Source organism: Hippopotamus amphibius, chromosome 4 (assembly GCF_030028045.1).
Source record: "Hippopotamus amphibius kiboko isolate mHipAmp2 chromosome 4, mHipAmp2.hap2, whole genome shotgun sequence".
NCBI classification, from domain to species: Eukaryota; Metazoa; Chordata; class Mammalia; order Artiodactyla; family Hippopotamidae; genus Hippopotamus; species Hippopotamus amphibius.
In genome coordinates, this window is record NC_080189.1 from 42,773,046 (window position 1) to 42,917,224 (window position 144,179).

General features: G+C 38.0%; 1 protein-coding gene across 3 annotated transcripts; it reads right to left on the reverse strand.

Moving 5' to 3' along the window:
• Positions 1 to 51,254: 51,254 nt before the first annotated feature.
• On the reverse strand, positions 51,255 to 120,377 carry SEPTIN7 (septin 7). 3 transcript variants are annotated; one of them, XM_057730406.1, is made up of 14 exons: positions 120,307 to 120,377; positions 118,886 to 118,988; positions 95,421 to 95,527; positions 84,152 to 84,252; positions 83,130 to 83,264; positions 77,537 to 77,654; positions 74,971 to 75,063; positions 73,978 to 74,074; positions 72,496 to 72,547; positions 67,789 to 67,914; positions 60,198 to 60,218; positions 57,605 to 57,740; positions 53,728 to 53,867; positions 51,255 to 52,320 (listed from the first exon to the last, which is right to left on the reverse strand). In XM_057730406.1, exons 2-14 carry the CDS (start codon positions 118,893 to 118,895, stop codon positions 52,281 to 52,283), a joined length of 1,176 nt encoding a protein of 391 aa, XP_057586389.1. In that variant the 5' UTR covers positions 118,896 to 118,988; positions 120,307 to 120,377; the 3' UTR covers positions 51,255 to 52,280. The 3 variants fall into 3 exon arrangements, with proteins under 3 accessions (XP_057586389.1, XP_057586387.1, XP_057586388.1); XM_057730404.1 differs by lacking the exon at positions 120,307 to 120,377 and adding an exon at positions 119,762 to 119,867; XM_057730405.1 differs by lacking the exons at positions 60,198 to 60,218; positions 120,307 to 120,377 and adding an exon at positions 119,762 to 119,860.
• Positions 120,378 to 144,179: the final 23,802 nt, after the last annotated feature.

Below are 144,179 nucleotides of genomic sequence, written 5' to 3' on the forward strand. Positions count from 1 at the left end.
CTCTGTCTCTCTAAGCTTATGGGTAGTAAGAGGGCCTCAGACCTGCAATATATGACCAAATGTTATCACTCATTCATTCTACAGTACTTGTTATCCTTTGCATGATCAAAGGCATGGGGATAGTTCCTATCACACAGCCTTTTTTTTTTTTTTTAAAGGCACATTCTGGGCTCTACTAGCTCTCGCTGGGACTGCCCACTATGCTACTTCCTACAGGGGTCAGTGAGGCACAGATTCACTGGTTCAAATCCCAGCCTCACCACTTAGCAGTTCTGTTGTCACTTCAAATTTCTGAACATCATTTCCTCACCTTCAACTCCCCTCCCACTTTCTGCAACGCCGCACAGCCATTAAAAATTACATCGCACCTTTCTCTACCAACTATTTTCTTGTGAATCTCCTAGAAGTTCCCTTTAGGTCCTTTCTGGATAATCCAGCCTGCTTTCTAAATTCATCTGAAGCACAGAGGCCAACATATGGCATCTGGTGGGCTGAGCAGGAAGCAAGGGACAGTGGGAGAATCAGGAACAGAACCCCCAGTGGCTTCAGAAGGATGGGCCAGCACGTGGGGCCAGTGCTGGATGTATCATATCAGACCCTCCTGCAGGGCTGAGCAACCCTTAGTGGGTAGGGACTGCGCATCCCAGAGGCTCAGCTGAGTCCACTGCTGGGAGTGAGGGGGATGACACTGGGAATCCCTGTACCACTGGCCTGGCCTTTGCTGCTTAACAGACAAAGTAGGCTGTCAAACCCAGCTCCATTTCTCAATATTGTGCAATCCACTCAGAGACACCCAAGAGGGGGCGGCTGGCCAGCTCCAGCTTTTAGGCCACTGGTTTTCAGCATTAAGAAAACGGTTGCTCAGCACAAATCATTAAGGAACTGATAACAATCTGTTTCCAAGGTAGCTATTCTTCTAAGATGCTCAAACAGAGAAATTACTCAGATAGTCAATAGTGACGTAATTCTGAACCCAGTGGTTATCTGGCATCAAGTCAAGAAGCTCAGCCAAAAGCCCATGCACATTTTTTTTCTTTGCTTGCAATTTTCCTAACAGCCCAAGGCATGGGAACCTTGTCCACACCCCCTCACCCCTTACAGCCAGAGGCAGCAGCAGTATTTGTCATCATGCCTGGGAAAGAGAAGAGGTCCTTTGTGGAACAATTCAAGAGGGCTCCCGTGCCAGTCTCCTCTTCCAGCTCTTGTCAATGCTCCCTGCAGAGGGGAGCCCAGAGGACAGCCTGCCAGCTCTTTTCAGGGCTGAGAAAGTCAGGCTTTCTGTCGCCTTGGCTGGGCTGAGGGACTTGGATCACTGGTCAGCAGCCCAGGATTTACACAGAGAGGAGCAAAGAGGGATGGGAAACATCAGACCTTTCACTGATTAAGAATCAGGGACTCGGAGCTGGAAGAAACCTTCCAGTCACCCCGCTCCCTTGGCTGATGAGAAACGGAGCCCAGGGAGAGTCACACAGCTCAGCACCGGGGTTCCAGCCTGCCCAGAGCCAGGAGGTCTGAGCAAAGCGGGCACCCAGCCCAGCATCTCCCTTTGCTGGACAAGCCACTGCATCAGCCCGCCTCTGTCGCCTGACCTCTCAGAGTTGCACTGCCATGCTCCTGACTCTGTTGTCGCCCAGTAAAACAGTGGATTCACATCCAAATTCCTTTCCCACCTCCATCCAGCTGCCCAAGCAGCTGCCTCCAACACGGCCGCCAGCCAGTCCTTCTAGCTCAAGTGTCAGTAGGGATCCAAACACTTCAGGATGTCATTTCAGACCCTGGGATCATGGAAAGACTACAGCTGGACGAGGGCTTGAAATCCAACTCCCCAACTTTCTCACACTTTATATTTGTTAAGTTACTTGTTTTTCTGAACCTCCGTGACCTCATCAGTAAAATGGAGCTCATAAGATATACCAAGGAACTAAATGAGAGCCTACAGAGCGCTCACAGCATTGTGACTCTGCCCTGTGATAGACAGCTTCTTCTCTTTGGGACCTTCCATCTTACCAGGCAGGCCCAACTCTTGGTGAGTCCCTGCAGGACCCTTCACTTTGGCCATTACTGTCTGCTTTCTATGGTGATCTTGGCTGTAATGGTTTTTCTATCCAAGTAAATGCAGTTCCCCAAATGTTTACTAAACACCTACTGTGTGCAGGTCCATGTTGAGTGCTGGGGGTGCAGACACCACTCAGCTGCAGTTGCTGTCCCATGAATGCCCACAGCCCAATGGGAGGGCAGAGCAGCAACTCCACAAGGCAGAGAGGGTCTTAGGTGACATAAAAATACTACCTGGAAAAGTCAGATGAGGGGCTGGGTGCTTCATGGTTTGAGTGTTATCTAAATGCCTCTCCTTTTCCAGTAGGAATTCAGTTCTCCTTCCCATGTCAGAGATCCAGGCACCTGTGCAGGGAGCCGCCACCCACAGCATGGAGCCCAGGCCTGACAGCATCTAAAGGAAAGCCTGAATAGAGAACTAAGCAGACTGTTAGCCATGGGCCATGCTCCCAAAATCTGCCAAGAGCCTGAGGCAGGGATTCAGTGTACTTGCTTTATTTGGGGGATGCTTTCAAGAAAAGTGGAGAGAGGGACTTCCTCATCGGTGCAGTAGTTAAGAATTCACCTGCCAATGCAGGGCACACGGGTTCAAGCCCTGCTCTAGGAAGATCCCACACGCCGCAGAACAACTAATTGCACCACAACTATTGAGCACCACAACTGTGCACCACAACTATTGCACCTGTGCTCTAGAGCCCATAAGTCAAACTACTGAGCCCATGTGCTGGAACGACTGAAGCCTGCATGCACCACAACTATTGAGCCTGTGCACCACAACTATTGAGCCTGTGCACCACAACTATTGAGCCTGTGCTCTAGAGCCCATAAGTCAAACTACTGAGCCCGTGTGCTGCAACGACTGAAGCCTGCATGCCTAGAGCCCATGGTCTGCAACAAGAGAAGCCACTGCAATGAGGAGCCTGCGCATCGCAATGAAGAGTAGTCCCACTCGCCAAAACTAGAGAAAGCCCGCATGCAGCAACGAAGGCCCAATGCAGCCAATAAATTAATTAATTTAAAAAAATAAAACAAATACATATCCATATCTTTAAAATAAAAAAGAAAAAGGGAGAGAGGGAGGGAGGGAGGGAGGGAAAGGCTGGTGAGACTTCTCAACTGGCGTCTGGTTTCAGGCTTCCCATGGGGTGCTCTGGAGTGAGAATTGCAGCATGGAGTGGACATCACCATGAGACAAAGAGGCCACACTTTTGTATCCTGTCCCTGTCAGGCATTAGATGGGTTTGGCGGTGTGGGGGTGGATACCCCTGGGTGAGGTGGTTCCTGTTGGGCTAAGGTCAACTGGAGGGAAGGGGAGCAGCTCTGAGCTCAGCAGCCCACACCCACAGCTCCCAGAGGACGGGTGCCCTGGCCCACTGTCCTGTCCAATTGGAGGTTTTAGAATCGCAAAAGAAAGAAGGCCCTGGAATACTAGTGTGTGTATATGTGTGTGAGAGACAGAGACAAAGACAGTAATTCTAGCAGCTAACGTTTACTGAGCCGTCACTGTATACTTGTGCCAAGCCTTTTATAAATATACATTTTATAACTATAACCTCATTTAATCCTCTCAAAAACCTTATAAAAATATACATTTTGTATGTAAGTAAACTGAGGCTCAGAGAGGTTGTCAGTTGCCCAAGGTCACACAGATAGAAAGGCCAGCGCTGGGAGTTGAACTCAGATCTGGATTACTCTACGAATCAAGCTCTAAACCCTTGCCACGCTGCCTACTAAGGCTGCCAGGCCTGTTTGGACAGGCAGCTTTCAAGAGGGGTCTCGTGTGCTAACACAGATGAACAGAGGCCTCAAGCAGCCTTCCTAGGTTCCAAAGCTGGAGGCACTTCGACTCTCCGTGCTCCCTCTTTCCTCCCAGCCATCCATCGCCAAGTCTTGCCACATGGGCCCCTTCAGCCTCCCCACCATCTGTCTCTTTTCCCTGCCCTAGCAGCTCAGGCCCCTGTCCTCTCCCAGGTAGAGCTGGACTGGCCTTTCCTACTGGGTCTCTCTCCTCCCCGTCTCATCTCTCCCCTTTCTGGCCATGTGCACAGCCTTAAACAACTCATCTCAAAAACCTGGTTCCATTTACGTCAATTCCCTGATAAGGCCTTTCACTAACCCCCGTCACCTGCTGCAGTAAGCACACTCACCTAGGCTGGCATTCAAGGCCTCCAAGATATGGCCCCAAATGTAACCCCAGCCTCATCTCTGCTTCAGACAAACAGATGATTTCCCATCCCTGCAGGCTCCTATCTCTATTGGCTGCTCTTGCTCTGCTCTCACTGTGATGTGGCAGCTCCCAGGACATGTGCCTGTTGAAATCTAACCATTTTAGAATTAAACGGGACCTTAGAAATTAAGATAAAAGTCTAATTTTCCAGATGAGGAAAATGAGACTCAAAAAATATGTTACATAACGACAGCTGTTATTACAAAGGTGCACTATATGTACTCAGGTAGCATATACGAGTACACACGTACACACACATGTGCACACTCAGTCTCAGAGTCTTTATCCTTAAGCTTTTGCATGCATTTCACTCTGGACCCTTACCACTGGGGCAAGCTGTCCCCCAGCTGGTTTAATGAAGAGCACATTATTTGTCCTGGTGAGAGGAGAAATTAAGAAATGGAAGAACAATCTCAAGAGTGGAGATTGGATCACAATCATGGTGTCAGTGACTGCATGCTAGAATCAGCTAGGCAAATTACAAAACTCTCAATGCCCAAGTTGCAACCCAGACCAATTGTATCAGAAGCCTGGAAGTCGGATCCAGACATCAGTATTTTTCATAAGAAAAGAGTGTCCAGAAACAAAAACTTCAACTTGAAGGAGAAACAAGAGAACCACCGAACTCTGCATCCTGTTCTAGAAACTCAATCAACATTTTGTTTGCAAGTCATTTGTTGATCATCTACTATGTGCGTCGAGCACCCAGGCCTTGAGCCTAGATGCTGGCACCTGAGGACATGGAAATGAAAGGACACAGACTCTGACCTGAAGGAACTCCTGTCCATGGGGAAGATGCTCACGTCAAGCAGCCAAAAGGTCCCACACCAGAGGCACACCTGGGGAATCTGGGAAAAGAAGAGGAAGCAATGGAAACTCTTTCAGGAAGAGAGTGCACAAAAGGAGTTGACGCTTAACCTATGTCTTAAAAGATAAAGCCGGAGAGAAGGTGATGGCTCATGTTCACAGGCCAAGGACACAGCATAACAAAGGCCTGTGGATGTGTGCATTACACCCTCACTGGAGGAGCAGTCAGTGCTCTATTTTATTTTTTAACTTTTTATTTGTTTATTTTTTACAATAAACTGCATATATTTAGAGTGTACAATTTGGTATCCCAGTCTCCAAATTCGTTCCCCTCCCAACCCTCCCTGCTTTCCCTTTTGGTGTCTATATGTTTGTTCTCTGCATCTGTGTCTCTATTTCTGCCTTGCAAACCAGTTGATTTGTACCATTCTTCTATAGTCCACATATATGTGTTAATACACAATATTTGTTTTTCTCTTTCTGATTCACTTCACTCTGCATGACAGTCTCTAGGTCCATCCATGTCTCTAAAAATGTCCCAGTTTCATTGCTTTTTACAGCTGAGTAATATTCCATTGTATGTATGTACCACATCTTCTTTATCCATTCATCTATTGATGGACATTTAGGTTGCTTCCATGTCCTGGCTATTGTAAATAGTGCTGCAATGAACATTGGAGTGCATGTGTCTTTTTGAATTATGGTGTTCTCTGGGTATATGCCCAGTAGTGGGATTGCTGGGTCATATGGTAGTTCTATTTTTAGTTTTGCAAGGAACCTCCATACTGTTCTCCATAGTGGCTGTATCAATTTACATTCCCACCAGCAATGCAAGAGTGTTCCTTTTTCTCCACACCCTCTCCAGCATTTACTGTGTGTAGGTTTTTTGATGATGCCCATTCTAACCGGTGTGAGGTGATACCTCATTGTAGTTTTGATTTGCATTTCTCCAATAATTAGTGATGTTGAGCAGCTTTTCATGTGCCTCTTGGCCATCCATATGTCTTCTTTGGAGAAATGCCTATTTAGGTCTTCTGCCCATTTTTTGATTGGGTTGTTTATTTTTTTGATATTGAGCTGGATGAACTGTTTATATATTTTGGAGATTAATCCTTTGTCTGTTGATTCATTTGCAAATATTTTCTCCCATTCTGAGGGTTGTCTTTTCATCTTGCTTATAGTTTCCTTTGCTGTGCAGAAGCTTTGACGTTTCATTAGCTCCCACTTATTTTTTTTTGTTTTTATTTCCATTATTCTAGGGGGTGGATCAAAAAAGATCTTGCTCTTATTTACATCGAAGAGTGTTCTTCCTATGTTTTCCTCTAGGAGTTTTATAGTGTCTGGCCTTATATTTAGGTCTTTTATCCATTTTGAGTTTATTTTTGTGTATGGTGTTAGGAAGTGCTCTAATTTCATTCTTTTACACGTAGCTGTCCAGTTTTCCCAGCACCACTTATTGAAGAGGCTGCCTTTTCTCCATTGTATATCCTTGCCTCCTTTGTCATAGATTAGTTGACCGTAGTTTATCTCTGGGTTTTCTATCCTGTTCCATTGATCTATATTTCTGTTTTTGTGCCAGTATCATACTGTCTTGATCACTGGAGCTTTGTAGTATAGCCTGAAGTCAGGAAGTCTGACTCCCCCAACTCCATCTTTCCTTCTCAAGATTGCTTTGGCTATTCAGGGTCTTTTGCGTTTCCATACAAATCGTAAAATTTCTTGTTCTAGTTCTGTGAAAAATGCCATTGGTAATTTGATTGGGATTGCATTGAATCTGTAAATTGCTTTGGTCATTTTCACAATGTTGATTCTTCCAATCCAAGAACATGGTATGTCCCTCCATCTGTTTGTGTCTTCTTTGATTTCTTTCATTAGTGTCTTATAGTTTTCTGAGTACAGGTCTTTTACCTCCTTGGTTAGGTTTATTCCTAGGTCTTTTATTCTTTTTGTTGCAATGGTGAATGGGATTGTTTCCTTCATTTCTCTTTCTGATCTTTCATGGTTGGTGTATAGAAATGCAAGAGGTTTCTGTGTGTTAATTTTGTATCCTGCAACTTTACCAAATTCATTGATTAGCTCGAGTAGTTTTCTGGTGGCATCTTTAGGATTTTCTATGTATAGTATCATGTCATCTGCAAACAGTGACAGTTTTACTTCTTTTCCAATTTGGATTCCTTTGATTTCTTTTTCTTCTCTGATTGCTGTGGCAAGGACTTCCAAAACTATGTTGAATAGTAGTGGTGAGAGTGGACATCCTTGTCTTGTTCCTGATCTTAGAGGGAATGCTTCCCGTTTTTCACCATTGAGAAGGATGTTTGCTGGGGGTTTGTCATATATGGCCTTTATTATCTTGAGGTAGGTTCCCTCTATGCCCACCTTCTGGAGAGTTTTTATCATTAATGGGTGTTGAATTTTGTCAAAAGCTTTTTCTGCATCTATTGAGATGATCATGTGGTTTTTATCCTTCAGTTTGTTAATGTGGTGTATCACATTGATTGATTTGCATATATTGAAGAATCCTTGCATTCCAGGGATAAACCCCACTTGATCATGGTGGATGATCCTTTTAATGTGTTGTTGGATTCTGTTGGCTATTATTCTGTTGAGGATTTTTGCATCTAAATTCATCAGTGATATTGGTCTGTAGTTTTCTTTTTTTGTAGTATCTTTGTCTGCTTTTGGTATCAGGGTGATGGTGGCTTCATAAAATGAGTTTGGGATTGTTCCTTCCTCTGCAATGTTTTGGAAGAGTTTGAGAAGGATGGGTGTTAGCTCTTCTCTAAATGTTTGATAAAATTCACCTGTGAATCCATCTGGTCCTGGACGTTTGTTTGTTGGGAGATTTTTAATCACAGTTTCAATTTCATTACTCGTGATTGGTCTGTTTATATTTTGTATTTCTTCCTGATTCAGTCTTGGAAGGTTATACTTTTCTAAGAATCTGTCAATTCCCTCCAGGTTGTCCATTTTATTGGCATATAGTTGCTTGTAGTAATCTCTTATGGTGCTTTTTATTTCTGCAGTGTCCATTGTAACTTCTCCTGTTTCATTTCTAATTCTGTTGATTTGAGTCCTCTCCCTTTTTTTTCTTGATGAGTCTTGCTAGAGGTTTATCGATTTTATTTATCTTCTCAAAGAACCAGGTTTTAGTTTTATTGATTTTTGCTACTGTTTTCTTTGTCTCTATGTCATTTATTTCTGCTCTGATCTTTATGATTTCTCTCCATCTACTAACTTGGGGTTTTGTTTGCTCTTCCTTCTCTAGTTTCTTTAGGTGTAAGGTTAGATTGTTTATTTGAGATTTTTCTTGTTTCTTGAGGTAGGGTTGTATTGCTGTAAGCTTCCCTCTTAGAACTGCCTTTGCTGCATCCCATAGGTTTTGGATCATTGTGTTTTCTTTGTCATTTGTCCCTAGGTATTTTTTGATTGCCTCTTTGATTTCTTCAGTGATCTGTTGGTTATTTAGTAGCGCATTGTTTAGCATCCATGTGTTTGTGTTTTTTACAGTTTTTTTCCTGTAATTGATTTCTAATCTCATAGCATTGTGGTCAGAAAAGATGCTTGATACATTTTCAATTTGCTTGAATTTACCAAGGCTTGATTTATGACCCAAAACGTGATCTATCCTGGAGAATGTCCCATGTGCCCTTGAGAAGAATGTGTAATCTGCTGTTTTTGGATGTAATGTCCTATAGATATCTATTAAATCAAGCTGATTTATTGTGTCATTTAAAGCTTGTGTTTCCTTATTAATTTTCTGTCTGGATGATCTGTCCATTGGTGTAAGTGGGGTGTTAAAGTTCCCCACTATGATTGTGTTACTGTTGATTTCCTCTTTCATAGTTGTTATCATTTGCCTTATGTATTGAGGTGCTCCTATATTGGGTGCATATATATTTATAATTGGTATCTCTTCTTCTTGGATTGATCCCTCAATCTTTATGTAGTGTCCTTTCTTGTCTCTTGTAACATTTTTTATTTTAAAGTCTATTTTATCTGATATGAGTATTGCTACTCCAGCTTTCTTTTGATTTCCATTTGCATGGAATATCTTTTTTCCATCCCCTCACTTTCCATCTGTATGTGTCCCTAGGTCTGAAGTGGGTGTCTTGTAGACAGCATATATATGGGTCTTGTTTTTGTATCCATTCAGCCAGTCTGTGTCTTTTGGTTGGTACATTTAGTCCATTTACATTCAAGGTGATTATTGATAGGTATGTTCCTATTACCATTTTCTTGTTTTGGGTTTGTTTTTGTAGGTCCTTTTCTTCTCTTATGTTTCCCACTTAAAGTTCCTTTAGCATTTGTTGTAGGGCTAGTTTGGTGGTGCTGAATTCTCTTAGCTGTTGCTTGTCTGAAAAGCTTTTGATTTCTCCCTCAAATCTGAATGAGATCCTTGCTGGGTAGAGTATTCTTGGTTGTAGGTTCTTCCCTTTCATCACTTTAAATATATCATGCCACTCCCTTCTGGTTTGCAGAGTTTCTGCTGAGAAATCAGCTGTTAACCTGATGGGAGTTCCCTTGTATGTTATTTGTCATTTTTCCCTTGTTGCTTTTAATAGCTTTTCTGTCTTTAATTTTTGTCAATTTGACTACTATATGTCTTGGCGTGTTTCTCCTTGGGTTTATCCTGCCTGGGACTCTCTGCGCTTCCTGGACTTGGGTAGCTATTTCCTTTCCCATGGTAGGGAAGTTTTCAACTATAATCTCTTCCAGTATTTTCTCAGGTCCTTTCTCTCTCTCTTCTCCTTCTGGGACCCCTATAATGCAAATGTTGGTGCGTTTAACATTGTCCCAGAGGTCTCTTAAGCTGTCTTCAGTTTTTCTCATTCTTTTTTCTTTATTCTTTTCCACATCAGTGATTATCACCATTCTGTCTTCCAGGTCACTTATTCGCCCTTCTGCCTCAGTTAATCTGCTATTAGTTCCTTCTAGTGTATTTTTCATTTCACTTATTGTGTTGCATATCTCTGTTTGTTTGTTCTTTAATTCTTCTAGGTCTTTGGTAAACTTTTCTTGCAACTTTTTGATCTTTGCATCCAATCTTTTTTCAAAGTCCTGGATCATCTTCACCATCATTATTCTGAATTCTTTTTCCAGAAGAGTGCCTATCTCCTCTTCATTTAGTTGTTTTTCTGGTGTTTTATCTTGTCCCTTCATCTGGTACAAAGTCTTTTGCCTTTTCATTTTCTCTGTCTTTCTGTGGCTGTGATTTTCAGTTCCACAAGATGAAATAGTGCTGATACTGCTTGATTGTGCTGTCTGCCCTCTTGTGGAGGAAGCTGTCTAGGAGGCTCATGGGTGCCTCCTGATGGGAGGGACTGATGGTGGGTTGGGCTGGGTGGGTGGAGCTCAGTAAAACTTTAATCTGATTTGGTGGATGGAGCTTCAAGTGACACTTTAATCTGCTTGTCTGCTAATGGGTGGGGCTGTGTTCCCACCCTGGTGGTCGTTTGGCCTGAGGCAACCCAGCCCTGGAGCTTACAGGCTCTTTGGTGGAGCTAATGATGGACTCTGGAAGGGCTCACGCCAATGAGCACTTCTCAGAACCCCTGCTGCCAGTGCCCCCGTCTCCTCAGCAAGCTACAGCTGCCCCCCACCTCTGCAGGCAACCCTCCAACACCAGCAGGTAGGTCTGGTTCAGTCTCCTATGGGGTCACTGCTCCCTTCCCCTGGGTCCTGGTGAGCACACTTTTTTGTGTGCCCTCCAAGAGTGGAGTCTCCATTTCCCGCAGTCCTGTGGAGGTCCTGCAATCAAATCCCACTGCCTTTCAAAGTCTGATTCTCTGGGGTTCCTCTTCCTGTTGCTGGACCACCAGGTTAGGAAGCCTGATGTGGGGCTCAGAACCCTCAGGACTTCTGCGGTATAACTGTTCTCCAGCTTGTGAGTCACCCACCCAGCATTTATGGGATTTGATTTTAACGCGATTGCGCCCCTCCTACCATCTCACTGTGGCTTCTCCTTTGTCTCTGGATGTGGGGTGGTTTTTTTTGGTGAGTTTCAGTGTCTTTCTGTTGATGGTTGTTCAGCAGTTAGTTGTAATTCCAGTGCTCTTGCAAGAGGGAGTGAGCACACGTGTTCCTACTCCGCCATCTTGATTCTTCTCCCCAGTCAGTGCTCTATTGATGATTTTGACATCTGTCCAACTAAGCACCTCCACTATGCCCTTTTAAGGGCCCTTGCTTCCATTGACTTTAAGACAAGCCCTGCTTATCTCCTCCCTAATTTAGTATAGACTCCTTGTTGGACTTCTTGCCTCTAATTTCACCTGCAGCTTAATAGCTACAGACATACCTCAGAGATAGTGGGTTAAGTTCCAGACCACCACAATAACAATACCATATTAAAGCGAGTCACATGAATTTGTTTCCTAGTGCATGCAAAAGTTGTGTTTACACTATACTGTAGTCAATTAAGTGTGAAATAGTATTGTCTTTACAAAAATACATACCTTAATTAAAAATACTTTATTGCTAAAAAATGCTGTCATCCGACCTTTCAGTGAGTCACAAGCTTTTTGCAATAATAACAAGGATCACTGATCACAGAGCACAATAATGAAAAAGTTTGAAGTATTGTGAGAATTACCAAAATGTGACACAGACATGAAAAGAGCAAATGCTTTTGGAAAAATGGCGCTGATAGACTTGCTCAATGCAGGGTTGCCACAAACCTTTAATTTGTAAAATCTACGAAGCATGATAAAGTGAAACAAAACAAGGTATGCCTCTACTAGAAAATTCAGCGTTTTCAAATAATCATTTTATTACATCTTAAGACTGTGTTTGCATTTGAACAGGGTTCAGCTGGGTGAGTCTTCTGCTCCATGTGGTGTCCACTTAAGTCACTCAGGGGTTCACAGCTGGCAGAGAGACTGGTCTGGAGGGTTCAAACAGCTTCACCCACGGGTCTGGCATTATGGTAGAGCTGGCTGAAAGGTGGAGGGTCTCGATGTGGCCTTTCTAGCATGGCAATCCCAGAGTAGTTTGTCTTCTTACATGGCTCAGGACTCCCAGAGAGTCTCAAGATTGAGGAGATGGAAGCTGCTGGTGTCCAAGCCTAGGTGTTACTCCTACCAAATCAGTCACAGACCCTGCTCGGTGTCAAGAAAGATCTTACCTCTCTAGGAAAGCAATGTCCAGGAATGTATGGATATCTTTAATCTGCTCCAGCCTTACACCCATTTCCAGATTAAGCTCCCCAATTTACAATCCTTGGTTACTGTAAAAAAAGAAACGGTGGTTTCCCTTTGCCTACAGAATAAATTCCAAATTGCTTATTTTGGACCCATGGACCTCAACATTCGACACAAAACATCCTTTCCACTGTTGGGAGACACTTTTTCAAGGGTCTCTGGCACTCCTGCACATCTTGCCAAGGCCTTGACCTCTCTTTAGCTGGTCCCAGGCTGTTTCTCCAGGTTGTGTGTGCAGCAAGCACCCTTGAGGGATGAGATAGAGTCTCTCTCTCTCCAAGAGCAGGTTGCTATAACGTGGTGGGCTCCCCAGGCCCAGGGTCCCTTTCCTGTGTGTCATCCACTGTGTGTGGGGGTGTCTACCTAGATCACCTGCGTGCCCCTGTGCACTTTGGGGCTTGGAGCCAACATGACCACTCTAGATCCTGCTATTGCTACGAGTAATATAGTCCTTGGTCCCGATTCAAGAGTCGCATGTCTTCTGTCAGCATCCATGCACTGTAGCAGGCTAACTCATTCACTTGCAATCAGGGAAAATCTCAACCCCTCCCCAGCCTTTGGCATCCAGCAACAGTCACCACCACTTCCAGCTACCGCAGCCTATTTACTGCACCCACAAACATGTGGAAAATTCCTACCCCAGACTCCTACTGCCACCCAGAACATGCATAGGCCTTTCCTCTGTCTCATGTCCTTCCACTGGCAAAGCCAGGTTCCCTTTCATCATGTTCCTCTTGCCTGGAATTATCCTTCACTGTCTATCTGACTCATTCTTCAAGGTCTAGTTCCAGAGACACTTCCAGAAAGCCTTCCTTGTGGTCTAGCTAGCTCAGCTGGGGGTCCCTCCCCCTCCCCTGCCTGCACAGCACACACAGCAGCATTAACCAGTACCATAAGCATTGGCTGAATCTGCTCTTCCAGTATCACGAGCTCCTTGGAAGCAAGAACTGAATCTTGCTCATCCCAGTATCAGTGCTTAGCTGAGGTGATGCTCAGAAAAAAACACCTTTAAGGAAAAAAGATTTCCTTAAAGAAGAATGAATAATGCCCACTCCCTACATAAACACTCCCTTACCACCTCTGGCCAAAATAATCTCATTCCTTCAAATTCCCATAGGACTGGTTTTCTTTATGACAGTGTATATGGCAATGTACCCCTTGAAGGTCAAGATCATGTCTACTTGTTCAGATCAATCTTAGATCACTTTGGAGTTTTTCTAGCTTTCTGTTTTGTAGGTACATTATTTTAAATTCCCTAAAAACCTAACCCAAGGATAGCAAACCAGAGCTGTGGAATATGTTAAATTTTATTTGGATCAATGGACAGATTTCCAATGAGTTCTGAGCATGTGCTAATTTGCATTTCTATTTCTAATATAATAACCAAATCAATCTTCTAGGAGAAGAGAAGGGTACTTTTCCTCATTCACCTCTGTCTATTCACCACCTCTGTGCAGGTTTCAGGGGTGAATTTATTCAAGATTCAACAAATATTTATTGAGCATCTAATAACATTCCCACCCACAGGCACCTGGCCAGTGGCCCAGGCAGTACATTGTAAGGGAATGGAGCTCTGCTTTTATTTATAGGTCGGAGACAGAGCGGAGTCCCCACTGCAGCACTGACACGCGAGCTTCCTAGCTGTTAATCAGAAAAATCTGAGAATCTAAAAAGATCATGAGCAAACATATGGACAGGTGGCCTTTGACAGCTATACTTCAAAAGTGGTTTGTCCTACTCTTTCTCCACTCATCAGAACACACTTCTCCCAAAAGCAGTGTGGAACGTTCAGCAGCTCAGTTCAGGGACGGGCTGCCCTAGGGCAGCACTGGAAGGTGGGAAGAGTGTGAACGGTCACCAGACAGAAACTGCTCCCGGGCAACAAGGCAGAGAACTCCTGTGAAGAGAGAGCTGGGCTTTCTTGTCAAGTCATTATGAATCTCTTTCAAATTCTAGTTTAGTTTCTTGAGAGAGATAGACGTCTCTGCTATTTTGTCACATCCAGATATGTAATATGGAAAATAGCAATATATTAAATTTAGAGTCCAGTCCATTTCACCACGATCACTGTGAAGTTCTGTGGTCTGCAACCCAAGATCTGGATGTAGCTGGTAAAATCTGGAGAAAGTGATGTTTCAGTGAAGAGCCGTAGTGTGGTTCAGGGTTAAAAATGTGATCTTTCAAGTCAGAGGATGCTAGTTCTACTTCTGCCACTTACCAACAGGGTGATCACAGTGTGCAAGTCACAGTTCGTCTCTGAGCCAATTTTTCTCATCTGTAAATGATAAAATTACCTCTCAGAGTCATTATGCTTTCGTCATGTGGTATACCTCTCCTGAAATTCCTAGTGTTATTGACATATCCCTCAAATATTTGTGTGGCTTTCCCTGATGCACCCCCAAATCTCAAGAGGAGGTGTGCTGGCCTCTGATCCGCCTTCCTTTCAGGCTCCTTTACCAAACATGGCAAGTTCCTGATTCCTTTCATCTGTGTATGATGGAGGCATTGGGACTGAATCAGGTTCGTTTTTCCAGACATGCAGCAAGCCAAGATATCAGGACGCTGAGGTTTGCAGCAAAGAGAGGGTTTACTGGCAAGGTGTGGGGGTATTTATGTGATAAAGAAAAAGGGAGCAGGTCGGTCTGAGGCATGGGGAGCGTGGAGAGCATGCGGAAAGGTGATTGAAGAAAGGTGTGGTAATTTTCATTCTGTGCAGGTGTAACTAAGCTACAGACTTCTGCACGTTCAAAATGGAGGCACTTAGCACCATCTGAGGGTGGAGTTTTCGGTCCTCTGACGTCAAAACGTCGCTGAGCTGACACTCACACATGCCCAGTTGGAGAGTCGGTGGTCTTAACCAGCTCAGCTCAAACTAGACACAGCTGACTCCAAGTTCCTGGAAAACAGCTCCGGCAAACATCTTATTAGGCTACGTGCCACTTGTAGGACATGCGAGTCTTTTGTAGCAACAATTAAAACAATCTTGACTAGTGAAGGCAGGTTACAGGTGAAATGGAATTTAATGATTACCCAAGGTTTCAGTATATTCTGTCCTCCCACCCTTGAGCTGAAGATAATTTTGTCTTTACCTACTTAGATTTTGTCTCTTTCCTACCCCCTAAAAAAGAGTTTAGTCTTTACCAACCTACTTATAAAACATTTGTGATAACTCTGGAAACATGGGTGGAGAGAAACGCCCTGAGCTGTAAGAGGAAACTAGGCATCAGAAAGATCTCAAAGGGAATTTGACAAGTGAGATGCTCTGGAGCATCTATTATCTGCTGGAAAGGAGACAAAAGAGATTTTGGAAGGGATTGAGGAGTTATGAATTTGTTCCCCATTAATATTCCTTAATTCTTTTGGAAAGCAAAAAATTATAATCCGGCTTGAATTAAGTTGGATTAATTTTGGACTGTGTGGTTTTAAATGTCTCAGTACATAAACTGAGTCATCTTGAGCCTCAAAATGTATCTGGGTTACACTCACATCTTCAGAGCCTAGGAGAGTATCTGACACATACCAGGTATTTCAATTTGTGGTTGGACTGACTGCCAGAAGCCTGGTGGCCGGGTAAAATACCTTAATGCTGCTTCCTGTTATCTGAGCCATTCCATCATTCCAGCCACAGTGATGTCACAATGGAGGGAGCCATCATAGCAAGGTGCAGAAATTTGGAGGAACATGCTCAAAATAAATAACCTTTAGGCTTGCATTTTCAGCCCTCAGTTTTTGCTGTCTTTCTAGTACATGACAATGACTCCTATCCCCACAATATGGAGGAATTGGGGCTGAATCAGTTTCGTTTTTCCCGACGTGCAGCAAGGTTTGCTGAGGTGTGCAGCAAATAGAGGGTTTACTCACCAGGCGCAGAGTATTTATGGGATAAAGAAAAAAGCAGCAGGGAGGTCTGAGGCGTGGGGGGTGTGGAGAGCATGGGGAAAGGTGATTGAAGACAGGTGCCGTAATTTTCATTCTGTGCAGGTGTAACTAAGCTACAGGCTTCTGCATGTTCTAAATGGAGGCACTTAGCACCATCTGAGGGTGGAGTTTTCGGTCCTCTGACGTCAAAACATCACTGAGCTGACACACACATCCTCCCACCCCCAACCCACCCTCAGACACAGTTCATTTAAAAACAAAGACAATCAGATTCTTTCTTTGGAGCTTGGAGTTGGGACTGACACATTGGTCTCACCCTGGGCTGGTTAGCTCAGGCCAATCAGTGGAAACCTGTCTGTAGAGAGAGAAGGAAGGAATGGAGAAAAAGGGAGCAATAAGAGACCTGTATACCCAGAGTTACCTGAAATTGCTTTCCAATAAATGTCCATTTTGGCCGAAGCTAGTTTGAGATGACTTTCTCTTAGCTACAACCAAAGTAACCTTGACCAAGGCAATGACATCAGTGTCTTGAGCCCCAGTACCTCAGCACTGCTGGCTGCCCTGTCAGCCTTGTCCCCACAGCCCTGGGAAGCCTGGGGGAAGCACTACAGACTCACCAAGGTCTTACAGTCCATTCTAACGTCTCCTGCCCTAACTTGATCCATCTTGCCTGGCAGAGGGGAGAGGTGGGAAGAGCCCTCACCGCTTTCATCTCCCTTGACACCAATGAAAAGAAAAACATCTTCTCCAAAGAGCAAGCCAGCAGAACCAGCAGAAGAGCAAGTAATCCCTTTTTCTGGACAGCCAGCAAACACTTTTGGATTGCGTTAAAGATAACCAGACAGAGGGACTTCCATGGTGGCACAGCGGTTCAGAACCTGCCCGCCAATGCAGGGGACATGTGTTCAATCCCTGGCCCGGGAAGATCCCACATGCTGCAGAGCAGCTAAGCCCTTGCACCACAACTACTAAGCCTTGCTCTAGAGCCCGCGAGCCACAGCTACTGAAGCCCTCGCAGCCGTGCACCACAGCGAAGAGTAGCCCCTGCTCTCCGCAACTAGAGAAAGCCTGTGTGCAGCAATGAAGACCCAACGCAGCCAAAATAAATAAATAAATAAAAATAAAAAATAACCAGAGTTATTATATAATAACAAAAGTGAGACTTAATTCAGCACTAGCTTTGCCCTCAGGAAAACTGAACTCAAAGATGAAAAATGCATGAAGAGAAAGCTTTCTGCGGAATCAATAAAGGAAGTCAGTGTCACCCGCCTGCTGTTTTTCTTAAAGTCAAGAGTACAATCTATTTTTTCTAACACATTTTTTATTCTTACTTGAGGTCAAAAGACAATCACCCACTCATAACTCTGCAAGCCCATGGTCAGGGTGACCCCACCGTGAAGGTCTGAAGAGATGGGAACCCATGGACAGGCCCGTGGAGAACACCTTAGAGATCTCCTTATGGGAAAGCAATGCAGAGGTCCTCAGCAGAGTCCTCCTCAGAGAGAAGAACCAGAGGGGAACTGTCATTTGCAAAACCTTGCCGTGACCGAATGCAAAGTTCTTAAAAGAAGATGAAAAAAATTATAATGCAAGATATTTAAAAAATTATTATTCTATAAAAATGTTGGGGAAAGAAAAAGACAAGCTTCTGCTTAGTTATTTATGAACTTCTCTCGTGTGGCCCTGGGGTTTCATAAGCCAGAGGATCCGTGGCCCAGCCTGGGGAAGCCCTTCATGGTTCTCTCGCCCCCTTCAGTCCCCTCACAGACCCATGGCTTGTGTCATGTTCCAACCACGGGCTTTGAAAGATATCACACCGCCTCTTCTCTTCATTGGACATTTTAACAATATTAATAATAACTAGCAGCTAAGGTCCCTCAAAGTCCCCACAACCAATCCAACTCCCTTTATATCTGTTTTTATGCAGTGGAGCTTGTTTAAGATTTCATTTCAAAAGGGGTTCTGCTGCTAAAGAGAGGCTTGGAAACTCTTGTGGACAGCACTCCAGATGGAGGGGTGAGGAATTTTCACTTCTTTGCAAGATATTCACCACATTTACGGACAGTCCCCTCCTGCCACCCCTATGTCCCCATTTGCACTTGCAAAGGGAAGAAGCAGCCCTGCGATTGCTCAGAAAAAGTGGGTAATTCATCTTCTTCTCCCATTTCTGCTCATAGAGAATGCTGTTCAGAGAAAAAGCCCAGATGCTCCAGCCTGAAGCTCTAACCAAAGATTTCTTCTACTTTAAAGAAATAGTAACTTTGAAGCTTCTGCCGGCCAGTATGTGTGTTGCCAAAGATGGTGACTTCTGAGTAGGTCTTCCTGGTTTGAAAAGGAGATGTTAACTGCCTTTTCAGTTGTGAAAGTTGAAACACAGGACAGCTTGAATGAGGAGGCTGAGGCAAAAGAAGGAAATTTCCAATTTCTCCCAGAATTTGTGGGGAGGAGGGAGGTGAAGAGGTGGGCTGGGGATGGGGGAAGCTAGGAGGGGAATAGGAGATTCAGGAGAGAAACTGGGGGCCAGCAACCTGGCAGCAGGCCTGGGCTGAAAGGCAGGTCAGCCAGTCTGAGACTCTCTGCTGTGGGGCAGGAGATGAGCTTTAGGAACAGTGATACACAGCCTGTGCCTGAATCACCCTCCATTGTCTCCCAACCTTCAGTAGAATCTGTGACACACAATGGAGGGCTGTGTGCATGTTCTGGAACAAGCAGCGGGCTGTAATGACAGAGAGGGAGCAAGAAGGTGCCCAGAGGTGGTCGGGGAGAAGCCTGAACATGGTTCTGTGTGAGAGTCAGCTTCCTCTGACTCTCCTGTCCCAGAGTTCCTTCCATTTCAGTGAGGGTCCTGCACTTACTGCACTTATGTGGCAAAAGAGGGAGATTTATTTTGGATATTGTATAAAACAAATGGTGAACCCAGAAGACTGTTGAACTTGGGGATAACCGGGACACATAGTGTCTCCAGCAATTCTGTGCTCTAATATCTCTCTTCCCTGAATATCTTCCCCTTTCCTCATTTCCACTTTTCACATCTTGTCTTTATTTGCAAAGAAATGATATGTTTCTTCTCAACACAAACTTGGTCTCTGATTTGTATTCTGGTCTTTCTCTGTTGTCTCTCAAGATGAACAAGCAGCTGCCACCCAGTCCATTATTTCCCCAGAGGGAAGGGTCCTGGCCTGGACCCTAATGTCAACCGTGAAGCAAACACCAAGGGAGCATCTACTTGGGGCATCCCCAGGCCAGGCACTGGGCATGAAGTAGTTGAAGACATACTTCAAGAGGCTGCCTAATAAATCATAGTTTTAACCTCCTCTTTGATCCAAAAGTTTTAGGTGAGTTGTGTGTGTGTGTATTTCATAGGACAACATAAGGAAGTGAAAAGACACCTCTGTGGTCTTCTTCCCCAAAGTCCATAACCCAAATCTAATCATGAAAAAAAAATCAGACAAACCCAAATTGAGGGATATCTTACAAAATACCTGATCAATACTCTTCAAAAGTACCAAGGTCATGAAAAGCAAGAAAAGACTGGTAAAATCCTTATAATAACAAAAACAAACAAACAAGCCTGTAGTTTACTTAATAGTGCCGTACAGGTGTGAATTTCTTATTTTTGACAAATGTACCATGGTTACATAAGATGTTAACATGACAGGAAGCTGGATGAAGGGTATACAGGAACTCTCTGTACTATCTCTACCACTTTTCTGTAAATCTAAAATTACAAAATTTTAAAAAATTAATAAGGGGAATGCATAAAAATGAATCAATAGTTAAGCAAATGTTCAAGCAGGTATAATTCTGTTTGGAGTTTTTTTCACCTGATAATCAGTAAAACAGATAAAAAAAAAAGATTATACACATCCACAGTAAAATGTTAACAGATGTTAGTGCAAGACAGTGATAGATAATATTACTTTCGTTTCTTGCATTTCTCAATTTCCTTCCATGAATATATTTATTAACTTTGTAATAATTGTTTTAAAAATAAAACATTATTTTAAAAGTCATATGGAGAAAAACTGACCTACACTCTGTTTGTGGACCCGAGAAGGCCCAGACGCCAGAAGATGCACCCACTGTAATTCTGTCTGGAGCGGAGTAGAAATGAGAGGAAGCCCTGGAGAGAAGAAAGGGAGCTTTCCAGGAAAGCAGAGCATTGGAATGCAAAGCTTGTTCAGGCTCTGACATGCACAGGGGGACACAAAGGCCTTCAGCACTTTTGGCAGTAAGTGCACTCCCTGCATGAGCAAGAAAAGCATCTTGGCTGGGTCAGTCACCTCTCTGTGTTCTCCCTGCTGACAGTCAGGAGGCAGGAAAAGTTTTCCAGGTTTGGGTGGCCTGTTGCCAGTCACTGAGAGGGAAACAGCGGGAATGTGGTCTGGCTGCCTGGTGTGAAGAGGGCAAATGCACAGGTGGGTGGCAGGCAGGGCAAGATGGCTCTGTTCATTGGGGATGATGACACACCAGGTCCCAAAGTAAAGGTGAGCTTAGGGTGGCACAGCGGCAAGTGTAGGAAACATAGCTGCTCTTACACAGCAGTGACAGGCTCACTGGTGAGTTTAGAAATGACCAGACTGAAGGGCACGTTCAGTCAGCAAAGCACAGATAGGTAATATTTTTCTTCCCCACATTCCAAACGTCTTCATGAGGCCACAGGACCAGCGGGAAACTTTTACACCACTAGTCAATTTTCTTACATTTGACTAACCAGGGAACGCAGAGATTCAATTTCCTGACAGTCACTCAGAAACTTAAGGAAGGGGATTTGAAAAATGCAACAGTTTCTGCAGGATTCCATCTCATAATCTTGGTGAAAGCTATGTTGAGTCATTGTTTCATTCACTAACGCATTCATTCTTAAAACCAGTGTTTATCAGATGAATGGATAAAGAAGATGTGGCACATATATACCATGGAATATTACTCAGCCATAAGAAGGAATGAAATTGAGTTATTTGTAGTGAGGTGGATGGACCTAGAGTCCATCATACAGAGCAAAGTAAGGCAGAAAGAGAAAAACAAATACTACACGCTGACTCATATATATGGAATCTAAAAAATTGGTACAGATGAACCCAGTGACAGGGCAAGAATAAAGATGCAGATGTAGAGAACGGATGGGGCGGAGGGGGCGGTGCAAAGAGGAAGCTGGGACAAAGTGAGAGAGTAGCACTGACATATATACACTACCAAATGTAAAACAGATAGCTAGTGGGAAGCTGCTGCATAACATAGGGAGATCAACTCGATGATGGGTGATGACTTAGAGGGCTGGGATAGGGAAGGTGGGAAGAAGTCGAGGGAGGGAGGGGATATGGAGATATATGTATAAATACAGCTGATTCACTTTGTTGTACAGCAAAAACTGGCACAATAGTGTAAAGCAATTATATTCCAATAAAGAGCTTAAAAAACAAATAAAAAAAAAACAATGTTTATTGAGCATCTATTTTGTACCAGATTTTGTACCCAATCCCTTAGGATTAGCTCATTAGGTAAACTAAGAAATGCGGAGAGGTGGACTAAAGTGGGGGTCTGGAAGAAACAGAGCATTACAGCAAAAAGTGTGCTGAGCCCATGACTTAGAGAGATCCCCAGGCAAACCAGCAGCATCATATTTAAAATGACATGGTCTTGGTTTTTCCAGATTCATTATACTCTTCTCTTAAAAGAGAAAAAAAAAAAAAAAAAAAACTATAGCAAAAGAAGATGTCTTCTCAGGGTCAAAAGGAAAACTCAGATTTCACTGTAGCTTCAGGAGACTTCTCTAATTGCTATGGGATCATGGCCTAAGAGCTAAGGCCAAATGATAGGCGCTTTTTTGGACTATAATGACGAGCTAGGAAGTTTCAAAGAGCATTTCAAAAGAGTTTAGGTGGCAGAGCACCTGGAAGTCATGAGACCTGGAATCCTTTCCCCAAGCCTTAGCTTCTTCTTTTATATGGGTGGTCATAGTACCTACCACATGGGGTCACTGCAAGGATGAAATAGATTACATATGTGACTTAGTCAGCACTTGTCTGGCACATATTATACAGAAATTAAATAAAAATTAAAACAAAAAAAACTCAACAAATGTTAGATTGACATGTCGATATGTTACATTCTATCACAGAAACTAATTTTACCTAATGAAACTAATTCAGGCATGCAGGAATTCTTACCTCCTTAAAAATTATTAAACACTTTCTGGGATGTTTAAAAAAATTCATACTTACTTAGCACTTGCATATTTCTTTATCTGCCAGCTGACAAGCAGGATCAGCTACCAAAGGTGTATAAAAACTTGTTGGAAAAAAACTGAACTTGAATCCACTCTACCCACTGACTTATAATTTCCTTGTGACATGGGACACAGCCACGGTTATTCAATGCACTCCTTCGAGACGCTTCAGCAGTGTCCTTCGGAAGCAGAGTCTGAGAGCCGCTGGATTGGACAGAATATTTATAACCACTAGCTTGGATTTAAAAGAGAACCGGTTAGGATTCATGAGACCACGAAAATCGCCCTGCTTTCCTCCAACCTCTCTAAGAATCCAATAAATCTGAGAAATCCTAGAACTCAAGAAAAACACTGCAAGTGCTCAGGTTGATGAGCTTGGCAGCAAGACAAGATTCTGCTGCGTAGAGGACCGTATCATCCATCTTATCAAGTGGTAGGACATTTTTGAGAGTGAAAGGGGCCCTATTAAAATCATTCCAAGACAGCAGATATCCACATACAGCTTGTCCCTGGCAAACTGGGACACGTGGCCACCTCCTCGGCGTGCAGCTGAGCCCCTGGGATACTTCTGGGCAGCAGATGGTGCAGGGACCTAAGTACACACATGTGTCTCCATGTGTCCAGTAAGTAAAGGGGGGATGCTGGGCGTCTCCACACCCACGGGGACAGCTCAGAGGTGGGAAACGGATGAGCAGATCAATGCCCTCATTCCAACTGAAGAAACCCATCAGAACAAGCACTGAATTTTCCACAAGAAACCAGAGTTTGGGAGTAAATATCAGAGGAGGCCTACATAGCCTTCTCCCCATAATTACCAAAATGATTCAGTGCAGTCCATGAGCAGGTCTTTAAATGGCTTCCTGTGCCAGATGCAGTGGCCAGCAGCTGGGGACTCAGAGGAGAACAGGACCCATGAATGGGAGAGACGAAGTGTTCTGCCCATACATGCAGTTTAGAGAGACTGGTCCCAGACCAGAGGCAGCAGACAAGCAACGGTGCACGGAGGGAGGAGGGGAGGACTCTACCCGGGGAGGCCACGGATGCTTTGCCGAGGAGAGCACACCTGCTCTAAGCCTGGAAGGTGGGGCAGGAGATCAGGAAGAAGGGAAGGAAGGGACACTGCTGGTGGAGAAAACAGGATATACAGACTCAGGGACATGCAATGTGGGGTGATCTGGAGACCACCGTCAATGCATTCAACGGAGGAGCTGAGTAGGAGAACCAAAACTGGGGGCGTATGCCAGGACAGCCCTCAGTAACTGTAGGAATTACAGCAAGAACACAAATGAAGGTCCCTGGCCCCTGGCCCATCCCAACCCCCACTTCCGGTGGCCTCATGAGCATGCATATACATGGACAGCTCAGCCGGGCTGCCCCTTGGGTGCACGACTAGGGTGAACCAGTTGCTTCACAGTCTTCCCTGAAGAAGACAGAACCAGGGAGGAGGCCCCACAGACCCAGAAGCAGGCTCAGGGCATTTCAGGAGGTATTCCAGAATCCCAGGTAACCGGGGCATGGTCTCAAAAGCAGTGCACAGGTTCTGGGTAGATAGGTCCCTAAGCCCCAAGGACTCCTGGGGGAGAAGTCCCTGTGGAAGGCCAGAGTAGGGTCTTCAGAAGCTCAGAGCCCAGGGCAGAGGCTGTGACTGCCCATGATCAATGGCCATTCCTACCAGAACTTTACCCCCACTCCCAAATCCTGACTCGCCTTTCATTTGCAGGGAATCCGGCCTTGCAGGCCTCCTCAATACCTGGAGTACATTTACAAATGATCCTGCTAGACTTGAGGTCAGGGCCTCTTTGCTGGCCGTTTAAAAACACTCTCAATTCCAGAAGCTGCCTTCAACGTGTGAAAATCCTTACAACCTCATCTGGAGCTCAGAACCCTATCAGAGCTCTTGACTCTTCCCTGGAAAAAACACCAGTGCCCACCCCTAGCCCCAAGATTCTGATTCAATGGGCCCAGGAGAAGCCCAAGAGTTATAATTGTTAAAGCATCTAGGTTCTGCTGTGCCTTCTGAGTTGAAGACCTCCAAGACCACCTCCAAGGTGAAGGGTCGCCACTTCTGCCTGCAGTTAGTACTTTTAAAAAAAACCTGGTTTGCCTTTTTTCATTGAGATCTTATACATTCTGTTAAGAAGTGAGAAAATTTCTTGGGGACCTCCAGGAAATGCTCTGTCCCCAAACCTTCCTCTATACACTCTTTCTTGAGAAGAAATTCACATATCACTCCATCTATTCATCACACACACACAAGAGTCCAGGCCTCACAGGGCTGGGGATATGGGTGTGAACAAGACAAACACAGTCCCACCCTCAGGGAGCTTCCATCCTCATAGGGGGAGAAACGTTAAACAAGCACGACTCAGTTATTTAGTACATTGCAATTATGATGGGTACTTTGGATCAAATGAGGGTATATCTGAGCAACCTACCCTAATTACCAAGGGTCTTCCTTGGAGACCTGACATTGGAGCTGACCAGCTGGACAAGTGGGATTAACTGAGGGTGAGATTGGCCCAGGGAGGTGGGGGTGGCAGAACGTCCCAGGAATGGAGTCTTGAGGGAGGAGACACTAAAGGACCAATGTGGCTGGAGTGCTGAGAGAGAAGGGTAGGATGGGATAGGGCTAGGGATGCAGGCAGAGCTCAGATTGGGGGAGGGAAGGACTACAGAGTGTATCAGTTACCTACTGCTGCATAATTAGTTACCCCAAAACTTAGCAGCTTAAAACTACAAAAACATATTACGTCACAGAATTTCTGAGGGTCATGAACACACAGTGCCTTAGCTGAGTGGTCTGGCTCAGGGTCTCTCATGAGGCTGAAGTCCCTGAGGGCCCCCAGGGAGGCTCACACACTTGGCTGCTGCCGGGAGTCCAGGTCCTCGCCTCCTGGGCCTCCGCACTAGGAAGGAACCTGTGAAGCGGCAGCTGGCTTCTCCCAGAGTGAGTAATCTGAAAGGGAGGATGCCAAAAATGGAAGCCATTTTTATGACCTAATCTCAGAAATGAGTAGCCATCCTTTCTGCCCTATTTCATTGGCCAGAAGGTAGTCTAAATCCAGTCCACACTCAAGTGAGGATGTTACATGAGGGTGAGAATACCAAGATGTGGGGACCATTTGGAGTCATCTTGGAAGGTGGCTTCACAGGAAGCATAGTCAGATTCATATTAAAAAAATCATGTACCCATAAAGGAATTTTCTGGAGTGATGGAAATATTCTATATCATGATAGAGGTTACACAACTGTAAACTTTTGCCAAAATGCATTAAAGTGTAAATCTTAGACGCATTATTGTTTAAAAAGATCACTGCTTCTCCGAAGATGGAGTAGATGTACTTTTCTTTGTTCTTCCTGTTGAGTACAAATAAAAATCCTGAACATTATATATCTAAAATAACACAAGAAGACTCTGAGAGGGGGAGAGAAGGTGGCAGACCAGCTAGGCACCTGACAACACCATGGGTTTTCTTTTTATCTCATAGACCTCAGATTTGGAACTAAAGAAGGCAGCTATCTGAAATGTCAACAAATGCAGACCCAAAAAGCCCCAAGAGATGCCTGCTTTCTCTAGTCAAAGGACCAGGAAAGGAGCATCTGCCAGATGAAAACTTTTGGACAATGACTGCCCTACTCCAGCCAAACACCACAGAAAACCTGCGGCCACACAACCTGGGTGAATCTCTAAAGAACTATTCTGAGTGGAAAAAAAAAATAGCCAATGCTAAAGGCTACACACTGTATGATTCCACTTATATAACAATCTCAAAATGACAAATTTATACAAATGAAGGAAAGGTTAGTGTTACTCTAAGAGCAATTGAGGAGGGGGAGGGAGAAGGGAGAGGTCTGACTATAAAGCGCAGCGGGAGGGATGCTCGGGAAGATGTGTCCTGACTTTCCTTGTCAGCATGCTGGTGGTGACACTGTACTGCAGTTTTGTGACTGTTACCATTGGGAAAACTGCCTAAAGGGTGCAGGGATCTCTCTGTATTGTTCTTCTCTGTGTATATTACTTCTAACAATTGCATATGAATCTACAATTATTTCAAAATAAAATAAATTTATTTTTAAAAAGGGCCATATATGTTATGATTTCACTTATATGGCATTCTGGATAAACAAAAACAACAAAAAGAAGGAGGGGCAGAAAGAAGATCTGTCTTGCAGGAGCTGAGGGTGGGCTTGACTTGCAGTTAACTCTAAATGGGCAGCAGGAAACTTTCTGGAGTGATAGAAATGTTCTAAATCTTGACTGCAGTGGTGGTTCCCTGACTATATGTGGTTATCAAAACTCTGCACTGTGCACTAAAAAGGGTGAATTATACTGTATATAAATGTTATTTCCATGTAGCTGTTTTTTTTTAAAGTTCGTATGTCCAAAGAAGTGATTTTTCTCATGGCCTCTTTTTGGCCTCTGAACATCTTCTTCAAAGGAAATATCACGTGGATTTTTAAAGCTGTAAAACAGATAAAATTGGGGTCTGCACTTGAATTGAGTAGGGGATGCCCTGTCCCCCACCATCACAGGTAGCCCCAATGCCTCAGGAAGAGTTGAAGAATGCTCTTCTAAGTCACAAGCAAAAGGCTCGTTAAATTCCTGACTGTGAGTTGTGGGACCCAAGGGGTGACCTGAGGAAAATGGCTCCGAGTTGTAAGCTGGGTTTCCTGGTCAGCAACTTGGAAACTCTGAAGGCAGTTCCATACTCCTGGGCGTGAGGTTGAGGCAATGAATCTCCACTATGAGCTGAGAGCAGCATTGACTGGTGTCCAAGAAGGGCCAGCAGGGAGCAGTGTTAATAAAAGAGGTCCAAAGGCCCTCAAGTGAAAATTGGGGGACTGCCTTGGTAATGCTGGCAGGGATGCCACGTGAAAGAGTCCAGAGAGAGTGAGCTACGGTTGTTGCAAGTGGGACAGCCGCTGCCAGCTGCCCACACCCACTGGTTTTCTGTCTGTCCCTGCTCCAAGTGGGAACGGTAGGAGAAATGGCTTATCTTACAACGTCCTTAGAAGCAAGAGGTTCTCTTTTTTAGCTCCAAACTCGAAGAGAATCTCCCAAAAATAGGATTCCTGCAGGTGCTCCTGGGATTGGTTCTATCAGCACTGAGTCTGCACCTTCTGGATGACCTGGTAAATCCTACATCTTCTGAGTTATCCCAGATTCCCAGCTGTCACCATTAGAGTCTCCTTCTCTTGGGTGCTTTTATCCTGAACCAGTTTTAGGTGATGGAAAGTGGTGAGTTTGGTGTTGACAAAGAGGGTGTCTCAAAATTATCTCATACAGTCAAAGAGTAGAGCACAAACCACTCAGATCTAAGAACCAGAGACAGGGGGATGGGATCCTCCTTTGCCAGACTCAGCTTCACTGGCTCCCTTCAGTCCCTGGTAGGCATATGCTGCAAAGGAATGTGTTTGGAGACAGAAGTTGCCTGGTCACCATGGTGATGAAAATGTGCTACTTGCATCGTACAGGACGTTCTATATATTTAGCAACAGCAATTAGAAAAACTGCAGTTGCATTCAGCTAGGGCACATGACTGGCTGGTCTGAGCATCCTGAACAAGATGCAGTCCCCACAGAAGGGCCTTGATGAGATTTTGGTGAGGTCTGAAGACCTCCCCATGGCATAGTCCAGTCTTTTTAATGAGCCCCATGGCATAGTCCAGTCTTTCTAACGAGCCTGATTTGGGGGAGGCAGCATGGTACAGCAAGCCTGTACATGGTACAGCTAAGACGCTAATGAGGATGGAAGGAAGGTTGTAGATGCCAGAGATACTTAAACAATGGAATAGTTTTCCAACTTCCCACTTCTGGAACCACTTTAATGAGACAAAAGACTCCAAGAACTACCGATTTTACTGCGTGACCCAGGTTCCCATTTGTTCTCCTTGGAACGAGATGAAATGTTACTGTCTTAGCAGTTGTGTAGTAGGCAGGTCTCAAGAAAATTCTCCCCCTGGGGCCTGAGCCTCCCTCATATTACTTGCTACTTAATGATTTTTTTTTCTCTTATTTTGAAAACAGCTGAGATTGATAATCTTCTGTGCTGACTGGAGGGGGTGATGGGTAATAATATTTTGATTATTGTATACTAGGAAATACACAAAATGCTTTATATTTATTTATTTTAAAAGGTGAGATTCATGTGTAGCATATGATTAACCATTTTAAAATGTACAATTCAGTGGCATTTAGTACATTCACAAATGTTGTACAACTACCACCTCTTTCTAGTTTCAAAACTTTTTCCCCAGAAGAACATTTCATACCATTAATTAGTCACTCTCCATTGCCCCTTGCTCTGTCCCCTGGTAACCATTAATCTGTTTTCTTTCTCTGCTGATTGACCTATTCTGGATATATCTTAGAAAAGGAATCATATGATATGCAATGTTTTTGTCTGACTTCTTTTGCTTAGTGTAATGTTTTTGAGGGTCATTCAAGCTACAGCAGATATCAGTATCAGTACAGTGTTCCTTTTTCATGGATGAATAGTATTCCACTGTATGGATATACCACAATTTGTTTATCCACTCCTCCACTGATGGCATATATATTATTAACTCATTTAATCCTCTCTACAATTCTATGAGGACATTTTGTTTGCTTTTTACAGGATAGAAAACTGAGGCACAGAGAAGTGAAGTGACTTGCCCAGAGTTACACATGTAGGACAAGGTAGCACAAGGATTGGAACCAAAGCAGTGTGGCTCCCTTCAGAGCTCTTCTTCCTCACAGAAAATCTGTCTCTGGGAGCAGACAGTGAGACTCCAAAGATACATGTAGAAAACAAATGAACAAAAAAATGAGTGAAGCTGTTGTAAATGTTGGTTATTTGTTCCTAAGAAGGAGGGGGAAGCAAAAAAGAGAGGAGAGGAAAGGAAAGGGAAGAGCGAGAGGAGTCAGTGAGAGAGAAGGAGCCAGGGTGCTGCACACAGTGAGAATTTTTCCAGACAAAGATTTCAAATGGTTGCAGCCAAAGTTCTGCTATATGCAACCATTTGCTTTCATCAATGCATTAGAGAGACTGAGAAAACAGGAGAAAGTACTGGGCCCCTGGTCTGGGTCAAAGGAACTGCAGAAATAAAGAACAGCCACAAGATGCAGACAGGAGAACAAAACTGGGCAAAGAAATAAATTCAGTGGGAAATTGATCATGAAAAAATGCCAGGAATTCAGAGGAATCTTGCCAAGGCTTTGGACTTCTACAATCAATGGGAAATGGTTTGAATTAAGCTTATCTAGATCTTAAGATGTCCTGAGATTGAAGCCGGTATCTGGGCTATACTATATGAATTAAACATCCTACATCTTTCCAATGAGGAGCTGTCTGGTGCAGCTTTTCATGAGGCACTAATGAGATGACATCTGCTTTCTCATAAATACATCATGTGCTGGGGAAAATGGAGATGGAAACTTAGCTGAGTCTGTAAGGAAGCTGTGGAACCAGGGTTGACAGAGAACATGTCACAACTCCCATTGTAGAGGTCACCAAAATCCACAGAGCCTGAAGAACCAAAGATTAAATCCATTAGCCACAGAAAGTCCAAACCAGTCACCAAAATGAGGTCCCAACTCAGCTCTCCGAAGGCAGAGTGTAGATCCAGGGGTCCTTGAGCCCCCTGGAAAACACTGACAGCGCAGGAGCAGGCATGGGTACCCCCCTGCAAAAGACACTTGAGTGTAAGCCGAGGACTCAGTTGGACGACTGGCCACATTCAAACAGTCAAGAAATGATGAATGAATTATTAATTCGAGCCAAAACCAAAACTAAGTCATAATCATTAATATTGCAATAGACTTAACTCCTGGTTCGCTCACATCGGCTGTTAGCCATCCCTGGTGTGCTGTGAGAAACATCATCCTTCCAGATTGCCAAGATCAAGACTGAAGCTACCTCAGCATTTTCTGTCTGATTGGGAGCTCTGAACAATACAAATAATTGACATTCATAGATAGTGTCCAATGATGTCAATTCCCTTATCTTACATAACCCTCGCTGGAGGTAGTGCTTGTAACATGACATGATTTTTCATCTTGGTTCCCTTCTTTTTTGATGGATATGTTAACTGAGAGAACTGGCTGAGAAAAGGAAATGGAAGGAGGACAGAAAAATAATTATCCATAAATGGGATGACCAGCTGCCAAGTAACCAAGAGCCAACCATCCTGGGTCAAGGATCCTTTATGCTTATTTCTAAACCACATGCCATGATTTAAGCAGAGCATTATTGATATCAGACCCAGCAGTATCAGAACTCATGTTCTTAAACTCCACTTCCAAAAGAGGCACACACTATTATTTTATTTATTTTTTTGTATCTATACTTCCATATATTACATTTATTTAATGTTCCTATTATAAAACTCTTAAAAAGACATGGAAAACTATTAAATATCAATTTATCAACTGCAGCATGGAACAGCCACTTCTGACGTGACTTGCTACAATAGAACAAGACGGAGTGTGACCTTTTGGAACAGTCAGATTCCTTTACTGAATACCTGGAAGTTGGAAGGGAAAAAGGAATGTGCAGACAGATGCTGTTTCCTTCCAAGTCCTCCCACCACAATTTGATATAAAATGTCCCAAGCCCTGAGATGAAATCCCACAACACTGGTAGGATGAGAGCTGGGACTTAATGTTTTCAAGCTCATAGCAGGAGCTTAATTCAGCAGCATCTTGAATCTGCTTGGAATGTAGAACTGAAGGTTTACAAAATGGGGAATACTCAGAGCTTATTACTTATTTGGTTTGATCTTTGCTTCATCCCTTAAGCAGGGAGATGTGGTACTGTTATCCCCCTTCTACAGAGGAGGTTACTTAAGCTTATAAGGGTTACAGTGATTAGTTCAAGTTCACAGACTAAATTCAGAACCATGATTTAAATCCAAGACTTGTGACTACAGTGCCACTGTTAGGTCCATGACCCTTCTTTCTCATCATTTGCTATTGTCCCAAAAGAGGGCTACATATGGCCCACCCCCCATCAGATATTGTCCATATTTCTTTTCCTGTTGCCCTGACCCTTTTTCTAACTACGAATTCCTCTCTGAGTCTTTTTTAACCTATTTTTTAAATTATTTTAAATTGTGGTAAAATGCACATAACATAAAATTTACCATCGTAACCATTTTAAGTGTACAGTTCAGGGGTATTAAGTACATTCCTGTGTTGCACAAGATCACACACTATTCTTAATTGACCAATGGATTTTAAATAAAAACAACACAGAAATGCTGGGCTTTAGAGAATGTCATCTCTCTTGTTCACAAAACAAATGTTGGAAATAATTGTTTTTAATATTCATAAGGCAAAAATCTCTAATGTGAACTGGCCCTTCTGGACAGTTCCAGTGACCTCTAGACTGGCCTCTGCCTCCAGGCGCCATTGCCCCAGTCCACCCCTCAGCCCACTGGGTCCAGTCCCCACAAGCCTGTCTTGGGCATGTTGGTCCCTGGACCGAAAACCTGATGGATCCTCATGTTCTAGGGAACAATGTCTATGCTCCTTAGGTCAGCACTCATACATCTCTACAGTGCCTCCAACGTTGCTGCGGAGCCACTACTAATTGTACTGCTTTTATATCTGCTAGTGACTGCTGCCTTACTATGTGCTCCGCACTGTAGGAAGAGACTTAACGATCTCGTTTAATCCTCTCATCAAATTTAAGAGTTGTAGGTGTTGCTGAACTCATTTTACAGGTCAAGAAATCAAGATGCTGCCAAGTCAGGCACTTTACTCACAGCTTCATTACTGGTTACGCGATCTCTTGTTTAGCCTCTGAGATCATACCTTCCAGCACCTGTCATAAAATGGGGTAGTCATGTTTTTATCTGCCAGAGCACCCCTCACTCTCTGGGGAGAAACTAGCTCCAAATCCAGACTCACTGGGAGAGAAAAAAAAATTTGGCAGTCTAGAGCAAATATAGTTGGTAAAGGAATCTGTGTTGATAAACAGAAAAGTTACCTATTCTGTGACTCAGCCATTCTACAACTAGGAATACATTCTGAGGAAATAATCAGTCATAAGTACACGCCTGCCCACAAGGATGCACACTGGAGCATTATTTATATTAGTGAAAACAAACTTCAAGTCCAATAATAAAGGTCTGATTAAATTGTACATATAGTTTATAGACATATCCATATTATAATAATTGTTAAGATATATTGAGTGCCTATCATGTGCCACTCATTGTTTTAAGGGCTTTATTGGTATTAACTCGTTTAATACACGTGAGGGACTACAGTGTGATCCTTAAAATAAGACCGCATAGGAATACTTATGGTTTGAGAAAATGTTCATGATCTAGTGGGGTTTTTTTTGGCTGCACAGCTTGCAGGATCTTAATTCCCCAACCAAGGACTGAACCTGTGTCCCCTGCAGTGGAAGTGCGGAGTCTTAACCACTGAACCACCAGGGAAATCCCATTAATGATCTATTGTTGAATGAAAGAAACATATTACAAAATTATGTTTAAAAACTATAAGTTTATAGCAGCTTTATTCATAAATGCCAAAACATGGAAGTAACCAAGATGCCCTACAGTAGGTGAATGGATAAATAAACTGTGGTGCATTCAGATCAATGGAATGTTATTCAGTGCTAAAAAGTAATAAGCTATTGAGCCATGAAACGACATAGAGGAAACTTGAATGCATATTTCTAAGTGAAAGAAGCCCATCTGAAAAGGCTACATACTGTATGATTCCAACTATATGACATTCTGGAAAAGGCAAAACTATAAAAACAGTAAAAAGATCAGTGATTGCCAGGGGATGGGGGTTGGCGGGGAGGTATGCCAGGTGGAGCACAGAGGTTTTTAGGGCAGTGAAAATACTCTAAATGATACCATAACGGTGGATACAGGTCACTATACATTTATCCAAACTCATAAAATATACGACACCAGGAGTGAACCCTAAGGTAAACAAACTACGGACTTTGGGTGATAACAGTATGTCAATGTAAGCTCATCAAGTATAACAAATATCCCACTCTGGTGTGGGATGTTGATAATATGGGAAGCTGTGCATATGTTGGGAGTAGGGGGTATACAGAAAATCTGCAACTTTCCTTCAATTTTTCTATGAATGTTAAACTGCTCTAAAAAAAAGTCTTTAAAAAAAACTACATAGTAGAAGTAAAATGATAGTAGTTAGGTCTGAAAAACCGAATTACTGTTTTTATTGTCTTCTTTGTAATCTGGAGAATATTCCACAATAATAATCATTTCTTTTTTAAAAACTGATTTAAAAATAAACACAATTAAATAAAATGGGTTTATTTAAAAATAAACACAAACGCAAGGTATTAAGTGGTGCCTGAGGACCTGATGGCCAGAACATCAGGCAAGGTCACTGATAAGCAAATAGGAGAGTAAGCCCAGCTGGCACCATGACCAGGGAGCCAATGACCCCAGGGCTGACCACAGGGCCCCTTAGCAAAGTGACCCAACCAGGGCCCCTCTCTGCTGAGGGCCCTGCCTTCTGCCCTATTTTCTCAGAAGTTCTGCTGCTGCAAGGTCCTGGCACTGGGTCACGAGGGAGGAATTCAGTCACTCCAGCCAGCACTAAAAACAGAGTTCAGGGCCTGACACTCTGGGGACCAAGATCAAAGATCTTATTCTAGCTGTGAGAGGACCTCACTGCCTGGCTCCTGCTGATTTCTTGGACTTGGTTTTCCGAGTCTATCACAGAACTTCACTCCAGAAAGACCATTTTCTCCTAACTTTCCCCTGTACCCATCATGCACTTTCCTCCTCCTGCACATTTTCAAACTTTCCATTCCCGTCCTCTGCTCCTTTCTTTGTTTCAAGGCTATGGATGATGCTGATGAAATATAATAATGTTAATGCAACTGCTCTAAACTTAGGTGTAATCCCAATAATAATACCTACCATTTATTTAGAAGTTAGTATGTGTTCTTTAAATACACTGAATCCTACTTAATCTTTACCGCTTGTCTGTGGGCAGGTACCAGTGTCCTTCCTTACAGATAAGGTATTGAAGACTCAATGAGGTGAGTTCATTGTTTACTTGGATGTGGCAACTTATAATCAATGTCCCAGGGAGGCATCAGGTGGCCCAAGAGTGGACTTAATGTTTAGGAAACCCTCAGCCCATGACTTCTGTCTGATTTCACCTGTCCCCTGGACTGCGGTCTCAGCATACTCTGAGTAGCCCTAGGCTCAGCCAGGCCCCTATGGCCTGCTCAAGGCTTGGCAGAAAGGAAGAGTGATTCAAGAGTAAGGACCCAACTTAAGGAGCTGCATTGAAAAGATCGCTAGAAATAGTTTCTTTACATACACACTAATTCCTGAAATCCTTTTCTTAGAGGATGCGGCATTTTTGGGGGAGATGGCATTTATGAAAGAGTCTATGGCTACACATTGTTTGTTTACTTTTGTTTTCACACATAGGAGTTGAATGAATTCAAGAAACAACACCTTCACAGGTGCTCTGGATAGCCGAAGAGTGAATTTAGTTCACACGTGTATCCCACACTCTTTATAACAATTTACACATCAAATATGTGTGAATTCAGCTATATTTTAAAACATGCCTATTAAGTCTGATAGTTAAGGGAATTCTGCTGTGAATTATTTTCAAAGTAAGGACCTTTTTAAAGTATTTAGTCCTTAAGTTTTTTTGTAACAACTTTATTGAGATATAATTCACTTACCTTACAATTCACGCATTTAAAATGTAAATTCAAGAGTTGTGCCACCTTCACTACAATTAATTTTCAAACATTTTCATCACTTCAAAAAGAAACCTGTACATGTAAGCTATCACCTTCCACCTCATCTGCCATCCCCTACCCACCTCCCAGTCCTAGGAAATCATCGATCTACTTTCTGTCTCTGTAGATTTACCTCGTCTGGACATTTCGTATAAATAGAATCATGCAATATGTGGTCTTTTGTGACTTTCATTTAGCATGTTTCCAAGTTCCATGTTGTAGTATGTAGAAGACTTCATTCCTGTTTATAGCAAATAATGTCCCATTGTATGGCTACAGCACATTTTGTTTTCCATCACTTGATGGACATTTGGGTTCTTTCCACCTTTGGCTACTATGAATAATACTGCTATGAATATTCATGGTGAAGTTTTTTGTGTGAACATATGTTTTCCACTCTCTTGGGTATATACCTAGGAGTGAAATTGGTGGGTCAAATGGTAACTCTATGTTTAACTTTTGGAGGAACTGCAGACTATTTTCCAAACTGGAGGCATCATGTTACATTCCCACCAGCAGTATACGAGGGTTTTGCTTTTTCCACATCCTCACCAGCACTTGTTATTATCTGGCTTTTTAATAATAGTGCTCCTACTGGGTATACATTGGTATCTGATTGTGGTTTTGATTGGCATTTACCTAACAACTAGTGATGTTGAGCATCTTTTCCTGTGCTTATGTATTTATATATCTTCTTGGACAAATGTCTATTAAGATCCTTTGCCCATTTTTTAATTGGCTTGTCTTTTTATAATCAAGTTGTAAGACATGGGGAATATAGCCAATACTTTGTAATAACTGTAAATGGAAAGTAAACTTTAAAAATTGTATAAAATATTTTTAAAATAATTAAGTTGTAAGAAATCTCTATATGTTCTAGATACAAGTCCCTTATCAGATACGTGATTTGCAAATATTTTCTTCCATTCTGTGGGGTGTCTTTTTACTTTCTCGATAGTACTCTTTTAAGCAAAACGTTTTAATCTTAATGAAGTCTAACTTATTTTTTCTTTTGTTGCTCATATTTTTAGTGTCATATCTAAGAAGTCATTGCCAAATCCAGGGTCATAAAGATTTATCCCCATGTCTCTAAGAGTTTTCTAGTTTTAGTTCTTACATTTAGATCCATTTGAGTTAATTAAAGGTCCCAGTTCATTCTTTTGCATGTGGATATTCATTTGTTGAAAAGACTGTTCTTTCCTCATTGAATTGTTTCTGCACTCTTGTAATTCTGTACTGTGAGGGTTTATTTCTGGGTTCTCAGTTCTATTTCATTGATCTATATGGCAATCCTTAAGCAAGTACACTCGCTCCCTCTCCTCTTGTTACCAAGTTCCTTTATTATTTCCAAAGCACACTTGGTGTTAACTGGGCACAGAAATTATCCTGGCTGAGCCATTCAAGGAGCTTAGAAAGCATCTTCCTTCCACTTGGCCAGTAACGTCACCAGCAGTGCCTCTTTCTGGTCACCTGTTGCAAGGCCTCCGACCTCGGATTCCTGTCACAGAGATCAAACCGGCCTGAACCTTGCAACTATGTAGGGAGGAGAGGAGAGGAGCCCAGCAACCTAACAGAGATGCCAGATCCCGCGCTCCACACTTCCCCGTGTCCTTCCTTGGGGGTGGAAATCAGGATCTCGGGGGCCACCTGGATTTCTTCAGCTTTTTTCAAATGTCCAGATACTCCAAATGCCTAGTTTTCCTGGTAATCCTTACTGTAGGCGAGGGTCCTGAGACTCTGCTTGGGCAGGACCTCAGGACCTCAGGACCTCGGTGAGAGGAGGCAGGAAGGTGCAGCCTCCATGAGCATGCCTATGCAGGACCACCACCTGGGACCCCACATCACCCAGTGGTTTGCTAGGCTAAAGCTCTCCCTCTGTCTGGGACACGCTGGGCCCCAGCAATTGTAAAGTTTGTGATCCTGGGGTGATCTCTTCTGGCTCAGGAGGTCTGAAAAGCAGGCCAATTAGCTATAGGATGGAAAACACTTTTTTCTGCCAAAGAGAGTTATTTCCAGTAGATTCTTATGTGCCCTGTTTTTGCTTCTGCTCTTCTCTGTAATCAGCTGGCCTTCTGTCACAGAGGCACTGGCTAAGTATTATTTGAATGGATGTGACATTAACATTTCCCCATGTCAAGAATGGTTCAAAAGTAGCATTTTTATCTGTGCAAAATATTACATTGTCTGACTGTATCATAATTGACTTGACGTTTAACCATTTCCTCCAGAAAGAGACTGGGACCTCTGTGGGGGTACAGGCACTAGGTTCCTAACAGGCCTCCTTGGATGAAGCTGTGTGTCACTGGCATTGGTGTACTGTCACCAGCACTACAGTCACACCCCATCTCCCCAGCTGGGACAATCCACAGACAACTCACATCACTTCAGGGTCAGTGGCCAGGTGTGGCCTGGCCCTCAGTCTGGGTTCTTCTATAAAACCCGCAAAGTCTGGTAGGCTTTGGGCTACAGAAAAAGAGAGTTTTCACAACGGGGTGTGTTACAATTCTACACTTTAAGTGGACCAGTTTACTTTTTTTTTAATTTTTTTATTTTTTTGGGGGGTACACCAAGTTCAATCATCTGTTTGGTTTACTTTTAATGTCAGTCCTGAAAGAAATTAAATGAGAAGTTCCTGTTAGACACAGACTGTTTATAGTGTTTATGGGAACCTGAGAAACTGCTGGGTGAGCCCACATGAATCCACCCAGGTGCCAGGGTCTGAGTGAGTCAATGCTGGACACTCAACATGAACAGAAGGGCAGACACAGACCTGGAAAGCTCCCTGTGTGCCCAGCAGATTCCCTGAAGACTCATGGCACTGCCTATAGGTTTGACGGCATCTGTGGCTGGACCTCCACGGTTCATGCCTATCACTGTTGCCTGTCCCTCACCTTGTTGGACGGCCCCTGCAGAGCTGCCCTAGTCACCCTACTGGTCTCAGGACCCAGGCATCACTGCCAGGGCAGGTAGCCCTCTCTTGACATCTTTTCTTTACCTATAGATTCCCTCTGACCTCACACGCACCTGCCTCACCAGTGTGAGACAAATCCTTGAATGTATGACACATGCGGTGCCATTGCACGTTCACATGTATTTCAGTTAATAGGAATGGCAGTGGGCTTTAGACCCTGTTCTATTTCTTATCTTTCTCCCTCAGCCCTGTGTTGTTGCTGTGTGCGTATGGTTTATTGTTCCTCAGGCCTCTATCAGTTTGATGTCACGAAAACCAAGACCACCAGATGAAAAACACACTTTGGCAGTTTTGTCTGGTGCTGACTTGCTGAGATTCCAAGACCCAAACAAATGTTATCCATGTTATCTTTGCATTTCACTCACAAGGAATTACTCTCCTCAAGATGCAAATAATGTCAGAATTCCCATCCCCCCTCTGATTTATTATAAACCCCACTAGGACTGGAAGGCACTGAAAATCAGGCTCCTCCTTTGGGTCCCACAAAAACTTTGGGTGGGGGTGAGGGGTCACACAGCTCCAAAGAGGTCCCCCAGGTGTCCAGATCAGGGTGGCTCTCCTATCTGGGTAGTGCTGCAGCCTCACCCCACAGCACACATTCACGGGTCTCCTGCCTCTATCTGGCAGGACCCTGCCAAGGAGGGGGTCTCCAGGGCAACCCCATGCCCTCCCCACTGGGCCTGTCCAGGGCCCTCCACACAGGCCCACTGTGCCCTGCACATGTGAGTGCAAGGCTGCTTCTTCCCGGACCCTCAGAGAGAGAGGGCAGGCTTGAGCCACTCTCCTCTTTTCAAACCTCCAAAACACAACACATGTATTCTGCCCCTTTGTGCCATGACAGGGCATCAGACTTAAAACCACAAAGGTTTTCAGTTGCAAGGAGGGGTCTTAAGAACCTTAAGATCTTAAGAATACCAAAGTCTGGTTCTCTTCCTGGAAGAAGAAACATAGCTTTCATTTTTTCCCTAGTCATAAGCCCACTCTGTCCATACCCCCCAAGGATGAACAAAATTACTTAAACAAAACATCCATGAAACGAAACAACCAAAATTTCTCAGACTCTCACACAGCATCCTGTTACATGGATATTTACTGAGCACTTACTGCACTCTAGATTCTCTGCTAGGCACTTGATAGAAGTGAGCTCATTGTATCGTCCTTCACGATGCTGCAAGGAAGAGATAACAGTCTCGGTTCTCCAAATGAGGAATGTGAGACTTAAAAAAAAAAGTCAGGGAACTTGCTCAGGGTCACGTAGTAGAGTCAGGACTGGCACCTACCTGATGCTCGTGGTTGAGATTTGTGTAAATACTCTGGGCTGAATGGACTGTTATAACCTGATGCCTTTTAGAAAACTGTACCATCTGCTAAGCCTTCCTTTATCTAATGGTAAAGACGACTTGCTGGATTACCTACTGCATTCTGCCTGCCCCTCCCAGGGCTCTGCCAAAGCTCCAGAAATTCATCCTGTCATGTCTTGTACTGCCCCGGCCTCACTGCCTTCCTGGGATGAGCAGGGCCTGGCTCTTTCAGAAAAGGTTGACAAAAAGTTCAGCCACAAGGAAATTGGTCTCCTACTTCTTCTCTCTTCTCTCACTTTCGGGGGGATTTTTTATGTCCGGTGATAGAACCAGACAGCAAAGGGCCTTCCCTGGAATTGTATGTCCAACAGCGGGTACTACAAACCACCCACCTCCCACATCCCCAAGAGAGACTTCCAGTTGCTGTGAGGTCTCCACTGACCAGGTTTGACCTTGACCCTGTGGGTTCTCACTTCTTGTGAGGCCAAACTAGTCTGTTGCTCTGCCAGCCCACCCATGGCCCCTTGGCTCTATCAATTTGTGGAAGCAGGAAGCATCACTCATCTGCGCATGTATTTAACTATGGAAAATTAATTCCAAAGGAGGGACTTACGATTCCACTTGCTAAGGGTGACACTGGCACATTTCTTCACTGTAGGAATGCTCATGACTATGGGCCAACTGCCTTGAACATGGGGAAATAGGTTTCCCTCACTTGCCCCTGTTAGGACAAGAATTCCTTAAGCTATAGGTTGGGGAAGAAATTGTCCCACTCTGACAGATGGAGAAACTGAGGCAAAAGGAGAAGATGAAGGGCTTGTTGCTCATCAGAGAGCTGAAGAGCAGAACCTATCTCATGCTTTTTCTCCCAGACCAAGTTTTTCCACATGCTGCTATGAGGACTGGCACCAAGTTCACGGCCCCCAAAATGCCTTTTATTTCTTAAAATCCAGAAACATTAATGTAGCCCCAGGAACTTAGTGCCACTGCAGCTGCTGGGGCCAGGAAATGTTACCCAGTGCAAGAAGCCTGATGCTGGGGCACCGCTGCCCCCTGGTGCCCACTGGGAGTTGTGTTCCCAGCTTTCCCAGGGTGAGGAGCCTGGCACACACTTGCTCTCCCCTTCGTCTTCTCCAGAGAAGAGTGCAGGGCACAGGATGAGGGCAGACCAGCCTCCACCCACACATCCATTCCTATAACTAGACCACCTGCCAGGTAAGGTTGGCAGGCTTTTCAAGTGGCCAAAATAACCCTGTATGGGCCCACTGTGTGCTTCCCAAACCCAGGAAGAACATGTGAATGTGTGTCAAACCCCTTTTATGGAGAGGTCCCCATCTACCAAGGACATGGTAAGGTCACTGGGGACTCCCAGAGCCACTGATACTCCAAGGAGAGGTCAGTGTCTCCCCCTGGCCAGCCTTCAGAGAGCTGATGCCCTATTGTCCTTGACCACTGTCCAAAATGGGCACCACTAGAGTGATCATCCTCCCCTGACCCTAGCTTCTCCCTGACCCAGTCCCAGTCCTCCTAAGCATTTCCACTGGGCTGCCCCACACCACACTGCAAAGACAGCAACTCCCCTGGTACAGGCTAAAGGTTCCTTCCACCTCCTGCTCTCCCAGCTCTTCTCACATCTGGCTTCCTTGTGATGTTCAGGGCCCCATGAGAGTAAGCGAGAAGCAAGAAGGAGAAGAGCCACCACCAAGCGGGCTGGGCACAGCCAGATCAAGAAGCGTAAAGGCTGTAAACCCTTAAACACTAGCACCCCCCCGCCCCCCGCGCCATCCATCCAATTCAAAATAAGAACAATTTAAAATCATAAACAGTGCAACAAAATTCAGGAATCTGACAAAATCTTGGTTTTCCATGAAAAATAATTTGATATCTTTTTTAAAAATATCAACCTTCAAACTTTTCTCCTCCCTAGTTTTTGGAGACATAAGCAGAAGTTTGACCTGCCTGTTGGGCAATGCACACAGGGTTGGGGAGGGAAGGAAGTGAGGCAGAGTATGGAGTTTCTGAAGTGAAAACAGGAGTGGGTGGAGACAGTGATGGGATGGGGAGAGGGAGCTTGAGATTTCAGAGGGGTGGGGCAGGGCAGGAGGAGGGGGCTGCAGGAGAGCGGAAGTTCTCTGGAGATGAGGTGGCCATGGTAGCCTCAGCCATGGGGCCTAAGGAGAGAGGGGCCTTTGGAAGGCCACCAAGGCCTCCTGCCCATTATGCTAATCTGGGCTTGGAACTGGCTGCACTGGGTTCTAGAATAGTCATTGTCTCTCTCCGTCTCGGGGAAACTTGGGGCCAGTACGCTAAAGCCCAGACCAGGTCCAAGCCAAGGTCAGTCCCCACTGGAAAGCAAAGGGAGAAGAATGAAGCAGTAAGGACTCACCAACTGGTGCTCCCAGGGAGATGTAAGGGTGTGGAAGGCACTTGACCATGGCTGCTGGCTGCTTAGAGACAGGCTGTCCATAGTGATCTTGCATGGTTTGCAACCAGCTTGAATCCAATCCCTTCCATTTACATGACTCCAGTCTCCAGTCACATGACTGCTCCTGCCTCAGAGAGTTAGAATGGTAGGTAGAGAGGTAAACTCAACGTTTTCTTTTCTGTCTTTCGTAACTGTTTTCTAAATTATGGAAAATATATATAACATTAAAATTTCCGTCGTAACCATTTTTAAGTGTACAACTCAGTGACATTAATTACATTGACAATGTAGAGCCATCATCACCATTTTCAAAAATTTTCAACACTCCAAACCAAAACTCTGTACCCATTAAGCAACAGCTCTCCATTTCCCCTCCCCCAAGGGCCCAGTAACATCTGGTCTACTTTCTGTCCCTACAATTTGCCTATTCTAGATATTTTATATAAGTGGAATCATGCATTTGTCCTTTTGTGTCTGGTGTCTGGTTTTGTTCACATATCATGTTCATCCATGTTGTAGTCTGTGTCAGAATTTCCTTTCTATGGCTGATGAATAATGCACTGTGTGTATACACCACATTCTGTTTATCCTTTCATCTGTCCTTGGACACTTGGGTCATTTCCACCTTTTGGCTATTGTGAATAATGCTGCTATGAACACAGATGTGCAAATATCTACTCCAGTCCCTGCTTTTACTTCTTTTGGGTATATGCCCAGAAGTGGAATTTCTGGATCATATGGTAATTCTATGTTTAACATTTTGAGGAACCTTTAAACTGTTATGTTTTCTTTATGTTTGGTTGTAAGGTTCTGTTTCAAGAGTCTAAGTTACTTTCAAAATATTCTTAAAACTCTTCCCTAAATAAAAATAATAAAAGGTCTTGAAGTATTTCTGAAACAAAACAAAATCCAACAGTTGAGTGGCATTTAATTCAGGGGCGGCGGGTGCTCTGGGGAGCCCCCTGGAAAGCCACCTCCTGGTGTGGTGTTGCAGGGTACGTGAGGATGCTGCCACCTTCTGTCCCAACACCCACCGTCTGCTGCTGATGCTTGAATAGCAGCTTGTGGGAGTAAGGCAGGGGCTGTCCCCACAGATCCTAGCCCCTGCTTGACCCCAAGAGACGAGAGGCCGGAGAGGTAAGGGGCTGGACCAGTGCTCGGTCGCCTCACAGGCTCCTGCATGGGAAGCCAGGCCCTGTGCGGGTATCTACGACCGCCAGGGGGCAACAGGGAGTCTGCCTTCCCCAGCACTGGCAGGGCCAGCCTGGGGCCAGTCTTCAAAGCCCCGGGGCTGGGGGGGGATTGCAGCGGATTCCTGTCTCATCTCACCCCACCGCAAGTGGAAGTCTTGGTGTGAGGTGGGGGACACCTGGCTGTCCTGTGCTCAAAGGTCAGATGGAGAGAATGAGAATGAATGAATGAATAAGAATGAGCCCATCCCACATGGCTAAGAGAGAAGTGACACCTAGAATCAGGTGTCAACCTGGCCACTGATCCCATCCAATTAACTCTCAGGGTTTATTGGCGCTGAAGAGGTCCCGGCCCAGGGATGCTGAGTTGATTCCCTTTAAATTTATTTGAAGGAATATGCAAGCACAACAGCCAGAACTGGGAGCTTTGGGGCATAATGCAAAGTGCAGTGTATATAAATATAAACACACAAATATATATTTGAAGATAAAGACACTCAAGCAGGTCCATGTAGCAAGGGACTGAGGCCTCCTGACATCATCTTGTCAGTGATCTGACAAAGAGAATCTATGAATGTTTTTAAGTTTTAAAAGCTCATTAAATTTCAACAAGTTTTGATTATTATACTTTTATTATATGAGAATTTCCTTGTTTCTAGGAAATACACACCTAAGTAATATAAAGGCCATGGAGCTGCAAATGACTCAAAAATGGTTCAGAAAAAAAGTACTTTTTGTCAAAATTTAAAATCAGAAGAAAAAAAGTCCATTAGAAACCTATAAATGGGGAGGAGGTATTTGACAATCTGTTGGGGGTACCAACAGGAAGCCAGCCCTGGTGAGATGTGGGCTTTGGGTGCATCCATGACCCATGGAGCAGGGGCCAGTGTAAACCCTGGCCCAGGGTGGGCAGCAAGGAGGGAGGGAGAGGTGCAGTCTCACGAGGGCCAAGGTTCAGGGGCTGCCTGATTGTGGGTAAGAAGGTTGTAGGCCACGTGGAGCTCCACAACAGCCAACACAGGCAAAGCCCCAGAGCTGGAGTGTGGGGTGTGCATGGTGTGAGCTGATTCAAATGCCCTGGTTGGCTGCAGAATTGGTATTCTCATTTACCCATTTACTTCATTTACCCATAATCCCTAGAAGGAGACAAGTTTGTAGGCAAGCAGGGGTGCTGTCTGGGTCAACATTTGTTATTTCTGTGACCACGGCTCTGCCACCCACTTCACTGGGCCTGTGGTATTTCTTCTCTAAGATTTTTCAAACTTTTGGGCAGGGGAAGAACTGCTTTCTTCTCTGGTTGAAATTGTAAAGATGGAAGCCTGGAGTTAACTAAGGCTGTGGGTTTGGCCTGTGGGGACGTCTGATATGAGTGGGGAGGGGGCAGTGGATAGAACATTCTGCATGATGCCTCCCAGAAGCCTTGATAAAGGCTTATGAACCTAAAAGGCACAGATTTGCTGGCTTTGTTCATGTTGATACATAAGCCTATAGAAACTTGCATATTTGGGCAAGATGATGCATACAGAAATCTCACTGCAGCAATATTTGTAAAAATGTTTATTAAACAAAGTATTTGAATAATTTTGTTTATTAAACAAAAACTTGAAAAACTGTTTATTAAACAAACAAAAAGATAAAATATCATAGCAGTGGCCTCCTGGCACTCTAGCTTTTATACAGCTGCCTCCCACATTGAACAGGGCTGAGCTGCATCAGCAATAAACAGCATATTGCAGAAAGGACACTGTGTGACTTCCAAAGCCAGGTCATAAAAGACATTGTGGTTTATACCTTGCTCTCTCGGATCACTTGTTTTGGGAGAAAACCAGTTACGCTGTCACAAGGACATTCAAGAAGCCCTATGGAGAGGTCCCCATGTAGTAAGGGACTGAGGCCTCCTGACATCAACTTGCCAGTGACCTGAATGAGCCACCTTGTAAGTAGGCCCTCCAGTCAACATCGTTAATGCCATTCCCCAGCCAGAACCACACAGCTAACTCTTGACCTGCAGAAACTAAGATAGCAGATGTTATTAATACAGTTTAAATGTTATCATTATTAAGGTTAGGGGGCAGTTGTTGCTTTGCATACAGCAATGGATAACTAATACAGATATATAATTTTACAGTGAAATTTTAATCTTTTTTTCGTTTTTCCTTTTTTTATTGTAGTTGATTTACAATGTTGTTAGTTTCAGGCGTACAGCATAGTGATTGTTTTTTATATATACTACATATATATATATTTTTTCAGACTTTTCCATTACAAGTTATTACAAGGTATTGAATATAGTTCTCCTTGTGCTATACAGTAGGCCCATGTTGCTTATTTTGTATACAGTAGTGTGTATCTGTTAATCACAAACTCCTAATTTATCCCTCCTCCTTTCCCCTTTGGTAACCATAAGTTTTCTGTCTGTTGCTGTTTTGTAAATAAGTTCATTTGTATCATTTTTTAAGATTCCACATATAAGTGATATCATATTTGTCTTTCTCTGACTTACTTTACTTAGTATGATAATATCCAGATCCATCCACGCTGCAAATGGCATTATTTCATTCATTTTTATAGCTTAGTATTCCATTGAATACATATACCACATCTTCTTTACCTATTCTAGTCTGCTTGTTTTTTTTTTCTTGCAGTTGTTGTTTGGTTGGGTTTTTTAAATTTATTTATTGGCTGAGTTGGTCTTTGTTGCTGCACACAGGCTTTCTCTAGTTGTGGTGTGTGGCCTTCTCATTGCAGTGGCTTCCCTTGTTGCGAAGCACGGGCTCTAGGCACATGGGCTCAACAGTGGTGGTTCACAGGCTCTAGAGCACAGGCTCAGTAGTTGTGGTGCATGGGCTTAGTTGTTCCATGGCATATAGGATCTTCCCGGACCAGGGATTGAACCCATGTTCCCTGCATTGGCAGGAAGATTCTTAACCACTGCACCACCAGGGAAGCCCTGCTTGTTTTTAATGAGGGGTTAAATGGCCAGGTCATAGAAATCTACTGATCTTTGAGAATCTATGTGAACTCTGTATTTGGCACGTAGCATGTACTCAATAAACACTTGTTGCTTCACTTCTAGCTGATTTTGTTCCCTTCCCTCAATTTCCACGAGTTTTCTCTCCCTTGATAAACAGGAATTCTTCCCAGTTTGAATACTGTCAAAATGTTCGCATTTGGTAGGATGAGTTCATCAGTTGGAGAGAAAGCCCATCTCCTCTTCAGGACATGGGTTACACTTGGGCCAATCCCATCTAAATGAAGAAATCACAGAAGTAAGGTTGCCTCAGTGACCTCTACTCCATCTTCCAAGCAAGCCTACAAGGGATGAGGCCTAATTAAGCACTAATGAAGTAGAGGTTTGGGACAGAAAATGCCAACTTGAGTTTCTTTTACTTTTACCCAGCAACCCGAAGGTCTAAGGAAGATTTTATTTTGGTGTCTGAGTGAAAGAACTGTGTTCCTAAAATGTTAATTACAACATTTTTGTTTGTTTGTTTGTTTGAAAAGTAAACCATGCTAAACCACGGATTTGTATAATCACGAGATTTATCCCTAGGGAAAAAATTGACAGCTCTCCTCACTCCCAACCAGACAAAACATGTATTTCTTTACTTCTGAAAAGCAAGGGGGGAAAGCTCACATTAATTCCAGGGTTTGTGCCATGGCACCCATCACTTCACCATTTGCCAAGCTGCTTAAATTACCAGCTTACTCAAAATACAGGGAACTTTTCTGGGCCTGAAGCATACATTTAAATATGAAAGAGCCCAGTGAAATTCAAAGGCAACGGAATTAAATGAGGGAGAAAAAGTTGTAAGCTCCTGCTAGACCTAGTTTAGTACTCCACACTTGGATGAGAGCCAGCTCCCTACTGATGAGGCTTCTCTGGTCTGCTGTTTCCTTGTAAATATCCAGGGAGAAACACTATTCCTTGTAACACACCTGTAAACTAGGAAGCTAAGCAGGACTCACTTTGAAGAGGAAGAGAACAAAAGAGAGACACTTGTTGGCAGTGTCTTACCATCTCCCCCAATTAGCCTCTCATCTTATGCCAAGTCCTCACAGATCTCTATTCTCAGAGGTGTCAACTACTACTCCCACTCCCCATCCCAAAGGTTTTCAGAAAGCCTGAATAGCATTAGGTTTCAGCAGGTTCACAAACACTGCATCTAAAACTGGTTCTGGGTGGCCAGTGAGGTTTCAGGCTACCCTTTGAGAGCCTGGCACAGAACAAGGTCTCCTTTCACTTGACCCTCCTTTGCTAATACAATGCTGTTTGGCTGGGCCCAACACCCCATCGGGCAAATATTCAGGCCAAGAAGTCTTCATTTTTCCTGTGAAGCTTTGAAAGTCTTCTAAAGAACATTTCCTGTTGAAAATGGCTGACACTAAACTTTGAACATTCTATGGATTAATCCCAAATCACGGGAACCAAGTTTGCTTGAAAAGCAGCAATATTTACATCAGAGATGAGACAGTGATAAGTCATCTCAGCATTTCTTCCAAAGAAGGACATATTTTATAACTCCCATTCCTAGCACTGTAGAAAACCTGCTCTTAACCAAAATTGCCTTATTTCCATGTGTACCCTCCCGTTGAAACATACCTCATTTAAAAACTCCAAAAGGCTGTGTACAAAGTAGCAGGTCTGGAGACTTATCACAGCACCATCACCATTAGGCAAACTTACCTAAAAGTGGGAAAAAACAATACTCTTGGTTTGTCATGGCCCTGGCATCACCATATCCAACATTCTGGGAGCGGAGGGAGGTGTAGAACTTTTTGTTTTAATTAAATTGAATTTTCTTAAAACTCAAGGATAATCTCTCAAGGCCAGACACTTTCACATGTGCAGTCACAATGTAATCTTCACTTTAAACCAGCAAGGGAGATATGGGCCCTATTTTATGGCTGAAAAAGCAAATATTCAGAAAGGAAAAGTAACAGAATTTATATTTAAATGGGATTTGAACCTAGAAGATTAGTGCGTGTAGCCACTGTTTTCTAGCACATACCAGGTGCTCATATGGCATAAAACTGAAGCACACAGGTCCTGGTGCTGCCAAGACCAGTTCAAATGTCAGCTCTGCCAGTTACCAACTGTCTACTGGATAAGTCACTAACCATCTCCAAAGCTGTTTCCACATCTGTAAAAGGATGACACTGGTATCTATTAAGGATTAAATGAAGATAATGCACATAAACTATTTAGCCGTCTGAGATAGGGTAAACATCTTGAATGCGGACTTGCCTGGTGGTCCAGTGGTTAAGACTTTGCACTTCCACTGCAGAGGGAATGGGTTCAATCTCTGGTCAGGGAAGTTTCACATGCTGCCATGGTATAGCCAAGAAAATCAATCAATCAATCAATCAATCAATCCTGAATGAAGGACATGAACTTATGTTTCTATTTGTGAGCTATTTATTCGAAAGGATTTCAATTTACTTGAGTGGCAGACATTAATCTTTTCTTTTACATGAAGTAGGATACCACAGCAGTATTCACTAGGACTTTCTTGGGAGGTTCAACAATAACAAACTGATTTTTTTTTTTTTTTTTTAAATTTTTGGCTGCATTGGGTCTTTGTTGCTGTGCATAGGCTTTCTCTGGTTGCAGCGAGCAGGGTCTATTCATTGTAGTGTGTGGGCTTCTCATTGAGGTGGCTTCTCTTGTTGCAGAGCATGAGCTCTAGGTGCACAGGCTTCAGTAGTTGTGGCACACAGGCTCAGTAGTTGTGGCCTGTGGGCTTTAGAGTGCAGGGCTCAGTAGTTGTGGTGTACGGGCTTAGTTGTTTCACAGCACATGGGATCTTCCCAGCCCAGGTATCGAACCCGTGTCCTCTGCATTGACAAGCAGATTCTTAACCACTGCGCCACCAGGGAAGTCCCAATAACTTGAGTGTTAATGATCTACATACTATCTACTGCCATACTAAATTAAGGGCTTCCAAAGTACAGTATGTTAAATAATTCACTGGGGCTTGGGAAGAGTGCTAAACGTTTTTTCAATTTTTAAAATTTTGTTTCATAATGTTCACATTAACAGAGTGCTATATGTATAAAATTTAGTATGCAATTATAATCACAGATACATGCTCAAAAATATTTTCATAAGGAAACAGGATTAGGTTTGGAAAGTGATCTAGATGACATGCTAAGTCAACACTTTTGCTCTTGTTGCATCATCAGACCCCCTTATTCTTGTTCTTTCTTTTTTCTCACCTACTATACCTTGATCTCTATATTCCTAGGTCTTTCTCCAAGAGAATAAAGGGCATGAAAGGTACAGAGTCAGAATGTGTAGGTGCTACTGTGACACTAAGCTAATGAATCTGAGAAGCAGCAGTCTGTACCTCCTCAGCTTTCAAAATTATAACCTGAGCTACATGAAATAAACGAAATGTTCAATTTATTATCAACTTCCACAGTTACTGGTTGACTTGACAAAAAAAATTTAGATCTCATTTCCACTAGGTGGCAGTAAAACTCGGCCATCTGGTGCCCAAGATGTTCATTGGGATTAGCGATTACTTGGTTTAGTTGGAAAGATAGCAAGACTTTCCTGGTGGTGCAGTGGTTAAGAACCTGCCTGCCAATGCTAAGGGAAAACGGGTTCGAGCCCTGGTCCAGGAAGATCCCACATACCTCAGAGGAACCAAGCTCGTGCACCACAACTACTGAGCTCATATGCTGCAATTACTAAAGCCCATGCACCTAGAGCATGTGCTCCGCAACAAGAGAAGCCACCACAATGAGAGGCCCAATAAATAAATAATTTAAAAAAAAGAAAGCAAGCAGAGTGGTTAATGAGTTACTTCAATTATATAATGCCTCTGACAATGGAGACTAGGTATTGCCCATTTTGCTGTATACAAGCTGGCCTTTCCTTATGTTCCTTCTTAAATGTTATATGTATTGTGAATAATCATATAGCAATTCTCAAAGATCCACAGGCCATGTAACAAAAAAGCCCTCGATATGCTTGAAAAGCTTAAGGCCAACCATCAAAAGACCCAGTCAAGTTGCACAGGTCCTACATCAGATTCAGATGAAACTTTAGGCATGACATGGATAAAGACTTCTGACTGTTTTCACTAGGGAAACAGAATAAAAGGTGACTTTACAAAGTTATCACAGGGTACAGAGTTTTTAAATGGCACCTATGAGAACCTGTTTCTAGAAACAGTAGTACTTACCAGTTAGGTAAGTCCAGTTAGGTGGTCAGTATAAACTTCCTCATTTTGCAGTCTCCAAATTCAGTAGGTTATTCTTAACTTCCTAAAACCAAACTTTTCTGCTTAAGCCAATCTCTCTTAAAATAAGAACCAAACCAAATTAAAAAAAACGAAAACAACAAAACCATGCATGTTTACTTACCAGTTATTTCTGAATATCTGATTCTGGTCTTGGAATAACAGCCAACTTTTTTTTTTTTTAAAGCCATTTGCACCATGTTATATTCTCCAACAGCAGAAAGCATTTTAGGATTAAAACTTTTCCAAGACAATCTTTAACTAGTGAAGGCCCTCAAATAAGGATAAATGTTTACTGCAGTATTTTTAAATCATGTTTTTAATGCCTCATAAGACCTGCTTTAAAAAGAGCACCCCAGAGTGAACAACTACTTCAAGTCAGGATTCTATAAGGTGAATAATCTTCCTAATATGCTTTATATTTTACATCTATATATCTTTGAAAAGCAACAGGGATCTTTCAAGCATACTGATTTATTTAAACCCTTCAGCCACTGATGTAAACAAAAATACTGGCTAATCAGAATTATGAGTTACTGCCTTCTACTCAAATCATTAATTTTAAAAACTAACAGGTATGGTGAAACTTTTTAAGGTAAACTGTGTTGCATTAATTATAATTAAAATATCATAAAACATTTTGTTAAAATCTATATCATTTGACCTTAGTGAAAAGAAATTATATCACTCTCTTTCCAGTTAAAAAATTTCAGTCCAAGGACTTGAGAGTTCACCTGGCGGGTTGAAATTCATTCTCAGAGAAATAACTTGTTAGTAGGAGACAGTAATGAGTAGAGAGATACTATATCCCATAAATCAGAAAATCAGCATATACACATTCTAAATGAAACAAACATACAAGAGAAATACAGGAGTTACAATCATGGAGGAGGCAAATTCAAGCTGAAAAGCTTCTTCCCAAACACACTTTAGTCTTGTATATCAACTGTAGAATATTTAAGACCACGCTCAATTACATCACAACATTGTTTATTATGTGAATTTTTTACAATACAAACAAAAAAATACAGAAATGCAATATATGAATACAGCTAAATGCAGAATGGTGACTTTTTTTTTTCTTTTCAAGAGGCCATGATTCCCATTTCTAGTAAAATAAAGAGAATGCACATAGGTAGAAATAGGTTGGTCGTTAGCTTCACAATTTTGCCTAGAAATGATCTATAAATGCATTTTCCTCCTGCTACTTACCATAAAGTGTAAAAAGGGAATTAAAGGAAAGTTTCCTTGTTGGTTCCTACCATATGAAAGATGCTATATTCTATTTTAGCAGGGCCAATATATGGAAAATACCTAACTTAATGTTATTACAAAAATGAAGCAGTAATGAGATTCTGACTAAAGAGGGCACTAAATGAAAATAATATATATTTAAAGAATCCAAAACAAACAAACAAAAAAAGGTTGTTATAAAAAAGCTCTAGGTGCATTGTAAGCATATAGGTTTTTTTTTTTCCATGTGTATTTTTAAACAATGGAAGTGTCAAAAAATAGGGTCAACTGTGTTAGACTAAATTACATTATTGTATACGCTGCACTGAATGGAACCTCTGTATTATAATTATCATAAAGAAGCATAGTTTGCATCATATTATGGCAATTTATCCTCAATGAAAACCTTCCAGAGTCCTTTTATTTTGGAATATCCTGTAAACAATCAAACCACCAGAACATGATTGTACAACAGTAAAATGTTTTCTTGCATTAAATTGAAGACGTCTGTTTAATAAAAAAAAAAAGGAAAAAATGTAGGAAAGGTACTTAGAGCTGTTAGTTTCTAAGTACACAACACCCTAGACAATTCAAGGCATCTTAATCTCCATCAAGAACAAAAAAATAATAATAATAATTTTTGTCATGCTGTTAAATCCATCATTAAGGATAAAACCGGTGCAAATTGGTCAAACGGATCCAACAAACACTGATGTCCAAGCTGGCATATTGGCAACTAATACGTAACTGGTGGTCAATAGAAGGTTTAAAAGATCTTCCCCTTCTTCTTGTTCTTTTCCAAGGTTCTAAATAATTAAAGGAAAACAGTCAAAATGAGTGACCACTTTATTAACATAGATAACATATGGTAGCAATAGCTAAACCAACTACAACTGTGTTGGATTTTCAAACACTACATTTTCATTTAAAAATCAGAAGCTTTAGAAGTTAACAGTAAGGACAATTCTAGTCTATAATATTATTTTCTTAGTCAAATATTTGACAAAATTCCAAGACAAACAGTAAAAAATACGAGAAAAACCTATTTTTAATATACAAGAACAATTTTTCCTAAATGAAAGACTGCAAATCAAAAAAGATCAACTGACATCAACTAGCGTATCCTTTTCTCCTGCCATTTGTATTCCGAAATGCTTTTGCTTTTATAAATGTATTTTCCTCTCTCTTGTGGGAAAAGTTAATAGAAGGATAGTGTTATAGAACAAATGTCTAATCTTGAAAATGTTTAGCAGTGAGGGTAAATTGTAGAATCCTTATAGGGACGCAACTTTTCAGTTTTAAATGGGACTAATGAGGAAAAGAAAATCGAAGTACAAATACTACTGCTTTTTGTGTAAGTTAAGAGCAAGTAACTAATTACCTGCACTAGGAATTAGATATCCAAAAATGTTATTTTTATATAAATTCATTCATTTATTTATTTATTTATTTATTTATTTTACAGGCTGTGTTGGGTCTTTTTTTGCTGTGCACAGGCTTTCTTTAGTTGCGGTGAGTGGGGGCTACTCTTCCTTGTGGTGCACGGGCTCCTCATTGCCATGGCTTCTCTTGTTGCAGAGCACAGGCTCTAGGTGCGTGGGCTTCAGTAGCTGCAGCACACGGGCTCAATAGTTGTGGCTCACGGGCTCTAAAGCACAGGCTCAATAGTTGTGGCGCACGGGCTTAGTTGCTCCACGGCATGTGGGATCTTCCTGGAGCAGGGCTTGAACCCATGTCCCCTGCATTGGCAGGCGGATTCTTAACCACTGCGCCACCTAGGAAGCCTCCAAAATGTTATCTTAATGAAATAATTCAACACAATAAAAAACACCTCTAAATGTATAAAAGATGTTTGTAGCAATGTTCTCTCTGTTTGCCCAAAATTAAATACAACCATTATGTCCAACATTTGATGTGAAGAGGTAAGCAACTGATTACGGTGAGTCAACAAGACAACATTATGAAGCTACTAAATTATAATTATGAAGATTGCTAAGCCACAGAAAATGTTAACAGTGAAAAAAATACTGTTACAATAGACAGACTGCATCCATCTATATAGAAGATCTATCCACGAAAATAATTTGTGCCTGGGATGTACAATAATGGATGATGTCTTCTAAAATCTTATTTTAATGTTTTTAAAAATAAACAGGAAAATAATTCTTTAAAGCATTAATACACATATTCCTTGGGAATCTGATATTAGATACCTGGAAGAGTTCTGTTGTTCTAAAATACGTTGTTGGGCTTCCCAATTTGCCTTTTCATCCTCAAACTGACGACGTTTTTCCTCTAATTCTTTGTGTTGTGCTTCCAAATTCTTTTTCATTTGCTCATGGCGCCGTTGGAGCTAATTCAGAGCACAATATAAAAAATAAAACTGAGAAATCAGGAGCAGAAGTACATTTGATCCAGGCATCCTAATGTTAACAGTATGAACGTTCAGTTCTTACACTATAAATTCAGAGTGCTACCTGGAAAGCACTGTCTAAAATTCCTCTGCCTATAGGAGTTACCACCCAAAAGGCCAGTGATCAAAGACAATAATCTTGGGAAACAGGGGAAAAAAAGAGTGCAATAAGCTACAGTTGTATAGCACTTTATAATGGGCATACCTAATCTTATCATCTCATTTTTCCTTACTCACAAACATGTAGGAAGCTGGGCAGGGGAAGACACCACTGCTCCCACTCTTATACATGAGCAAACAGTTGCAGAGTTTATGTCACTTGTCCAAAGTCATTAGCCTGAAAGTGGCAGAACCAGGATTTGAACCTGTCTTGTAAATCCAAGTTCAGAAAGCTGAGACAAGTGAAAAGAAAGCAAATAGATAAGGATCCAAGAGTTACAAGATCATGGCATAAAGTCTCCTGATTCTTATAAAGGAGTGGTTCCCAAATGTCAGTCTTCGTACAAATCACCTGAATGCTTATTAAAAATACAGAATCCTGGACCTCACCCAGACATACTGAATTAGAATCTCTGGGGTTTTTTTAAGTCTAGAAATCTACATTTTCAACAAGCCCCCGTGATTCTAAAGCAGGTGGTTCTTTCTACATTGAGAATTAATGCTGTAAAGAATGCTGGCTGAGGGGTAGAAAACACTCATGCAAAGTAATTGTAGAAACAAAGAGCTTATCTAATGGTTCATTAAATAATTCATTTAGGCACTAGTCAATCCACTTCTGAGGAAAACAGCCATGTAGTTATATATATATATATATATAAATATAACTACACTGAATAAGAACTATATTAAACACTTTCAGATGTCCAGGAACTAGTTTTATTAAAGACTGTATTATACCAATGAGCTAGCATCTTGAAATTGGATTATAATATAATTTTGCATACAACTTGTTTTCTTAATTACTTCATAAACCCACAAAAAGTGACTTCATATTCATTCCTATTCCAAATATTTCATGCAGTTCCTGCAAAACAAAACCATCTAATATATATTTAAGCAAACATGAATCAAATTTGAGGTAACAACTTCCTGATAGCAAACAAGTTACTAATATCAGAAAATAGGAGCACAGGAAAATGCTTTTGCTTATCTAAAAAAAAAAAAAGTGCAAGAGAATTACATACACACAATTCGGAACAGTTACCTCTGAGAAGGAGACACAGGGATACAACAGGGGAGAGACACAAAGGGGCCTCAAATGAACTGAAGATGCCTTATTTTTTAAGCTGGACCATAGCTTCACAAGTGTTCATCATTATTTACCTGTACATTTCTGTCACATGTTCCTTATCTTTTGTGTTAACTGCGTGTAAGTTAAAAGTACAGGTCAAAATCCCTCACTTCCTAAAAACCCTTGGGGTTAGATGTGTTTCACAGCTCAGAATTTTTCAGCTTTCAGAAAGCCAATACTACTTACAAAGGTTTATATACTATATTTACAAAACTCCTGAGCTAAGGTAGCACTTACAAATCAAACACATTACTATTTTTTGCAGTGAAGTATATAAATATTCACATCAAGTGGGATAAAAGTATTAGTTCCATGTCTGGTTTTGCAGTTTTCAGAGCTTTTTAAGATTTGAAATTGTGGATCCACGATTGTGGACTTGTCTAGTGATTAAGAGCAAAGTTAAATGCATTCAAATAATGGCTTACAGCTATGCAGCACTGACCAAGTTAATTTATCTTCTCTCATGTAAAAAAGGAAAATGGACAATAACATCCACCTTGAAGGGCTGTGGTGTGGATTAAATGACATAATCCATGAAAGATGCTTAATACTGTGCCTGATACACTGTGCTGCTGGATATTAACAGCTGTGCCCCAAACAAATATTTCTAGCACTTGAGAAAAAATGGTATTAAAACAAGGCTAAATCACATACATATATTTATATACTTATATGGCTTACAGAATTAGGGGAAACTTGGTCCAGATCTCTTTACAGGTCCTTTCAATGTTAATAAAGATTCTATCCTTCAAGCAGTAAAGTTTCACAAAACTCTGTTTTTACCATTCACAGTAATCATAAAAACTCTCAAAGGGTTCTATAACTACAGTTTTATAACTGTTTGTTTACAATATTTATTCTTAGAAGCAGGCCCTAAAATATGTCTATACCATATGTAAATTCAACTCCTTTTAGATTTTCATCGAAACCTAGGTTGTGGAGATAATGTGCCAGGCCTCAGTTGTGGCAGGCAGGCTCCTTAGTTGCAGCATGCATGTGGGAATCTAGTTCTTTGGCCAGGGATCGAACCCAGGCCCCCTGCATTGGGAGTACAGTCTTATCCACTGCACCACCAGGGAAGTCCCTAAATGTCATCTTAATAACAGGTGCCAGGGATGCTAGTTCTGCAGTGGTTGGCAGTCTTAAATCAGGAGAAACTATTCTGTATCTTCACTAAATTAAGCATATGATAAATATAACAGTGAAAGTTTTTTTTTTTAATAAGTGATTACATGAAAAGCCCAGTAATTTAAGAGAAATCTAATGTGGAATAAAAACATTTCCTCAAAATTAATGAATACTTTACTCCATGCATTCCATCTACTCAATGGATCAGAGTACTTTTGGTTATATATTTAGATGAGAAAGGTTTATGTATTTTATGCATTAGCTAATTACAAAAGCAAGAGACCAACTGTTATGTAACAGACTAGATCAGAGTCTCCTTTTAATGTATTTAAATATAAATATTATTATATTAGTGGAGCTACATATAAACAAACACAGGGATCTCACTAAATTTTATTGTTAAAAGTAATTTTAAAAGTATTTCATATTAATGTCATCCCATATATTTAAAAGTAATTTTCAGCACAGCGATAATAAATCTATGCTGAGAAATCATACTGAAATTGTTGATATATTTTGTGTTTAAGATAGTTTCTTCTACTGTCCTTGGACATCAAGCCAACTACTTACTTTATAGATTCTTGTGTTAGTGTGTTTTTTCCTCCATCTTTTATTTCCTGTCACTTATTGAAGGATATGTCTTCATGATCTTTTTGATTAATAGAAATTAAACACATGCCTCAACATCTAGAGGGATTCCAAGGTAGTAAATCAGTTTGCTGGAATGCTCTGTCACTACCCTACCTGATTTTCATAACATTGGGAATTACACTGACAGTATATTACAAATAAGGCCCAACTCATTTACAAAAATCACGTTCCTTCATTTTTGCCTCTTTGTAATTTATCCTGCATGCCCATAGTTTAACTAAGATTCTTTCTTTCTCATTCATATGCAAATAAGTCTGGTCTAGTATTATCATCCTAACACTAGTTTTTATTCTTACATCCACCCAAAATTTACTTTTCTTATACTGTCTATATGGAATGGCTTATAATTTCATTTCTCATAACTTGCTAATTATAGCTAATCAAATTCATTGTAAGTATTCTATGTCTTCCTACCAAGTATACTTGTATCTAAACACATATTAAAATATACATTATTGTAAACATGGTGCTTGTTTTTATATTTTTTTCTACATTTTTATTACCTTGAAAAAATCTATAGAAAGGTTATATTATCTACAAACTTTATTAAAGATATTTTTAAAAGGAATAATTTGTCTATAAAAGGTGAAAATATTAGGTTGATTACCTCAGCTTCAGAGTCCTTCAGTTTTTGAACTTTTTCTTTGACCTTCATCTCAAACACCTGCTCCATCTCCATTTCCATCTTCTTCATCTTAGCTACATGCTCCCTTCTTTCTTCTTCCATTTGTGCAAGAGGGCTCCTGTTATGAACATTAAAGATAATCACTAAATGTCTAAAAATGAAAAGTGTAATACAAAACTGAAACAGTGACGACAACAAATGAGCTGCTGTATGCCATTACTAAATTCTCTGCTGTTTTTTGAAAATAAGTTTCAAAATAATTTCTCAATTATTCTGACACCACCGTAAATGACACGGAATACAGATTTGAAGTTTTATGTATGAACGAGTTAAAAATTTTTTAGAAATTTTTACAATTTATAAATGTTTACAATCTAGAACTTCCTTCCATGAAGTTCATATCTAAACCTGAAAATCTATAGTGAATAATTATTATGAAAATAGATCAAAGGCAACTATCAGCAGAATGTTTCTCTAAACCAAATGCATATCAAATCTAAAGGTAACACATAAACTATAGAAGGAAAATGGAAAGGACACATTCCCTAAATACATTCTCAGAAAGGAAAACTAGAAGAAAAGTACTTAATTTTGTACTTTAAACAAAATTTTAATGTGAAACAAGGTACTGACTTAATGAAGTTAATATATGTAGAATTTTTTAGTTCTACAATTTCCCAAGTGTTATAATCTCTTCTTTTAGACAACTACTGACATCACAATAATTCAAACCTATTTTGGTAACTGAATTGATATTCTAGGAAAAACTACCAGGCAACACCTAGAACACTCTTCATTTAGGCATGCAGAGTATTTCTAGGCCACTTAATGTAATTTTAATGCTCTTGAAAAATTCATTCCACCTAAGTCAAATATTTCAGTATCTTAATTTTTAAAGATGGTCAGTGATCACACACACATACAGGGGTGGGGGGGTGAATATCAGAAGCAAATGAATATTCTGACATTTCTGAAATGCCGGAAAATAGACACAAGCATCGTTAAATAAAAGTAGTTCACTCTATTGACGTTAAAGTTCACAAGCTCAAATCTCTGCACAATTTTGTTCAAAATTTTCATGTTGAAAAATACTACAAGTGAGGTTTATGTGAGGACAAGAGAATGCCAAAGTATCAGTAACCTACTACAGCCCCAGGGAAGAAAGAAAAGTGGGCTCTGTGGCTTTCAGGACCTCTAAAACCTATTCAGTACACTGGGACAACTTAAGAGAGGCAGGCCCTTCTCTGACTTTGTTGATAAAACGTTTATTTTGCCTCCACAAAAACAGGTTTTGATCATTTAATTGTCTGTATTAAGCTGGTGAATTTTATCTCAATAAAGTGGTTAAAAAGTTAAATCATGGCTTAAAAACAAAAACAAAATTAGGCTTTGTATTTCACCCATAACTTCAAGGCTAGTCACTTTAATCCTGACTTGACATACTCTGATTATGGTGACTTCTCTCCTTACGAGGCTGAGTACTTCTGACCATTACACACTACTCTTCCCTATCAAGGAGGAGGAAGACAAGAGAGCAAGATGGAAAATATTAAACGAGCAACAGTACAGAAAGAACACAGGCTACTGATTTTTTTTAGCTAAAAGGAAGGACAAAGATGTGATGTACTGTTGTGACCAAAAGTACTGCAATTAGTGTTAGAACAAAGTGTTACTTAACTAAAGGATATTCCTTCACCGAAAGAAAACTTACAAACCTGCAGTATGTTTTAACAATTAAACAATTAATTAGAAGTTCTGAAAATGAAAATAAACCAAACATTAACTTAGAAGAATCAACATTCAGAAAGTGAAGTAAACAAATTTTAAAGTGTAAATATTATTTTATTAAAAGCTGTTAAGGCCCTTCATATTAATATGTTTCTCATCTTTATGGCAGGTGTTTTTAACATAGGGGCCTCAGATCTCTTGGGCAGAGTGTCAAAGAATGCCCTGAAATGATATACCAAATGTGTGTGTGTGTGTTTGTCTTGTGTGTTCATGCAAGCATTTTTCCGGTGAGAGGGTTCAAAGCTGTTGTTTGATTTCTATAAAACTCACTTCTGTCACTCCCCAAAACATTTTTAGGCTCTAGAAAAAAAAAATACTCCAATAATGATTTCTGAATTGGCAGTCTTAAAATAGCTGAATATGTTTAAGCAACTTAGATTATCCAACAATATTGCTGCAATTTGAAAACAAGTAAATATACTGTAAACAAAAGCTAGAATTTAAAAAATAAATTAGAATTCAGACAGAATTGTGATTTTAAAGTTAAATACATATTCCTACTTATAATAACCTATCTATAAAATGCTCATTTAATTTCATCCTTGGGAGGAATAAGGCAATCCATATAAATGTAAAAGAATCTGTAGCATATGAAAAGGCTACCACCTTACCAAGAGTAAACACTGTCATCTAGATTACTATTTAAATAACTCTTGGGGGAAAATGGAAGACTGCAGAGAAACATCCTATAATGTTCTGAAATTTGCTTCAAATTCAAAATTTAAATATTAAAAATCTTCACATACTAAAACTGCTGATGTCTTTGGAAAAACAAATAACCACTTACATGCCTTCAACTGTGTCATATCTAAAAGAACAAAAAATACAGAGACTTAGCACACTTAAAGTAAACCACACTAAAAGCAGCAATCAAAGGCAAATCCACAGATTTCACAATAAAGGTATGTGCCCTAAAACAAAGTTTATGGCCAAATTTGTTAAAGCTAATTAATTTATTTTCCAAATTCTGTTAGTAATCCCTATACCAAATCACTAGGAAAATAAATGTGCTGTGCAGTTATCTTCTGACAGCCTGCTCAAATTTCTAAACCTATTTAAATATGTATACTTTCAAAGAAATTTGCAATATTTCACATGTGAGATCCCTTAAGGTTTCCAGCCTTGTAAAAATACTTGACTCCTAATCAAACGAAGTGATATCCCAGTATTATAAGAAAATGGTCACACATGTCTAAAATGAATTTTTGAAGCCTCTCACCAGTCAAAATGATCTTTCAAATGTTTCTAATTTTTAAATTAATTAGCACCCCAATTCTAGTCATCTTTAGTAAAGTGATATTTAGAAAACTGTAATACAAAATTGTGCTTATAATGTAGAAAATACGGGAAAAAGGATCACTTTTTGTTGTCACACTTTTTTTTTCAAATGAAACTTTATTAGATGGTTAGAAAAACCATTTAAATTATATCATTGCCTGCCTGCTTTTTAATAGAAACTCTTCTATGCACAGATAAGCTAAAGTTTATACACTTAAACTTTTCAGAGAAATTTAAAGCAACTCAATCAAAGGAATGAAAAGACCTCGTAAAAGATTTTTTTAAAAAAGGCTACAACAGGGCTTCCTAGGTGGCGCAGTGGTTGAGAATCCACCTGCCAATGTAGGGGACACAGGTTCGATCCCTGCTCCAGGAAGATCCCACATGCCACGGAGCAACAAAGCCCGTGTGCCACGACTATTGAGCCTGTGCTTTAGAGCCCGTGAGCCACAACTATTGAGCCCATGTGCTGCAACTATTGAAGCTCACGCACCTAGAGCCCGTGCTCTGCAATAAGAGAAGCCACGGCAATAAGGAGCCCATGCACCACAACGAAGAGTAGCCCCCGCTCACCACAACTAAAGAAAGCCTGTGCACAACGAAAAAAGACCCAACACAGCCAATAAAATAAATAAATAAATAAATAAATTTATTTAAAAAAAAAAAAGGCTACAACAGAACCTGAACATCACATTAAATCCCCAAAGATATAACTTAGCTACTTTTAGGGATCTTTTCATGGGGTTATAGTTCCTGAAAGCCACCAGATGACTTACCCTTTTCATGTGACCAATAATAGAATCACAGTGAGGACCACACTTAAGGCTGACCTAGTAAGGCCCTACTGTGGTTGTGTTACATTACTCACATTTTGGGTGTAATGGAAAGACAACCACCTTTCATTTAAATTATGTGTGGTCTTTCCTGAAGAATCCATGAAGCAAGTACATTTACATACTCATACTTTTGCTTTAGTGGTTTGGTAGGTAACTATGTATACAGATGTAGCAAATTTTCACACAAAATTTTCCAAGAAGAATTTCACTTAAATTAAGGATTTCAAAGAGCAACAAAAATTTCCAAACATTTTGGGAAACAGCAGTTACCAACATTTTATTTTGCCAAGTGAGGGTGTTAAAACTAAACATAAACAAAAAAACTACTATCATCATATTTTCATCAAGGACACATGAACAAGAGTAAAAGATACAGCTGAATAAATTTTGTGTTTTTTTTTGGAAAAACTTGGGAAAATTTCAGAAAATTGTCTTTATATCTCTTCAGATCAATGAAAACTTTGTCATGTACCAAAAGAGTTCTGAGGATTAGCTTTTGGGAAACCTGTATTTTCAGTCATTTCTAGGAATTTAGTTACCCATAAAGTTTTCCCAAGACTACATATGGAGAAGGCTATAGAAAACAAAAATAAAATTAACATATGGGAAAGAGGTAACCCCAACTTGACTACCTCAATAAAGCGAAACAGAAATTGAGTCACACAAGTTTTTTGGCTTCCCAGGGCATATAAAAGTTATGTTTACACTACACTGTAGTCTATTAGATGTGCAATAGCATTATGTCTTAAAAACAACGTATAGGGCTTCCCAGGTGACGAGGTGGTTAGGAATCGGCCTGCCAATACAGAGGACAAGGGTTCGATCCCTGCTCCAGGAAGATCCCACATGCCGTGGAGCAACTAAGCCTGTGCGCCAAAACAAAAAAACAAAACAAAACCAAAACAAACAAACAAACAAAAACAATGTATATACCCTAATTTAAAAATATGTTATTGCTAAAGAATGCTAACGATCATCTGAGCCTTTAGTGAGTTGTAGTAGGAACATCAAAGATCACTGATTATAGATCAACATTAACAAATATAATAATAATAAAGTTTAAAACATTGTGAGAGCTACCAAAAGGTAACAGAGACATGAAGAAAGCAGATGGTGGTGGAAAAATGGCAAAGACAGATCTCCTTGATGCAGGTATGCCACAAACCTTCAATTTGTAAAAAAACACATTATCTGCGAAGTATAATAAAGCGAAGTGCAATAAAATGAGGTATGCCTATAAAAGATGTAAGGAAGACCACCAAGGAATAAGCACGTAAAACTTTAAGAGGCATGTTTAACAAAAAAAGGATAACCCTCCCCTTATTAGGTATCACTTTCTTTTAAGAGATCTGCAATCTTGATATGGTTAATACTTCTCCCCTTTCCTTTACAACTCCTCCTTGAATCTTTTTTAATCTGGAACCTGATCTCCTTTAGTTACTTCTAACCATCTTACATCCTCCAGACAGGGGTGGGCAAGATACACTCTCTGTGAGGAAACTAGATGACTTGATATTTTCTTTGCCAGACACAAGTAATACCTGAACAGCTGCTAAGAATAGGGCTCACTTTTCCAGACTCCAGCCTTGAGACAAGTCAGTATTCGATGAGACAAGCTCAGCTATTTTTCAGATTTTAACCATATAATCTAAATCTTGGGTTTTGTCCCCAGCTTTATTGAGACATAACTGACATATAATATTGTCTCAGTTTAAGGTATATAATGTGATGTCGAAATCTTAAGGTCTAGGACCACTAACACAACAGGTACATTTTTCAAACATAAAAACCGAATACCAAATATTTTTAACTCACTGTTCAATACACGCTATAGTCCGTCCAAAACTGGCTCCAAAAAGTAAATATAAGATAAATTAATCTATTTTATGCTCAACATTAAACAAAATTAACTTATATTCTAAAACCAAGTGTTATTAGCACTTTGTGGAGTGTACACTGCCAAAGGTTAATGTAATTATAAATTTTAAATAGATGTATATCTGTATGTGTATGTATATGTCTATATATTGTATAAGAGCAATGAAAAAACATAGGTCCATCAGCAATCAGCAGATGAATAAATGATCTTATTGTCAATTTTATTTCTTTCTCAAATTCCCTGCAGATGCTGTTGAAAGACCATCAAAGTAATAAAGTGATAAAATGACCACTTTTTTTTTAAAGGACCAAAGTTCAGTGGTTTTCAAACTGAGGTCTCTACTTACGTGAAGAGAGTTACTTGAGCCTGTGCAGTTTTAAGAGAATCAATTTCCAGATCCTCAACTTCCATACAAAGTTTTGCCTAAAGTGATTTGCCTCAAAATTTCCAAGTTAACAGATAGCCCATTTCTCACATTACAGAAGAAGGACATACTCCTTTCCACCCATCCTTTACTAAGGTACATTGTACCTGAAGGTTTGAAAACCACCAGGTGACAAAAAAGATGTCTCTTTCAATGATTAATCAAAGCACTATAACATAAACCTGCAAGAGTGTATCTCCTAGGATTAAACATGTTTCTATTAAGGGCATGATGTGGTGTTAGGTGTTAGAAATGTGGTATTTGGATCTATGTCAGGATGCTCTGAATTCAGATATACTGTAGAAGCAGGTGGTTGGAGAACTGGCATTTTTATTTAATGACTCTACCTTTTCCACTCTTAAGTTCCCTGAAATCTCAATCTCTCCCTGCCACCATCATCAAAGGATGCCCTGCTATAGAGAAAAAAGTCCCATGAGAGCAATACAAATAGAACATCAATAAGGAGCACAGACTCACATTTGCTTACTTCACATATTTAAATATTAGCAATTCTTGTCAGTTATCCGTGGATAGGTCCACAGCTATAAAGAAAGGCACCTTACATCAGCTAAAGCACCATAAATTGCTGGTATGGATTTTTTACCCCAAGAAAATTCAACTGGAATGAACTCCTAACATTTTCAAGACAATATTAGATACAATCAAAGGATAAAACTTCCAAGTGACTTCTTTCAGATTCAGTATGTATCATTAAATAAAGTAGTAAAAACCGAATTTAACAAATATATCAATACCTGTTCTAATTACAACCACTTCCCAGTTGGTTCAATCTTCAAAAACATTTATTTTTCTACTTACTTAAAGTTAAATAAAATAATATACTAACTCCTGGGACAATTTGCTTTTTAGCAGTACAAACCTTTTTTATTATTTTCATAGGTAAACTTTATACATGATTCATCTCATTAAAAAATACATTTCCGGTAGAATCCTACTTTTCATGTTTTCACCTGGGTTATAGTTTAACTCAAGCAATCCACACTAGAATTCCGTATATGCAGAAGAATTTTTAACACTATAAGGTTTACAATTTTTCTCTGAAATCAGTAAACCTTACACCTGCATCCAATAGCAAAAATATCCCAATAGCACTATTTTAAAAGCTTTACCATCATCAAAAATCTAGAAACAATAAATGTTGAAGAGGGTGTGGAGAAAAGGGAACTCTCCTGCACTGTTGGTGGGAATGTAAGTTGGTACAGCCACTACGGAAAACAGTTTGGAAGTTCCTTAAAAAACTAAAAACAGAACTACCATATGATCCAGTAATCCCACTACTGGGCATATACTCAGAGAAAACCATAATCCAAGAAGAAACATGTACCATAATGTTCATTGCAGCACTATTTACAACAGCCAGGACATGGAAGCAACCTAAATGCCCATCAAGAGATTAAAGGATAAAGAAGATGTGGCACATATATACAATGGAATATTAGCCATAAAAAGGAATGAAACTGAACTGTATGTAATGAGGTGGATAGACCTAGAGACTGTCATACAGAGCAAAGTAAGCCAGAAAGAGAAAAGCAAATACTGCATGCTAACTCATATATATGGAATCTTAAAAAATAGTACTGATGAACCCAGTTGACAGGGCAAGAATAAGGATGTAAATGCAGAGAATGGACTGGAGGACATGGGGGGCGGGGGGGGGCAGCAAAGGGGAAGCTAGGACGAAGTGAGAGAGTAGCAAAGACATATATATACTACCAACTGTAAAATAGACAGCTAGTGGGAAGTTGCTGTATAACAAAGGGAGATCAACTCGATGATGGGTGATGACTTAGAGGGCCAGGACAGGGAGGGTGGGAGGGAGTCGCGGGAGGGAGAGGGTATGGGGACATATGTATAAATACAGCTGATTCACTCTGGCATACCTCAAAAGCTAGTACAAGAGTGTAAAGCAATTATATTCCAATAAAGAGCTTAAAAAAATAATAAAAGCCTTATATTTGAATTACAGGGAAAAATTCCTTGTTTCTAGCACTTGAATAAATATTTAAAAGAAAAAAAATCGAACATTAAGTGCACAAATTTAATGTATGCATGTAATGAAAGATATGTACTGATAGTACATTTCCCTTTAACATATTATAAAATTACCAGTGGCTTTAATTGTGTATGTTCCTCTTTTAAACAGAAAGTCCATAAACTAGTAAAATGCATTTAAAATGGATTCAGATTTTATGAACAATATTCACTATGATGGATCCTTGTATTTCTGTGCTAAATAACAGTTGTTTTTGATACAAATCTGGCTAAAAAGAAACAGATTAAAAATGTTGCCTTTTTTCATGCACTGAACCTTACCTCACATAGAATCTTGTAAATATTTTTAAAAAGGCAATTTTTAAAATAGCAGTAGTAAATTCCTAGAAGTCAGTGTTTTGCAAAGCATGTATTACCAATCACCTATATCAAAACCATGTAGGGTTTTTTAAAAAAAATAAGGGGGGGGGCGGGGAGGTGGCAGAATTCCAGTGGTTAGGACTCTGCACTTCCACTGCAGGGGGCATGGGTTCATTCCTTGGTTGGGGAACTGAGATCCTGCATGCTGCGGGGCATGGCCAAAAAAAAAAAAAAAAAAGCTAGGGTGGCTCATTAAAAATGCAAACTTTCAGGCCTATCCCACATGTACTGAATCAGATTCTTTTGTGAATGACTGAGTCTAGAAATTTACTCTTTTCACAACTACTCTCAGGAGATCTCTAAAATCAGAAAATCTACAATCTTAACAAAGTTCCTCAAAATAAGCATGCTAATAATAGTGTAAGAAGAATATCAAAGTTGAGAAAGAGATGAGGGGCTACAACTCAAACATCATTAGGAAAATATGGAAAAAAATAAATCCAGACTTAGGTCCAAGATCAGTTTTAAAAGAGAGATGCTTGTGATTCTGCCGATGACTGTTAATGCTTTGTGCACTTTCTTATGGAATTTAGGGCCACGGTGGAGATGTAACTAAAAAAGACAAAAGGAACATTTTTCTCCTCCATTGTAAGGAATGCTGACCACTATAAAAAACACAGTATTGCTACTTCGAGAACTTGCTTCCCTCGTTATTTATTATACAGATGATCCTTCAGGATTATCCTCTAATAGTATCAACAGATAACACCTGGCTAAAAATGTACATACATAGTTAAAACAGTTTTCATAATACTTAAGATGTTCAACGACCCCAAATAAAGGAAAAATAGGGCACAGACATGGTTACCAAGTCTATACCAGCTAACTCACCAGCCTCCTTACACATCTCTTTTCCCTACACCATCATAAAACCAGATCTTGAGGATACTAGCTCAGCTGGGTGAAGCTATACACTTCACACCGCTCTAATAACCAACAGAAGAAATCCAAACTCCAACTAACTTCCTCTGTGAAAATACACAATAGGAATAGAGAAGGTAACCAAGACTATAATAATCTAAATATTCCTTTTGTTTGGTCTTATCCCTTATTTCTATATAATCTGTTAGTAAATACCATACTTCCAAAGTGGTTTATTTTAAAAAGACATAATAAAAGGTAGAAGCTCTATGTTTAGCCTCCTTAAAGAGACTATGGGATGTTTATCTTAAGAGCAGAATGGGTTTAAGGGTCACTTGGTAAAAACTGTTCTCTTCCCTTAAAAAAAAAAAAAATGCTGAAAGAGCTATTTGATTTCTAATTGGGGATCTACTAAATGTGTTACATGTAGATTATTAAGATAATAGCAAATGACCAGAAGAGAATGCATAGCTCTTCCACATAAGGAACAAGGTAATAAAAACTACACTTCCTCCAACAAACAAAGCTGGACCATATAAATTTTGCTGTTGTACCTAAAGAACATTATCCCAATTCTCTATTGAGTAGCCAAGAGGAATTTGATGAAACAATATGATTATTTACTACATAAATAATACCTTTACTGGAGGAAACGATGCATACTTACTTAGTAAGTTGCCCTTTATTCTTGTTATTATCAACTCCATTATAAGTCACGGCTGCCAGTTTTCTGCTCCGGTAGTTCTCATAGTGCACATTATTAGTGACGTCTTTCAAGTCCTGCATGTGTGTTCTGTCATAAATAAATGACACATCAAGAGTTTGCTTCTATTAAAAAAGCTTTGGTGTAAATTCAAAAGTTCAGCAAAACAAAAGTTTCAGACTTAAGATGAGCAAAAGACTATTCTTAAGGAAGACTGCACTCAGCTGTCTTCATTCACATGTAAGGCAGAGCAAAACACGAGCTAACTTGACACCAATGGAAATTTAAGTTCTAAATGAAAGTTTAGAAGCCATAAATCCTCTCAAAGCAGTTCCTAAAGAATGGCATTTCTAGAGAAGAGTATTTACCTTTACAGTATATATTTTATTTTACTAGAGAAGGAAAAGTAGATTAGCTCCTACTGAAGTTCATAAAACCTAAAAGAAATTGCTTTCCTTTTAGCAATGTTATTAATATTTGAATTTTTACTCAGGTAATACATAGAGACACTTCAGATCACATATCAAGCTGGATTCAAACTGGAGAATTTTAATTTTGAGTAAATTTCTGTTTATTCAAATTGTCCAGTAAATGTGGTATTTTGGTTAAATGAATATCTGCTCATAGCACACCTATCCTACATAAAATCAATACACAGGAGATAACTATACAATACATGAGACAATTTCATCATTCCTTAATGTCTGAAGATGCTAAAAGACTCCCACAGCTGCTCTACGGTATCCTTTACCAATGCAGTGTTCTCAGATATACATGATGTGGCAGTACTCTATTATCTGATCTTCCTGTTTCTCATCATCCATTCCTGCACCTGCAATCCCGCCCATCTCCACCACTTTAACAAAACTCCCTTATGGGAAACAAACATAAAGGTGTTACTCTATTTTTATTCTTCCTGATATCCAGGAAACATTTACTCTTACTTTCCCCTTTGTGAATAGAATGTGATGTTCAATTACTCTGATTCATCTACTACTGGACATTCCCATGCAGTTCTCTGATAGTTTACTTCTCCTATTTCTAAGACTGGGTTTTCCACAGGCCTCATCTCCCTTTATACTCTGTCCCTTGATGAATATATCCTCTCTAGAGTTACATCTCTACACCAGAGTTACACCTAAAGCTCTATCCCTCTTTACTTCAGGCGAGTCAGACAGTTCCTTACTCCTAGCACATCCAATGACTGGGACTGAGTAGTTCATGTCAATTTGTCACTGACTCTCAAACTTCAGAATACAGCTATGGGAGCTCTCTTTGCAGTCTTGAAGTCAAACCACTCTAATTCAGGACAACTTTCTCCTTGGCTGTCAGTCATTTTTCTTGTACCAGCATATGTTATAGGTGACACCATATAACTCTTAAACTATACTGTAAACATCCTCTTTTACAAAAAAACATGCCATCACCTTTTGTAATCCTGCCACAGATAGCACATAATGGGCCCTTTAAAAAAAAAAACTGATTTGAAGCTGAGATATGATAAACACTGTTGACTTTCTAGAATAAATTACTATTATTAGTTTCTCTAAGTAGAGGATAATAAAAACAAATAACTGTGCCAATATAAAATAATCTTTCTTGTGATTTTAAATATTATATATTACCTAATCAATGCATCATTGAAAAATCATTAAAGGACCTGAGGTAAAGTACTTAGTAGCTGAAATACAAGATGTATAAAATAAAAATAAGGTGGACTTATTAACTAGTTGTTGAACTATTTTTGTTAATGTCATCTAACATTTTAGATAATGAAAGATTTTTCCCTTTCATTAAAATAACTTTCTATATGATTACCTGGTTCTGGTATTTTTCAGGTATAAAAGTCTCTATTTCCACTTAATTAAATATGCTTTATCTTTTAAAACATCAACCCATTCCTCCACCCTGAAAAGTAGATAATTAGTAATATAGTTTTCTCCACACTTCCCAGAATTTATTGATTTTTTACATTTCCCATTGCTGATAACATAGCACTCTCTTCTCTCCTTTTGTTTTCCTTCTCTGTTCAATTTCTGCACTGTCCATTGCCACACCTTGAAACTATTTTTATCATTTTCCTCTTTTCCATTGTCTTCCTTGGTTCGCCTGCAATAGCCTGTTCTCTTAATTAGCAAAATGACACAGCTTTGAATTTGGGTCTTTCTGAGAAGCAACCACTACTCCTAACTTTAACCTGCAGGATTTCAATTATTTGTAACTTACAGACATGGAATACCAGCATTGATATTTCCTTCAAGTATTTATTAAATATCCACTAGGTGTCTTTATCATAAAGAGCTACATAACATACACATCTTTCTCATCTCTCCTCCAAACTTAAAAGGAAAAGCAATAAAGTAAAATATCCCTAAGCTTATCATTTTTTTTCTTTTTTCTTTTTTTGTCATTTTCAAAGTATATTTATCAAGGATGTTTTACACATTTCAAAGACTATAAACGAAAACTTGTGTTAAGAAGCAAAGTGAACATTTAGTATAAGTGAACACTGATGCTTTAGGAAAGAAAAACAAGGGTGGTAAAGCAAATTTAACAAATTAATGCATTTTTTATTAAGCAAAATTGCCTAACGATCTACTTCAAGGAGTTGAAGCCAGTATCTTCATCCTACTTGTTAAAAATGTTAAGCAGGACCACTCCCAATCCCACAAATGAACATTTGATGACCGTATTTATCCTAATCCATCTTAATGCATCTATTTCCATGAATCCCGTCCTATCTGACCCACTCCATGATAACATACCACTTAACCACTTACTCTAAATTTCTTTAAGACATCTAAGTATTCTCATCACAGCACACAACTACCTGTATATCAAACAATTTTAGCATTTTTTATATTTTCATACACATATGATTGTCTTGTTGCTCTCCTGCTGGAATGGTCCATTTGCTTATAATGCTTCCATACTAGTGAGATCCACTCACCAGATGCCAGGCTGTGTATGTTCAAAATCTAGCTTCTGACTCAGTAACTACCCTTCCTTTCTCTAGTATTTTAGGTATACAGGCAATTATTGATTGCATATTTAAAAAACATGGAAGACAAAGTTACAGAATTATCAGTGTCAAACACTAGGTAAGTAGCATAGATTTAAAATTGAGGAAAAGAATAAAATCAGAGGGAATGAAATGGCAATTCATATTTATGAAACATTCCTTACATATATAATATCGTAAGAGATTATTAGTTCTTCTGAAGTCACATCTTGAAAATGGAAGAGAAAGGAAAGAGTTCGTAGTAGAACCTCAAGTGCTGTATTTTCAAAACCAAGAGATGATCACCCTTTCATATGCATTTGCTCTTCTTCCACTGTGTGAGGGCTGGCAACCCCAATGGCTGAATTAACTGTCATCTTCTTTCTACCAAAACACCTGGTCATGAACTCTTTTGAGAAAAACAAATTACATGGCAATCTCTCTGATTTCAAAATTCACTCTCATCTCTTGTATATTTCTTGAGGTAGCAATTGGACTCAAATCTTCCCCCTACACTTTTTTTTAAGATTTTTTTTTGATGTGGACCATTTTTAAAGACTTTATTGAATTTGTTACAATACTGCTTCTTTTTTATGTTTTGGTTTTTTGGCTACGAGGCATGTGGGATCTCAGCCCCCCAAACGGGGATCGAACCCGCACCCCCTGCACTGGAAGGTGAAGTCTCTACCACTGGGCTGCCAGGGAATTCCCTCCCCCTCACTTTTAAGAATGATCTTGTTGTTCCATGGTTTCCAATTATCATCAGTATGCATGTTACTACTTCAACATAGCTGAACAGATTCCTGTGTATTGGGAAAGTGGATAGTAGTATGAAAATGTATAGACATCAACTTAAGATGGCCATCTAAAACTGGAAGTTGAAGAGAACAGTACATAGTGAGGGTCTGAGAAGCAAGCAAGATGAGAGAGGAGAGAAGAAGCAAAAGGGTATGAGATGGCATGAGGAAGGAATTTATCTCAACATGAAAACACTGAGGTTCATTTTGATTCACCTTCTGTTCCTTGCCCACTAATGCCTCTAGTTCTTTTCAACAACTTCTTCAGGATTTCCTCTCTACTGTTGATTTTCTAATTCAGGTCCTGGTCCTTTAATCAGAATTACCTCAATGTCCTGTTCTCACATGCTTTCTTTCTCTTTCATCAGGTGCTCAAGGTACAATTTAGGAGTAACGTTTTCCCTCCTGGGAGGAAGATCAGTTTTGTTCATAGTGTTCAGAGACAAATTTGCTCCACTCACCAGGTATCAAGCTGTGTATTTTTAAATATTCAAAGTCAAGCTTTTGACCCAAAACTTAGCCTTCCCTTTCAAAGTTTTCACAAGCTTTTAGCAGTAAAGAAAAGCAAAATCCTTTTCCTTTCCACTTTCCATACCTCTCTTTCAGTATTAAACCTCAACACAAAGTATAATGATCAAGAGACCCTTTTTCCTATATATCCCTAGCCACACAGCCTATTTTTTATTTTCGCTCTTGACTTTAAAACCATGGTAAAATAATCCAAGTTGACTCCATGCAGTGCCTACTTTAGTGCTAGAATGAAGTTAACAATTTAAATTAGTTAAATTTATAGAAGAAAAAAAATTAAAGCTAACTCTAATTTTATTTAGGAAAAGAAAAAATTATGTTACTTTCATCATTGCTCACACTTACCTTATCAACATATTTCTTAGAATTGTAAAATCACAATGTTCACCATTTTCAACTATAAAAAGAAAAAAATAGACCACATATATTATTTCCACTAAACCCAGTCTTTTCAAAGCGAATTGGGTGTTAACAACGAGAGAATATGCAAAATAACTTAGACCAATTTTTCATTAAGATTTAACACTGTAACATAATACTTAATTTAAGGGTATATCAGACGAGTGTACTATATTATTTTATTATAGTTTAATCTTCAATAATAAAATATAAATGTAACAAATGAGCTCTCCAAAAGCAAACAATTTTGACATTTTGAAAGAGGTGATCATGTATTTCTCTTTATGGTAGAAAATATATTTATTCCATAACAAAATGCATTTAGAAAGCTTCATGCTGGGGTGAGGAGGGGATCACTTTAGAAAAACCTCCTTAAGGTAACCAAAATGAAAACATGAGCCAAGAACATTAAGGCTGTTTATTTTTTAAAAACGTATCACTAAAAGAACACTCTTTGGGGAGGGGGTGGGGTACCTAAAACTAAATATACAAAGCAACTTCTTCTGTGCATATTTCTAAGGGCTGTACTAGTTCGAAAGCCTTAGCTCAGCAACTGAAGGTTACACAGCGATGACAGGGCTGGGAATGAGCATAGTATATCACTGGTTGGGAAAGTCACTGATAAGAACAGTTAACTTGGAAAATATCCTAAAAACTACAGAATTTTCAAAGTAATACCAACAAATAGAACAATCATGACTCAATGCTGATTCCCAGTTACTATAACACAGAAGACTAAATATTAGGTTTAAACCAGTATAATAAACACATATTTGGGGAAACACGTCTATTGCCAAGAAGGCTTCTGAGAACTGATGTTATAATTAAGATTTTATTGTTGTTTAAAACTCCTTAAAAAATTAATAGAGGATCTCTTAATAATGAATGTGATCCCCAAAAAAGGTCACTTCTGTCCTGAGGAAAGGAAAATGTGAATATTTTAACTGGACTTCTGACAGTTCTTCTCATTCTTAAGGATCCCAGACCCATCTGAGACTCATGTAAAAGTGGCAGGCCTTTTCTCCAAAATTGTTTTCAATTTCAGAAGGTTTATTAGATCCCTTGGAAGCAATCTTTGGGCCCCAGGTAAAGAACTCCTACATTATAAGTGTGTTTTCAAAGAAGAAAACAGGAATAGACTTAATGGTGGGGCAGAGGTGGGAGGGTGGGTACTAACAAGTGGCTTCTAAAGTACTACAACATTAGGATTTAACACATACTTGCCTGATTTAGTAGGACACAAGGTCTGAGAAACCTGAATGTACTTATGAGGAAATGAGACTCAATGAAACTGAATTCAGAATGATCTTTGAAAATCTAGACTATATCAATGCACTATGCATATTATACTACTTACTATAAATACAAAAAATTTTTTATCACATTTGTGAGATATTATAGAAAGCCATTCACTGAAGAAAACCTTACCTTCAGCAACACCCCAAGGATACTGCCTTCCTCTGACCCTTTTGCCATTAACTTCAATGATAGTATTACTACCTACCACAGCAAGAGGTAAACGGTCCTATAAAACAAAGTATTCTTGTTCAAATACATCTCTGTAGTCCTCACAAATTAAAAAATAAAGAAGTTACATTACTCAACAGATAAGCAAAGAATTATTACCCCAACAGTTTCCGCATTCACTTTTATAGGCCGTTTAATTACTATTTAGTAAGTTGTCATTATATATTGTCACCAATGTAAACAATAAATAAAATTATATTTTCACTGAAAATTTAAGAATATTAAGGCATATACTGATCAAATTATTTGTTAAAACATCATTCCAAAAAGAAGCTGTCCCATAGTGGAAAAATTTAAAAAGGATAAAAAATACATTGGCAGTTAGAGGGAAAAAAATGAGGCCTGTGACGAGCTTGCCTACCTGATCCAAAACCAACCCTAACAACCCTGGAAGCAGAGAATGCCATTAATCAATATATCATTTTTAGGTCTAGGGTACTTAGGAAACCACTATAAGTCAAAAATACAGAAAATTATGTCAGTATGGATTTTTGGTTGATTCTTATAAAAGGACAAAAGAAAAAACTATTTTTGGCTCTTAAAACAAAGGTTAAACATTAACAGTGCTTAAGAACAAACCCTTTCCCTTCTCATTACGCCCCACCTTTTCTCACCCATTACCTATTTTTAAGAGGGAAAATTAGAAAATATGAAATCAGTTAACTGAAAACCACACGAAGACAAGAATTATGTTATTCATCTCTCTATTCAATACAATGCTTTATTTACACATAATAGCCAAACAACAAAGTTAATCATAAAGTTGAACTCAATACTGAATAATCTCCCTCTTTTTTCGTAAGTCAAACACTGATGTTTTTGGTCTTTCCAGCAGCTATTATAGTGTTTTCAAGGCTCTAAAACATTTTAGCACATGTATGAGAATGAACCTACCTTTATCTTTTTAACAAGCTTATTTTCTTCTTCATCATCTGTCTCTGGGAATTCATATATTTTAATTTTATGTTCTTGGATTTCTTTCATTATCTAAAATGAAAGAGGAAGTCAGCAAAAGAGCACCACACATAATGTTAGTACATTAGCTTTACTTTTATTATACCCTTCTTAAATTTCCAAGTCCTCAGCTGGTTTTCAATGATGCAAAATGTAATCTAAAACCAAAGTACTATGCTGGTCTTTCTTTTTTTTTTTTTAAATTATAAAGTTGACATATGAGTACCATTCTCGAAATCCAATTACTTCAGAAGTGTTTAAGTCGTGTGGTTATAATACCAAAAGAGTTCTAAAAATGATATAAGATTCCAGAAAGGGCTTTCTCCAGTTGGTTTCTACTGTAACAGCTTTAGGTCATTTATTTATAATGACAGATACTTTCTCTAGATAAACTCTTACCAACTGTTTTATTCATCTGAATCAATAAAGCTTAAACTTACCTAAAATTTTTAGTAGAATTTAGCAAAAGTAAAATTCAGTATTCGCTCCAGGAAAAAAAATGTGCACACTTATCAGAAAATATCCTTGCATGTACATATGCATACACACACATCAAGGAGCAACAGATATAAAATCAGGCAAACATGCCCTGATTAAGAAGCTAATGAGTTTATAATAATAATCAATGAGAATGAAGAAAAAAGAAAGACAACTTAATAACAACATCAGAAATGACCTAGTTCAAATTAAATTATCTTGTCCAAAATCATTCCAAATTCTAATAGGAATACAGACATTCAAATAATGCTGAATACCTACTGTATTCAAACTCGTAACAAACAGATGGCTAATATATCTATAACTAGCTCCCTGCCTGACTGGTAGTTCAGTGCTACTCTTACTACCAGGGTCCTCAGCAGCAGTAAAGGGACCCTAAACAAAATGTGCTACATGGTTACTAAAGCAGACAGAAGTAAAACTCCCACTGAAAATAACATATCTTTTACAATTGAGTTACATGTCTATGCAGAAAAAAACCTAAGAGTAAGTGATGGGATGTCAAATACATGACTAGAAGAAAGAAACATTAGCAGGTAGCTCTAAGAGCAGTGGTTCTTAGTCAGAAGTTGTATATTAAAACGGCCTAGGACTTCCTAGGTGGTGCAGTGGTTAAGAATCCACCTGTCAATGCAGGCGACACGGGTTCAAGCCCTGCCCCAGGATCATATCACATGCCACGGAGCAACTAAGCCCGTGTGCCACAACTATTGAGCCTGTGCTCTAGAGCCTGTGTGCCACAACTACTGAAGCCCACATGCCTAGAGCCCATGCTCCACAACAAGAGAAGCCACCACAGTGAGGAGCCTGCACACCACAATGAAGAGCAGCCCCCGCTCACCGCAACTAGAGAAAGCCCATGTGCAGCAACGAAGACCCACCACAGCCAGTAAATAAATAAATAAATAAATAAAATTAAAAAAAAAAAAAAAAAAAAAAAGGCCTGAGTGTGCATCTTCAAAATAATGTATACAAAAGCCCTATCTTAACCTACAGAACCAACTGGTAGAGATATGGTCCAATAACTCATTTTGAAAAAGTCCCCTAAATGACTCTGATAAACACCCCTGGTTAAAAACTTTTTTAAAAGTATAAACAAAGAAAAAGATAATTGTACAACCCTACAATGTGACTGATCTGGAAGTAGGGATAATTGCTTATTCATCTTTTTTATCTCTTAGTTCTCAGTACAATTCCAAATCAAGGTACATACAAGTCAAGATAGAAGAGGAGAAATGTTATTGTATGACTAGTATTTGAACTTAGAAACAGCATATTAAAAAATAAAAACATATACTTCTGGTAGAAATACCAGATGTATATAGTAAAAATGATACACTAAAACATTCTCAAAATTTATACAGAATTAACACAATTTCAAAGCAAATTTCCACAGGTTTTTGTTTTTGTAATAGGTGTCAAGATATTCTAAAACTCATACTGAAAAAGGTGAAGAACCAAAGTACCTTGTTAGAAAGGGGACTATGTGGACAATAAGAGATAATTCTAAGATTTATTTTAAAATATTATACAAATAGCTGCAGTCTAAAAGATACAACACTGGCCTAAAATTTAAAAACAGGCTACTGGAATAGGAAAGTATAATAGTTCCAGAAACTGACCGTACATTTCATAAAATGTAATATATAATAAACCAAACACAATGATGAGGGAAAAATAAACCCCTGCTTTAAAGTGTTCAGCTTTTCTAGAAAATTAAATTAAAAGTTAAAGAAATTATTAGGTACCACATTATTCCAAAAAAAGTTTTAAAAATAAAAATGACAAATAATGCTGGCAAGGCATTAGAATAAATATACCCACTGTAAGACGAATTTGATTGTTTTACTGGGAAAGCACCATGACAAAATGGGGCGGGGGGGGGAGATAAAACCATATAGTAAACTAGCAAGAGGAATACACTATAACACATTATACTGAAAATACAAAAACTGCAAATTACATGAATGGTATTAGAAACCCAACAGTTCAAACTCATTCTACTTACCTGTTTCTTAAACTGTTGGCATTCCTCCGGTGTGAGTGTGTCTGCTTTGGCAATAAGTGGAATGATATTCACTTTTTCATGCAAACGCTTCATAAACTCAATATCCAATGGTTTAAGTCTGAAATACACAATATTTAACATGACTGGATTGATCAATTTGGGAGAATAGATTCTTCACATCCCAATGCTAAATTACATACACTGGAACTACTTTACTTACTCATCAGAAACACTCTCTGTAGATGCACTGGGTCAGCAACAGTTAGTAAGAACAGGACTTCAAGAAGCACTGGAGTGGGTAAGAAGGCTCTGACTCCTGCCCTTTAACACCCTGGTCATAGGGTTTGGGCCCTAAAGAAGAATTCGAAAAACCAGAAAGGCTCCTAATAGGCTTTTCTACAATAGTCTCTATACTTACTACTCAAAATTTGGGAAATCTTTGTTTTGTTTTTAAATGAAAAATTATAGTCCTCTTTCACTTCTTGTTACCAACTATATTTCTCAGAGAAGAGGCACAAAAGAGATTCTTCTTCATCATCTCTTTTACCCATTACACTCTAACTGCTGCCTCCACTTTGCCACTATACTTTCAAAAAGGTCACCAAATACATGTACTTCTATGCTGCTAATATAATTAATTAGCAGCAGCCAACTCATAAATACTGTGGTGTTTACCAGTATATTTTTTAATAAATTTATTTATTTATTGGCTGAGTTGGGTCTTTGTTGCTGTGTGCAGGCTTTCTCTAGTTGCGGCAAGCAGCGGCTACCCTTCATTGTGGTGTGCGGGCTTCTCACTGCGGTGACTTCTCTCGCTGTGGAGCGTGGCTTCTAGGTGCGTGGGCTTCAGTAGTTGCAGCACGTGGGCTCAACAGCTGTGGTTCATGGGCTCTAGAGCGCAGACTCAGTAGTTGTGGCACATGGGCTTAGTTGCCCCATGGCATGTGGGATCTTCCTGGAGCAGGGCTTGAACCTGTGTCCCCTGCACTGGCAGGCCGATTCTTAACCACTGCACCACCAGGGAAGTCCCAACCAGTATTTTTTAATTTGTCCATTATGCAGCATTGACATTACTCCCTCACAAGCTGTTCCTTTAAGGTAATTTTCAGGATTTCTTAGTAAGCTAGTCCCTTAAAGAGCTACATTCCTCAGAATTCTCTAGGAGGTTGTCTCTTCTCACTCTACATTCTGTAAGCTTATCATTAACTACACTGACTTCTATTATCCTCTATGGGTCAATGATTCCCAAGCCTTTATATCCAGCCCAGATTTCACTCTTATGTTCCAGGCTTGTGTTTACCTAGTGGAAATACTACTCAGACATCCCATTTTGGCACCTCAAAATCAAAAGTTCATCTGAACTCCCATATTTTCCCTCCCCTTCACTGCTTCCTATCTCAGTGAATAGCACTACAATGCACCTGATTACTCAAGGCTGAAACCCAGGATTCCTCCCTCCTCTAATTCTCAATTCCAAAGATTCACCAGGACCTGAATAACAGATAAAGATATTTATATATTTATCTCCATTTCCATTAGTTTGGTTCAGACCACCAAGACTTTTGGTATGGATAAAGAAAAGACTCTATCTGGTTTCTCTCCAAACCATGCACACTGCAGTCAGAATGGTTTTTCTAAACCCCAAATCTGATCAAGTCATTCCGTGACTGAAAACCTTACTAAAGGTAGATTCCTCAGCTAGTATGGCCTACAAGGCCTGTGAAGACATAGACTCTCCAGGTGTCCTCATCACTTAGCATCCCTTAGCATTTTTGCTACCACCTACTTCCAATGTGCCAGCCTTTCTGAACTTCTCACAATTCCTTGAAAGCACCGTACTTTGTCCTCTGGCCATAGGCGACTGCCTTTGCCTGGAATACACTCCACTCCCATCTGCCTTCTACTCAGCTTGCCTAATTCCTAGTCATCCTTTAGGACCTAGCTTACTATTCATATTTCCTCTAGGAATTCTTCTCTAACCTAAGACTAGACATCTTTCTAAGGGATCACAATACTTAGTTTGCCACACAGTAACTGCCTACTTGTGTATTTGTTTTTCCCATCTTCTCACTAGAAGATCCTCAAGAACAAGGCCTTTGTCTCATTCATTTATATCTCTAATACCTAGCACAGTGTCAATACATGAGTAGGTGCCCAATATCTGTTGACTAAAAAGCTAAGCTGCTGTGATTTTCCTTATATCTTTGAATAACTTTAAATAAAAACCAGCTATCCCTCACATCTAAAATACACTGCAGACTAAAAATTAATATTCTATGAAAATAAATGAACATAACAGCAATATTTTGCAGAGAAATGTGGTATTCCTTAACTTCTAAAACATGAGGAAATGGACTAAAGATCTAATTTCATCAGAAGTTTTATTGACTAATATTTTAAAATAAAGCAAAAGCCCTTGTTAGGGTTCTCTTAGAGTACTATAGTTTAACAGATATAAACAATGTAGGGTATACTGGGGGTCCAGAGACTAATGAGGTATTATTCCTTTTTACTAACAAATAATACTATACTTCTTTGTGATGGTGACACTGACTGGCAGAGAGATGGGGTAAGGAGGCAGGGAGGCAGATACGGAGAAATAAGATAGCTATCTACATTTCTAATTCTCATCTTAAAGCCTCTGAATTTTGATATAAGCATTCAGAGAACACTACAGAAAAGAGTGTGTGGCTGAAGTAACACTATATTTATCTGTAAATAGCACCGTTACCTCACCAGTGCTAACTGAAAAACCTTTTGATTTTTGAGAAAAAATTTAAGTTTTGCTTATTTTCATCAATCATTACATAATGACACTAAATATAAAAGCCATGGCTCAGTCAGTCAATCTCAGATTTGTAAATTTTTAGGGTTCACCTTCTAGATTATACTCATGACAAATTTAAATCTCCACCACTACCACCACATTAAACCGGTGACAGAATTCAGTCAATCTAAAATTTTAATAAATCATAAGTGCATTTAATATAAAATATTAAAATCAAAATCAAAATTAACAAGATTTTACACTTAAAAGTAAAACGACATTTGCAGAACATTTATTATCTGATTTCAACTTTTAGAGAGAAAGACACTTGAAAATAGCCATGACAAAGAAATTGGGGAAGTCAACTTCTCAAATATAAAACAGGGCTGAAGAACATTTAAATCAGTTAAAAAAAAACTGAACTTTAGATATAACCTATATAAAAACCCCAATAAAACCTTTCTGCCCTTTTAAATTAGAACACAAATTTCAAAAGCTTACAAAATGTCAGCAGAAAACACTTATCTCACAAGTAGATTACATTCTGGTTGAAATTTTTCCTGTTTATTTAGCTTTATTTCATGTCATCTTTTCCAACAAATTTAGTTTTTAAATTTTTTTTTACACAGTGGAAAGTCCTTTATAGAATTTCTAAAAGATAAACCCAAATTAGAGGAAAAAGACTAACCTCAAAGCCTACAGCAAAATAAGTAAAATGACTAGAGGGCAAATGGCAAATATTTATTAAATATACATACATATATATATTTCTAAGGGAGAAAAGCTTTCTATATAAAACTCACTGAGTGACACTTGTTTTTTCAAAGTGGCAATCAACATTCAAAAGGTTTGTAAAAAACACCATTTAAAAAGTCAAGTTACAAGTCAGTTACCAACCACTGAACAACAACAAAAAAAAGAAGCAACAACAGCTGAAATCGTAAATTAACCCTTTGCTCAGTGACAACACTTGCTGGGGTGAGGTGGGGGACACCGAAAATATACTCTTGGGTCAATTTATAATTACTCCAAGAACAGAAACTCTAAAAAAGGGAATCTAGGGACTACCCAGATAAGATAGAAAGGCCCTAATTCATCTATTATGCTGCCTAGAATTTCACTCTGTAGTAAGCAGGGAATTTGGAACTCTCTACAGAAAATTCAGGGTCATATTCTTTCACTCAATCTGTAGTAGCACATACCAATGAGCAAAACTTTGGTCCATTTCTAAAAATAGTTAAACTGAGAAACTACTCAAAATCACACTTTTATACATAAGAAATTAAAATTTGGAACTCTCAATCCTTGTGACAAACAAGAACTGGCCCAAAGCCACCACACATAATATAAAAATTTTTTCTTTAAAAAAAAAGTGTATTTCCCATGCAATTTTAAGAAATATATTTTCCCTCAGGGAATAAGAGAAATGTGATTTCATGAGAAGTACTAAATCTTGGAGATAGTCCAAAAGATCTAAAATAATAAAACTGGATATAAACTGACAAATTTCTATTGACTTAAACTGCAGGTTAAGATTTTATTCTGTTGGCTTCCAGGAAAAAGCCCTAAGAAGTTAAACTAGAATGATAAAAAAATTTATATATATATATATATATATATATAAATTTTATAAATATATATTAAAAATATATATATATATTCAGGAAGAAGCTAACAAGTACTCAGATAAAGCCATAGTGTGGTATTTTTGAGTTTTTTTTTTTGAGCCTTTTAAGTAGGTGAGTCAATTTTGTGCTTTAAACATGTAAATGTCTGAGAATACTGTAGAAGAATATTAGAAATAAAAGAAGAAACATTTGCACCACTATAATTGGACGGTGCAAAAATTGTAAACTAAATAATTAAGGCTTTGTGCTCGACCAAGATGGTGATAATGGGCACTAGCCTGTCTAGGCAAAAGGTGAAGAAAAAAGCAGAAGATGGAAGAGAAGGGTACTCTTTTGAAGGAACTGGTTTACACTAGTGTAATCTGGGTGTTGAGATGACTTAATGCTATTTAGTCTGATGCTATAAAACAGTCCAGTTGCTTTTGGTGGAAAGATGGTGGAGTTACAATCATCAGGTGGCTGAGTTATGCTGTCATTTATCCAAAGATTAAAGAAGAGTAATTACGAACATCTGCAGCTGACAATGACACACACATCTACTCAAAATGACAAAGAAACACAAACAAAAAAAGGAGTAGAGGCTGGCTGTACTAACAATGAGAACAATCAGATCAATGTCGAGATACTCAGATCTTAATTATAACTCCTAGTAAGTAGAAGGTTAGTACTGATGATATGATACTTAACCAATTTGACTGCGACAGCTAAGGTAAAACAGAAGACACGTAGATTTATTTTAGTGAAGAAAGAAATGGCACATAAAAACCTCAGTATTTAAGGTTTTTCTGTAGCCTTCTCTACCAGATCTATAGTAAATAACATCTTTGGAGTTTCTTAGAATATGTCTAAGCTACTTGTTATGGCTGTCTCTCCTTATTTGATTGTTCAATTAGTGGCAGACTGGTCAAAAAGAAAGCTAAATTGGCCACATTGAGACACCAAACCATGATGGAAACAACATTCCTTTCCACGAAGCAGGTAAAGTCTTACACATGAGACACTAATAAGCAAAATCACTGTTACCTTGTCTAGGAGTTAAAAAGGTTTCTTATAACCCCTTCTTATATGGATTTGGAACTTTACAACTGGTATAGTTAAAATATACTCCAAAGAGATGAGGATTACTAAAATATGCACTCAAAGATGAGTAACAATAAAACAATTAAAAAAAGATTATCAGAAGCATCAAGGTACTGACCCATGTCCTGAAGGAGCAATGAAGTATAAACAACACTGCACTCTGTTATCAGGCATCTGACGTCTGTTCACTCTAGATTCTGCATTTAGGTAATCCTCAAACTTACTATCAATGTAGTCGATAACAGGCTGCCAGCTGTAGAATACAGATTAAAAAAAATAATTAAGCTGCGATTCTACATATGAACATACAACTGATGACTCTGTTAAAGCACAAAAATCAATATTTTTAAATACAGAAAACCAATGTTACCAACGGAAGACATCTCAAATTATTCTATATATACTGATTCAAAAACAAATATAAATTACATTGAATAAAATCTTGATTCATTATTTCTAAACCTTCCAAATGGAAGAAAACTGTTTAGAGTCAAAACACAATTATATCATCTTATTATTTGCATTAATAAGTATATCAATGCAAAGACATTTTCCAATATGAAAAATTATATCCAAAGAGTTTTATATTTCAAATGAAAAGAATAAACAATACAGAAACCTCATGATAAACTTATTTAGGTGTTTTAAAAGTTGACAGAAATTTAATTTTCCTTTGAGTTCCACATTGTTTCAATGTGGAACTCAAAGGAAAATTAAAATATTTTTTATGAGCTACCAAGATATCATTTCCAATTAGAAAGTCATGGATATTCTCTTCACTTAACGGCTGAAGTAAAAACTGAAAATCAGGTTTAAATTAGGATATGATAGAAAATGGATAAAATTACAGTAGAGAATGAAAAGTTTCAAATTTCTTACAATAATGAGAATCTTTTATCTATGTTTTAGAATCTGTCTTTAACATAATTCTCTGAAAAGTGTTATCTTCATTTTATAGAAAAGGAAGTCATTTCAAAGAAGTTAAGCAACATTGACAAATAAGTGGCAAAGTTGACATTGACCCAAGTCATTAAGTTCAATGACTTTCGCTAAGATGAGAAGTTTAACAATGTTAAATTTTAAAATGTTAACCCCCATTCCCAAATGCAATGGAAAGCGACAGTGACAAACCCTTCTTACCAATTACTATTATCCACTGCATCTCCAAATCCTGGGGTATCAACTATTGTGAGCAGTAACTGAACACCACCTTCTTTGATTAAAACTTTGGACTGTTCCACCTGTAAGAGTCATTGGTGCAGATATTAATACTATACATTATAATCCTTGGCTTCCTACAAGGTAAGAGGTAGGGAGATGAGTGTTAATCAAAATCAAATAGGAAACTTTTCGCAAACTAAATCTACCCACCCACTTTCTTTAGAATCAATTATTGTTAGAAATCCTGATTATCTTCAAAGAAAAGCACATATGTAAATAGTGCTGTTGTTGGTACAGAGAAGGAAAACAGGAACTGATAAAACAATATTAATTACTAAAGCCATATAATACTTATATAACCTAAATGTACATCTAATAATACAAAAAAACAATGTGCTTGAATGATTAAGTAATTCACAGAGATCAAATGTGATTAATCAGTCAAGTACATTTAATCTACCATTTGTGGTAAATGTTTTCTTGGACTATCTCCATCTAGTTTGGTCCAAACCAATTACTCAAGTGAATTTACTGCCATTCCCGAATCTTTCTCAGCATGGCTGTAATTATTTACACTTGTGTTTACATTATGGTTAAGATCCAATTCTCTTCTCAAATGTGTTATTGTACATTCAGGCTAAAGCAATCAGCAAAGGTCAAGGCACTGAAAAAACTGTATTCCAGTAGGGTAAAACCCTACTAACTCTGATTAAAATCTTCAATTCTCTTTAGAATTTGTAAAAATGTTCTATTTGAGAAAAGGTATTGGACTTAAAACAATAACATTTCCTCCTATAATCTAAGATATTCTGTAACCCCAAACTCTGTTTTAGAATGTAAAAATCATTCATCTTGGACATGTGCTGCTGCTACAAAAAGCAAACACTGATTCAAACAGAAAAGGGGAATTATTCTCCCAGAAAAAGACAGGCTTTCACTCAATTTACATCAAGTGTTTATTAAGACTAGAGGTTCCAAGTATGCTGATAGGCTAACTTAAGAGGCAAGAATTATACTCAAACTTTGAGTGTTACATGCTGTAAGATGGTACAAACTATTGTACCAATAAGTACTACTAGACTTAAAGGGAAATGTAATCACATGAAAAACAACTTCAACTATTTATGTTATTAACAGAGTTGGAAATGAAAAGTGACTAATTTCTGGGTAGAAAAAGTTTGATTCACCTTTTAGAGATTACAGAAATGATGATATCTTTCCATTTCCCTTTGATATTTTCTCACAGGTGCTAGCTGATGGATGAAGACTGAGGAGTTGAGTCTGAGGCTGTTGAGCAAGAAAGTGTACAGCAGCAATGTCCAAAAGAACTTTCTGAAATGATGGAAATGTTCCATATCTACACTATGGTAGCTGCTTTCCCGTGTGGCTACTTAGCCCTTGAAGTGTGACTAGAGCAACTGAGGAGCTGAATGCTTAATTTTATTTAACTTGAGTTAATTTAAATTCGAATAGCTATATGTGGCTTAGTGACTACTGAATTGGACAGTGAAGGTTGATGGCAATCAAAAATTATTTTGTTAAGAGTATTATCAAAAAAGAAACTTGCTGAAACTGAAAATACTGCCTGAGATTTGGACATGCATGTCCATGGAAAGGCTTCCAATCTTTTAGACAAAGAAGAGACAAAGCTCTTATCTTTTAGACCAATGGTCTTCAGACTGCTTTGATCCTAGTGTAATAAACTACCAGTGAAAATTTTAAACATCCCAAATATAAGTGTATTTATTTACCTACCAAACATATACAATTGGCAATCTGAACATTAAATATTAGAAAGTGTCAATTTCTCTGTAAATTAAAAAAGCAATAAACATCAATGATTAAGGGTTCTAATATTTTCTGGTTACCTTCAATATCAACAATGGTTGCATATTGCTTGGGATACCACTATATAACACTACATAGCTAATATAATACAGTTTGTCTGATATCAGGTTACTGTAATAATATGAGGGAGACAAAATAACTGCAGAAATAATCACTCATCAGTGTAGATTATCAAAACTAAAAAAAGTGGTATTACTTCATGTGGCTTAGGAAGTTCACATTCTATGTATCTGGTAGTCCTCTAGAGTTAAAAAGGACAATCTGGTTATATGTCAATTATATCTCAATTAAAAAAAAAAGGATAATCTATTCAAATCTAACATCTCAATATATATCTAATCTGCCTCCATCTCCTTCATAAAAACAGGTTATTTATTTATGCTAACTGTCACTGAAGTGGAAATATCCGAAGTAATCACACCAGACCTTCACTTGAAAATTCTTTTAAATGACACAGTACTATATATTAGAACTGATGCAAAAATACAATTGTTCTACGTGAATCATCTCCTGATTTTACTCAAAACCATTTTCTGGTTCCCTAATTACCAAACAAAACCCATTTCTACCTTTAGTACTAGATCGTATACTAATCACACACCATAACAGCTTAAATTTTAAGATTTTTGTTTAAAAAAAAATTAGTTCAACAACTTTATTGAAGTGAAGAAAAATGAAGATCTGTATTTTACATGCTTTAGCGAGTCTGTTAATGAAGCTTCTTTTCTTCTTTGGTCTATGAAATTCTGTTTATCCATACATGGTCAAATACAAAGAAGACAGCAACATATGGAAGAAATCCAGAAAGCATAACTGTAAACTAGTGCCATTCACAGGATCCAACTGTATCCTATCATCTGGTTTTGCAAGTATCCTCATGGGATCCATGGAAAACAAATTAGTCCAGGAATTTCAAACTTTTCTTAAGAAATCTATTCCAAATGGCCACTTTCCTCCATGCACTTTACTTAAGCAGGACTTTCCCATGCACTTTACTTAAGCAGGTCACATCAGCATATTTTAAGATTAAACACATAATTTCATACCAAAGGAATGAATCAAGGGCACTTTCAACTGAGTTTCTCTCTGAAAAATAGAACTAAAGTCTATTATATTGTCCATGCATAATTAATTAATTAAGGGCTCTTTTGGATTCCTGGATTCCAGAAACCCACACCTTTTTCTAATATTTTCAGTTTTTCAATCTGAGAAAAAGTCAAACTTTCACTGTTTATACAGCTTCAGTTCTTCCATTTTTTGAAAGACTATTAAATACACTACACTTTTCTGACAATGTTTGAGTCGTTTTTTAAGATAAATAAAAAGTGTTAATTAACTATATTAAAATTTTAGGAGAGAGTTAAAATTTTCTGTCAAGAGTTTATCTCCACCTATACTTGCTCAGGAGGTGACATTATAGCCAAAGCTCTGAAGAAACTTGAACAGTAGGTATTTTAACAGCCTGTGATATTCCACTTAGCTCAAACACAAAATCTACTTTGATTATTTAATAACCCAAAAGACAAACATCATCTTAAATACTTTATTATGTTCAACAAGAAACTTAAAGAGGCAATGACCAAGTTATGTTTAAAGACTACTTCCTTCTCATCAAGACCCAGAACTAGTTGAGAAGAAACTTGATCCAAATATTTTAATTCTGCCTTCTTCTCTCTGAACCACTACACCTCATGCCCCTGTCTCCTTACACTGAGATCTTAATTCCCTTGTTGCTTTCATTTTATACCAGCAACCACCCTCCCAAATCCTTTCTTTTCCTTTCCAGCTTAGACACCTTTCCATAAAATTCATAAACTTCAACTTCAACAGGAATTTCCATGCCATCTGATAATCCTTTTATTTGCTCCTTCATCTCATGCCTCTTGCAGTATGGCTTTTATTTGCTACTTCAACCCATGTCCCTCCCAGTATGGCTCTTCCCAAGCTCTACCTTACAATCTCTGCCACGATGCTCAGCTAAGTACTTGATCTCCACTGGAAGATGGGAGTATCCCCAACTTGTTGTTCCTGTTTATTTTTTTTAATTTTTTAAAATTAAAATATAGTTGATTTACGTTTTAGGTGTACAGCAAAGTGTGTGTGTGTGTGTGTGTGTGTGTATGTATTCTTTTTTCAGATTCTTTTCCATTATAGGTTATTACAAGTTACTGAATATAGTTCCCTGTGCTATACAATAGGTTCTTGTTGTTTATCTATTTTATATATAGTGGTGTGTATCCGTTAATCCCAAATTACTAATTAATCCCCACCCCTCCCCCTTTGGTAACCATAAGTTTGTCTTCTAAGTCTGTGAATCTGTTTCTGTTTTGTAAATAAATTCATTCATATCATTTTTTTAGATTCCACATATAGGGTGATATCATACGTTATTTGTCTTTCTCTTTCTGACTTACTTAGTACAGTTATTTCTAGGTCCATCCATGTTCCTGCAAGTGGCATTATTTCATTCTTTTTTATGGCTGAGTAACACCCCCCCACCCCCCCACCCCCCCACATCTTCTTTATCCATGCACCTGTCAGTGGACATTTAGGTTGCTTCCATGTCGTGGCTAGCGTAAATAAATGTTGCTATGAACACTAGGGTGCATGTATCTTTTCAAATTTAAGAGTTTCTTCCAGCTGTATGCTCAGGAGTGGGATTGCTGGATCACATGGTAGCTCTATTTTTAGTTTTTTAAGGAACCTCCACAGTGTTCTCCATAGTGGCTACATCAATTCACACTTCCACCATCAGTGTAGAGGGTTCCCAAGAGCATCCTAATTTGTTTGAAGCAATACTGAGTCTTCCCTCCTGTTCAGTGGAATAGATACCTTTTTTTCCCTAAGACTAATTTCTCAAACCATGCTGGGGATCTGACCAATTTCCATCTTGACAACTATTTAGACTATTTCCCCAGTATCTTCAATCTCTCATCTCTTAGGGAATGATTCCCCATAGAATACAAACATTCTCAGGTCTTTTTTGGAAATAAAAACTAAACCACTGTCTCTGTCTCCTACACTCAACCTGTAGGTATTGCTTCTCATCCCTTCCTTCACAGCTATCCCCAGCTTCACTGCCTCACAAGTCACTTTGCAATCCACTGTCATCTTGCCCTCTATTCCTACTATTTCACTAAAATATACCTTGCCAAGGTTACCTCTATACCATGCAATGGCAGCATCTTCCTCACTAAATAATTGTCTGCTATATCCTTCACATGACTGTGACATCCTTGAGAACTCTGACTGTGTCCATCATCCTTGTAGCCCCCAAACCTGATAAAAGACAAGCACTCAAATATCTGTTCTGTGTATGAGTGGTTCAAAAAATTAACAAAATTGGACCACCATTAACAGGAGAATTTCCTAATCGGACTCTATAAAAATGTTCCAAGGAGTCATAAGATGTTATTCATTGCTTTCACTTCTCACCTCCAAAATTTTTTTTACCCATTTAATCTAAAATAATGATTTATTGGACTTCATGGACCAAGAAAAAAAGTTTGGAAGGGGACCAACATAAGGCTGCCAATTAAGAACTCGAAAAAAAAATCTAGCACTGTCATTTCACAAAAGAAACTAACACGGATTTAGTCTCAGAATAAAGGACAGTCTTTTCCTAGGAGATAGCTGGCAACCTTTCACTGACAGGAAATATGATATAAAAATTCTCATATATAACAAAATTATAAAATTTGCTACCATATATACAACACTGTATGTAATATTTTTCTTAAAAAATTTTGTTAATCTGAGCATCTAGATTTGAGATTGGAATATGAAGTAGAGCTCAAGTGTTCAATTTTTTCTCACTTTATTTTAATCAGCCTATTGGGAAAATATATATATGAATAAAAGTGAAAGTAACATGGTACCATTTCATTCAATTTGAAATATTCTGAAAGAACTAAGGAAAAACAGTTCACTCTCCTATTTTCTTCCCACAAAAACAGGATGAAACCAGTCTGCAGCAGGCCAGAAACACTACAGAGGAGTGGTTCACAAAGTATAGTACCCAGACTGTCAGCTGCATAGTCTGGGAACTTAAATTAATGCAAATTCTTTGGGCCCTGCCTCAAACTTACTAAAGAGAAAATTATGGGGAGGGGGACTCAACAATTTGAGTAAGGTTTCCAAGTGACTGTGATGCACACTGAACTTTGAGGACCACTGGTATAGAGAACTACAGAACCAGAACGTCAGCTCACATTTGGAACGGTACAGCTGAGGTTCCTAAGGCCATAGATAGGAGGTTGGGAATTAATCTTAGAAGACTTCTATCTAGTACTGAAAGTTCACTCAAATCAGAACCACTGATATACCGGAAACTCAGAATCATTTTGCTGTTCAGAGTAGATAGTTTCTCCTTCCTTCCAAGACTGTGAATGTGAAGGAATTTCTTCTTTAATATACAAGCCTCTTGCAAATAAATAATGCTCAGGGAAGAGATTATGAGACTGTGGTCTTTGTTAAAATTTCACTCCCTATTTGGCCATATCACAGGATGTTTCTTCTCTTCTTCTTTTTAACAGTTGGAAGTGTTCCAGAAAGCCTTCAGGTCAGGGAAATTGCAGACATTTGCCTTTTGAAACTTAGGACTGTGTGTTTTTCCTGGTCTAATATGTCTGGGCTGAGATGTAATACTTCTGATCACTCTTCACAGAAAGAATTTAAGAGTTTCCAAGAGCAGATCATCTGCCAGATTATCGAGCTTGGTGAAAAGCCAGTCAACTGTAAAAGAAAATTACATTCTATTCTCTAACAACATCGAATGACTGCGAACATGTCATGGTCTCTCCTTGGTAAGTAGAGAAAAGAGTTCAGATGATCTTCATCTTGTTTCCAGTATATCAAGGAATACCTTCAAGGTACAGTCAGGAAAGAGGACTTCTCTGGGATTCTAATCAGAATTAACCCAGCTCTCAAATGTTAATGTTTCACTTTTGGTAAAAGGGGGAGATTTAACAGTGGTACACAAGACCTTGTCTTAAAAGTCATACTGGAGATACCCTTAGTCCTAATTACTCCTTTGTTTTCAAAAAAGGGAGAGCTAGGAAGATATTCACAATAGAAGAGGACACTTGTGTTACCTCAAAGGAAGGGAAAGTAAGTTTAGACAGGATTATTTTGGAGATAGATCAATGTAAATAGAATTCTGACAAACTGAGAGCCTCTCCCATCACCTTTAACAGATGCCAGCCTGGGAGGAATGATCTGCAATGTAAGGGATTATTACCAAGACAAGAAACTTCTCCAAATTAAGAAGGAAAAGATAGTAAGTATTAAGATAGTCAAAGCACTTCAATGAAATCTGAACAATTAATGAGCATAAAAGACACGTTCAATCTCATAAGAAATCAAAGAAACTGAAATGATGAAATGTCCTTCTGCACACACACACGTGCATGCACACAAGCGCACACAAGAGAAATGAGTACTTCTGTTCACCAAAAGATACATACAAGAATATTTATGTTAGTCAAAAACTGAAAATCCAAATGCTTATCTACAATGGAAGGGATATGCTGTGATATATTCATACAGTGGAATATTAGGCAACAGTGAAAAGAACTACAGCTACACAACATGAATAAACACCACACTCAGTGAAAGAAATCAGATTAGAAATATAAAACTGAAGGTAAAGAATAAACAAAATTAATCTATGCAGACAGAAGTCAGAAGGGTGTTTACATTTGGGAGTAGGTATAATACTGAGTGACAGAAGGCACAAGGAAGCCTTCCAGGATCCTAGAAACATACTATATCTTAATCTGGGTGGTGGTTACTTGTATATATGAATACACATATAAAAACTCATCAAGTTCTATGCTTAAATTTGTGCCCTTTTTAGTATACAAACTACACATCACTTTTAAAAATTCTGCTCAAGACAAAATAATCAACAAAACTTCAAAAAAGATCATCAAATTTAAATTTCAAAGATTCTCAAATTTAGAATTATTCCACTTAATCTATGATACTGTTTTAAAAAACTTCAGACAAAAAAAAAAGCCAAAACGTCAAAGATCCTCAAACTTTGAAATATCCCAACTAAACACTAAGTCTTTTAAATTTTTAAAAATTATTTCACTCATTCAAGAAATATTGGATGCTAACGTATAACAGGTGCAGTTCTAGGCACTTAGCTTGAAGCAGTGGATAAAGTGAAGTTCCTACACTTACAGAGCTTACACATTTGGCGCCTGGGGTAGGAATTAGAAGTTTAAAGGCCTCGTTAAGAAAGCAACTTTTTGGGTTTCCCTGGTGGCACAGTGGTTAAGACTCTGCCTGCCAACGCAGTGGACCTGGGTTCAAGCCCTGGTCCAGGAAGATCCCACATGCCATGGAACAACTAAGCCCGTGTGCCACAATATTGAGCCTGTGCTCTAGAGCCCGCGAGCCATGATTATTGAGCCCACGTGCCACAACTACTGAAGCCCATGCACCTAGGGCCTATGCTCCGCAACAAGAGAAGCCATTGCAATGAGAAGCCCATGCACCACAACAAAGAGTAGCCTCACTCACAGCAACTAGAGAAAGCCCGTGCACAGCACCAAAGACCCAACACAGCCAATAAATAAATAAATAAATAAAATTTAAAAAAATAAAAAGAAAGAAAGAAACTTTTAAGCAGAGAACTGATGAAAATTAGGAAGCAGGCCATAAGGATATCTCAGGGAAAACTACTGCAAGAGAAACAGAAGTGGAAGGCCCCTGGGGTGCAAGTAGGATCAGCCTGTTCAGAGAACAGCAAGGAGGTTGGTTTGGTCAGAGCAGAGTAAGCCAAATATAGTGGATAAGTGTAAGAACTAGGTTGGGGGGGAACGGGGAGATACAGCAACCCCTCATTGTTTGAGCAAATACTTTGTTGCAGAGTATGTTAAACTAGATTTCTATGTGATGAATTCCTTAGATTGCACGTGCCAATACTTTCATCTGTTCAGATACCAGCAACCATCACTACACTGGGTGAATCAAGAGAGCTAGAAATATTGTCCATTTGCCTTTATGATTATTATAGTAAAATAAAACACAGTAAGATACAAAACTTTTATGAGTTAATTGGCTCCCATCATCCACCAAGCAGTTTACTGGCATTTCAAGCCTAGTACGTAATGCTCAGTCAATACATCGAGTCTAGCTTAACAATTCAAATCTAATAAGCAACAGCAAATGTCATGTGTCTACCATTTGATATTTTTGAAGTAAAACAAACAAACAAAAACTTCTCTTAAGTATTCCCTTAGCTAGCATCAGACAGAAAGCCTTATGACCTAATTTTATGTTTTTTTTAAACTAAACTTTCATATATTACGTAACTATGAAGAGATGATTTCACTGATCAAATTATTTTGTCCTCATTTTGTCTAAATTGTGTAATTGGAAAAACTATCTCCATATGTAAGATTTTTAAAGGAAAAGGCAATATAAATCAAAGAAAACTAACAATTTGTTGGACCAAAGATTATTAAAAAGTAAAGCTAAACCACTTATTAAGAACTGGTTAATCTGTTAAACTAACACTTATTAAGTATCTACAGTATAGAGAGAGTATAATTGATACAATACAGACTAAACCAGTGTGCTCAGATTTGTAGCTAGTTCTGGTACTCTACCTACATGATCTTAGGCATATCAACATCTCTGTGCCTCAATTTCCAAATTTGTAAAATGGGGATAATAACACTTACCTCATAAAGTTACTGAAAGAATTAAATAAGTAAATACATCTAAAATGTTTAAAATAGTACCTGGAAGATGTTAATGACTCACTAAGTGTTGTTTTATTATTAATGTAGACCTGGCATTATGCTATGCGCTAAAACTACAAAGACGACTCAGAAAATTTCCTCACCAGCACTAATCACACCAAGAACACCACTGGCAGATACATGACCATTAATATTTAACTGGTATTTTACACTAAATATTCCTAATCTTAGGAATCTACACTGTGGGGTTCCCTTAACATTTCTACATACCTAGTTACTAATCCTGGATTTAAATACTTAAGAAAGTTAAAAGTTTACCTTCTTGCTTAGGGTTAAAATATGCAATATACGACAAAATAAATAAGCAAAGTAGTATAGTATCAAGTTTTTAGAACACACTTTTGCAGGTAATTTGAAATATCAAGCTCCATGAAGGATATTTTTAAAATTCCTAAAACAGAGAAAACTTTAAAAGGAGAAATAAAATATCTAGCTCCAGCATCACCACCTCAAAAAAACATGCTCCTGCCAAAATTGTTCACTCTTCTGCTTATATGTGCTGTGTATTACTGTATCAATCCACCAACAATTTTTTCAGTCAATAGTTTAGAGCAGTGCTGCCCAACAAAAATGTAATGTGAGCCACATAAATAATTTAAAAATTTCAGTAGCCACTTCAGAAAGTGAAAACAGATGAAATTAACGTATTTTATTTAACCCAATAGAACCAATTATCATTACTGCAAAATGTAATCAATAGAAAAATTTACTAATGAAGTAACATTCTTTTTTACAAACTAAGTCTTCAAAATCTGGGGTGTATTTTATACTTGCATAACATCTCAATTTGGACTACCCACATTTTAAGAGGTCAAACAGCCACATGTGGCTACCCACCTACTCTACTGGACAGTGTAGAGCTAGAGAGTCTAGCATTTTGCTATATGGGCCAGCAACATCAGCATCACCTTGGATTTTGTTAGACATACTGAATCTCAGCCCACCTCAGACCTTCTGGAACAGTAACTAAATTTAACACGCTCCCCAGGTGACCTGAATGCAAATTAAAGGTTGAGAAGTACTAAATTAGAACACTCACAGCTTGGAAGCCTTAGCAAATTGCTATTGCCATTCAACTACCATGTGGTACCATGTCACTCACTAATACAGATCACTGTATTTCAATAATAATGGCTTTCACACGAATCATGTTTTCTCTATGCTGTCCAACAGAATTTTCTGCAATGGTGAAAATATATCTGTGCTGCCCCAAATGGTAGCCACTTGCCACATATGACTACTGACCACTTGAAATTGACTGGTGCAACTGAGAAAGTGAATTTTTAGTTTCATTGACTTTTAACTGATTCAAACTTAAATAGCAACATATGGCAAGTAGTTACCATACTGCAGCGAAACTCCAGATATTACTACATCACAGTATACTCTCTAGGAGGGTCCTCAAGACAAATGTATAAGGTTCCAATGAAGAAAATTCCTTTAATTACCTGTACTTCTCTCAATAAATCAATCTCTCTTTTCATCAACAACTGTGTTTATCACTTTATATTGGCTAAGGCCATAACTAAAATATACCTCTATGGAAACATAACACAAGTTATAGAATGTGTTTTGTATCTGTTGACATTACCCCACCTATCATCAATTAACAGTATACATACCTGTACAGTCTTTTTTATTCTATGGGAAGGACCTGGATACTCTGGAGAATACAAATCTGTGAGGAATAATGAGTTGATTAATGTTGACTTTCCCAGTCCAGATTCACCTAAAAGAAATAGAGGGGGAAATCTATTAAGCTCAGCCACTTTATCAAGCAAGCTTAACTATTCAACCAATGTTATAATCAAACTCACTTTTATGCAAGTACTTCTTGGTAGGACAAGGAAACGCCATTAGAAAATATACTATATCGGGCTTCCCTGGTGGCATGCCTGCCAATGCAGTGAACATGGGTTGCAGCCCTGGGCCACGAAGATCCCACGTTGAGGAGCAACTAAGTCTGTGTGCCACAACTACTGAGCCTGTGCTCTAGCGCCCATGAGCCACAACTATTGAGCCCATGTGCCAAGAGTAGCCCCCACTCTCCACAACTACAGAAGACCTGATACAGTCAATAAATTAAAAATAAAATAAAATTTAAAAATAAGCCAAAAATCATTAAAAAAAAAAAAGAAAGAAAAAAGAAAATATACTATAAACACTCTCTGTTAGAATAAGTTCTTTGCCTTCATTTTCTTATCAAATTAGACTCATGCTTCCTAGGATTTTTAGCTTTATAATGTGTTCTTTAAAAGTAATGTATCTGATACAACAGTCACCATTTTTAACAGTAATGCATTCCTAGAGAAAAAAGTTAGCCATGAAGGAAACATCCCAGTTGGATTATATATTTCTGCTTAGTGAAATAAAACATAAAAAGTATAAACATTTATTATAGACAATTAATGAATGACCAAGGCAAGAAATCATGCAGCTAGGACTTCCCTGGTGGCACAGTGGTTAAGAATTCGCCTGCCAATGCAGGGGACATGGGTTCGAGCCCTGGTCCGGGAAGATCCCACATGCCCCAAAGCAACTAAGCCCGTGTGCCACAACTACTGAGCCTGCATGCTGCAACTACTGAAGCCCACATGCCTGGAGCCGATGCTCTGCAACAAGAGAAGCCACTGCAGTGAGAAGCCCACGAACTGCAATGAAGAGCAGCCCCCACTCACAGCAACTAGAGAAAGCCCATATACTGCAACAAAAACCCAATGCAGCCAAAATTAATTAATCAAAAAAAAAAAAAATGGATAGAAGAACCAGACTTAAGATAAATAAGAAAACAGAGGACACAAACAACAATATAAACCAATTGGACCTAAAAAACATGGACAAAATACTCCATCCAACAACACTAAAATACACATTTTTCTCAAGTGCAGAGGGAGTATTTTCCAAAACTGAGCATAAAACCAAGTCTTAATAAATTTTAAAAAGACTTAAATCATACAAAGTATCTTTTCCTATCACAACAAAATGAAGCCTGAGATCAGTAACAGAAAGAAAATGAAAAAATTAACATATATAAGGAAATTAAACAATACACTCAAATAAGGTCAAGTAAGAAATAACAAGGTATATTAGAAAACACCATAAGAAAAAGGAAAATGAAAACACAACATACCAAAGCTTATGAGGCACAGAAAAATCATTTCTAACAGAAAACTCTGTAATGCAAACATATACATAAAACTGAAGATCTGAAATCAACACTCTAACTTTACAACTTAAGGAACTAAAAAATAAAGAATAAACTAAACCCAAAGCCAGCAAAAGTAAGGAAATATTAGGGAGGAGAAAAGTAAAATGGAGAATAGAAAAACAACAGAGAAAAATCAACCAAACAAAAGTTAGTTCTTGGAATAGATCAACAAAATTAACAACGCTTTAGCTAGACTGATTGAGAATAAAAGAAAAGATTAAAATCACTAAAATCTGACAGGAAAGTGTGGCTATTACTCCCAGTTTTACAGAAATAAAAACAATTATAAGAGAGTGCTATTAATAATTGTATACCAATAAACCAGATAATGTAAATGAAATGGACAAATTCCATGAGACAAAAACTTAGAAACAATGAGGAGTTAAGAGAACATATACAGTGAAAGGCAAACAGGTCTCTCAGATACTGATTAAGTGATTTAAAAATGGAAATGATCTAAATAATTAATATGCTTGACTGTCAAAAATAAATATGAAAATTCCTACCCAGAGAATAAACATTTTTCAAATACCTCTGAAGCAATTACATAATAGATCATATTTTGGCTATAATCAATCAATACTGAAAAACACAGAAATCTAGAGATCATATTCTCTGACTACAATGCAGTGAAATTACAAATTAACAACAAAATAACATAATCCATCTGCCCATGTAGGTATAAAACAGTATCTCCCTTCAACTCCTCTTATCTGAAAAACTACTCAAATACAAACAAAATGAGTACTACATACAAAAACCTAAGAGATATGACTGTTGTTCAGAAAAAACCTGTACCTAATTAAGTCTAAAGAAAACAGATCAGAGTAGCTCCAACTATAAACTGGTATCACTTTTCTGAGGAACAATCTGGCAGTCTAACACAACTTAAATGTGCATCCCTCTTGACCCAGCATTTTCACTCTTAGAAATGTACGTTATACAAGCATTTATACGTGTGCCTAAAAATTCAAGGAATTTAAACACTGTTTAATTGTCCATCAATGGTAAACTGTATAAATCATGATAATCACATAGTATGGAATACCCCATACTCTGAAAAATGAGTTAACTTTAGGTACTGACATGAATATACTTGTAACTATAATATATTAAATAATAAGGAAATAAAAATTAACAGAACAGTATTTACAGCACAGTGCCATTTATATAAAAAAAGAAATCTACATGGGAATGACTGCTGTATATAAAATTATAGAAAAATGCCAGAAAACTTGTAACAACTTAATAATGTTTGTCACTAGAGAAGGGAGTAGGACTGAAGGAGGGAGAAAAAGGGACTTCACCTTACCAAATGTCTTTAGAATTTACATCTTGTAGAAAATAAAAATGTTTGTTTTTATAAACTTTTCTTTTTGGGGGGGAATAAACATGTGAGACATGTAAGAACAGAGTAGAAGGGTAAGGTAGGCAACATAATGATTCTAATAGGTACTAGCCTCAAAATAAATAAAAAGAAATGTTGAATGCAGTGAAGTTATGCCTGAGTTTGGACATTAAATTATTTTAATTCCTACCTATCTTTAGTACAGTAATATTTACTTCCAATTCAAAATGTCAGACATCAATCAATTTTTGCTCACTGGCTTTACTGAAGGGAAAGCAATAGTGTTGCTAATGCAAAATGAGATGGACAGACTTAGAGACTGTCATACAGAGCAAAGTAAACCAGAAAGAGAAAAAAAATACAGTATGCTAACTCATATATATGGAATCTGAAGAAACGGTACTGATGAACCCAGTCACAGGGCAAGAGTGGAGATACAGAAGTAGAGAATGGACTTGAGGACATGCGGCTGGGGTGGGGGGCGAAGGGGAAGCTGGGACAAAGTGAGAGAGTAGCACAGACATATTTACACTACCAACTGTAAAATAGATAGCTAGTGGAAGTTGCTGTATAACAAAGGGAGATCAACTCGATGATGGCTGATGCCTTAGAGGCCCAGGACAGGGAGGGGGGGAGGGAGTCGCGGGAGGGAAGGGATATGGGGATATAGGTATAAATACAGCTGATTCACTTTGGTGTACCTCAAAAACTGGTACAAGAGTGTAAAGAAAATATATTCCAATAAAGAGCTTAAAAAAAAGTTAAATTAGTTCCATCAACTCCAACTCTACTTAAAGAATCTGTGGAAACAACTTTAATCATGTTATTTACCATTATTATGTAGGAAACATTGAAGAATAACAAAATTTAGAATCATATATCCTAGCTTAAGGAAACAAAAAATTATTCAATAAATATAAACAAAATACCTAACATTTTCTATTTTTTATAATTAACATAATCAACATTTTGGGAACTGTTAAATGATCCAAATTAATGACACATTTATTTTACTTTGAAATGCACTATATACATTCTGCAACAAAGTTATTATCATTCCCTTACTTTACTGACTTTAAGGGGAAATAACTGGAATTAGATTTTTTCTGTCCTTATTAAAACAAAATATTTTGACACTTACAATTTGAGATGTTAAATACTTCATGAAAATTATAAAATAAGAGTAACTACCTAGAGTCTAATATTACACCTTTAGTTTAACATTATCAGCAGGTTAAAATAACCCATGTCCTCTTTATCTTTGAAGTCTAGCCCATAAAAGCCACACCATCCATCGTTTAAGAATATTACATTTCAGGGCTTCCTAGGTGGTGCAGTGGTTAAGAATCCGCCTGCCAATGCAGGGAACAAGGATTCGATCCCTGCTCCAGGAAGATCCCACATGCCGCGGAGCATCTAAGCCCGTGCACCACGACTATTGAGCCTGCACTTTAAAGCCTGTGAGCCACAACTATTGAGCCCATGTGCTGCAACTACTGAAGCCCAGGCGCCTAGAGCCCATGCTCTGCAACAAGAGAAGCCACGGCAATGAGGAGCCCGTGCACCACAAGGAAGAGTAGCCCCCACTCACCACAACTAAAAGAAAGCCCACGCACAGCAAAAAAGACCCAACACAGGCAATAAAATTAATTAATTAAAAAAAGAATATTACATTTCAAGCCTAAGAATGAACACTCATGAAATGTTTGTTCATAAGGTTTTGAAGAAAGTTGCATCAATAATTATTTATAACAGTTAAAGTCATATTCCTTTAGGTCCTTGGGATTATAAGGGCTCTGAGAAGTCCTACAATTAAAGAAACTGCTTATCTGTTTTACTCAGCACCTCCTCAATTCTACAGCCTTAGATCATTTCCTCCAACCCCCCTGATTTATTAATATCTGACACATGAAACACACTGAGACATTATACTGTATAATTCTTCGGTAAATTATTTTTCCTTAACCATATATAGTTATAGCAACTGATATAAATAATTGTATTATATTAGTTAAGTAGAAAATTCATAGACAGATTAAACCTTGAGGATTTTTTCCTTTGTACACTGCACACAAACATCTAACCAGACACTCCTTCTCAGTTCTACCATTAATGGCTTGGAAAAACCCATTTCATTACACAAACTGTGTAATGTACATATACAATGTGTTCAGCATCACCTTGCTAAATTATGTACACTCTTAAAACATTAGAACTGGAGTATTCCTTAGAGATACCAGAAGACCAGTGTTCTAACTCCCAGTCCTCAATTCTGTTTTTCATGTAAATCTGCTTCTAAACGAAGTCTCCTGATATTCTCCATTGGACTCTCCCATTGGGCAGTGGCTTTCAAACTTATTTTACCACAGTTTGCAGTTACAAACAAACAAACAAACAAAAAAACCCAAACATACATTTTGCATCAAAACCCAGTATACACAAATATATAGGTATACTTATATGTATTGTATAAATGTGTGTACAAATTTAAAAGTTTCATGAAACAATAATCTTGCTAAGTAAAATAGTCTATTTTCTAATCACTTCTATTTTTCAGTTTTTAAAATGATTCACTAAATTGATTTAATGATCCAGCTTGAAAAAAAACCTGCCAAGGAGCAAAAAGGTTTCATTCAGATGAATAACCTCATCCCAACATCTTACAGCTTCTCCACTCCAACAGCTATCCTCTGATGGACTATTACAATTGATAAAAAGCAAAGACACAAATTCATTTTATTACTTATTGAACAGCTGCTAAATGCTACAACTGGGGACATTTTGCCTTCAAAAGTACAATTCTGTTGAGAAACAAGTTAGTTACAGCTAAACAAAAAGTACAGTAGGAATACATAAACAACACCTAAGTACTGCTTGAAGGAATCAAGGATGACTTCACAGAGCAAGCAAGCAACATTTCACTGAGACATGCATAATCAAGCAAACCAGTGAGCATCTAAGTAATGTTAAAATGTGGAACAGCTCTTTTAAAAAGGTGAAATCTTCAACCTCTGGTTTAGCATTTAAATGAAGGGGAAAGGAAATACAGGAGGATAAATAAGCTCAGAAGTAATAAAATAATTAGTATTAGAGAAGTAAAAGGCATCTAGTAAGAGCTAATAGGTAACTGAACATAGATTTAACTGGAGAAAAAACTATTAAAATAAATCAAGGAGTCTACATAGACTATTTCACAGGTATCAAGGTTTCTCACATCTCTTAAAAAAATGAAACTATAAGTCACAGGCAATGAATTATAGGCGTAGCTTCATTTTAAAATGAGGACATGGAATGCCACTGAGCAAACACATGATCAAAAGACCTACATTCCCTTACATTACAGGACTGGCTAATGTTTTGTTAAAATAAAAGGGTTATGGTATTACCTTTTTGTTGTTGTTGTTTTTGGCTGCACCATGCAGCTTAGTTTCCTGACCAGGGATTGAATCCTGGGCCACACAGCAGTGAAAGAGCTGAGTCCTAACCACTGGACTGCCAGGGAATTTCCGGTATTAACATTTTTGATTTCCTGTCCTGACAGTGTTCATTAACTAACCAACTACACTTGCTGTCAGGTAAGAGGAATTTATTATGCTGTATTATGCCATATAAACATAAGCAGATCTGGATCCTAATTCCTTCTCTGTCACTAGGAAACTTAATGACATGGAGGACATCTTGTTCATCTCTAGATTCTGAGGAACTAGAATAGAACCTAGCACTTTGTAAATGGTCATTAAATTATACTGAATAAATAAGAAGAGAATGCAAAGAAAAGATGTAGTCCTTGCCCTCAAAAATCTTAAGTAAAGGGACGTAAGATATGCAAACAAATAATTATAATACAAGGCAGAATTTGATAAAGACCATGAATGAGATACCAAGAGCGACAGGATTTCAGTAAACTGAGAAATCACTCCAGCCTGGAATGAAGGTCACATTTTAAAGAGGCTCTGAAAGAACAGAGTAGCATTTCAACCATCTGGAATATCTGGAGGTATAAGAGGTCACTTTTACCATTTTGCAGCAATAGTGTGGGAAAGAAAGCAAAAAATTTTTAAAAACAGGATCTTTAAGTACTTGCAGGATGTCTAACTATACTGGAGTTCAGGCAAGAGGAAAGCCTGGTGCTTGAGAGGAGCTATAGACCTCACTGTGTTCCTATTTTGTTCCTTGCCTTCCTTCTCTTGTTTTTTCCTGAGGTTTGAAATCAGTTTTACTCAAATTCAAATCTTAAAGTCAACCACAATATGTGACCTCAATAAGATAATTTATTAGCACAGTGCTAATTTTATTAGCTTCTTTTAACAAAATTTATTAGCACAGTCTGATATTAAAAATAAAAGAAATTCAAGTGTTACCTATTATTAAGATACAGATTTTACTTTCAGCTGAGGTAGATATGAGACAGTGTCAAACTGCAACTGTGCAACTCAGATGGGGACTTGAACCCACGTGGCAGGACTCGAACAAGGCCAAAATCCATAGTCTTCCAACTGAGATCACATCCCTGGTTTCAGGACTTAATTAAGCTCAGGTTCTTGATGTCTCATCTCAGAAAGAATTCATTGAGAGACAAAATGATAGGTAAGAAGTGGATTTATTTAGACAGAAATACACTCCACAGACAGAGTGTGGGCCATCTCAGAAGGCAAGAGTGGCACCAGTGTATGCAGTTGTCAGTTTTTATAGGGGTGGGTAATTTCATAGGCTAATGTATGGGAGGAGTATTCCAGCTATTTCAGGAAGTGGCAGGGATTTCCAGGAATTGGGCCGCCAGCCACTTTTTGATCCTTATGGTCAGCCTTGGAACTGACATGGCGCCTATGAGTGTCATTTAGCTTGTTGAAGTGTTTGAGTGTTTACTGAGGCTCAAGGTCTAGTGGAAGACAACTTGTCTGCCATCTTGAACCCATCAGGTTCTAATCAGTTTATGTAATGTCCTAGGGCTATGTCATTCTTTCAAAGGTTTGCCCTGCTGTTTCAAAACCACAGTTCTTAACAATAATGTGTATTAGTGTCCTTTAAGGAGCTATATCAAAATAGATGACTATACCATACCCAAGACCTAAAGCCTAGAATTCAGGCAAGTATTTCCAGATATGCTTGGAAGATGCTTCCCAAAATGGTTTGAAAGGTAGATGAAATTAAGAAACTCTAAGTAAAATACAAGATGACAGTGGGCAAAATGCCAAATTACACCAATGTTTAAAGATGGCCAGAGGAAAGGATCCTAAATAACCACTTAAACCAGGAAGCAGTATCACAAAAACTGAGAAAGAACTGCAAGGAAAAAGTGGTCAACTTTAACCAATGAGAGGTTAAAGGAAAAGCGACAAATGAACAACAAGAAAGCCTTTTACTGACCTTTAATAAAAGCAGTTTTGTATTAAGGAAGGAAGCCAAACAGTGAGAAGTAAGAGATGACAAATTTAAAAGCAAAGATTTATTCTTTCTTTACATCTGGTATGAGGTAAATAAAAATGTTATCAAGGGAGGGTGCTAGTCTTTGTTTTGCTTTTTAATGTGCTTATCTCTGAAGATTTAATCTATCAAGAACACCCTACACTACATTAGATACTCATTATTTCCAAGGTAATCTATACCTCTGGGATTTACTATAAGACAAATCCCTCATCTATTATGAGGAGGTATCATGACATCTTGTCAAAATCTATTAGGGTATCCTTTGACATACAGACTGGTGTACACACTAATCCTAAAATGCAAGCTAAACAGGTTCCCTATGTCTTTGCTCTGTAATTATCTAAACAATGTTTACTTATTGCAATTACAGTAACTGACCTCCAGCACTAACAGCTGAGTAATAATTCTGCTATGTAGCTAGCAGCAAACATTCCAACCAGCCACTGAATAACTACCTCATTCACTAAGTCGAAAAGCTTTCACTTGCTATGCATCTAAAGCTGGGAGGCCTTAACGAGGATGTTTATACTTGTTGTTAAAAGCAGAGATAAAATTACTCTCTGTATAGTCCAGTTCAAGTGGATAACCACCTTTTTTTTTCTTTTTTTTAATCCTCATGTTACCTGCAAAATCTAAATGCCTACTTGGAAAATTTTTTTCACAGTTAATTATTCCAAAATTGGATTACCACAAATTTGTGCTTAAAATGTACAGCCTTACTTAGGCTAGGGTCTGCAACTGTTCCTAGGCTGTACATCAAGTTTCTTTAAGTTCTTCTGCTAAACTGAGAAAGAGCTAAAATCGACAGACAGATACTGTTTATGAGTTCTCTATGTTCCTCTAAATTCTTCACATCATTGCCTCAAATTCTGTTATTCGATAAACATTCCCTCTTAAAAATCAAGTATTCTTATGACTACGATCAGTCTTTCATATGGCAGGGGAAGGATCAGACCTTTCCTCTAATTTCCAATTGTGGCCAGCATTCACTAAGGAAAATAAGTTTTAATTTGGAGGAAAACAGCTAGTTTTAAAATATGTGAATCTTAAAAAGTAAAGATTTTGCCAAAATATCAGAGTGGAGGGCTGTATGATCCTAGAGTGCAGCTTAAAGCCAATGGGCACACTAGAGAGTAAGTAAAAGGAGAGAGGTATCAGGAAGGAGATAGGAGAATAACTAATTATTTTACAGGGATAGCCAGTAGATAGAAGAAGAGAAGCAAGGAGTTGATTTTTTTCTTGAGCAAGAACCACATTCTCCAAAGTGGTGCAAAGGAGAGGCTTTCACAGTCGAAGTGGGCAAAGTTTAATCATTTCAACTAGAATGACTCAAATTCTTCCAAGTTCCATAAATCTTGTATACCAAAATCTACACCCTAAGGACCAGTAGCGGGTTGTATGAATCACACTGGTGATTTCTCATCCATATTTCTTTATATACATACACACACGCACACACACACAAGTATGCACACCATTCACAATAAATAAAACAAAGAAATTGTCATTAGTGGTACTTAATAAAAAGCTAGACAAAAAAATGTCAAATCTGTTATCAAAGGCATGCAAACTAAAATGTGAAACCTTTATCCAATACTAAATTAGCAACATCATTTTGTTTTATTTGGCATTAAAAAAATATTTCTACTTAATAGTTGCAAGAATGAGGTAAACAAGAGCATTCACACATCTCTGGCAAACACAAAGGGAAAAACACAGCAATAATATGTTTAACAATGCAGCAGGGGGAGGAGAGGGGAACATTTCAGGGTACCATAATGGAAACAGGCTGGGATTGTATGATTCACCCATAAAAACAGTATCAGCCATTGAAAATTAGTTTTTAAAAACCCATTTGACATGGGAAAATGGTTGTCACAGCATTAGGTGAAGAAAGTATACAAAAATGTGGTATTACAGTTATGCCTAAGAGACAGAAAATAACCAAAATTAACAATGCTGATCTCCTCCCTCTTCATAAAAAATTTCATCTACTGCCCTATTACATTTCTAATGGAAAACTATTGTGTAACAAGTAGTAGTTTCTACGGGAAGAATATTTTTTAATTACATATCTTAATATATTTGTTATATCAAAAACCATGAATTATCCAAAAATACAACTACATTTCAAAGAAACATATAATCTGAACATTAATGAACACTAATGAATATTTAGAGCAATGCTCTTTAAACTTTAGAGGGGGAGTAAAGGGCAGCTTTTGTCAAAATGCAGATTCTTACATTTCCAGGAATGAACATCCTGAACAGGCAGCCCAGATAATTTTTATTAAAAGGGTCAGGGAAATAAAGCCTTAGAACAATCAAAACGTAGTTCATTTCATTTCTTTGCGTATCTGGCTTTAGATGACTAAAATTTTACAAAGTTTCTTTAGTCCATAATTATCTATAATAATGGCCTAATCAAGAAATACTACTGTTAACTGCTGAATGTGATATTAAATCTGATTTTATTAAAACATGGTTCAACAACAATAAAAGCAAACATCAACCTATGTGAAAAATTTAGAGACTCAAAATTAAATTCTTATTGTCAACCTTTAATAAATCAATCCGTAAGATTCTTTATATCACTGGCATTAAGTACTGACACACTCAAGGGAAAATAAGATAACTCAGAAAGTTTGCAAGGGACAGCACTAACACTGTAGAAACTATAAAGCAAGTGTACCATTAAGACTAATTAGAGATGTCACATAAGTAACTTCAGCAAAATACTTAAACTTCATATCGTTACTGAAATATACATAATGGCAAGTACAAAAATCAATTTTGTTAACAAGAATGCAAGCTACCCAGCTAACACTTACTTATAATAGAAAAAGAACAAATTCTCATCCTTCTTTCAAATTAGCTAAATCTCTTTCTCACCAGGAAAAAGTTTTGCCCAGCAAGCTGAACACTAAGCACACGTGCTCTAAATGTTTAATAATCAAAGGAGTTCAACTAAAGCAGAAATTCAAAGTGAGGATTAATCAAGTATTTAACCTATTAGCTGCCTATCACTTTCAACCATCCCTGTTCTTTCTCTTCTCTTCATCCCTGGTATTTAGATCTTAAAACTAAGTCATAAAAATGCACTAATAAATATTTGCTTAAAATTAACATTTTATTTAGTTTACAGATTTATTAGGTACATTATATATATAGTTTATGTACAAGGTACATTTATATACACAATTATCTCAAGCCCTCTGTGAGGAAAAGGTAATTACAAACAGCACACAGTATTGTCCAAGCGTCTCCACTTTACCCCCATCCCACACACTCAGGTTCTTAGAGGGCATGGCTCTTCTGTTTGTTTGTTTTAAATCTCAGTGCAGGGACTGGTTTAGAAAGATGAGGTAAATGTTGGTTGTGATAAACAAATTGAGATTCAAAGTGATCTGCCCAAGGTCAGAAAGCTCATTTGTGGCAGAAATTGGAGTTTAAAGCTAGATTAAGTACAATATTCTTTTTAATTTAACAGTTGCTGTACTTAGTCTTATAAAGTAGACATAAGTTACTTTAAATATAGAAGCTGATTTTCATGGTATGCTAAAAACAAACTAGCAAGCATAAGAATAAACAGCTCTTTTACAAAATTTCCAAAACACATTTGAAATTTAAGCACAGGGGCTCCCCTGGTGGCGCACTGGTTAAGAATCCGCCTGCCAATGCAGGGGACACAGGTTCAATCCCTCGTCCGGGAAGATCCCACATGCCCCAGAGCAACTAAGCCCGTGCGCCACAACTACTGAGCCTCTGCTCTAGAGCCTAAGAGTCACAACTATTGAGCCCATGTGCCGCAACTACTGAAGCCAGGGTGCCTAGGGCCAGTGCTCCGCAACAAGAGAAGCCACCACAATGAAAAGTATGCACACCATAACAAAGAAGAGTAGCCCCCACTCAATGCAACTAAAGCCTGTGTGCAGCAATGAAGACCCAATGCAGCCAATAAATAAATAAATAAATAAATAAAATAAATAAATTTATTTTTTTTAAAAAAAGAAAGAAATTTAAGCACAGTATGAGTTACTGGTTTCAGGACTCTATCCTATCAGACAAATAAGATATTTTCCCTATTAAGCCCAAATAACAGCTCCCCTAACTCTTTACATGGCACGCTAAATATATACTACAGAAACATTAAATTAAATTGTAATTAGTAGTGTGTTTCTCCAGAAATACCTTTGAGAGTTGAAGCAGTCACTTTCATTTTTATATCATTTTATATCATTATATCATTATATCATTAACTCCATAACTCTTAGCACTTTACAGCTGATCAGTGTATGTCCCCTGAATTACAGATCATTCAATTAAAATCTACTCTCAGGATCATGACAGGAATACTGTGGAAATCTCATTATTATTATTGTAAATATTACCACCTGTAACATAATAAACAAGTCACAGTCTTCTATCATAAAAACCTTAGTTAAGAATGAACCACAAGCTATGTTACACATTTGATTCCTTGATGTGCACAATTATCCTGTGTTTACCATCTACTTACTGGAGAGTTCTAGGCAGTGTAAGAACAGAGCCCCAAAGTCTAAAGCTTTCTTCCTTCTAAATATTAACCTATTTGTCTCAACTATTAATAAATTTGGAGGCCATGCAAAAGTTTTACAAACTCAGTTTGTCAAAATATATGTAAACGTAACCAATGGTACCTCTACAACATTCTACTTACCTGCAAATAACTTTCATTTCCAAGCTAAATTTTTCCAGAGGTTTATTTCCATTTAGTTATTTTTCTCCCATGGCAGCCCCAAACTACAATTTTAACAATTTTTTTACATAAGAATAAAAAATCAAAATCAAATTATTTCTTCTATTCATATGCCAGTTAACTCTATAGTACAGTTAAATATCAGTTTTTAAACCCTTCAAAATCATTTCAGTTCTTTCTTTTCCACTTTCCTTCCTGAAATTTAGTCCAAAAATCATTATCTGAGGCTGAGAACGGCAGGTGTACATGCTGGAGGGAGAGCCACAGTGCTCCAGAGCAGGGTGTCAGAGCCTGCAAGATAAAGACAGCTTCCAAGGAGGTGTGGGAGAAGGCCTGAACCCAAAAAATGATGAGAAGGGCATCTGCATGAGAAGAGTGGCCTGCCACTGGGTGCACAGCACTTGAGAGGGGTGAGTAGGGATAGAGATACTCCATCAGAGAGAGGAAGAGAACTGCCTGGGGGACATGGCAGAAGATTAGCTAACATACAGGGGAACTGATCAAATAAGTAAACATATTAAGTTAAAAATTGTGAATCACTATATTGTATACCTGTTAACTTATATAATATTGTACAGCAACTATACTTCAATTTAAAAAAAAGTAAACGTATTAAGGATAATGATGTCTCACCATCAAAAGGCTTTTACAACTACAGAAAAGATGAAAAGTAGAATGACCGCTGTGGTGATGAACTAAAATTGGAGATATCAGTGTGAACTTAATGATTTTCAACATAGATAATAGATGCAGATGCACTACAGATATAAAAGTATACATGTGCGTCTATATATACATGTGTATATATACAAACATGCATTTACTATTTTCTGATTTTGATGGTACATTAATGGTTACATAGGAGAAGATCCCTGAGGAAGAGAAATACACAAGTATTTAGGGGACAAAGAGGGATCATGCATCTCAAATGTTTTAGGGGAAAAAAAACTGTGTACTGTACTTGTAATTTTTGTGTTTAGAAATGTTACAAAATTAAAACATTATTTAAGCACAAGAATCACAATAAAACAATGCCACATACTTCCAATTACATAAAATACTTTGTACCTATAGTTCTCAATTTTTAGGTGAATAACCCCTCTGAGAATCTAAATACACAATCTCTCCCTAGAAAACAAATACATGATAAATATCTCAATTATATTTCAGGAAGTTCAGTCAGTGAACCCATTTAGTTCCCCCCTTTCCCTTAAAAAATCAGGTCCATAGTCTTTAGTATCTTAGCCACTGCTTTAAATTATTAATCCTATATAGTATATGTGTCAAAAGGACTCAAATGTAAATGCATGAAAATTATATACTTAAGATATGTTCCTGTTTATTGAAAAATAAAATTGGGATAAACAATGTCAGCAATTTCAACCACCTTTGCAAGGTTATAACTTTCTGACCTTTAAAATAATTCTGAGATTCTGTATTACACTAGTGAAACAAGTATGATATATTGGTTTAAGACTATCTTGCCAACAAAATCCACCTTCTGGGCAACCAAAAACGTAATGACAGAAATCTTACTGCTTTGGGACAGAGTAAACCTGTTTCCTAACACAAAAAAATACTCAATCTACAAATGCTTTGGAGAGTGGACTTGCTTTGATGGACTAAGAGTATGAAGGGGAAATTCTGACCTCCTGTGGTACTGAGTTGTCTGCAGTCACAGCTAGGAAGAAGAGACAGTAAGACTATTTCATATTTAAAACTGTATTTCAGAGACGTGATAGAACTACCTAGGAAAAGGATGGACCAACTTGACCAACAATAGTATCTGATTCTCCATGCCTTAGATTAAAGAAGATTTAGAAATTGTGCCTTAAGGATCAAGAAAGAGCAGTTTGCCAAACCAAGAGGAAAACCACACAATAATCACCTGTGTGAAAATTCTATTTCTATCTGTACAGAAGCTGCTTTGACAAGAGCTCCCTTTATTACCTTGTCTTTAAAGTCCTAAATAAGCATCCTTCTTTGCATATAGTGCCCAGTCTTTTTAGACTATGTAACCTTCTCATATTTGTACCTAAGTTAGCTAATTAAAATCAGCAAATGTTTCCTTTTATTTCAGTCCACCTTCACAATGAATCTTGAGTATATTCAATATCAAGAGGACAATTTTCCTATGGCAAAAAAAAAAAAAAATCAGCATTCTCACCCTCTGCTCCTTTTTTTAAAATTAATTTTATTTACTTATTTATTATTTTGGGGGGTACACCAAGTTCAATCATCTGTTTTTATACACATATCCCCGTATTCCCTCCCTCCCTCGACTCCCCCCTCCACCCTCCCCGTCCCAGTCCTCTAAGGCATCTTCCATCCTCGAGTTGAACTCCCTTTGTTATACAACAACTTCCCACTGGCTATCTAGTTTACAGCTGGTAGTACATATATGTCTGTGCTACTCTCTCGCTTGTCTCAGCTTCCCCTTCACCCCCCACCCCCTCCCAATCCTCGAGTCACCCTCTCCTCTTTTAATTTAGTCCACGTACTATGAAATGTATCTCAGGACTCTCAGAAAGTCTGTTAAAAGGGTGGCTGTGGTTTTCAACATTAGAGTATTTTAGATGGTCTATTTTTAAAGATAGAATATGAATGAAAAGCAAAAACAGATTAAAAATTATAATTCAAGGATTAACCTATATACATATTTTAAAAATCACACTGAATGACTTTTTTCTTAAACCTACTAAATGAAACTGGGATATTATCACATTAATTATTCATGGTGTAGTTAACTTGTGTACTTTTGTCCTCCTCTACTATTCCCTTATAGTGTCTTCATTTGTCTTTACATTCTCCCCTCAAGCATCTGTAACAGTTACAGCATACATGGAACAGAATATCCTCACCTTCAAATATACCATAAATCTCCTAAAATTCAGGCAAAATATATTTTCGCTTTAAAAAAAAATCAAGTAGCACAATTTTTTTTTGTCCCTGACTTCTTTTACCTAGCACAATGACTTTGAATTTTATCCATGTTGCAGTACGTATCAGTACTTCATTCCTTTTTATTGCTGCTCAGAGTAGCACAAACTTTTAAGAAAACAATTTGCCAATATGTCAAGAGCCACAAAATGTTCAAACACTTTGCTACAGTAATCCTACTTCGGGGACTATAAGCAAACAATGATATTGCCCTTTGCTTCCAATATGCATACACAAAACCTGTGTGTTTAAAGATCTTCATCACCATGTCATTTGTAACAAGGGTAAAGACAAACAATGTCCATTAATGGAGAAATTAGTTCCAAAAATTATGATATATTCAGTCACAAATTAGAATACAACAGTCATTAAACAACACAGTTAAAATGTTAACCGAAATGTCCATTCTCTAAAATTTTTACTGCAGCATTATTACAAAATTAAACACACAAATCATTCAAATGTCAAACAAGAGGCTAAAATTTGAGTTGGCCACAGCTGGAAAATGAAGCTGTCAAAAGTAAAATATTGAGGATAAATATAGCAAAGTGTTAATGATAATTATCTCTTGCTGCTAAGTCATTTTTATTTCTTAATCTTCATGCATTTCAAGTATTATTATGGAAAAGCCTCCTTTTCAGAGAGGCACATCTTCCCTGATGCCCTAAACAGATCCCACCACATTTACTTCCTTCCTAGAAAATAATACAATCTGTATTTTACATATTGTTTACTTTTTTGCCTATCTCCCTAAACAAACAAACTCTAGTGATCTTCCCATACAAGTAACAACATAATTACTGTAATTTATAACTGTAATAATGTAATGTAGCATTTATATAGGAAGAACTATCGAATGAACTAATAAACCAAAGGTAGAGAAAGAATCAACCAAGCACATATATCTTTAAAATTCAAGCTTGTAATAAACGGTTTTGGGAGGATTAATCAACCATTTAAAAAATAAGGTAAAATAAACATCAGATTCCTGTCTCACATACCACATCAAAAAAATCCACATGATTTAAATTGCAAAATAAAAAATTAAACCTTAGTCTATGTACTTAAATACAGTGGAATCCCTAATAAACTTGAATTAAGCAGGCAGACATCAAGGACAAAAACCATAAGAAAAAAGACTACATGGACAATATCAAGTTAATACAAAACATGACACAGAAAAAATTCTGGGAAAAAAAGTGTCAATACCAAACAACAACAACAATAATACCCTTAGAGTATCTATATATCATTAAGGAAAAAAAGGAACATAGTTTTTAAAATTAAACTAGAATATATGATTCATAAAACCAAAGATAACTACAAATGATTAAAAAAATAAGTTAACCAGCAATAATACTATACAGATGACAACAACATACCAATTTTTAGGCATTAAATTGGCAAAGAAACACTATAATATCCACTGTTGGCAGTATGCTGTCAACACCTCGTTAGTGTGCAAAATGGTACACAACTTATCTTAGGGCAATTTGGTATTACGTATTAAAGCCCTTAAAACAATGCATAAGCCTTCAAAAAACATAGCAAGACAAACTTTCAAAACTTCATCCTAAAGAAGTAAATAAAAATGCAAGGACAGATATAACTACAACCATGTTTATTTTTAACTATACTGATCACAACATGGCAAGTTTGGGTATATGCAACCTATACAAGGCAATAAAATCTACAACTCAACCACAGCTAGGTTATCAAAGAATATCTAACACCAAAAGATGATCATAATTTACCACTAAATTTTATAAGGCAATCACAGAACATTACAGATACATACAAACAAGAATACTGCATGTTTCTATGCTTAAGAGTTACCACTGAATGACAGATTCTGGTAATATTTATTTTCATTTTACTTTGCTTCTTTTCCTAATTTCTACAATGAAACACAACTTCAACAAGAGCACTTTTTAAAATATGCAGATGAAAAACCTAGGAGGAATACACAAATTTAAATAGTAAGTATATGATTTTTTTCCCCTAAACTTTCTCTGCTTTGGCTAAATTACTTCTTAGAAATAAAATTCATATAACATAAATTTCACCATTTTAAAGCGCACAATTCAGTGGTTCTTCTATATTCACAATGTTGTGCAATCATCATTGGTTAAATTACTTTTACTACTAAAAGTAAAATAAAAATGCAGAGCTCAGGGAAGAAAATTATAAAATATTACTCAAAGTATTTCAAGTATCCAACATATCTTAACCTAAGAATTAAATGTAGGGAAATTATCTATGACAGTCATTGTATATCCTATCACTGACTAAATACTTCCTAAACTTTTACTAATAAATCATACACAAAAAACACATTGTGATAAACTCTGAATCCTCAAACTGGCTAAACCACCATGTTCTAAGCTCCCCTCCACCGAAAAAAAAAAAACCTAGAAATGCCAGTGCTACTAAAGACATTTGATACAGGTCGAATATATTATGACAATAAAGGAAACCTCTGGTACAAAAACTCTGCAAAGCTTAACAGTATAAAAACGACTGAACTGGGAATTTTATCTTCAAAGAATCCAAAACAATAGATTTAATGCCACTTGTTTTTCAAAATATTTTCTGGTCAGATAAAGCAATCTACAATCTTTCTGAGTTCTACCTCTTTGAAAGATTCTAGTAAAATCAGGATTTTACAATTAACATTTTATTCTCAGAGCATAGGCAAGTCTAATTAAGAAGCACACAAAGGATTTTCAAGTTTCATGCCTGAATAGGTCTGACACTTTGCTGAATAGAGACCTAAATATCTTCATTATTTGATATGCCTGACACTGGGTTTTAAACTAAATTTTCAAATCAAGATTCAAAATCAAGAATTCCAGTCTCTTTATTCTGAAGGCAATCAAGGTCTTCAAAACCTTGGGGACTCCCATATATCACCCATAAAGCATAATTACATATAAACTGACAACCTGTTATTCTTCCTTCACTAAAACAGATACCTGCTTTTTCTTTGAGCACGTAAGTAACTAGTTTACATTAAGGCACCTAGACTAACTCAGCAAGGTGAGATGCTCACACTATGAAAGTATGTGGAAGCTGAAAATGACTGAGGGAATAGAAAATTCACCTCTGCCACGTCATGCCTACCTTAGCACAGACACTCATTCCAGTAGAGTGGCAGAAAAAAACTGCTTGCACTATTTAAGTTCTCTAAAATTCTCATTCATTTCCTCTCTCTCTCTCTGTTTCTCCATCTCTTTAATTTTTTTAGGGAAAACAGAGTATCTAGTTGAAATTATACAAGTACAAGGCATAACGGATGCACCCTACTGAACTCTGCACTATATCCAATATTCCCAAATGAGTCTGTGCATAGTAAGAGAGAGTAGCACAGACATATATATACTACCAACTGTAAAACAGATAGTCAGTGGGAAGTTGTTGTATAACAAAGGGAGTCCAACTCGAGGATGGAAGATGCCTTAGAGGACTGGGGGGGGGAGGGTGGGGGGGACGCGAGGGGGGGGGAGTCAAGGAAGGGAGGGAATACGGGGATATGTGTATAAAAACAGATGATTGAACTTGGTGTACACCCCCCCAAAAAAAAAAAAAAAAAAAAAGAATACACCAGACTAAGGAACAGACTGGGTTTGGTTCCGGCATCTGCTAGCAGCATGACCATGGGCAAGTAACCTAATATCTCCATGCTTCAGTTTCTTCATCTCTAAAACGGAGATAACAATAATATTGGGTTGGCCAAAAAGTTAGTTCAGGTTTTTCCATACCATCTTATGGAAAAAATCTGAATGAACTTTTTGGTCAACCCAATACTTACATCATAGGGTTATTGTTAAGGACTGTATGAGTTACATACATAAAGTATCAGTACTTTATGTACTTGAAATATTGCCTGGCACATAATAAGTTATGTAGGTGTTGGCTATTGTTTTTCCAACTGGACTGCCCATTCAAAATCTATCCCATACGGAATCTAAAAATGGTACTGATGAACTCAGTGACAAGAACAAGGACGCAGGTGCAGAGAATGGACTGGAGAACTCGAGGTTTGGGAGGGGGCAGGGGATGAAGGGGAAGCTGAGATGAAGCGAGAGAGTAGCACAGACATATATATACTACCAACTGTGTAATGGATAGCTGGTGGGAAGTTGTTGTATGGCAAAGGGAGTTCAACTCGAGGATGGAAGATGCCTTGGAGGACTGGGACGGGGAGGGTGGGGGGGATTCGAGGGAGGGTGGGGGGGGAGTCAAGGTAGGGAGGGAATACAGGGATATGTGTATAAAGACAGATGATTGAACTTGGTGTACCCCCCCCAAAAATAATAAATAAATAAATTAAAAAACAAAAACAAAAAAACAAAATCTATCCCAATTCTATTATTCAAAAATCTGCCCTGATATTTCCTCCTCAAATAAGGCAATGATAATCTCCAACCAGGGACAAGCTCTCCTATACCTTTAAACATCTATGGCTCTTAATTTTTGTATGTCTCTACTGACTCGTATTTACTTCCTGAAAATGTTACTTATCTTATGTATACTTTATGTTGTCATATAAATTATAAGCTCCTTTAAGGAAGAAAATATGGGAATACAAATTATGTCTCTTGTATACAAAAAAGTCACTCAAGTAAATAATTAATACTGATTGTGAAGCAAGGTTACTGGATAAAGGTTTTCCAACAAAGAGTGAGGAGATAAAGAAATCAACTGTTAAACAGAGATTCTCAGTTTGTATCAACGTGTAAGTCTCCAACCAAGAACTGTTGTAAGAGCCAAAGCTGATCTGCGCATAAATCTCAAAATGAGGACTGAGCACATAAGGAATAGCTTGTAGTCTCTAAATCAAGAATATTAAAGCGAGGTTAGTTTAAGCTTTCTATAATTTACAAACAATGTTGTTAGATTTGGCCTAAAGTCTTAAAAATAATGTATTAAATACTTCCTTAAAAGGTGACTTTTATGTGTTCTACGTTGCAAGTACATAGATGAAAAGATTTAAACCCTGCACTGAACAAGTCTATACAAAGACAGTTAATTAAACAGTAATGTTCATGCCTCGGAGCAACTAAGCCTGTGCATCACAACTACTGAGCCTGAGCTCTAGAGCCCATGAGCCACAACTAATGAGCCCATGTGCTGCAACTACTGAAGCCCATGTGCCTAGAGCCCATGCTCTGCAATGAGAGAAGCCACTGCAATCAGAAGCCCGTGCACTGCAACGAAGAGTAACCCCCACTTGCTGCAACTAGAGAAAGCCCATGCACAGCAACAAAGACCTAACACAGCCAAAAATAAATTAATTAATTTAAAAAAAAAAGGAAAGAGAAGGACAAATACCATATGATATCACATATATAGAATCTAAAATACAGGGCAAATGAACCTATCTACAAAACAGAAATAGACTCATAGACATAGAGAACAGACTTGTGATTGCCAAGGTGGAGGGGGACAGAGGAGGAAAGGACTGGGAGCATGGGATTAGCAGATGTAAACTATTGTACATAGGCTGGATAAACAACAAGGTCCTCTGTACAGCACAGGGAACTATATTCAATATCCTGTGATAAACCATAATGGAAAAGAATATTTAAAAAAAAAGAATGTCTATATGTGTATAACTGAGTCACTCTGTTATACAGCAGAGATTGGCACAACACAGTCAATCAACTATACTTCAATAATAAGATAAAATAAAAAACTACAAAAAAAAAACAGTAATGTTCAAGGTATAGAGGGGGAAAACAGAATAACAATATTAACACCCACTCTCCTTTATCCTCAAAAGTTTTATGAAAGAAGAGAAAAAACAAAAGCTGTAGTTGACAAAAGGACTAACCAGAAAAACTAATAAATAAGTTACATTCCAAGACTGCACGTTTCCTCTAAAAACCAAGAGTAGCTGATTATTATTTTTCACCTGGAAAAATCCTACAGAGATTTCAAGCCAAATATCTGGCCTTGACCACTAGATATTACTCTAGTAAGTATATATTCAAGAACTTATTCTTTAAATTTTTTGGAACTTGCTATGATTCTCTTAATGAAACTAGGAAGTTTTCTTCCAAATTAAAAAATGATCTTATATTTGTCTACAGTTTGTCATTTAAGATCACTAACATTACATAGTAAATGTAACAGTAAATTGTAGTGTTTCTTCACATATAATGATTATGTTACCAATGGAAGAAGAGGTATGTCCTACGTATTTTATCCACCTATCTAGACCCATACCTCTGTTCTATAGCGGCAATTTTTAAGCTAGGTATACTATGCTTCTCACTCAACCAAAGACAGACAAGTTAACCAACTCTACCAAGTATCAAGTTTGCAGACTTTGTACCACCAAGTTTTAACTATGAACTATTACAATGCAGATGTTTCCAAACAGCCACAAACTGACCCTCAGGTAAAATATTCTGGTCAGTTGATAAAATATTCTTTCCTTCCTTCAATGAAGAAGTATTTCATACCTAACTCAATTAATCTAATTCAACACCCAAATAAAAATACCAGGAGTTGAATGTAATTAGCAAAATTTAATGCACACTACATAAAGGTCCAGTATCAACTCAATTTTCTTTGTCAAGGATAGTCAATCCACTATTCTGCCTTTCACCTTCCTAAAACAAAAAGAGAAATACAACAAAATTACATCAAACTGAGGAACGAAGTTATAAAGTCAGCTTAGATGAGATAAAAATATTATAAAGTGATTTAAGATCAAGACTGTCACTTAAGATAACTAATCTTACACATGGTAAAGTGTTTTTTTAATATATAATGATGTTACCAACCTACAGTCAAAATAACCCTTGACAATCTCTTAAAATGGACTACAAGCAGGAAAAGGTGTTCATAGGATAAAACACTCATAAGAAAAATGAAGAGTGAACTAAAGAACAAGGAGAGTCATATTTTACTAATTTCAGGACTTTTACTCAATGAATGAATTCCCAGGGTAATCATTTGCATGATTATGACCCTCTACCTCATCCTTCTTTTTCAAATTCAGAGAACATATGTTTAAGTTAAATACTCATGTGATATGGCTTCACTACACTACATGAGCCAGAAAATAAAATTATCCTAGAGTAACAAGTAACCACCAGATGATACTTCCTTTTGTAGCATTATCAATTGAAGAGAACTCCTCTTGTGTTCTATTCCACCACCACCCCCCTAACCCCACTGCTTCTCAACTTTTACTTAGTTTCCAAAACTGTGCCACCTACAAAAAAGAGGCAAGAAAATACTTAGAACCCATTACGCCACCAAGTTAAATTTTTAAATGTATTCACATAACAAAAGAAAATATAACACATGATCCCTGCAGTTATTTGGGCTATTGTTCTCTCAAATCATTCAGAGTTCGTGAATAGTTTGAAACTTAAACAAAACTCGATTTTACTGAGAAATCATATCTTACCCACAACCATAAGCGTGAATTCAAACCCCCTCTTCACTGATTTTCTGTATACTTGATTTGGGAGATTTGCAAATCCCACGTAGCCTTCAAGGTTCTTCTGTTGCTGAGAAAAGCAAAAGGAGTCTGGTTATTCATATATCAACAAAATGCTTCTGTCACACATTTCAAATTCCCTTCATTAACCTACTTTTAGAAAACTATACAAACTATTATTCATGGTGAATCAAACTGATTTTATAGTATTACCAATAAAAGTACTAGTTAATTGCAGAAATGGACAAAATGAACTGAGTACAAGTTGCCTGACAATAGTCAATTATAAAAACCCAAGGGAATAAAATAAAAATTAAAGAAATCTGCCTCGCAGAAAAGATTTCAATTCATAGTAAGTTACTAAAAACAAGATTCAGACCAATCAACTAAAAAAACAACATAACAAAGGGTTTTCCACAATAAAAAAAATTCAAATCCCCTTAAAATTATATTAAGGACTCTTTTAATCATCCCCTTTGCTCATACCGATTATCACTGGCAGGAGTTTCTTAAAATTTATCTTCTTATTCATGAAATAAAATCAAAATGTGGAGTTTAAAATTTTTCATAAACTCTTAAAAGCTCTCATGATCAATGTTAATCAGTAATCATTATCTTTCAAGCTGTTATACTCGGTCCAATTATGTCCCTTTAAGGTTTTTACATGATTCTGCTGCCTCCATCATCAGGGACATCAGATTTATCCAGGTTCTAAAAGTACATTTTAATTCAATTTTCTGTATGGTTTTTGACTCTTTGATGACTTCAACAATAGTTTCAGGAGTAATTCAAAGAAACCTACTTCTAAATTGGCAGAGTAAATCAGTCTGATTTTCAACTTACCCATTGGTGAGAAACACTGTCCATAGTTCAGACCATCTGAGTGAGTGGAGTCTCACTGATTAATTTACTTAGAGGTAGGTCTTAGTCATCATTAAAATATTCCTAAGAGGTACACATTTCTCTTAAAGGTCTTTGCCACATTTAAATTCTCATCCAAACAAACTCATATGGGATCAAAGTATTAATTCAATACATTTGGGTTTAACAAAGAACAGCAATCTGCATTCCTCATTAGTATCACATATGTAACTAAATATTCCATCCATAATCTTTTATTCTTTTTTTAAAATTCATATAAACTAATTTTTAAGACAAATATTGAGAAGATAAGTAAGCCAATTAAATTGAAAGGCTAATTTTAAATATACTAGTTAGGATACTGATCAGAATATTTTAAAGTCAAATATTTAAAAGCCTACTATGTGCTGAGTTAAGAATATGTATTAAATTTAAAGCTCCCTTGGTTCACATTTCATCCAACTATAACTGAAATTTAACTTTAGACCAGAAAAAAATCCTCTGTATAAACTGTGTAGTATACTCACAGCTACTTTGTAAAGAACACATTTCCATCATTCCAGTGTTCCACATTCCAACAGAACCGATCCACAGAGGAACAGTAAACGAGGAATTCCAAGAATCATACATGGCACATTCAGTCCAAACAGGAAAAAGAAATCCATTGGAACACAGTAAAAGAAAGAGGGAAAAAAATAAAAGTTACTTACATGTAAGTTAACAAATTAGAGGTAAATTACAAACAAACTGAAGGCTGACTTTTTTCTACTCATGCCAGGGTAATATTTTTTTGTCAGATATAAGGCCCAGTGTGTTTTAATCCATTTCAGCAGCTCTCCTGATCAAACACAGAATCAAAGACCTTGTACCTATCTTTTCATAAAGGACAATTACTATACCCTGCATCTGAAGTCTTAAAGGAAATGATGAAAAAAGTGTAAAGCATGAAGTTTCAAGAAAACATACACGGACCAAATTTAAATCCCAAGAAGAAAAAAAAATGTAGATTTCATACAATTTTGCTTTGTCAGTCACTGGATTAAGACAGCCCAGATAAGATAAATGCCAATGTTTTAGCTAAAATCTTTACACAGTGCTATATTTCAAGTAATTAAACTTCAGCATCGGAAGAAATCCAAACTTGTGGATACAGGAAAGGGAAGGAAGCTATAGATAGCAAGCCATCACAAATGGAAAGATAAAGTATATGTGACCTGTGAAAACTGAAAGGCAACTAATAAAACACAGAGAAGAAAACATACTACCCTTGGACAGAATATCTTTAAAAGGGTACATCTCTATTCTATATTGAACAAATCTATGAGTTATATCACAACCTAGAACAGATGATAATGATTATTCAAATGTCACCTTCACAGGGAGGACTGCCCTGAGCACCCTATCTAAAATTACAACCCACTCATCTCAGCAATTTGCTGTTTTCTGTTTTTCTCTTTAGCACTTACCACCATTTAACATACATTTTACAGATCTTGTTTATTGTGACCTCCACCCACCCTACCTCCAACTTGAATGTAAACTCCATCAAGATACAGATTAAATGAATTACACAAACTGTGGCATCAAAAATAGGAAGCCATCAGGAAGAGGTGAAGAAGTTTCAGAGAAAACACTTTGTTACATATTCAAAGAACCCAGCATACAAAAGGCATATGAAAAATGCCTCAGTCTACCTCTGTGTCTTATTCATTGCTTTATCCTCAACTCTTAGAACAGTCTTAGACACATTTGGGAGACTGAATTAAGAAAAAGGGAAAAAGCATTCTAGGGCAAAGGGGTGGGCCCTAAAGTGTGGATGAACTTGGTACTCTCAGGAACGAGAAGGTACACGAACTACAATGAAGTGAGGTAGTGGACCAGGGGATAAGTGATAGAAAATGAGGTCAGGGAGGCAGGCAGGGGCCAGATCATGTGGGACTCAGCCAAAGTAAGAAATCTGGATGTTATTTTAGGTATGATGGGAAGCCACTGGAGGGTTTTACACAGGCAAGTGACCTGACCTGATTTGCGTTTTAAAGATAGCTCTTACTGCTAAAAGAAGAAATGGAAATAAGAAAACTAGTAAGGAGCCTACTGCAATAATCCAAGAAAGAAAGGGTATACTAAATATAGATGGTGTGGATGCAAAGAGAGATGAAGATTCAGAATATGTTTTGAAGGAAGAATTGTTAGGAAACTGCTGGTGAACTAGATGTGATTGGTAAAAGAAAGAGAGACAAAAGATAACTCCTGAGTACTTGACTTGAACAACTCAATGGCTAGTGATATCTCCAGGGAAATAAGGAACAAAGGGAGGAAAAGAGTGGGTGGTGAGGGCCAAAAATCACCAAAATCAAAAACAGCTTTGAACATATTAAGTTGAGCTGTCTATTGCATATTTAAGAAGAGATGGCCAGTAGGCAGTCAAACATACGAATTCAGAAATTCCAGGGTTGGCTGGTGCTGAAAATACAGATTTAGGAAACATAAGCATACAGATAGTATTAGGAAAGAATCAGAGTCCCAAAGAGAGATTACAGATAAACGGGGGTCTAGACAGTGTCCTGGAGCACGCCAACATTGAGATGTTAGATTGAGAAAGACTGATCAATCAGTGAGGAAGAAGGAAAACCAGGAGTGGCCCAAGGTCACTCAACTGTGTGAAATGTTACTGAAAAGTCAAATGAAATACCAGAGATGTGAACATAAAATTTGAAAATAAGAAGACTGCTGATAATTTTGCACAATAGCAGTCTCAGTAACATAATGAGGAAGAAGAGTGACTAGGTTCAGAGTAGATAATTCTTTGTACATTAACTATTATAACATTTTAAATAATTTCATGTTTTAAATTATTTTAAAATTAAACATGTTACTTCCTAGTTTCCCCATACAACTGATTTCCCAGAAGGAGAGAATCATGTCATATTCATCTCTACATTCCTAACAGAGTGCTGAAACACAGGAGTTATTTAAAAAGATAAATGACCTAAATATACTTTCAGGAAAATTTCTTCTGAGGAAGAAACTGTTGTCTAAACACAAAAGACAGACTTAGGGAATACACTAACAATATAACACTGGTTGATTAAAACACACAGACTTTTCACATTTCATAAGAATCTTTCCTTACCCCAAATTCTAAAATCAACCAGTCTGTAATTCAGAAGATTTAACCACCCACTGATTCTTTTTCTGCACAAATATAATGTTCACAGTGCCAGTGGGAAATATAATTTCTGGATAAAGAAACATTATTTATAGACCTGAGTGATATAACTGTGACACTTATAAGCATGTGAATGTAGATAAAAGTATATTCATCCAGGCTTCACCCAAAATACCTTTAAGTCTTAAGAGTGTTTCTCGATTTCAATCACCAGTTACATAAGAAGAAACAAGTTACCAAATCATCTTTTCTAAAAGCATATGTTTACAAAATCTTTTGGTTACTATCTAAAAGAAATGCCAAATCTCTATGTCAAAATTCATATTTAAGAAAATCATGCTACAATTCCATTGCCTGCTGTTTCATTACCTGTGGAAAAATCAACTTAAATGCAATGTTCATTAATTTCAGTGTTTAACTTATTTAAACTTACTTCCAGAAATCAATTAAATTCAAAGAACAAGATGCCTCAAAAAGGTTTCAACTGATTGATTATTGGAACCCTTGACGTTTGTTTATATTCTCTTGCCATTTGTTCTTATTCCAAAGAATAGAGCTACCAAAATCTTGGCATCTGAAATCCCATTATCACTTTAAAGGTTTGAATATTAATATCTATAAATATTAATATTTATAAATTAACAGATATTTTCCAAAGAAGAAAAGCAGCAACCTATTTTGAAAACCCCTAAATATGTTTTTCAATAACAACAACTACAAAACTGAGCTGTAACAAGCTGGAAGTGACAAAAGTTGAAATTTGATGAAAATTAAAACATATTTTTGGTAAGATCTACTATAAACCTTCAACTTTTCCCATTTTTACAAAAGGAGATATTCAGCCCTCAGGATTCTATTTCTTCCCTTAGTAACTACAATTAAAAAAACAAATCAGACTACAAGATTCAAGGAAGGTTTACATCAGTAACTCAAAATTTCAAAGGTAACATTTGGTCTTTCCTAAAAAATTTCAAGTTCAAGCTGTACCACTTTGGATTTTAACACATAAACTGTATGCTGTTTTACACACTGAGAAAAATTATTAACTTTCTTTCTCCTAAAGTTATGTAATTCTACATACAAAAAACTATTCACTACAAAATAAAAAGATACATAAATTTACATGTCTACTCATTATTCCTAACAAAAGCCTAACATACACATAGATAAAACTGCCTAGCACTCGTTTAGTCAAATTTCACCCACCTTTTACATAACTCAAGGGGAAAGTTAAAGAACTTTATTTAAATGTCTTAAGTATTTTAAATATAACTGGTGTAAAAATATCAAATTCTAGATTTAATATAACAAGAACACTAAGATGTTACAAGATAACATAAGCTTGTCCTAAATGTTAGCTTTGATGTCCCCTCCCCAATTTTCTCTAAAGGTCATATCTTAGTTTGCATGCTCCCAGCTCCTCCCTTTTCACTGAGATGAGCAATTGTGTACAAATGGAACCAACTTTTAACTCTAACATTATAACTTTCTTAATCTTATTCTGGATTCTTGCTTAATCTACATAAAAGATTTCAATATTGAACTGTATAAACACATGTAAGAATGAGATAATTTAAAGTTTAAATAAATTTTTTTCTTTGCTCTGAACTTGGAAATTTAAACCTCTACTTACAGAATTACTGGCGACACTCATTCATTCGACAGTTACTGGACCCTTACAATGTGTGAATTAGCAATTAAGGATGTAAAGGCTAATAAAAACAAGGTCCCTGCTTATGAAACTAAGAATCCGAGGCCAGGTAAGTTAGAAGGCAATTATATTAACACAGGGATAAATATATGATGGAGGCAAGTACAGAAAGATGGCTATGAGAACAAAAAGGAAGGGTGCTTTCTCCTATCCTGAGGTCAGATCCTTCAGATTCTGAAGGACTAATAGGCCTTAGTTTGATAAGCAATGTGAATAGGTGCTGGAGAATACGAGCAGGCTAATTGGTAACTGTAAAGGCCCAAAAGCAAGAGGAGAGAGCACAGTTCTTTATGGTAATTACAAATGGTTCAATACAACTCATTATCAGAGTCCAGAAGATACAGGGTAGGAAAGTTAAACAAAAGCCAGATCATAAAGGACTCTGTAGGCCAAACTAAAGAATTTAGATTAGGCTTCATCTTGAAAACTTATGAAGAACATTAAAGGATTTGAAGCAGGAAACTGCACAATCACATTAATTCACATTCCAAGTCACATTCATATTTTAGAAAATTACCACTAACAAGAATATTGAGGACTTCCCTGGTGGCGCAGTGGTTAAGAATCCACTTGCCAATGCAGGGGACACAGGTTCGATCACCACAGAGCAACTAAACCCGTGCACCACAACTACTGAGCCTGAACTCTAGAGCCCATGCTCCACAAGAGAAGCCACTGCAATGAGAAGCCCATGCATCACAATGAAGAGTAGCCCCCGCTCGCCACAACTAGACAAAGCCCGCAAGCAGCAACGAAGACCCAATGCAGTCAATAAATATATAAATGAATTTATTAACAAAAAAAGAATATTGAGGATGAACTGTAGGAAATAACGGTAGCAATCCCAAGATCTGCTGCAGTAGCCCAAGGAAGAAATTAGGACTTGAACCAAGATAGAAGCAGTAGGGATGAAGAGAAATTAAATTAGAACGCTACTGTCTGTAACAGTAGCCACTAGCTACGTGTGGCTATCGAGCACTTGAAATTTAGCTAGTCTGAATTGAGATATACTCTGAGTATAAAATACAAACCAGGTTTTGAAGACTTATTATGAAAAAAATAATGAAATGTCTTAATTTTTATACTGATTATATGTTGAAATAAACTTTTAGCTATACAGGGCTATATAAAATCTGATACTCAAGTTAAATTCACCTGTTTTCTTTTTACTTTTTAAATGTGGCTACTAGAAAAGCTTAAATTACATATGTGGCTTGCATTAACTCCTAATGGACAGTGTTGGGTTAGATATTAATGAGACGAATTGACAAGTCTCTGTAACTTGTGGGGGGAGTGGTAAGACTCAAATTTATGAATTTAGGTTGAGTAAATTGAATTAATAGTGGTTCCAAGCATTAAAAGTAAAATTCATTTGGGTTTAAAGTGCTAAATGGGCTTTAGGGAGACAAATATCTAGTAGGCAGCTACATATACAGAAGTTAGAAGTTCTAGACATGTCTATGTTAGGCAGATATTAACATTTTAAGTCATCAACATCTAAATGGGATGAAGGCCATGGTATGAATCCAAATACAGTATAAAAGTAGGAAGCAGGTCAGAACCAACATCCCACTACCACCAACACTATCACCTACACAAACATCGGAAAAGGTGATAAGAAGAGTGAGGAAAGTAGTTCTTAGAAACAGTTCAAGGTCAACTGTAGTGGACTCCTTTAAGAAGTGGTCAACTAGGGGGGAAAGTCAAGGTGGCGGATGATGAATTGGGAGATTGGGATTGACATATATACACTAATATGTATAAAATAGATAACTAATTAGAAAATTAGGAAGAAAAAAAAAAAAAAAGAAGTGGTCAACTGTACCAAATTCTCTGAATGGTCAATACAGTGATATAGAAGAATCTATTTATCATTATCAGGGACCACTGTCAGAACCATGGCAAGATAAGGGAAAGACAGATGAAGGAAGATTGGAAATAAACAAGCAGTCAATAACTAACTGCAGATAGTGACTGTAAACAATTCTTTCTGAATGCTTATCTGTGAATAGAAGAGCAATAAGGTATAAGCTAGAGGACAGTAAAGGGTTAAGCTGGGTTTTAGGAATAAAAAAAGGATAGTTGCATGTTTAAATGCTAATAGATGCTGGGAATTTGAGGTTAGTAGATATGAATTATTACACACAGAATGGATAAACAACAAGGTCCTACTGTATAGTACAGGGAACTATATTCAATATCCTGGGATAAACCACAATGGAAAAGAATATTAAAAAGAATATATGCATGTGTATAACTGAGTCAGTAATTTTTAAATGCTTTAATAAAAAGTGAATTTAAAAAAGAAGAAAAAAACCAAAAGATTACCTAGACAAGTGGCTGAAGAAAGGAAGGTAAACTAGGATATAGATAACATTCTGGAATGAAGGACAAGATTTTCTCTAAACACCAAAGAGAAAATCACCTGCTATTCCTAAAAGAGGGATGGACCAAGGAATTTTAAGAGAGAAAGATTTGAATCAGCAATCACCAAAACAAAAAAGAAGGGCTAGGAATACACAGCAGGCAGCCCTGTCCACTAGTTTAGGCTGAAGATCACAAATCTGTGTGAATATATCCCTGAAGCCACGAGATCTTTTACTCCAGTAGCAATCTGTAACTTGAATGTAAGCCAATAGGCTGTTATTTGAAGCTATTATTGTGCAGAAAGGGTACACAAAACTACAAAGGATCAAGGGAGCTGACAAGTATGGTTGAAGTAATTCAGTGAACAAAATGGAGGGTCAGGATCCAAGCTAGGGAGTAAAGAAATGAGACAGCTAAAAGAATATGAAGTTGTGGATAGCATGAGCAATACAATTAAGGTTTCAGAGGTGAAACAGAAGTTTCATATGATGACCACATGGAGCCATTAAAATGATGGCTCGACCATAATCCAGATACTGTGAAGCTAAATTATTGAACAAGTTTTACACATGGGCACTAAAAATGCCCCAGAATGATAAGAGAGCTTGGGGTAGAAAGAAAAACTGAGAGTGTCTGATGCTATCTTTAACAAAATAAGGAGAAAACAGGGATGTGGTAACTGACAAATTTAAGAAGGGTGAGAAAATACTGCTGTTAAATAGCATAAGCTTTAAAGAAGCAGGGCTTTTTAAATTTTTGTATTTTTTATTTATTAATTTATTTATTTACTGGCTGCATTGGGTCTTCATTGCTGCATGTGGGCTTTCTCTAGTTGTGGCGAGCAGGGGCTACTCTTCATTGTGATGCATGGGCTTCTCATTGTGGTGGTTTCTCTTGTTGTGGAGCACGGGTTCTAGGCACTCGGGCTTCAGTAGTTGTGGTATACGGGCTTAGTTGCTCCGTGGCGTGTGGGATCTTCGTGGACCAGGGCTTGAACCTGGGTCCCGTACATTGGCAGGCAGATTCTTAACTACTGCACCACCAGAGAAGTCCCAGAAGAGCTTTTTTTTAAAGCAAGAATGGTGTAGAGTCTAGACAAGCACTATCTGATAGAAATGTAAGATGAATGACATATGTAATTATAAATATGCTAGTAGACATTAAGGAAGTAAGAGTAAAATGATGAAATTAACTTTAATAATTTACTTCACCCAATGAATACACAATATTATTTCAATACGTCATCAATGTAAGAAGTTATTATGACTCATTTTACATTATTCATTATTCTGCATTCTTTTCCTTTGTAATAATCTTTGAAATACAGCATACCTTATTTAGGACTAGCCACATTTCCAGTGCTCAAGTGCCACATGTGGCTACCCTACTAGATATAGAAATCTCAGATACAGGACGTTTTCATCATTACCAAAAGATCTACCAGAGAGCACAAAATTAAATGAATACTAGTACCCAGCAGTGAGTGAGGATGTGGGAAAATAGGCACTTTCATACATGACTGGTGGAATATAAACTGAAACCAATTCCCTGAAGATCAATTTGGCCATGCGCATCAAAAACTTAAGTTTTCATGCTCTTACATTCAACAAACTCCACTTCCATGAGTTTATAATCTTATAAATGTATAAGATTTAGATAAAAGAACACTCAACACAGTACTGTTCATGATAACGAAAAATCATAAAAACCAAAGTTTCAAAAACAAGTGAAACAAAAAATACATTATGGTATTCCCATGTGTTAAAATACCACGCAGCCATTAAAATTAAAGTTTTACAAGAACGGACATGACAGATAACAATATATTGAATGGAAAAACTATTATTAGTTGGCACAGTAATATTTACCTTTCAATATTCTTTTATGTATACACTAGAAAACAATTAAAAGGAGATAGACTGGAGTGACATTAAAGAAATTAGCAGAGTAAAGACTTCAGAAAATTCTCTCCTTCACTAAAAGCAATGAGAAAATTGACAATTTCTTCCAAACTAAAATTAACAAAAAGCTTGCAGCAATCCAAAGAGAGCTTATTTAAGACAAAGGGCTGAAGCTCAGTAAAAACAGCAGCTCTTGTTGCATTTTAACTTGCCCATTCTTATCTTCCCTCACCAGCTCTACAAGTAGCCTTGAAAACCCACAGCATGCAATCATGGCAAAAATCAGCACCCTGTTAGCAACTGGAAGAGGCAGAATAGGCTTCTTCAGGGTCCCATTCCCAAAGAACGTTATTTGACCTGTCTGATGATTCCCTGCAAGAGCCCACAAATAACCACTAGGATAATCACAGACTTCAGTGCTAACACATGACCAAACAAACAAAAAACCAGACTTTACAGAATCAGTTCCCCAAAAGTCACTAATCAAGCAAACAACAAACAGCAATAATAAACCCTGAGGGGTGGAGGAGAAAGGGAAGAGGGAGACTCTGACCAGAGCTGCCATGCTGACAAAAAAATTACAAGACATGGGGAAAAAAAACAAAAAAACCAAGAAAGCATAATTCATATTGGGGGAGGGGGGAGCAATCAATAGAAACTAACCCTGAGAAAACTCAGACATTAGATTAGGCAAAGACTTTAAATCTGCTATTTAAAATATGTTCAAATAACTAAAGGAAATCATATTTAAAAAACTAAAAGAAAACACAGGAACTAAATTCGCCAAATAGAGAAGATTAATAAAGAGAAATTATTAAAAAGAACTAAATAAAAATTTTCAAGTTGAAAAGCAGAATAACTGAAATGAAACTTCATTAGAGAAAGAGACTCAAAAACAGATAGGAGCTAGCAGAAGAATTAGCAAACTTGAAGATAGGTCAAATAACACGTAGCAGTCTAAGTAACAGAAACAAAAAAAGAGTAAAGAAAAAACTGAACAGAGTCAGAGACTCGGGAACTAAATCAAGCATACCAATATACACATAATGTATGGAAAGAAGGAAGGCGGGAGAAAGGAAAAGAGACAGGGAGAGAAAGGGAGTAGGAGGCAAAAAGCATGTTTGAAGAAACAACGGAGGACAACATTCCAAATACGAAGAAAAACATTTGTCTACGCATTAAAAGCTCAGCAACTCCAAACAGGAAAAAAACCAGAGATCCACCTAGATACATCACAATCAAACTGTCAAAAAATAGAGAAAAAGAATCAGGAGAGCAGCAAGAGGGACTTAAATGACCATATAAAGAGGACTCAATATGAATAATGACTAACATCTCATCAAAAACCATAGAGGCCAGAAAGAAGATGACATATTCAAGATGTTAAAAAGACCGTCAACCAAGAATTCAGTATCTACCAAAGGTATCTTTCAAAAATGAAGGTGAACTTAAGACATTCTCTGGTAAGCAAAAAATGAAAGAATTCTTCATAATCAGATATGTCCTACAAGAAATACTACATAATAATACAAAAGACAGTACAAATATAATTTTTATTTGCAACTTTCTTCTACCTGATTTAAAGGAACACTTCATGAAACTAATTATTAAATTATGTTGTTGGGTTTATAAAGTAGAAAAGTAATCTGTATGACACTAAGAGCACAAAGGAGGTTAAGAGGAAACAAAGGTATACAGGAGCAAAATTACTGTATTCTATTGAAACTAAGTTGGTAATAATCCAAATTACAATGTTATAAGTTATTAATTGTAATCCCCAGGGAGATAAATAAAAAGATAAATAACCTAATTAAATACTGGGCACAGCACTTTCATAGACATTCCTCCCAAAATATACAAATTGCCAATAACCACATGAAAAGATGTTTAACATCTGTCACTGAAATGCAAATTAAAACCACAATGATACCACCTCACTTCTACTAGTAGAGTTGAAAGGGACAGACAACAAGTGCAGACATGGATGTGGAAAAACTGAAACCCTCACACATTGCTGGCGGGAATGTAAAATGCTACAGCTGCTTTGGCAAACAGTTTGGTAGCTCCTCAGAAAGTTAAACATACAGTTACCCTATGATCCAGCAATTCTATCCCTAGGTATATATCCAAGAGAAATGGAAGCATAAGTCCACATAAAAACTTGTACTTAAATGTTCTTGGCAGCATTAGTCACAACAGCCAAAAAATAGAAATAACCCAAATGTCCATCAACTGGTGAATGAATAAACAAAATTATGTGGTATTATCTATGCAACAGAATATCATTCAGTAATAAAAAGGTATAAAGTACTGATGCATGTTATCAATACAACGTGAATGAACCTTAAAAAAATCATGCTAAGTGAAAGAAGCTAGTTGCAAAAAAATATTGTATGATTTCATTTATGTGAAATTCCCCAAATAGGAAATTCTATAGAGATGGAAAGTAGATTCGTGGTTGTCAAGACCTGGGAATAGGAGAGAATGGGAGTAATTAAGTACAGGGTATCTTTTAGGGCTGATGAAAATGTCCTCAATTTAGACAGTGATGATGGTTGCACAATTCTGTGGATATACTAAAAATGACAGAACTGTTCACTTTAAAGGGATGAATTTTATGGCATGTGAATTGTATCTCAATAAAGCTGTTATAGAATCAAGTAGGTACTGTCTATAATACAATACCTTTCACATATAATTTTTATCTCCTTCCCTATATTTATCTTCTCATTGGTGTAAAAATATAGGAAGAAAAACTAAGCAAGAAACCATTAAGATTGGTTACCCATACAGATGGGTGGTTAATTGGTAGAAAGTTAAATGAGAATAGGGTAAAAGAGATGAGAGGTGGAAGGGACACTTCCGGACATACTGTTTTACAGAGTTGACTATTAACACCACAGTTATGTTTCACATATTCCAATGAAAAAAATAACCAAAATCAGCAAGGATGTGAGAAGAGCTCAAAATGGACTAGAACAGTAACAAATAAAACCAACTGTATTTTAGATGAATAACGTAACACCAATAAACAAGGTGGGTAAGAAAAGAACGTAACTCTGGAAAACAGTATGTTGATTGTATAGTATAAAACCAAAGACAAAAAGAAGTGTACACAATACTTATACACTAGTAAGTACATTTATAACTAATTCTGAAACTACACTTACGTGTACACCAGAACTGAACAAATAAGTAAACAAATTAAAGATGAGAGCCAGGTTTTCCACTGTTGGAGAAAGGAGTTACAAATAAGGAAAACAGAAAGGTTAGACTGAATCTTGTGTTAGTAGATTGGAATTGGTATATCAGTATGAATTTATGGTTTTTAATATACATAAACACATGTAGATACATACAGAAATACAGATGTGTGAATGTACACAAAAATATAATTTCCTAGATCTATTTGTTCAAAACACCTAGAAGCAAAGACACCCCAGGAGCAATGAGCACTTTTAGTGCTGAGAACTTGGCTTCTAAATACTATTCTGAAATAAAAGGAACCTGAACTGCTTGGAAAACGATGGATTCCAAGGCTTTAAGAGGAAGAATAAAAAAGATGAACCAGAAAATAACAAAGTGCTCCAAAAAAAATGATGAGACATGCTGAAAGATGAATAGGAGCTAATGGGAAAGAGCTCCCAATGGTCAAATTCAGGACAATCTGAGCAATAAACAATGACAAAATTAATATTCATGTGTACTTCCAATATTAATAACTGAATGAATGAATGCCTGAGAACAATTCTTCCGGGACTTCCCTGGTGGTGCAGGGTGCAGCAGTTTAGAATCCACCTGCCAATGCAGGGGACATGGGTTTGATCCCTGATCTGGGAAGATCCTACATGCCATGGAGCAACTAAGTCCGTGCAGCACAACTACTGAGCCTTGCTCTAGAGCCCACAAGCCACAGCTACTGAGCCCATGTGCTGCAAACTACTGAAGTCTGAGTGCCTAGAGCCCGTGCTCCACAACAAGAGAAGAAACCGCTTAATAAGAAGCTCTCGCACCTCAATGAAGAGTAGCCCCCGCTCGCCACAACTAGAAAAATCACAAGCAGAACAACAAAGACCCAATGCAGCCAAAAATAAACAGATTAATAGAGATACAGATAAATAACAATTCTTCCTTACAAAAGAATTCCCATTTTAAAATGTAGCATTGGGAATTCCCTAGCAGTCTAGTGGTTAGGACTCAGTGCTTTTATTGCCACGTCCTTGGTTCAATCCCCGGTCAGGGAACTAAGATCCTGCAAGCCACACAGACATACAGAGTAACAGCCCCCCCAAAAAAAGAAAGAAAAAAAAAAAGGAAACAGAAAATCACTACTGAGGCAAACAGCACAGTAATAATTGTGACAGACAAGAATTACTGACAGTAGATAAAAGGTAAGATGAGGAATAACTTATTTGCATAGTTCAACAAAGGACTAGTATCCAATATATACAACTCAATTAGACAACTAACACAACTTAAACATGGACCAAAGATTTCAACAGACCACCAAAGACATATAGATGGCAAAAAACACATGGTAAGATCCTCATTAAGAAAATGCAATTTATAATCATAATGAGGGATCTCTACAATTCCACTGGAAGTGCTAAAATTAGTAAGAGTGGCCATACCAGGTGTTGGTGTGTATGTGAAACAACCGGAATTTTTATACACTGTTGATGGGAACATAAATGTTGACATCTATGTTAGAAAACAGTTTGGCAATTTCTTTAAAAGTTACACATACACTTACCTATAAATTAGCCTAAGTATTTACCCAAGAGAAATGTAACCATGTGCCACCATCATTAAAGTTTTTAAAAGTTTACAAAGAAAAAGCCAAAAAGAAAATACAACCAAATTTTAACACTGGTTGTATTTTGCTAACTGGATTTGGAAGTAATTCACTTTTTTTTTAACAAATTTATTTATTTATTTATTTATTTATTTATTTATTTATTTATTTTATTGACTGTGTTTGGTCTTTTTTTGCTGTGCGCGGGCTTTCTTTAGTTGCGCGAGTGGGGGCTACTCTTCATTGTGGTGCGTGAGCTCCTCATTGCCGTGGCTTCTCTTGTTGCGGAGCATGGGCTCTAGGCGCCTGGGCTTCAGTAGCTGCAGCACATGGCCTCAACAGTTGTGGCTCACCGGCTCTAAAGCGCAGGCCCAATAGTTGTGGCGCACGGGCTTAGTTGCTCCGCAGCACGTGGGATCTTCCTGGAGCAGGGATCGAATCCATGTCCCCTGCATTGGCAGGCGGATTCTTAACCACTGTGCCACCTAGGAAGCCTGGAAGTAATTCACTTTTATACTGTTTTCTATTTTCCAACTTATTATTAAGGAACTTGAAGCATTTCCATCAAAAAAAAAAAAATCACATAGAAAATGAAGTCATATTCACAAGTCAGTATGAGTTTTCTTTTTGATAAAGCAAATCTTCTTTATTTTCCATTTCTGACATGTTCATTAGACTGCAAAGGAAGAAATTATACAAGATAATTCTGATAACATTTCAATCACGATATGAGTATGGTCAAGGTAGAGAAATAAAGGCTGGAGTACTAGTAAAATAAGATGGATTAATAGCTGATTAGTTGTATATCAACTTCAACAGAATTACACACCACAAGGATCCATCCTTAATTAAGCCCAGATAACATTATTTAATGCTTTGATGAAAACATAAAAGATACACTTTAAGTGTGTACATGATAAAAGCTGAAAAAGGTAACAAATACTTTGTATGACACATTCAGAACCCAAATGAAATTTGATATGGAAATATGTGGATCCAAACCATGTCCTTTTCCCCACCCTCAAACCAAAATCTGAAAGATAAAGCTTCAGTTACGGGCAGAACTACAAAATGGGACTGCAAATAAGGAGGAGGTGGTGGAACACCATTTCACCCATTCAATCAAGTTCCTCTAATTAAGAAAAAAAAAAGTGCTGAAGAAGCAAGACAAAACAATAGAAGCACAAGGGGAAAAAAGTAGAGATATCTTAGTTGACACTATGCTTCATACGTCAGTAAGAAGATAAAGTTATCCTAAAAGGTAACTTAACTTTAGGCTTCATTAACAGATTTATATAGCACATAGAAGGACACAAAAGGTAGATTTATTCCAATCTGCAATTTTAAGATCACAAGATATTCATTTCAGTTCAAGGTGTCAAGCAGGGATATGTACCAAATGAAGAAAGTTCAGATGGGAGTAACAATGGTTGGAAGAATATAACCCCCTGCCACATAAACTTTGTTAAAGGAAACAGAAAGACTAAAAACCGCTATAAAAGATTCAGAGAGAGTTATCTTCAAACTATTAAATAATAATATTGAAATGAGAAATCAGACTTGGTATTAGGGAGTAAATGAGAACATATGAATACAGATATCAAAGACAGATACATATAAAAATAGGAAGAGGGGACTTCCCTGGTGGCGCAGTGATTAAGAACCCGCCTGCCAATGCAGGGGACATGGGTTCCATCCTTGGTCTTGGAAGATCCCACACACTAAGGAGCAACTAAGCCCGTGCACCACTACTACTGAGACCACGTACTGCAACTACTGAAGCCCTCATGCTTTAGGGCCCGCATGCCCCAACTACTAAGCCTGCATGCTACAACTACTGAAGCCCTCGCCTACAGCCCATACTCCACAACAAGAGAGGCTACCGCAACAAGAAGCCTGTGCACAGCAACGAAGAGTAGCTCCCACTCACCACAACTAGAGAAAGCCTGCGTGCAGCAATGAAGACTCAACGCAGCCAAAAATAATTTTAAAAATTAAAAAATATAATTTTTAAAAAATAGGAAGAAAAAGAGTGACAGCTATTCAAAGAGGAAATGTGCTATCTCAGAAGGCAGTGAGTTTCTAACAGACTAAATCAGCTCTGTTTGTTAGAAATATAACACAAGTCACACATGTAATTTTAAATTTTCTAGAGGCCACATTTAAAAAAGCAAAAAGGAACAAGTGAACTCAATTTTAATAATATATTTTCTTTAATTCAATATGCTCAAGACATTATGTCAACATGCAATAAATATAAAAATGAATTAGACATTTTATATCTTTTTTTTTCAAAGTAAGTCTCTGCAAAGTCCTCTATTTTACCCTTATACCAAATCTCAATTGAGACTAACAGCATTTCAAGTGCTCCACAGCCATATATGCTTGTGGCTATAGTACTGGACAGAGTTATACAGTCACCTGACGGGTATGCTGCAGAGGGAATTAAAGCACTGTTGGCATAATTAGATTAAATGACTTAATACATCTTTCAATCCTGAGAGCTTGTAAAAATAGAATAAGAAAAGAAGTATCAAGGATATACTCAAATTTTTAAAGGATTAACTTTAGTCCATTTTTATTAGTCACTACTGTATTTTGTGCACTCATGACATATATGCATTCTGTATACAACATAGCAGTTTTGTCAAAGAATTGAAATATTTCCAGTATATAATATTCCTCTCAAACTAGCTTCTTAAAGACATCAAGGCCATTTCTTGTCAGAATATTGAATCCCATGACTCATAAAATGTTTGACTGATATTCATCTTAGCATTACTTGCCTAATAAAAAGAAATGTAGGTAGAAATAAAGTATTCATTATTACCTGTCTTTTAAAAAAATTTCTATAGCTTACCTATGTTATACCACCATACGGGAAAACAGAAATTCAATTCCTGTTATGGAATGAACTGTGTACTCCCAAAATTCTTATGATGAAGCCCTAACCCCAATGTAACTATATTTAGGGGATAAGGCCTTTAAAGGGGATAATTAAGGTTAAAGGAGGTTGTAAGAGTGGGGCCCATCATATGGGATTGGTATTCTTAACAAGAAGAAGAGACATTAGAGATATCTCTCCCTCCATGAGTGTACAGAGGAAAGGCCATATGAGGACACAATGAGAAGGTAGCCATATGCAACCCAGGAAGACCCTTCACCAGAAATCAAACCTGCTGGCACCTTGATTCTAGACTTCCAGCCTCCAGAACTGTGAGAAAACAAATGTCTGTAGTTTAAGCCACCTCATCTGTGGTATTCTGTTATGGCAGCCCTACCAGACTAATAAAGTTCCTAAGGAAATACCTGTATAAAATTGTATTGAAAACAAAATTGCAATTAGTTTGAATTGCAATTCAAACTGTTGAAATTATTAACAGATTATGATATATGTTTCTGTATATTTATAAATTTACGACAAAAGATTTGAAAAGTCTGCCTTGTTGAGCTACTGAAGCAACCAAAGTAATCTGAAACAAAGTAGCAAATTCTAATTTTTCCAACAACCAAAGTCTGTAACTTATATTTTATTATAAAAACAACATTCTACTCAAGATCAGTATTATACATAGTAAAGTTAGAAATCAGTGGAGGGTTCAAGAAAGCATGCCACCCATCACAATACTGCAACACTACCCCACCAATATTTATAATATTAAGCATAAACAATAACTGATAATACATTTTAAAAAATTGACAATGCTGTTACCTACTAAGAGAGAAGTCTTAAAGGAGCTCTAGGTAAGGAAAGGATCAAATCAGTTGGGAAGTTTCCCAGAATGAGTGGTTCTGAGCTGGGCCTTCCTTAATGGATGGATGCGACTTCAAGGTAGGTAAGAACAGCATAAACAAAGCAAGAATACAAAACATGATTTGATCTGGATAGAAGGAAAAAGCCAAGCAAAGAGATCCTAAAAGGACTAAGTTTTTAATGAAAAAACATATTAGAGAATCATATGGCAGTACAGTAGCCCCCTTTATCTCAAGTTTTGCTTTTTTTGGAGGTTTCAGTTACTAGCTGTCAACTGTGGTCCAAAAATATTACATGGAAAATTCCAGAAATAATTCATCAGTTTTAAACTGTGTGCAGCTCTGAGTAGCATGATGAAATCTCGCACCTTCCTGTGCTGTCCTGCTCCATCCAGCCCATGATATAATAAACCCTTTCATCCAGTGTATCTTGCCCACTAGTCATTTAGTAGCCTTCTCAGTTAATCAGTTAGCTTGTTGCAATATTGCAGTGCTTGTGTTCAAGTAATCCTTACTTCCTAATTTTACTTCATAATGTCCCCAAAGGGACTTCCCTGGCAGTCCGGCGGTTAAGACTCTGCACTTCCAATTCAAGGGGCGTGGGTCTGATCCCTGGTTGGGGAGCTAAGATCCCACAGGCTGCACAGGGGCAAAGGGGAAAAAAAATGGCCCCCAAAAGCACGAGAGTTGTGATGCTGGCAATTTAGATATGTCAAAGAGAACCTGTAAAGTACTTTCTTTAAGTGAAAAGGTGGTGGTCTTGACTTAATAAGGAAAAAAGAAATTGTATGCTGAGGTTGCTAAGATCTATGGTAAGAAGGAATCTTCAATCCGAGAAACTGAGAAAGAAAAAGAAATTTGTGCTAGTTTTGCTGATGCACCTCAAACTGCAAAGTTACAGCCACAGTGAGTGATAAATGTTCAGTTAGGATGGAAAAGGCATTAAATTTGTGGGTGGAAGACATGAACATATAAAACATGTTCCAACTGATGGCAACGTGTCATGCCAGAAACCATGGAGCCTGTATGAAAACTTCAGCAAGCAAGGGATCCCCTAAAATGAGTGACACCTAGCCATTTACTACAAATACTAGATGGTTACACAGATTCAAGAATAGATTTGGACTGAAAAATATACAAATTACTGGAGAGGTTGAATCTGCCAATGAAGAAGCCACTGCCACATTTCTGGTAGAGTTGACGTTGATTAAGAGACCACATTTTTATAACTTTTATCATAGTATCTTGTTACAATTCTTCTATTTTATTATTAGCTATTGTCCATCTCCTACTGTGCTTAATTCATAAATTAAACTTTATCATAGGTATGCATATACAGGAAACAATAGTATATACAAGGTCTGGTACTATCTGTGGTTTCAAGCATCCACGGGGGATCCTGGAACGTATCCTCCACAGATAAGGGGGAACCACTGTATAAATATGGCTAGAAATCCGAATCCTAGTATCTGCTGTAACTTAGAGCTATGCTCTGGATGGGTAAGCGACATAACCTTTCTGAGCCTTAGACTGGGATAACATATTTATGAGGTTATTATAAGACATATACGAAATACCTGAAATATCTGGCACTTCAGATACAATAAGTACAATAAACGACAGTTGTTACAGTGGTTGTGCAATAGACAACAGCTATTATTAAGGCCTCTGGGCTTTTATCTTGCAGTTAAATGATTTCCAAACCTGGCTATAATCAGAAGCATCTGGGAAGCTTGATAAAAATAAATATCTGGGCCCTAGCCTAGAAGTAGGGAATTAGAATGTTGCTGGTAGGGCCCAGGAAATAAGGGTTTTTAGTTTTTTTGTTTGTTTGGGGGGGGGGGGGCTGTTTTTTAACAAGAACCTTAAAAGCCTGTACTATAAATAATAGAAAGATATTTAAAGTTCTACAACAGGCCAATTATTTTATGGAAGTAGTGGTTTAGTACAATAATTTTACAAAGATTCATCACATAAAGTGACAAGAGTCTAAAGCAATAAGACCAATGAGGAAACTACTCAATAGGAAAGAAAGTCTTTTGTTCACCTTAGTTAGATTCTAATTTGCTAAATGGAATCCACAAGTGACTAGGAACACCCATCCTTCAATCAAAAAGGAATGGAATCTTCCAGCCCTACCCAAAAACCTTCAACACAGTTTCAAATAAAAGATGTCTCCATCAAGGATAAAACTTCTCCCTTTCCCCTTGCTCCTGGCCAGTTCTAATGTTGATGGTGCATTATCTCATATAACACATTGTATATACACATTTTTGTTATTATTTCTGCACTTCCTCCATGTTCACCAAATATTTAACTTTCAAAAAGAAAGGGAATGCAACTTTTCAGCAAGTTTACAATCATTTCAAAATTTTAAAAAAGTAAAACAAAAACTACACCTATGTAATTATCTTTTTAATAGCACAGCACCAAACACAAACAAGTATTTCTGGTGGGTCTACTTGCCAGATGAGTCATTCTAGTTATCTTTTAGACTCATAGCTGAATTAATCACCTGGTTAAGTAACTCCTACTTTTATGTATTAGATCAACTTTTATAATCTGATACAAAATACAAGACAGGACTGACTGTAGTTCTATCTAATATCACTAATTTCATCCTTTCATACCAAGTTCCCATGTCTACTCAATTCACCCTTCTCAGCAATCAGGAAACAGACTACAAGCTGTACTCAGAGAAACTACAGTTTTGTAAATTATACAACGAATACATATTTTGGTTTTCATGGTTATTTTCCATTTGCACATGATTTTATACATCCATAAAACAGGAATCATTTCTACTTAATTTCCTTTTCACTCAGCATGTCAGAATATATTGCAAAGAATATAGCTGGGAATTAGAAACGGAAATCTAACGACTCAATACTTAACAGATAGCAGACCTTCAATAAAGAAATGAACCAGGAAAACACAGCTAAAACACAAAGAACAGCTAAAACACAAAGATTTGTAACAGCAAAATGGATAGCTACAAACTTCAATGATAGAAGGTAGGTACATCCAGGAGCAGAAAAATGTGAAAAACTACATATACTTTAAAAACAAAACGACTCTCATACTGCACTATTTAACAGCCCCATATTATAAGCCACAGCACAAAACCAAATATTCCTGATAGTGATTTTAACTAGTTCAGTATATTGTAACGAAAGTAGGGAAACTAATCAGATTATACATAACAAATAACTCTCTCCACCAATATAAGAAATATAAGTTAAAACAAGCTTAAGACTCCCTCTTGCAAGAGCACCGGAATTACAACTAAATGCTGAACAATCATTGACAGAAAGACACTGGAACTCACCAAAAAAGACATCCCACATCCAGAGACAAAGGAGAAGCCGCAATGAGACGGTAGGAGGGGCGCAATCGCGTTAAAATCAAATCCCATAAATGCTGGGTGGGTGTCTCACAAACTGGAGAACAGTTATACTGCAGAAGTCCACCCTCTAAAGTGACGGTTCTGAGCCCCATGTCAGGCTTCCCAACCTGGGAGTCCAGCAACGGGAGAAAGAATCCCCAGAGAATCAGACTTTAAAAGCCAGCGGGATTTGATTGCAGGACCTCCACAGGACTGGGGAAAACAGACTCCACTCTTGGAGGGCAAGCAAAAAAATGTGCTCACCAGGACCCAGCGGGAAGGAGCAGTAACCCCACAGGAGACTGAACCAGACCTACCTGCTGGTGTTGGAGGGTTGCCTGCAGAGGTGGGGGGCAGCTGTGGCTCACCGAGGAGACGGGGGAACTGGAGTCAGGGGTTCTGGGAAGTGCTAACTGGTGTGGACCCTCCCAGAGTCCACCATTAGCCCCACCAAAGAGCCTGTAAGCTCCAGTGCTAAGCAGCCTCAGGCCAAACAACCAACAAGGTGTGAACACAGCCCCACCCATTAGCAGACAAGCAGATTAAAGTTTTACTGAGCTCTGCCCACCAAACTGGATTAAAGTCTTACTGAACTCTGCCCACCCAGCCCTACCCACCATCAGTCCCTCCCATCAGGAAGCGCGCAAGAGCCTCCTAGATAGCTTCCTCCACAAGAGGGCAGACAGCAGTATCAAGCAGTATCAGCAGTATTTCGTCTTGTGGAACTGAAAACCACAGCCACAGAAAGAGAGAAAATGAAAAAGCAGAGGACTTTGTACCAGTTGAAGAGACAGGATAAAACCCCAGAAAAACAACTAAATGAAGAGGAGATAGGCACCCTTCCAGAAAAAGAATTCAGAATAATGATGGTGAAGATGATCCAGGACTTTGAAAAAAGACTGCATGCAAAGATCAAAAAGTTTACCAAAGACCTAGAAGAATTAACGAGCAAACAAACAGAGATATGCAACACAATAACTGAAATGAAAAATACACTAGGAGGAACAAACAGCAGATTAACTGAGGCAGAAGAGCGAATAAGTGACCTGGAAGACAGAATGGTGAAAATCACTGATGCGGAAAAGAATAAGGAAAAAAGAATGAAAAGAACTGAAGACAGCCTAAGAGACCTTTGGGACAAGGTTAAACGCACCAACATTTGCATTATAGGGGTCCCAGAAGGAGAAGAGAGAGAGAATGGACCCGAGAAAATACTGGAAGAGATTATAGTTGAAAACTTCCCTACCATGGGAAAGGAAATAGCTACCCAAGTCCAGGAAGCGCAGAGAGTCCCAGGCAGGATAAATCCAAGGAGAAACACGCCAAAACATATAGTAGTCAAACTGACAAAAATTAAAGACAGAGAAATGTTATTAAAGCAACAAGAGAAAAACGACAAAGAACATACAAGGGAACTCCCATCAGGTTAACAGCTGATTTCTCAGCAGACACTCTGCAAGCCAGAAGGGAGTGGCATGATATATTTAAAGTGATGAAAGGGAAGAACCTACAACCAAGAATACTCTATCCAGAAAGGATCTCATTCAGATTCGATGGAGAAATCAAAAGCTTTACAGACAAGCAACAGCTAAGAGAATTCAGCACCACCAAACTAGCCCTACAACAAATGCTAAAGGAACTTCTCTAAGCAGGAAACATTAAGAGAAGAAAAGGACCTACAAAAACAAACCCAAAACAATTAAGAAAATGGTAATAGGAACATACATATCAATAATTACCTTGAATGCACCAACCAAAAGACACAGACTGGCTGAATGGATACAAAAACAAGACCCATATATATGCTGCCTACAAGAGACCCACTTCAGACGCAGGGGCACATACAGACGGAAAGTGAGGGGATGGAAAAAGATATTCCATGCAAATGAAAATCAAAAGAAATCTGGAGTAGCAATAGTCACATCACATAAAATAGACTTTAAAATAAAAAATGTTACAAGAGACAAGAAAGGACATTACATAAAGATCAAGGGATCCATCCAAGAAGAGGAGATAATTATAAATATATATGCACCCAACACAGGAGCACCTCAATACATAAGGCAAATGCTAACAACTGTGAAAGAGGAAATGTAAGGCAGAAATAGAGACAGAGATGTAGAGAACAAACACATGGACACTAAGTGGTGAGAGAGGGGAGGATTGGGGGGGATGAATTGGGAGACTGGGATACCAAATTGTATACTCTAAACATATGCTGTTTATTGTCTGTTAACTGTATCTCAATAAAAGTTCTTAAAAAAATAAAACAAACAAAAAAACAAGTTTAAGATACTAAACTAACAAATGCCCTAGGAAAATAACTGGGGAAAGCAGAAGAGGCTTAAAGATACTCTTTAAAATACTATTTATAATTCTAAAATACTGAAACTACTAAATGTCTCAAAATAACAAAATGGCTAGACAATGAGGATATCAATGTTGCAACACCACATACACACTTAAAATAACCTACATATAGATTAATACACCAAAGAATTATTAAATATTAAGTAAATAATACCTTGGTTTTGTATAAAATTTAAGAGTTTACATGAACTTCCCTGGTGGCACAGCAGTTAAGAATCTGCCTGCCAATGCAGGGGACACGGGTTCAATCCCTGGTCTGGGACATTCCCACATGCAGCGGAGCAACTAAGCCCATGTGTTACAACTACTGAGCCTACACTCTAGAACCTGCAAGCCACAACTACTGAGCCCATGTGCTGCAGCTACTGAAGCCTGCGTGCCTAGAGTCTGTGCTCCACAAGAAAAGCCACCACAATAAGAAGCCCACACACTGCAACAAAGAGTAGCTCCTGCCCACCACAAGTAGAGAAAGCCGCATGCAGCAACGAACACCCAACAAGCCTATAAATTAAGTAATTAATTAATTTTTTAAAAAAGAGTTTACAGAGGGACTTCCCTGGTGGTCCAGTGGCTAAGACTCCAGACTCCCAATGCAGGGGGCCCAGGTTCAGTCCCTGGTCAGGGAAATAGATCCCACATGCTGCAACTAAGAGTTCGCATGCCACAACTAAAGATCCTGCATGCCACAATGAAGACCTGGTGTAGCCAAATAAATAAATAAATAAATATTAAAAAAATTTTGTACACAGTACTTTTACATACATTACCTCATAATACACAATTCACACCAGAGGTTATCAACCCTGGCTGTTCATCAGAATTACCTAAAATACTTAAAATGCAAATTTCTGAGCCCTACCTCACACTCAGTAAATGAATGAGCCTCCAAGTATATCAAACATTGGAAGTGTTTCCAATGCCTAACCAGGGTTAAGAACCACTAATCACT

Excerpts from the sequence above, each read along its gene's own strand:
- SEPTIN7 (XM_057730404.1), bottom strand. The coding sequence starts at position 119,785 with ATGGACAGTGTTTCTCACCAATGG. Across the intron at positions 95,528-118,885 it reads ATTCACGCTTATGGTTGTGG|GTGAATCTGGACTGGGAAAG; the intron begins GTAAGATATGAT and ends TATTTCTTTTAG. Across the intron at positions 57,741-60,197 it reads TATGACACAGTTGAAGGCAT|GAGCCCTCTTGCACAAATGG; the intron begins GTAAGTGGTTAT and ends TGTTCATAACAG.